This window comes from Cervus elaphus, chromosome 11 (assembly GCF_910594005.1).
Source record: "Cervus elaphus chromosome 11, mCerEla1.1, whole genome shotgun sequence".
NCBI lineage: Eukaryota > Metazoa > Chordata > Mammalia > Artiodactyla > Cervidae > Cervus > Cervus elaphus.
Window position 1 is genome coordinate 56321270 of NC_057825.1, and position 144179 is coordinate 56465448.

Sequence of the window (144179 nt, forward strand, 5' to 3'; positions counted from 1 at the left end):
CAGACCTCAAAGGAATCCCAGAGATAGTTCCAAGGACTTATTACTCATAATTAGATGTGTTGTGCCCACAAATATAAAAATTGAAAGCTCCCATGAGCAAGAGTGAATGCAAACCGGCAAACTGCTATATTAAACCTGCAATGTTTGTAGATTCTGGAATGATCCAGTACTTTATATTCTGAAACGTTTAGTATGCATGAAGAAATGGGTGTATGGGATATGATAAAAGAATGAGATTGCCAGAAATGACCAGATTGGGAAAGAAGATGAATAGAATTTACAGAAATGAGACACGATGATTAAAATTAGAAATTCAGCACATGAGTTAAGGAGCAGAAAAAAGTTCTTTTACAAACCAAAAGATTGGTAAAAAGATACATCTTTGAGTAACAAGGAACTATAGAGAAATGTTTACTTACAAGCCGGACAGAGGGAAGTACAGGTTTGACAGTAAGTCAGAGAATCAAGAGATTGGTGAGGGACGGGATAAGTCTAGACACCTAAAAATTATTTCCCTTGTTCATTACTGACATTTTCAGATAAAAACCAGGATTTCTTAGGAAAGAAAATTAACCCACATCATGATGCAAGAAAAAATGGTACACAAGGGAAATTGTAAAATTCCTGGATAACCTTAAGCAATTTTAACAGTATTTTTGTCCTCTAAAAGTTAAACAGAATTAACGTATGATCCAACAACTCTACTCCTAGGTTTAAACTCAATCAAAAGCAAGGATTCAAGCAGATACTTGTACACTCATGTTCACAGCAGCATTATTCATAAGAGCCGAAAGTGGAAACAACCCAACAGGTGAACAGATAAGCAACGTGGCATTTATATACGGTGGGATATTTCCTGCTGCAACATGGACAAGTCTTGAAAATATGCTCAGTGAAATATGGCAGACACATAGAACGAGATACTGTATGATTCCACTCATATGAGGAACAGTCTTATTCCTAGAATAGAGCAGGAAGTAGAGTGATGGGTACTGGGGCTGAGAGGAAGGGGAAGTGGCAGTTACTGTGTAATGGGCACAGTTTCTGTTTGGGATGATGAAAAAATCCTGGGGATGGATAGTGGTGATGGTTGTCCAACATTGTGAATGTCCTTACTACCACTGAATTGTACACTTAAAAATGATTAAAATCATCAATTTTGTGTTATGTATGTTTAAACCAAAATAAAAATTAACTCCCAAGTAGGAAAAACCTTTGGAGTCGAATGAGAAAATGACATTCTTATTTTCAGTTGATGAAAAAGGTAGAAGGAACAAGTGGGCCTTTTCTAAGTACAGCTTTCCCCCACTATTTGAAAGGAGAGGTTTCCTGTGAAACCTTTCACAAGTGTAGAAGCAAGTACCTTAGGACACATCTTGCTAATGGACACACAAAATAAGTCGACATCAAGCACAGGTGCTCACAGACACAGCTCGTAGCTATGGTGCCCTGATGCTGAGTGTAGTTTTCTGTAAAGGAGCATGGCAATGGCACTTAAACGGCTCCGCGTGTATGCTGCCTCTGTACAGCTTGTTGCAAAACAAACGCTGAATGCTGTTTTCACATTTTGCCTTTTTTTTTTTGTAAAAGCAAAAAATCCTCTTCAGATTTCTTTGCATTAGCAAAACCAGGTACTAACGTAGGTATTTCATAAATGTGAAGTAGTGTAAAGCAAACTTTCAAAAAGGGGGGGATAGGGACTTCCTGGTGGTCCAGTGGTTAAGACTCTGCACTCCCAAGGCAGGGGGCTTGGATTTGATCCCTGGTCAGGTACCTGGATCCCCCAGGCCACAATAAGAGTTTGCAAGCTGCAACTGAAGATCCTGCATGTTGCAATTAAGACCTGGCACGGCCAACTAAATATTAAAAAATAATAATATGTTCTATGATGACTGTGGAAATAACTACAAAATCCTCAAATGTTGAAAAATTAAGCAACATACTTCCAAGTAAATCAATGACCAAGAAGAAATCAGAATGAAATTAGATAGTTGAAACAATAATAAAAACACAACCTTCAAAAATGAATTCAGTTTACATCAGTCCTTAGATGGGAATTTACAGTTTAAATGTATTTATAGTAATATTTCTAAAATGTGTAGTAGAAGCATTTCATCAGTGAAAACATGCAGTTGATTTTAACTATAGATTCAATTTTTTCAACAGATCTAAAACTTCAGATTTGATATATTTTTTGTATGTTTTATGTTAGCTCTGGCCCTGTATGACACTATATAATATATTCAGGTACATTCCCTCTACATTCACTTTTTTGAGAGCTTTAATTAGAAATGGATGTTGACAGCTACTTGTCACCCATATGATCTCAAGGGTAAACAACCAATACTCTTCAGTGTACTGTGTTGCTGGCATTTTTTTTTAATGTATCGTGGTTTGTGTTTTTGCATCCTGTGATGTCTAAAAAATGCCCATCTGCATCTGCTGCTTCTAGTGGGAAAAAGAAGAGGAAGGCAATTACTCTGAGATAAAATTCAGGATAATTGCCCAACACAAAGGCGGCAAGCAAGTCAGTAATGGTCACTGCACATGAGTTAGGAATTTCCATTGATGATTTCAACCGTCTTAAAGGTTAAGAAGTGAATCAGTGATGCAGTGAATAGCATCAATTAAACACACTGTCATCACAAAAGAGCTGATCTAATGATGATACTTAAAAGTTGTCACGTGCTATACCACTTAGCCAACTGATGCCCTCAGCAAAGGCAAGAAGGCTTTTTGATTCACTCTTTATACCCAAGTGTTTATAGCAACCTGTGGTAGGTTTCAGAGCTTCAAAGGGCATCATGATTTTCACAGTGTGAAATTCAGCAGTGAGGCAGCAAGTCCTGATGCTAAAAGGTGCTGATGATTTGAAGGAAAAGCTATATAGGATAATTGTGGGTGAGAAATATTCGCCAGAGACTTCCCTGGTGGTCCAGTAGTTCGGAATCCACATTGCAATGCAGGGTATGCAGGTTCAATCCCTGGTTGGGGAACTTACCCCACATCCCACAGAGCAACTAAGTCCACATGCCACAACTAGAGAGTCCCTGTGCTGCAACGAAAGATCTGTATGATGCAATGAAAATCCCATGTGCTGCAACTAAGACCCCATGCAGCCAAATAAGTAAATGTTTTTTTTAAAAAATTGCCAGAAGAAAAAGTTAATATTGATGAAATAAGCTTATTCTAGAACTGTATGTCAGGACATATATATATTCAAGAGTTCAATACAATGCCAGTATTCAAGGCATTCAGAGACCATTTAACACTGCTTTTGGGTGGAAATGTTACAGGGTTCAAATTAAAGTCTTTCCTAATGTACCACTTAAGGAACCCTGAAGCATTAAAAAATGTGAACAAGAATACACTTCCCATTATCACAATAAGAAAACTTGCAGTACCACTGTTTGAAGACTTTAAATAAAAAAAAAAACTATTTGTCACAGGCAAGAGAATATTGTAGGCAAAACAATATTCCATTCAAGCTGACCTTAGACAAACCTCCAGGGCATCCACATCATATTTGTGACATGTATCCTGATGTAAATGTTGTGTATTTGCCTCTCAACATGGCCACACTCCAAATGTTAACCATCATTGCAACATGGGAAGAAGTCACACACCAATGGCATTTGGAAGAAAGTTTTGAATACATACAGGAATGCATTCAAAGGCTTTTGACCAAGGTTCTGTTGCCAATACAGTAACAAGATAGAAGTGCTTGGGAAGCAGCAAGAATTGGACTTTGATAAAGAGGGTATTCATGAACTTCTCGGCATTGAGGCTGAAGAGCCTTCCAATGAAGAGCTGATTGAACTGGAGAAAGAAAGGAGTTGAGGTGAGGAAGAAGTAGTTTATCTGAGACACCAAGAGTTCACAGCAAAGAAGCTTAGCAGAGGTGTTTGCTACTGTCACCAGTGGTGTACAGATGTTAGAAATAGTTGTTAATTATAAGAGACTGGCAAGACCTGGCAGGTAGGTACAGGAAGCTCTTGCTTGCCATAGAGAAGAAAAACTGCAAAGCTAGTTATCTTCCTGAAGATACTTCCTGTATTTACTAAACCAAGGGTCTGTGCCCCAGTTCCTCCTTCCAGCTATTCTCAAGCCTCATCAGAAGAGAAAGATTGATGACACTGTAGCTATAGCATCATCATCCAGCAATTAACTTTAATTTAGTGCTTTGAACATTCCTCAGAACCCGTGTGCTTTCAGCTGTGAGCACTAGCTGCATGAGTAGCCATGCAGCCACTCTGGTTTTCACTTTCAGTACAGTCTTCAGTAAGTTACATAAGATACCCGATGATTGCTCAGTTGCTCAGTTGTTTCCTATTCCTTGCAACCCCATGGACTGCAGCATGCCGGGCTTCCCTGTCCTTCACTCTCTCTCAGAGTTTGCTCAAACTCATGTCCATTGAGTCAATGATGCCATCCAACCATCTCATCCTCTGTTGTCCCTTCTCCTACTGCCCTCAATCTTTCCCAGCATCAGGGTCTTTCCAGTGAGTTGGCTGTCACATCAGGTGAACAAAGTATTGGCGCTTCAGCTTCAACATCACTCCTTCCAATGAATATTCAGGACTGACTGGTTTAGGATTGACTGGTTTGATCTCTTTGCTGTCCAGTGGACTCTCAAGAGTCTTCTCCAGCACCACAGTTCAAAAGCATCAACTTTTCAGTCTGAGCCTTCAATACTTATAAAATAGGCTTAGGTTAGATGATTTTTTTTTTCATTTATTTTTATTAGTTGGAGGCTAATTACTTTACATTATTCTTTTTTTTTTTTGTCATACATTGATATGAATCAGCCATAGATTTACACATATTCCCCATCCCGATCCCCCCTCCCACCTCCCTCTCCACCCAATTCCTCTGGGTCTTCCCAGTGCACCAGGCCCGAGCACTTGACTCATGCATCCCACCTGGGCTGGTGATCTGTTTCACCACAGATAGTATACATGCTGTTCTTTTGAAATATCCCACCCTCACATTCTCCCAGAGAGTTCAAAAGTCTGTTCTGTATTTCTGTGTCTCTTTTTCTGTTCTGCATATAGGGTTATCGTTACCATCTTTCTAAATTCCATATATATGTGTTAGTATGCTGTAATGTTCTTTATCTTTCTGGCTTACTTCACTCTGTATAAGGGGCTCCAGTTTCATCCATCTCATTAGGACTGATTCAAATGAAGTTAGATGATTTTGTTCAACTCTGGTTTAATGTGTTCTGAGCACATTCAAGGTAGGTAAGGCTAAACTATGATTTGCCAGATTTGTATCTAACAGTGCGTGTGTGTCATCTTCAGAGTTTTCTACATATAAGATCGTGTGAATAGGGACATTTCACATCTTCCTTTTCAATCTGGGTGCCTTTAAATTCTTTTTCTTGCCTAACTGCCCTGGCTAGAACTTCTAGTTCCATGTTGAATAAAAATAGCAAAAGGAAGCATCCTTGTCTTTTTTGTGACCTCTTTTTCTTTTTTGGTTGTTTCTGTATCTTGATTATTATAATGCTGCAATGAATTTAGGTGTGCATGTATTTTTGCATTAGTGTTTCCCTTTTCTTCAGATAAATACCCAGAAATATAAATGCTGGATCAAGTAGTAGTTCTACTTTTAATTTTTTGATTTCCATTTTCACTTACTGGTGAGTTTTCTAGTTTCCCTCTATTACTGATTTCTAGTTTCATCTTTTGTCAGAAAAGGTCTTTAGTATAATTTCAGTCTTTTAAAATTTCTTGAGACTTGTTTTGTGGCCTTCCATATGGTTTTTCCTGGAGAATATTCCATCTGAGAACAATGTGTATTCTGCTGTTTTTGGGTATAGTATTCTGTATATATCAAATTGGTACATAGTGTTTTCAATTCTTCTGTTTCCTTATTGATTTTATGCTTGGCTGTTCTGTTCATTATTGAAATTTCTACTATTATAGAATTGTCTGTTGCTCTCATTTCTAGCAATCTTTGCTTCATATATCTTGGGGCTCTATTATTAGGTGCACATGTAATTGTTATATCCTCTTGACAGACTGACCCTTTTGTCAATATATAAGGTTCTCCTTTGTATCTTGTAATCTTTTTAAACTTAAAATCTATTTTATCTGATAAACATGAAAGTGAAAGTTGCTCAGTCATGTCCAACTCTTTGCAACTCCATGGACTATACAGTCCATGGAATTCTCCAGGCCAGAATACTGGAGTGGGTAGCCTTTCCTTTCTCCAGAGGATCTTCCCAACCCAGGGATTCAACCCAGGTCTCCCATATTGCAAGCAGATTCTTTACCAGCTGAGCCACAAGGGAAGCCCATCTGATAAACTTATAGACATCTACTTTTTTTTCAATTACTATTCCTATGCAATATCTTCTCCCATCTTTTTACTTTCAGTATTTTGTATCTTTGTACAGTACCTAAAATGAATCAGCATATAGATGGATTATGTTATTTGTTCTTCCAATCTCTGCCTTTTAATTGGGGTTTAGTCCATTTATATTACTAATAAGGAAGGACTTAGCTGTTTAGCTGTTTGCTTTTTGTATATATTTTTTGTTTAGTTTTTCCATTATTGCCTTTTTCCACATTTAGTTGAAAATTTGTACTATACCATTTGATTTCCATTTTCTTTCCTTTTCTGTTAATCTCAGTAGTTACCTTAGTGATTATAAGTAACATCTTAAAGTTACAATGACCAAGTTTGAATAATAGCAATTTTGTTTCAATAGTTTACAAAATCTCTACTCTTACACATCTTAGTCACTCCCTCTTTATATTGTTTTGTCACAGCTTATTAACTCTATACATTAATATGGATTTATAGTTATATTTGTATCCATCTGCTTTTAACCTTTATAAGAAAAAAGAGGAGTTACAAATGCAAAAGTACAACACTGGCTTTTATTTTACCAATATAGTTACCTTCACTGGTGTTCTTTATTTTTTTTTCACATGGCTTTAACTTACTATCTAGTGTCTTTTCACTACAGCTGGAAAGACTTTCTTTAGCATTTCATGTAGGGCAGTTCTCCTTTTTTGTTTTAAAGAACGGCATATCTTATTTTCTCCTTCAAGTTTGCTGGTTATGATATTCTTCATTGACAATTTTTGCTTTCAGTGCCTTAAATATGTCACTCCAGTTTCTGGCTTCCATGGTATCCAGTGAGAAAGTAGCTGTTAATCTTATTGAAGATCCCTAGTATGTGAGGAGTTGCTTCTCTTCTGCTGCTTTTAAGATTCTGTCTCTGTTGTTCAACAACTGGACTATAATGTGTTTTAGTGTGGATCCCTTTGATTTTTATCTTACTTGGAATTTGTTCAGCTGTTTGCATGTGCAGATTAGTATCTTTCAGATATGGGAGGTTTTAGGTCATCATTTCTTCAAATATTCTTTTTGCTCCTCTCTCTTATCCTTCTGGTTCTCCCATAATGCACATGTTGGTGAGCTTGATGGTCTCCCACAAATCCCCTGGGCTGTGTGCACTTCATTTTTCTTTCTGCTTCTCAGACTGGATTATTTCAGTTGTTTTATATTCAAGTTTACTTATTTTTTCTTCTGCTTCCTCAAATATGCTGAACCCCTTTAATGTATTTTTTCATGTTATTGTGCTTTTCCAGCTCCAGAATTTCTATATGGTTCCTTTTTATAATTTCTCTATTGATAGTCTAATTTTGTTCATATATTATTTTCCTGGTTTTCTTTACTGCTTGAGCATATCTGAGACAGTTGTTTTAAAGTCTTTGTCTAGTAAGTGTGATGTCTGGGCTTCCTCAGGGATGGTTTCTGTAATTTTTTTTTTCCTTTGAATGAGCCATACTTCCCAATTTCTTTGTATGCATTGTGATTTTATTGTTCCAAACTGGACATTTAAATTATTCCTGAATAATTCTGAAAATCAGAATCTTTCACTTCCCCAGGATTTTCTCAGTTTTTGAACTGTGTTCAGCCAGTATTTTAACAGAGATCTCCGTGAATGCCAGAAACTTAAAAAACAAACAAAAATACCTGTTCCTGTCTTCTATGGGTTGGCTCTGTGCTTGGACACTCTTTACCACTTAGCCAGACCATTTATGATTCTAACTCAACCTTCACTTTCTGAATGCACCAAGCCTAGACCTACGGGTCTTTTCAGGTCTTTTCTGAGCATAATTCCTATCCTGGCTTTCTAAATTGCCAGTATACCCAGTTGTTGTTGAATGCACTAATATAAAAAAACAACAACAAAAACAACAACAAAAACGTCTCCCTGGCTTTTCCTCCCAGGTTTTGAGTAGTCTCTTGTATGTTTCAGCTGAAAAATTTTGCACCAGGTGGCCACATGTAAAAAAAAAAAGAAAATTCCATAACATGTTTTCAAGCAATAGTTGATGCTGTTCCACCCTGGATAAATTCCAAGATAGGCAAACCAGAGATCAGCACCTTGTTATTCCTTCAGGATGGCCCTTAGATTGGGGTAAACACGGTAATTTGTGAATAAGGTCCTCTCTCTTTCCCTGGAACTAGGGACCAGGGTCTCACATTTGAAAATGTGGGCTGCTGTCTTCAAGATGCTGCCAAGCTGTGACAGGGGTCTGGCAAGGGCAAATAAAAATGCCACAAAGCTTTCTGTTTTTTCTTTTTTCTTAATATTTTCTTGGTTGTTGTAAACCTTTGTTTTCCAGAGTTCTGAAACTTCTGGGACTTTTTCAATGTTTCTTTGGAAGGATGGAGGTTTGAAACTGTCTACTCCTCCATTTTGCTGACATAATTCTGTACATATATTACATAAATATAATTATTTGTAATTGAGAACTCCCCTGGCTTAAGAAAAGGTATTTCCCTACTGTGGTTTAGACTTGAATTTCTGAAATGGCTCACTGGCTAAGCAATGCTCATTCTGGCATCTCAAAAGAAAAGTGCTTGGTTAAATAAACTTGGTAAAAGCATATGAAAGGCTACGAAAAGTTAAAGAAGCCTGCTTTATGTTTATTTCAACCAAGCACTTCCCAAGTTTATTTTCACTTAAGAATCTTTCTCACTGGTAATACAGAATAGCTTTTGAAGGGCATTTGTCACCAGGGTAGGACAAGAAAAATGGTCCAGTTTTTTAAAGCTTTTGATTTTTCACAGTTGCTTCCATAAATACAGTTATGGGGCTGGATTTTGGGGAGAGGTGCAGAGGCAGACAAGACTAGTACTCTTTTGGAACAAATAAAGGTCATGACCCCTTCTCTCCAGGAGTTCTAAGACATACCTGTAAATGTATCAGACAAGAAAGAAGGCTAAGGCCATGTGAGCTGTACCACGGGCAAGGGCTTAGGAAGTTGTCTCCAACAGACAGTGTGGGGGGATGGGCAGGGGCAGAGAGAGCGAAGTCATGATCTGCCTCGAGTGCACTGCTGGGTGATCACCACAAACTGGACAGTCATTTTTAAAGAGTAAGCTGTGTTTGAGAAGAAAACAAAACAAATGAGTTGGTGGTGTGGAATGCTATTCTGAGTACCCTTGAAATTTTTTGGGGAGGGGCACCAAGTGGAATCATCTGTGGTTAGGGTGGGGCGAGTGGGAGCTGGTGCTGGAACGAAGTCAAGGGTTTAGAGGAAAACTTGTATTGCAGATGTTGACACCACAGTTTCCCCTTCCAGATTGTGGACCTTTGAAGGGCCAGAAGAGTATCTGACTTACCTTGTTTCCAATGATACCCAACAGAGTACTGGGGGAAAATGGGATGTGTGGCCTAATAATGAGCCAACAGTGCTCTCTCCTTAGCCTGAAAATAGGAATGGAGTAAAGCCCTCAAACAATTAAAACAAACCAACCCTATATTTAGATCATTTTATTTGAATGGCTGAAAGAGTGGTTGTCATTATTCTGTCCATCCATGCACCTGGATAAACTCTGATTATCCACAATAAGAACAAAAGTGCTCAGAGATTATGAGCATTCCTTAATTCCAAAATCACTCCATGAATAAATCAGCCAGATAAATGCAGTCATAAAACTATCCTGCCAATGTATTGGCTCCTCTCGACTTGACTTGTAGATTCAAAGCAATCCTAATCAAAATCCCAGCAAGTTATTTTGTGCATATTGACACATGAATTCTAAAGTTTGTTTAGAAAGGCAAGAGACCCAGAACAGACAATACAACACTGAAGAACAAAGTTGGACGACTGATGCTACCTGACCTCAAGACTTACTTATAAAGCTACAGTAATCAAGACAGTGTGGTATTGGCAAAAGAACAGGCAAATATATCAGTGGAACAGAATAGAAAGCCCTGAAATAGGCCCCCATAAATGCAGTCAATGGATCTTTAATGAAGCAGTGAGGGTAGTACACCGCAGCAAAGATCATCTTTTCAATAAATGGTGCTGGAATAACTGGACATCCACATGCACAGAAATAAATCTAGACACAGACCTTATATGCTTTACAAAAATTAATCACAGATCACAATGCATGCATGCTCAGTCACTTAGTCATGTCCGATTCTTTCCGAACCCATGTACTATAGCCCGCCAGGCTCTTTTGTCCATGGGATTATCCCAGCAAGCATACTGTAGTGGGTTGCCATTTCCTCCTTAGGGAGATCTGCCCAACCTAGGGCTCAAACCTGTGTCTCCTGCATTGGCAGGCAGATTCTTCATCACTGAGCCACCTGGGAACCCCAAATGTAAAATACAAAACTATAAGACTACTAATAAAGTAACACAGAAAATCTAAGTGACCTTGGGTATGGCAGTGACTTTTAAGATCCAACATCAAAAGGCACTATCATGAAATAACTGGTAAGATGGACTTCATTAATATTAAGAACTGCTCTGTGAGAAAAGCATGAACAGAATTAGAAAACAAGCCAAAGATTGGGAGAAAACATTTGCAAAAGATATTTCTGACAAAGGACTATTATCCATAGTATACAAAGAACTCTTAAAACTCAGCAATAAGAAAATGAACAAACTAAAAACGGACAAAAGTTCTAAACAAACATCTCACCAAAGAATATATACATATGGCAAAAAAGTGTATAAAAAGATGTTCAACATCATGTATCTTCAGGAAAATGCAAATTAAACAAGATACTGTTTCACACTAGGACAGTCAAAATGCGAAACACAACATCAAATGCTGGTGAGGACGTGGAGCAACAGGAACTCTCATCATTGCTGGTGGGAATACAAAACAATACCGCCACTTTGGAACTGTCAGCTTTTTACAGAACCAGACATACTCTTACCATATGATCCAGCAATTGTGCTCCTTGTTATTCACCTAAATGAGCTGAAATGTATGTCTGTACAAAGACCTGCACACAGGCATGTATGACTTTATTCATAGCTGCTAAAACTTTGGAGTGACCAAAATGTCCTTCCACAGATGAATGTATAGTGTAGTGCCTGTGAGCAATGAAATATAATTCAGCACTAAAAAGGACCTATCAAGCCATGAAAAAGACATGGAGGAAACTTACATGCATATTACTAAATGTAAGAAGGCAATCCTACATACTGTAGGATTCCAGGAATAAACATACTTCTGGGATGTAATGTGTCAATACATAGAAGTGGGAGACTGCATGTGTTAGGGCAAGAGGTATTTATGGGAACTCTTTTCTGCTCAATTTTGCTCTGAACCTAAAACTTCTTTCAAAAGAAGTTTACTTAAAAACTGAACTGTGGAGAACAGTGTGGAGATTTCTTAAAAAACTGGAAATAGAACTGCCATATGACCCAGCAATCTCACTTCTGGGCATACACACCGAGGAAACCAGATCTGAAAGAGACACATGCATCCCAATGTTCATCGCAGCACTGTTTATAATAGCCAGGACGTGGAGGCAACCTAGGTGCCCATCAGCAGACAAATGGATAAGGAAGCTGTGGTACATATACACCATGGAATATTACTCAGCCATTAAAAAGAATTCATTTGAATCAGTTCTAATCAGATGGATGAAACTGGAGCCCATTATACAGAGTGAAGTAAGCCAGAAAGATAAAGACCAATACAGTATACTAACGCATATATATGGAATTTAGAAAGATGGTAACGATAACCCTATATGCAAAACAGAAAGAGAGACACAGATGTACAGAACAGACTTTTGGACTCTGTGGGAGAAGGAGAGGGTGTGATGTTTTGAGAGAACAGCATTGAAACATGTATACTATCTGTGGTGAAACAGATCACCAGCCCAGGTTGGATGCATGAGACAAGTGCTCGGGGCTGGTGCACTGGGAAGACCCAGAGGGATGGGGTGGGGAGGGAGGTGGTGGGGGGTATCGGGATGGGGAATACATGTAAATCCATGGCTGATTCATGTCAATGTATGACAAAAACCACTACAATATTGTAAAGTAATTAGCCTCCAACTAATAAAAATAAATGGGAAAAAAAAAAAAACAAAAACTGAACTGTATCCTGAAGATGAAATCAAGAGTAAGAGGACAGTGCCCTGGATTGGAAAGTCCCATTTTGCAGGATGAGAGGAAAAGGTCCTTACTGCAGCACATCCAATACATCCACATTTCTCCATATAACCTACAGAAACCAACCAGGGGGACAGTGGCCAGGTTTTTTTCCTACCTGTGTAGGGCACATAAGACATGGAACAGAGGGATTTGGGTTGAACCCCAGTTCTGCCACTTTATGATTTAGAGCATGTCACTTCAGCAGGCTGAGGTGTTTTCCTAATTTGTGAAGGCTGAATGATCACATATGTTCAACAGCTTTGTAAACTGTCAGGCCCACACAAATATAAGTCGCTACTGCTGAATGATTTAAAAACGTCACTTAGAAATGTGTGAATCGTTTACACTACATGACTGCACCATGCCCCTCTCATTGGTCAGCTCCTGGCTTTAAGAAAGCACTGATATGTATGCCCATATCCCATACATCCAAGACAACCAGCTTAACACAGAAGAAGGCAATCAAAGGGTGAAAGAGGCCTAACCCCACCGCTGTCCACAATCTGCAGTGGGAAGGAAAAAGCTGCAGACACACACACCTGCCTCAGGCCAATATAATATAGCCACCCAGCCCACAAGACAAGGGGTCAACAATTCCCAAGCACCCTTTTGCTTATCCAAAGCTGACAAACATGGGAAGAGCAGCTGGCACAGCACCTTGTGGAGGCTGAGGAGCAGCGTCCACTTCGAAGTGCCTTCCGCTGAGCTGCTGAGTCCCACAGGCCCTGCTGTAACACCTCCTCTTTTCATGCCAACACAGGACATAATTTGGGACAGGAGACACCTTGCAAGTTCACTGCAGCTGACAATCTATGATAAGACCAAGTGTTAAAGCAGAAATTTATTAAAATCCATTTATATAGTGTTTTACAGACCAAAAAAAAAAAAAGAAAATACAGAGTCCTCAACATTCAAGCAATCAACTCTATTCTCTGAAGTGCCTTGTGAGAAGACAAAACTTCTTTGCCCTCATCCCCTAAAAAGGTAACTTCTATTCATACTCCTGAAAATGATGCATTTATTACACCACCTCTCAAGAACAATCTCACTGAATCCCAAAGCCTCTGAAGAGAGAGAAGAGAGATTAGCAGAGAACCTTCTCCAGAATGCAGTGTCTCACCCAGAGGTGTAGTGCAAGAGACACAGAAATGGCAGAGGCTTCAAGGAGTGTGCGCCCGGTGACGGGGCCAGAAGGAGAGCCTGTAGCCAGCTGGGGTGCCCTAGCTGCGAAGTGTGGCCAGACGGGACTGCATGGCCTCCAGGGCCTCTTCCTCCTCCTCCTCGTCTTCTGATGCAGCCATCGCTCCTATAGGTTCAGGCTCCGGGAGGGCGTCCGTCACCTTACTAGGTGCTTTGCCTAAGGCCCCTGTAAAGAAACAGTACACAGGTCAACAAAACATCAGCTTAAGCAGTGCTCCCTCATTTTCTCTGTCCTTCATACCTGGTTCAATTTGACAAGAAACAGAAAAGGGGCAGCGAAACACCTGTTTTGGGGGGGTTACTGTGACAGATGTGCACAAACACCAACTTCTAACAAAGTCACAGTAGCTAAAGATTTTGATTTTAAGAATTTTGATTCTGAGGCTCTTGATCTAAATCCCTAAACACTAGTGAATACTTAATTTTCAAGATTCATGAAGATGTTAAATATTCTCTCTCAGTAAAACTAAACTCTTTCTAAATCATTACAAAACATTTTTTTGGAGCCTTCTTTCCCCCAATAGTTGAAAACAAATAAAAATTAAATCTAGTCAGTTTTGTTATTAAACATAAAACTCAGAAAGTCCAGAAGTGAAAATACAGTTTAAAAGCTCATGAACCATCACTTAGAGATAACTATTATTTTTATTTATCCCCCTGCTAGACTTTTTTAATAGATGTATTTTTTTAAACAATAGTGTATTTCAGTATCAGTGCTTTCTTCACATATTATGAACATCTTTCCATGTCAATAAATACATCTGTGTAACAACTATGACATGTTCCATTACCATAGATGTAACACAATGGATTTAATCAATATTCTATTATTAGGCATGTAGCTTATTTCAAACTTTTCAATATTATCAATACTACAGACATCCTTGAGCTAAATCTTAAATTACTAGAATAAGTTCCCAGAAGCCAATCTGTGAGCTCAAGAGCTTTGCTACTGCCAAACAGCTTTCAAGAAAGCCTAAGCTCCTGACAGCAGAATATAGGACCAAAAAATTCTTTATCTTTGTATTTTATAAAATATGGTTATAGATATTATGCTTGTTTTTCAAGTAATAACTTGCATAATCTAAAGTAAGAAATGTGGAAGCTTCCCAGGTGGCTTAGTGGTAAAAAATCTGACTGCCAATCAAGGAGAAGCAGGTCTAGGAGGACCCCACATGCTGAGGAGCAACTAAGCCTGTGTGCCACAACTACTGAGCCTGTGCTCTAAGCCCAGAAGTCACAGCTACTAAAGCGTGTGTGCCCCAGAGCCCATGCTCCACAACAAGAGAAGCCACTGCAATGAGAAGCCCACGCACAACTAGAGTCCCCAAGCTTGCCACAACTAGAGAAAGCCAGTGGGCATCAACAAAGACCAAGCACAGTTAAATATAAAATAAATGAAAATTTAAAAAATAAAGTAAGAAATGTGGAAGGGAGTTAGAATCTGAAGAAAAAGCTACTAGCTAATCTTTCAAATGCAGGAAGGATGGCCACAAAAGGACAAGAGGAAGAGGAAGGATCTTGGGTCATACCTGCGGTGATTTCAAACAGAATTCTGTCAATTTCCATTTCTGCTGCTTCTTCCATTTCTTCTTGATCATCCATGCTTTCAAAAGTGTCCTCTAACATCTCTTCTATGATCCCAGCCTAAATATAGAATAAACCATGTCACTTCCCACAACTGTTAAATCCACTCCCTGCAGATGTCCCTGTGGGCCCAGTGCACCAACTGAGCTCTGGTGTCTATGAGTCCAGTCCACCCTTCCCAGGTCTAAGCCACAGGAAACACCACATGCTATCTGCCCTCTCTGGAGCAAGCAAAAAGCCAAAGGGAAACTGCTCTCCAAATTTAGTACTAAGGTTAGAGGGGGGCCTCTATCAGCAGAGTTTCACAGAGTAACTCAGACAATAGTGCAGCATGTGGGGAACAACCTGCTGAGAGGAGAGGGTGCTGTCTCAGGAAGCATTTGCCCTGATGTAGCAAATCTATGAGTGCAGGAGTTGAGACACAGTATCAAAATAGGCTGGAGTCACAGCAGACACTATGATAACAAATACCAAGAGCAGGGTGGGGCTCCATGGAACCCAGAAAAGGCCTGTACTTCAGCAGGTCCAAGTGATAGCTGTTGGCCTGGCGTCAGTCTGATGGGTCTGGCAAGGATCAGTCAATTCACCAAAACCTGAGAGAACTGATAAGTCTGGACCCAACAAGGCAGTGCCCACACTCCCTACAGTGAGCCCCATGCCCAGCAGCCTGATGCCAGCCAATCAGCCTACTTCATTCTCAAGAGCACAGCCCCACTACAGATGCAAGAAAACTGCTCTCTAACACCGGCCAACGGTCGCCCTCGCTGAGTAATGTCATGCGAGCACGAGATTACGTGTGGCAGCTCCAGCCCTTGCTCCACCGCACTCAGGCAGGGCATGACCCTCACCAACCGTGCTAACGGCATCAGATTTAAAGCAAGCTCTCTCTCCTGCTGTCAGACCACTCAGGTGACTCTTAATGTATGAATCTAGCTAGTTCTATATTCTGCCCATGCTCAGACCCTTTTCCTCCCAACCAAAATGAACCAACAAATTCACATTCAAGGTTACAAGTGGGGCCCTCTGGCCTGGGAGAATGGATCTTACTGCTGGATCAATAATACATACTAACTCGCTTAAAAGAGCCCAGGGGAACCTGACTCTAAGAGCCTTCCACTTCCAGCACCCTCCTGAGCCTGTCCCCCATCCAAAGGCCACTGGTGCAGGGCCCTGCCAGGCCCTGGTCCTGGGGCAGCAGGTGTTTATTCCTTTCTATTTGGTTCTCAGTTCCTTTATCTGGGCTTCCCTGGTGGCTCAGATGGTAAAGAATCCACCTGCAATGCAGGAGACCTAGGTTTGATCCCTGGGTTGGGCAGATCCCCTGGAGAAAGGAATGGCAACCCACTCCAGTATTCTTGCCTGGAGAATCCCCATGGACAGAGGAGCCTGGCAGACTAAGTCCATGGGGCCACAAAGAGTCTAATGCAACTGAGAGACTTTCACTTTCTGGTCTAAGACAGGAGTCAGCCAGCTATAGGCCGAACCCAACCCACTGCTGACTTTTACAAATAATGTTTTATGAGAACACAGTCATGCTCATTTGTTTACATATTATCTACAGCTACTTTTAAACTACAAAGTAGAGTTGAGTAGTTACAACAGAGACCTATGGCCCAGGAAATAAAAAATACATTTACTATCCAGCCCTTTATAAAAAAACTTTGCCAACCCCTGGTCTTGAACCACCTGCCTTGCCTGCTTCACTAACACTCCTCTGGTACAAACAGAGGAACCTGGGTTTTCTTCTGTTTCCTTGTTCACCTCAGAGGCCATAATCCTGAGCTCCCCAAACTCTATAGACAGTTGCTTCCTGGGTCATCCACCTCCCCTGGAGATCTAGATATACCACTGCTTCTTCTAAGGAAAAATGGCAATCTGACCCAGCCTCTGCCATGCTCAGCTCAGACAATTTCGGTGTTAACGGCCTCTGTCCTCCAGAAGAATGGATAAAGACAATGTGGTGTATAAATACAATGGAATATTACGCAGCCATTAAAAAGAATGAAATAAGGCCATTTACAGCAACATGGATGGACCTAGAGAGTGTCATATTGAGTGAAGTCAGTCAGAGAAGGAGAAATATCACATGACATCCCTTATACGTGGAATCTAAAAAGAAATGACACAAATGAACTTACTTATAAAACAGAAAGAGACTAACAGACTGAGAAAACGAACTCATGGGAGGAAGGTCATGTACACACTGCTATATTTAAATTGGATAACAAACAAAAACCTACTGTATAGCACATGGAACTCTGCTCAATGTTATGTGCTAGCATGGATGGGAGGAACGTTGGGTGTAGAATGGATACATGTATATGAATGGTTGAGTCCCTTCACTTCACCTGAAACTATCACAACACTGTTAATTGGCTATACACCAATACAATTTTTGTTTTGTTTTGTATTTTGTCCTGGTGTTAAAAAAAATAATAAAAAATAAATTAAAAAAAAAAAACAACCCACAGCTTCTATCCTCAAAATCATTTCTGCCAGGCCACAATGACCTGTCTGCCCCTGTCCACACTGGCCCAGACTCTGCCGCTGGCTGACTCCTAGTGCTCTGGAAGAGGACACACACACCCTCTGGAAGAGGGTCAGCCCCAGGTCACCTTCATCATCTCTTTGGACAGCTCCCGCATGGTGGCCTGGATTTCCGGGATCTTCACAAGACTCTGCATGGCCTTCATCACTTCTGTGCTTTTCTGCAGGGAACCAGCCACTCGCAAAACCGCTGAAAGGCAAAGATAACACGATCACTCGACACAACGTGGCACAGGATGGGATAAAGACAGGCAAATCACAAGCTGCTCTAATAAAAGTCAGCGGGGGTGGGCGGACTCCCAAAGCTATTTATGTACCTGCAGACTGCATGACTATGCTGGCTGACCGAGACTGACTTTGCTAAACTGGGTGTTACTTTGGCTACAATAGGTACAAATTCTTCAGGCACACCAAGACTCACATCTGAAGGCCTGAGTCTGACCCTGAGGGAACGAAGCTAGCTAGGAACGACTGTGACATCAGAACAAGTCACACACAGAAGAATGTCTCTAGGCCTTGCCAGGGCCAGACTGGAAAAGAAGCTTTAGGCAACACAAGTAACGCTTCCCACACACCAGTTGATGGATCGCAGCTGCTCTGGGAGGGACCTGCCACTGGTCAACAGGAAAATGAGAGAAAATGTCAGTGTAAGGTGGTTACAGTTAGAAAAAATTCTCTATAGTCCAAGATCATACACATATTATATATTCTTCTTTTCAATATTTATTTATTTGACTGTGTGGAGTCTTAGTTGAGGCACACAAGATCTTTCATGCAGCATGCAAGCTTAGTTGCCTTGAGGCGTGTGGGATCTTAGTTCCCCAACCAGGGATCAAACCTACATCCTCTGCATTGGAAGGTGGATTCTTAACCCCTGGACCATCAGGGAAATCCCTATATTCTTTAAAAGAAATCATGGTAGTAAAAAATTATGATTTCTCCCCTCTAAAGTTTTTAACAGGTCAAAATAGAGTTTGTTCAGTTCAGTTGCTCAGTCATGTCTGACTCTTTGCGACCCCATGAACTGCAGCACACCAGGCCCCCCTGTCCATCACAAACTCCCGGAGTTTACCGAAACTCATGTCCATTGAGTCAGTGATGCCATCCAACCATCTCATCCTCTGTCATCCCCTTCTCCTCCTGCCCTCAATCTTTCCCAGCATCAGGGTCTTTTCAAATGAGTCAGCTCTTCACATCAGGTGGCCAAAGTATTGGGAGTTTCAGCTTCAACATTAGTCCTTCCAATGAACACCCAGGACTGATCTCCTTTAGGATGGACTGGCTGGATCTCCTTGCAGTCCAAGGGATACTCAAAAGTTTTCTCCAACACCACAGTTCAAAAGCATCAATTCTTCAGCACTCAGCTTTCTTTATAGTCCAACTCTCACATCCATACATGACTACTGGAAAAACCATAGCCTTGACTAGATGGACCTTTGTTGGCCACCCTTCAAATCTGTTTTGAAATTTCATGGGACTAGATGTTCTGAGAAATGCCTCACGTGTATCTGTTCACCAAAACAGGGCCCCCAGCTACATTGGGAACCACCACCCATCTACTTCTATCTGAATCCAGACTCCAGGAAGCTATCGCAGCTAAGGAAAACAAGGTGCAAGTAAGTGGATGACCAGAGAAGTGCCCATCTGACACACGCAGCATTTTGTGATTTTTCTACAGGAATAAGAAGTTCACTAGTTGCAGAGAATACTTCACTTCCCTTGCACTCTTAATTTCCTGTGAAAAGGGAAGAGGCAGTATCAAGCGTCTGTATGGCTAAAATAGGAATGAATTATGCTATTATAATGACATAAAAAAGACAAATTTTAAAGTGTTGAAGTTACTACTGATTGTTGTAAAAAGGTAAATGATGGGAGGAAGAGAAGAAAGGGGAAAATAAAGCAAATTCCACATAGTTTCGTTTGAATGATAAAAGTTGGATGTCTACATAGGCCGATGTTTTATCCTAATTTGCATCCTGAGTCCGTATCCCAAAGGGAGTGGCTCTGGGATTGAACATGACATGTGTTCAATAAAGTTTTTTGAAATAGCAAAAATAAATGGAAACAGAAAAACATGGTGTGACAAGTGTTAAGTTAAATACTGAAACGTTTGCATTTTGAAAAAGGTATGAATTACTGATTGCTAAAAGAAATAAGAAAAGGAAGACTCAATATAGTGGGGAAAAGATGAAGCAAAACTGAACTCAGAAACAAAACTAATTCCAATAGTATTTAATTTGATAACTAGTCAAGGACTGGTAAAGTGGATTTTTAAAAGGACAAAATAAATGTATATGTACCCTGGAATCTCAAAACCAAAAAGATATGAGAAAAATAAAAGACAGGACCAAAATATTTTTTATGTTACACAAGAAAAAAAAGCATGTGTCAGAAAAAATTATTTTATAAGTAAACATAGTTATCCCCACAAGAGAATGAGAAAGCAAGCCAAAAGCTGGAAGAGAAGATTTTCATCATTTATGATGAAAAGGATTATGGTCTAACATATACAAAGAAGTCTTAAAGCTCTTCAAGTGTCATATTTACCATCAATGATAAATATCATCTATGTCATATTTATTATCTAATATAAGTATCTATAGTTATCATCAATAAGGAAATGAACAACCCAATGAAAAACAGACAGGATACCTAAACAAGCAACTCAGAGAAGACATATAGATGGCAAAAAAAAGCGCACATAAAAAGACGTCCAACATCCTATGTCATTAGAGAAATGAAAGTTAAAACAACAGTGAGGTACCAGTACATATCTATTAGACTGGACAAAACCCAAAACACTGATATCAAATGCTGGTGAGGATGTGGAGCAATAGGAACTCTCAGTCATTGCTGGCGGGAATGCAAAATGGTACAGCCACTTTAGGAAACAGTTTGTCAGCTCCTTACAAAACTAAATATACTGTTAACATGTGATTCGACAATAGCCCTCCTTGGCATTTACTCAAAGGAGTTAAAAACTTATGTCCACACAAAAACTTGCACATGAATGTTCACTTTATTCATCATAATTGCCAAAACTCAGACTCAACCAAGATGTGGCTTACAAGTAAACAATAATTGATAAACAGAGTGTGGGACATCAACACAGTGAATATTAACCAGCACTAAAAAGAAATGAGCTTCCTTGAAAAAACATGGAGGAAACCTTATATATATATTACTAAGTGAAAGAAGTCAATCTAGGACTTCCCTGGTGGTCCGGTGGTTAAAAATTCACCTGCCAATGCAGGGGACATGGGTTCAGTCTCTGGTCTGGGGAGATTCCATATGCCATGGAGCAACTAATAAGCCCATGCACTACAACTACTGAACCCTCGTGCCCTAGAGCCTGTACTCCACAAGCAGAGAAGCCACTGCAATGAGAAGTCTGTGCACTGCAATGGGAGAGTACCCCCCACTAGCTGCAACTAGAGAAAACCCATGTGCAGCAATGGAGACCTGCTGCTGCTGCTAAGTCGCTTCAGTCGTGTCTGACTCTGTGCAACCCCATAGATGGCAGGCCACCAGGCTCCCGCGTCCCTGGGATTCTCCAGGCAAGAACACTGGAGTGGGTTGCCATTTCCTTCTCCACTGCATGAAAGTGAAAAGTGAAAGTGAAGTCGCTCAGTTGTGTCCAACTCTTAGTGACCCCACGGACTGCAGCCTAAGAGGCTCCTCCATCCATGGGATTTTCCAGGCAAGAGTACTGGAGTGGGGTGCCATTGCCTTCTCCAAAAGGAGACCTAGCACAGCCAAAAATTAAATAAGCAATTAATAAATATTTTTTAAAAAAGAAAATCTAAAAGGCTACATACAGTATCATTCCAAGTATATATGACATTCTCAAAAAAGGGAAAATTATGGAGACAATAAAAAAGATCAGTGACTGCCAGAGTTAAGGGTGGGACGGATGAACAGGCAGAACACAGAAAATTTTCAGCTGTATACATTTCACAGTAAAATAAGAATCTCCAAAAATAAAAAGGTTAATATTCTACAGCAAACATAAAGTTAGCATTATAAAAGCTAGCTGACATTTAAACCGAGAAAGGTCACAGGCACACAGAGGGGGTTCATGCTTACAGCTCTTTGTGCTTTCGATGCTGGCTATTCTGACTGGTATGAGGTGATACCTCACTGTAGTTCTGATTTGCATTTCTCTAATAATGAGCAGTGCTGAGCATCTTTTCATGTGTTTATCAGCTATCTGTATGTCTTCTTTGGAGAAATATCTGTTTAGATCTTCTGCCCACTTTTTGATTGGGTTGTTTGTCTTTCTGGTACTGAGCTGCATGAGCTGCTTGTATATTTTGGAGATTAATATTTTTCATTTGCTATTACTTTCTCCTATTCTGAGGGCTGTCTTTTCACCTTGTTTATAGTTTCCTTTGCTGTGCAAAAGTTTTTAAGTTTAATTAGGTCCTACCTGTTTATTTTTGTTTTTATTTCCATTACTCTAGGAGGTGGGTCATAGAGGATCTTGCTGTGATTTATGTCAAGAAGTGCACTGCCTATGTTTTCCTCTAAGAGCTTTATAGTTTCTGGCCTTATATTTAAGTCTTTAACCCATTTTGAGTTTATTTTTGTGTATGGTGTTAGGAGGTGTTCTAGTTTCATTCCTTTATGTGCAGCTGTCCAGTTTCCCCAGCACTAACTTACTAAAGCGGAGAAGGAAATGGCAACCCACTCCAATATTCGTGCCTGGAGAATCCCAGGGATGGGGGAGCCTGGTGGGCTGCCGTCTATAGGGTCGCACAGAGTAGGACACGACTGAAGCGACTTAGCAGCAACAGCAACTTACTGAAGAGGCTGTCTTTTCTCTGCTGTATATTCTTGCCTCAAAGACAAGCTGCCCATAAAGCTTCTAGTAATTTAATATAAAATTAATATTTAATATAAAATAAGTCATAGGGATGTAATGTACAGCACAGGGAATTAAAGCCAGTAATAATGCAATAACTTTGTAGGGTAACAGTTATTAGATTTACTGAGGTGATCAAGTTGTAAAGTATATAAACGTCAAATCACTATTCTGCACAGCTGAAACTAGTATAATATTGTATGTCAATTACACTTCAATAAAAAAGAAAAAAAGCCAGTCCCAAGAGGTTACTTACATATGGGCTGATTCCATTTATATAACATTTTTGAAATAATAAAATTATAAAATTAATGTGGCAGCCAGGACAGGAGAGGAGTCTGGGGGAGAATGGATACATGCATATGTATGGCTGAGCCCCTTAGCTGTTCACCTGAAACTATCACATTCTTTGTTAATCTGCTATACCGCAATACAAAATAAGAAGTTAAAAAAAAACAAACAGATTAATGATTGCCAGATAAAAAGAGGGGGTGCACAAAGCTTTCGCACAACAAAGGAAACTATAAGCAAGGTGAAAAGACAGCCCTCAGAATGGGAGAAAATAATAGCAAATGAAGCAACAGACAAAGGATTAATCTCAAAAATATACAAGCAACTCCTGCAGCTCAATTCCAGAAAAATAAATGACCCAATCAAAAAATGGGCCAAAGATCTAAACAGACATTTCTCCAAAGAAGACATACAGATGGCTAACAAACACATGAAAAGATGCTCAACATCACTCATTATCAGAGAAATGCAAATCAAAACCACAATGAGGTACCATTACACGCCAGTCAGGATGGCTGCTATCCAAAAGTCTACAAGCAATAAATGCTGGAGAGGGTGTGGAGAAAAGGGAACCCTCTTACACTGTTGGTGGGAATGCAAACTAGCACAGCCGCTATGGAGAACAGTGTGGAGATTTCTTAAAAAACGGGAAACAGAACTGCCATATGACCCAGCAATCCCACTTCTGGGCATACACACCGAGGAAACCAGATCTGAAAGAGACAGTGCACCCCAATGTTCATCGCAGCACTGTTTATAATAGCCAGGACGTGGAGGCAACCTAGGTGCCCATCAGCAGACAAATGGATAAGGAAGCTGTGGTACATATACACCATGGAATATTACTCAGCCATTAAAAAGAATTCATTTGAATCAGTTCTAATCAGATGGATGAAACTGGAGCCCATTATACAGAGTGAAGTAAGCCAGAAAGATAAAGACCAATACAGTATACTAACGCATATATATGGAATTTAGAAAGATGGTAACGATAACCCTATATGCAAAACAGAAAAAGAGACACAGATGTACAGAACAGACTTTTGGACTCTGTGGGAGAAGGTGAGGGTGTGATGTTTTGAGAGAACAGCATTGAAACATGTATATTATCAAGGGTGAAACAGATCACCAGCCCAGGTTGGATGCATGAGACAAGTGCTTGGGCCTGGTGCACTGGGAAGACGCAGAGGGGTGGGGTAGGGAGGGAGGTGGGAGGGGGGATCGGGATGGGGAATACATGTAAATCCATGGCTGATTCATGTCAGTGTATGGCAAAAACCACTACAATATTGTAAAGTAATTAGCCTCCAACTAATAAAAATAAATGGAAAAAAAAAACAGATTAATGATTGCCAGATATAAAGAGGGGGTGGGGGTGGGAAGGAAGTGGGTGTGGTTACAGATGTGCAGTATGAGATAGCCCTGTAGAGATGGAAACTGGAAGAATTCTAAAACTTGACTGTATCAATGCTGACCTCCTGGTTGTAATACTTATTTTAACTCTGTAAAATGTTACCATTGGGGGAAAATGGGTAAAGGGTATACACAGAATCTCTCTGTATTATTTCTTACAACTCCATGTATGTGAATCTACAATTCTCTCAAAAAGCTTAATTTTAAAAAACCCTCAGAAAAGAGTATATAAAAACAAAGCAACATTATGTTACCATGTCTGCTAGAGATACAAATGAAACACACACACATACACAAATACAAGTTCTGCTATAAATTATAACAATAACCAAATATGGAAACAAAGCAGGTAATATAGATTTAGCTTCATAATCATAGATACAAAGACCAATGGAAATATTCTCGGTCTGATCTCAATAATTAAAGTAACAAAATTACAAAGCTGTTTCCACTTATCACAGGTTCTTGTGGCAATTATAGCTAAATTTAAATAAATCAGAAAAAATTAAATATTAAAGATGGCATCAATAGCAAAATGCAATTCCCTGAGAGCAAGGGCCCAGGGGAGCAACACATTCACAAAAGCCATCTTAAACATGGCAATTATAAGCAGAATGAACAGTCATAAGAAAATATGGAGTCTTACAATGACGTTTCACAAAGTTAAGTTAAAGTCACAAAGTGTCCAACTCTTTCTGAACCCATGGACCATATAGTCCATGGAATTCTCCAGGCCAGAATACTGGAGCGGATAGCCTTTCCCTTCTCCAGGGGATCTTCCCAAACCAGGGATCAAACCCTGGTCTCCCACACTGCAGGATTCTTAGCAGCTGAGTCACCAGGGAAGCCCACTACAGGGATAGGTTGCGCGTAAGATTCCAGAGGGCTGCCTACCTCCAGTCACTCTCACTCAGTGCCAACCATGGGCACTCACACTACACTTACAGCTGAGTAAAATGATTATTCCTATGAAGAATGACTAAAATCAAATATAAAACAAATGGAGACAATCAATTCACGAGGGAGATTTTTTCACACTTTAAAATTTTTCTGTCTATATTGTATTTTGTTTGTGCAAAGGAAAAATATTTCATATGAAAAAGATGAAGCTCTACAGAATCTGAATTTATAAAGTTTCGTCCCCATTAAACTCAACTCTCCATTCCCCTCTCCCTCCACCTCTTGGCAACCACCATTCCACTTCTCTATGATTCTGACTATTCTACATACGTCACAGAAGTGGAATCACATAGCATCTGGCCTTTGGTGACAGGCATACTGCACTTAGCATAATGCCTTCAAGGTACCCCAAGTTGTAATGTATCAGAACTTCCTCCTTCTTTTTTATATTTTAAATATTTGGCTGCACCCTGCAGCATGTGAGATATTAGTTTCCTAAACAGGAATTCAACCATTGCCCCCTGCATTGGAAGGCAGAGTATTAACTACTGGACCACTAGTGAAAGTGAAAGTCGTTGTTGTGTCTGACTCTTTGTGACCCACCATGAGCTATGTCCATGGAATTCTCCAGGCCAGAATACTGCAGTGGATAGCCTTTCCCTTCTCCAGGGGGTCTTCTGAACCCAGGGAAGTCCCCAAAACCTCCTTCCTTTTTAAGGCTGAATAGTAGTCCACTGAACTATATATACTGTTTTGTTTATCCATTCATCCTTCAGTGGACAACTGAAATGTCTTTACCTTTTACCTGTTATGAATAATGCTGCTATAAACATGGACGTAAAAATATCTGTTTGGAGTCTCTGCTTTCAATTCTTACTTATCCAGAAGTGGAATTTCTGGACCGTATGATAATTTTGTTTCCCGCCCCACCTTCTTAGCTTCTCTTAACTTTCTCTCCCAACCAAAACATACTTATCATCTGTCTTGTTCTGCAAGAAGCTGCTGTCAGAAAGTAACACTTGGAAAACATCTAATCATGACAATGTATTAATAGCTGACAGGGCTTAATACACCACCCCTCCCAGGGTCATCTGCATTTGAAAAGAGAAACCTTAAGGAGAAGAAATGACTTCATCAAATGGTGGCTTTTCAAACAGTAACAGGCTCAGGGTGGGATGGGGACATGGGAACTTATGTCACAGTATTTCTAGTTTTCTCTTTTCTCACTCCCAAAATGTAGACGTCCCCCTCCCTCTCTGTTCTGGGTTCTAGTATCAGTTACCTTCTCTGTTGTATTTAATTTGCCAACAGACAACATCCAACTATAAACCCCCTCAACAACCCTCCCTGGGGACTCCTCCGGCCAGGCACCGTGCTGAGGGGCTGGGGGAGCAGGGCGACCTGCAGGAGCCAGTCTGGACAGCCCCAAGGAGAGTCTTCTGTGTCTCTTAGGCCTGCTTCTCCCCCCTTCCAGGCTTCCAGAGTCTTTTAATGCCCTGTGGTCTTTCTGGGTTCAGGGTTTGAAGCACCTTAGGCTTATTTCTACCTTCACCACGTTCACTTACTTGGCATCCAGAGCAGTTCTCCAATGTCCTCTCTCCCCCTCATCCCACCAGGCTAACCCAGCTGGGCGCTGACCATCCCCTCAGGTCCCCCTGCCCCCTGCCTGTCTGCACCTGCAGCCGAGCCCACAGTACTCCATGAGGCTCTCTCCTGTCTAGGAGATGAGGTCACCACCCTCAGCAGAGCTCTCCAAACTCTGACTGCAGATTACCTTTCCAGCCTCACCTCCCACTACCCTGTCAAGCACTCGTGTCACACTGAATCAAGGGCTGTTTGCTAAGCACAGTCTGAACTACTTCACCTGCGCCTCCGGGCCCCCACTGCTCTACCGGGACGCCTCTCTGGTTCTCCCTCAGAGCTCTGCTTCTGCACCCCCCACTGCAGCTGATCTGCAAGGCCTCCACATTTGAATCTGAAAAGCCCTGCTCTCCTTACAGCTGTCCCAACTGTCTTCTTCACCATCCTGCTCATCTTTTCCAGCCATCCTTCCCCCTTGCTCCCAGGTACCCCAACCTCCCAGAACTACTTCCTTCAGGGTTCAAATACATAGTTCTTTTGGCCCTAGGGTCTTCACACAAGTGACTGACGCTCTGGTTGGAATAAGCACCCCCCCCCCCTTAATTACTCAGCCTTCAGATATCATCAGAGACTGAGACCCTTGAGTGCATTTCCCTTTTATAGTCTCCTAGTGCTCATTACAGTGTACATTTATAAATACCCATTTACTTATTTATTATTTTATTAGGTATGCTTCTTTTTATTAAATTTATTTATTTTTGCTTTTTACTCCAAAACTAGAGGCCAGTGACTGTGTCTGTACAGTTCACTATGTCTGGTGCCCTGAAATATATCTGGCATATAATAGTGGCTAAAAGAAATGGATTTATTAATTATCATTTTTCTCTTTGTAGCTTAAGCTACCTGCCTGAGAAGACTGCAGAAGCTTCTTATGAAACTCATACTTAATCCAACCTCTCCATTCTCTTCCCTCCCTCTCTCGTAAAAAGAGGAGAGAGATAAGGAAGAAAAGGGTGGTGGGGAGAAGGCACTCTGAGAAACAATGCAAGGAACATTAAAAAAAATTCTAAAAGCTATTAAGGAGGTAGGGAATGAACTAGGAGTTAGGATTAGTAGATGCAAACTATGACATACAGAATGGATGGAAAACAAGGTCCTACTACCATATAGCACAGGGAGCAATATTCATTCAATGTCCTGGGTAAACCATAATAAAAAAGAATGTATATTAAAAAAGACTATCAATAATAAATAACAAATTATATTCATGAAATAAGAATAAAATGATATTTTAAAAATAAAGATCAGAGAACTCTTTTCCAAAAATTAAAATTAAGACAGCTAAAATAAAGAATTCATGAAAAGAAACAAAAAATAGAGACAATTTAGAACGTGTCAGAAGGCAGAACACAAAGACAAAATTGATGATGGTAACAAAAATTATATTTAGAACCCACACGTATAGCAGTTACCAAGGGCCAGGCACTGAATTAAGCCTCACAACTACCCTATGAGAAAGGTACTATTATTATTTCCAAAGTAATAATAATATTATTTCCAAATAATAATAATATTTCCAAAGAAAACAGGAAAGATTAAAAAAAAAATTATAAAGGATCAGCCCAGGAAATCTAGCATTTGACTAAAATCTTTTCCTATCAGAAACAAACAGAAAATACAGTGGAAATGAAATGATCACATTAACATGCCCGAGAATTGAAAGACCAAGGAACAGACCCACGTGAAAACATCTGCAGAAGAAACTACATGAAGTCTTGGGTTCTCAGGGGAAAACATAGGGAGAAGTCAGGGATATAGATGAAGTGAGGCTAGCCAAGATGCTTGGATGGGCATATTAATTTTGACATACCCATTAAGAATGAGTGGAGATGCCAGCTATACCCTGCAAGTCAGGCCTGAAGATAAAAATCTGGAAATCAATGGCATTTAAAGGCATGAGGTTAGATGAGCTCACCTACAGGGAGAAAGGAAAGATGGAAAAGAGGAGAGGAGCTAGAAAAGAATATTTTAATGTAAGTATCAAATAGCAGATATTTTACTTTGCAGGTGTGGTAAAGCCACAAAGACTATATTTTTGAAACAACAAAATATGTTGTTATGGGTATATATTTAAAGAATAACAGGCTCTTGACTATGCTGTTTGTGTGTTATGTTCACTATTGGAAGTACATGCTACAGGAGAAGAGATTTTTTTCACATAGATAAGTGAATATTTGTGAGCTATAATTCCTTGAAAAGATATTTTGGGATCAGTACATAGGAAGAAAAGGTAAAGAGAAGAGTGTGATCAAGCCCACTAGTTCTCAGAGAGATGTTATAACATTTCTCAAAAATTAAAAAGTCTGACAACGGCTGATGAAAATGTTCAGAAAAAAGAACCCTCATCCGCTGCTGGTGGGAATACAAATTAGCCTCTTTGGAGAGCAATTTTGCCATTCTAGTAAAATTTAAACCCAGCTATTTTTAATGCAGCAATTCTACTTCTGAGGATATAACTGTCCTAAAGAAACACGTGCAAAAGTGAAAAGACATTCATAGTAGCACTGTTAGTAAAAATTGAAAGCTTAAGTGTTCATCAATAGGGAAAAGAAAAATAAAATGTGATACATTCACAGAATACAATACCACCTAGGAGTTAAAAATATATATTTATCATCTCAAAACATATTTATCATTAAGTTGGTATGGTAAATACCATGCCAAAATATATTCTTATATGGGTATATTTCAACCTCACAATGATAAATGGGAAACAATGCAGAACGAGACACAAAGTATAATACCATTTATACACATTTTAATAGTCATGATAATGGTTACTTCTGGGGAGGCTGAAAGAGAAGGGAATGGGATTGGAAAGATATATCAGACAAGCTTCAAGTTTAATAATACTGCTTTCTAAAATAAAAACTGAGGCAAATATAATAAAATGTCAAATTTTATTGATTTTGGGTGGTAGATACATGTGAAAGTCGATCGGTCTATCCGACCTTTGTGACCCCATGGATATACAGTCCATGGAATTCTCCAGGCCAGAATACTGGAGTGGGTAGCTGTTCCCTTCTCCAGGGGATCTTCCCAACCCAGGGATCAAACCCAGGTCTCCTGCATTGCAAGCGGATTCTTTACCAGCTGAGCCACCACAGAAGCCCAAGAATACTGGAGTGGGTAGCCTATCCCTTCTCCAGGGGATCTTCCTGACCCAGGAATCAAAGCAGGGTCTCCTGCATTGCAAGTGGATTCTTTACCAGCTGAGCTACAAGGGAAGCTCTTGTTAGGTACATAAGCTATCCAATATACTATCTTCGCAACTGGGGAGAAGAGTCTGTGTACATAGTGCCTGATTCATAGGAAGAGAAAACGCAAAATAAGCTAAATGTTTTCTGATGTTGATCCAGTAAAGGAAACGCTGAAAAAATTTAGAATAATTTTATCATGGTCAACTGAACACGTACCTTTTCAGCTGGCTGCAGAAAAAAACAGAAGTAAATACGAAGCTTTCACTGATGGCTGTAAAGGGTTAAGTGTATTTAGTTTTCAAAATAACAGTAAGATTACACTATTTCTCTCTGGTACTGAATACTTGGCTTGTCCAAAAGGCGTATATGTAGGTTATTTATCCAATATTTAAACAGCCTAAACACATCACTTTAGGACTGAAGTAAGTTTTTAAAAGTTAAGAAGATACAGTATAAATAGTTTGTCTTATTTTTTTTAACTCTTTCTCAATTCATAGATTATTTTCTTCAGTATCTGGAGAAAGAAACTGATATATTCACTATTGCTGCTGCTGCTGCTGCGTCACTTCAGTCGTGTCCGACTCTGTGTGACCCCACAGACGACAGCCCACCAGGCTCCCCTGTCCCTGGGATTCTCCAGGCAAGAACACTGGAGTGGGTTGCCATTTCCTTCTCCAATGCATGAAAGTGAAAAGGGAAAGTGAAGCACAGTAAAAATAAAAACCCACATCCAAATGTTAAAATTGAACATAAAGAAATACTTTCAGAGCCAAATACAACCAAATAATGAATCAGGCATTCATCTGGCACCAGCCTCTAAACTGAAACATTCAAGTCTTCTAATTCTTGAATGTGATGTACTCATCAGAATAGTAACTGACAGAGTTGAAGATGCTGTTTGTTTTTTTCTGGCCACGCCATATGGCTTGTGGGATCTTAGTTCTCTGACCAAGGCTTGAACTTGGGCCCTGGTAGTGAAAGCATGAGGTCCTAATCATTGGACCACCAGGGAATTCCCTGAAGATATTCTTTAGTGGAAAAATTTCCCTGTAATTTCAGAGTCTGTACTCTGTCGAATTATCTGACAGTCATCTGCTGCTATTCTCAAAGAACTCTAGTTCTGGGTTTAGGATTTCTTCATTTAGCCAAAATTAAGTAAGAAAAGAAACCAACTAGATGTAAAATGTAACCTGTGCCTCAAGCTGTCAGTGACCTGGAGAAAGATGCCTGTGAAAGATGGCAAACCATATTATACTGGATCCTGAAAGCTAAGTAGATTAGTAGGTTTCTTCTTAAATATTATAATGATTAAAAAAAAAATTAAGTCCACATATACACTGAATACCTAATACATGGCTGGCAGGTTGCTAAGATGTAAGAAAGCCTCAGGCTGAGAGCCAGAGATGAGGCAGAGAAGGAGCGGAGTAACAGCCAAAGCCAAGCTTAGACTATTTAAAATCCTACTTGAGGCAGCTCTGGGTCCAGGACAGAGGAAGCTCTTTCTTCGTCCTCCCTCTAAGGCCTGGGCCCACTTCTTATTGCTAGGACTCAACCTTCAGATCACTTTTCAACACTGTTCACATGAGGAAATGTCTAAATTCTAAACAAAGTAGGTTGAGGTGTAGATGTTCCCATTACTTCAACAATACTGGCAAAAGAAAATCAATAACAGTAAAATAAAAATTAAAGTAATAAGTATTATTTTGCTTTTGTGTAACTCCCCAACTAAGACAATATAGAGAATAAATGCCAGAGCTCAGACGGTTCTTCCTATTCAAGGAAACTAGTGTTATGATAATGGCAAGAGCCTCAGTTAATGAGGTGGTTGTAAGAACCGCTATCTTACCCAGCTGGTTCTTCATCCCCATGAGCACTGAGTTCATGTGTGCTTTGGATGCGTAGAGCTTGCTCACAGCCTTCCTTGACCTGATCATCTCCTTGGCCAGAACCACACAGACATCCTTCTGACCCTTCTTGGCAGCATCTTTCACAGATCGTTTCACTTTTTCTTCTTCTCTTTGGATATCTAAATTTAGGACAGAACACAAAACACCAAAACATTAAGGGTAAACCAGGAGATGGCATCACTGACTCAATGGACATGAGTTTGAGCAAACTCGGGGAGATACTGAAGGACAGGGAAGCCAGCATTCCATGGGGTCGCAAGGAGTTGGACATGATTTAGCGACTGAAGAACAAAAAGGAGATTTACTAGCACTGAAATCTGTTCTCATTGTGATCTAAATGTGTCTATTAAGTAAGAAACAGGAGGATATAAACCAAATAAAAATAATAAATCATTTCTAATATTATTTCCAATATCACATTAAAGTATTATAAGTGTAAACAGAAAAAAAATAAATCCTATTACACCAGACAAAATTTCAAAACTGCTCTTGCAAGCCCATTCTAACATCTGTTGGTACTGGTATTAAGGAACCTGCAACTTAAGGAAAGCCTGAACATGCTAAAAGTATTACAACACAGCGTGATGACTTACTGACATACATCATGAAATGATGATCATGGTAAGTTTAGTTAACATCCATCATCTCATACAAATATAAAACACAGAAAAACATTTCTTCCTTGTGATGAGAACTCAGGATTTACTCTCTTAACAGCTTTCATATATAATATACAGCAGTATTAATTATATTTATCCTGTCATACATGACATCCCTAGTGCTTATTTATCTTATACTGGAAGTCAGTACCTTTTGACTACCTTCATCCAATTCTCACTCCCTGCAAACTCGACCTCTGGTGACCACAAATCTTATCTCTTTTTCTATGAATTTGCTTGTTTGTGGTTTTTTGAACTATAAGTGACCTACAGCACTATGATAGGTCCTGGTGCACAGTGTACATTACAAAATGATCACCACAATAAGTCTAGTTACCATTCATCATCCTATAAAGATATATTATCATTACTGATTATATTTCCCACTCTGTACGTTTCATCCCTGTGATTCACTTATTTTGTAACTGGAAGTCTGTACCTCTTGATCTCCCTTATCTATTTCATTCATTCCCCTGCACCCCTCCCCTCTGACCACCCATTTGTCTCTGCTTCAGTAACTGTTTCTGTTTTGCTATGTTTGTTCATTTGTTTTGTTTTTTAGATTCCACATATATGTGAAATCATATGGTATTTTCTTTCTCTGTCTTATTTCACTTAGCATAATTCCCTTGAGGTCCATCATGCTGTCACAAACAACAAGATTTCATTCCTTTTTATGGCTGAGTAATATTCTAGCATATATATGTATACACACACAACATCTTTAGCTATTTATCTATCATGGGTACCGAGGTTGCTTCCTTATCTTGGCTACTGTGAGTAATGCTGCAGTAAACATTGGGATGAATATATCATTCCAAATTAGTGTCTTTGTTTCCTTTGGGAAAATACCCAGACACATAACTGCTGGATTATATGGTAGTTCTAGCTTTTTGAAGAACCTCCATGCTGTTTTCCATAGCTGTTGCACCAATTTACATTTCTATCAATATTGCACAAGGGTTCCCCATTCTCCCCATCCTAATCCAACAATTTATTTGTTGTCTTTTTAATAATAGCCATTTTTCACAGGTGTGAGATAGTGTCTCACTCTGGTTTTGATTTGCATTTTCCTGATGATTAGTGATGCTGAGCATCTTTTCATTTATTTGTTGGCCATCTGTATGTCTTCTTTGGAAAAATGCCTATTCAGGTTCTCTGCCCATTTTTAAAAACAGTTTTATTGCCTATTTGAGGTCTTTTATGTTTCCATATAAATTTGAGATTATTTGTTCAGTGAAAAATGCCACTGGAATTCTAATAGGTACTGAAATGAATCTATAGATGACTTTGAGTAGTATGGTTATCTTAACAATTCTTCAAACTCATTCACATGGTATATTTGTTTGTGTCACTTTCAGTTTATTTCATCAACATCTTACAGTTTTCTGAATACAAGTTTTTTACCTCCTTTGTTTGATTTACTCCTAGGCACTTTATTCTTTTTGATGCAATTGTAAATGGAATTGTTTTCCTAACTTCTCTTTCTGATCTCTATATTAATTTTGTATCCTACAACTTTACTGAATCCATTTATTATTTCTAATAGTTATTTGGTAGTATCTTTAGGGTTTTCTATACATAGTATCATGTCATCTTCAAAGAGTAACAGTTCTTCTTCTTCCTTGCCAGTTTGGATCATTTTATATCTTTTTCTTGTCTGATTGTGTGGCTAGGACTTCCAAGGCTATGTTACATAAAGAGTGCAAAAGTGGGCCACCCTGTCTTATTCCTGATCTCAGAGGAAATGCTTTCTTTCAGCTTTTCACTCTTGAATATGACATTGGCTGTAGGTTTGTCATAGATAGCCTTTATTATGTTGAGTGATGTACCTTCTCTAATCCCTTTGTTGAGTTTTATATCATAAATGGATGTTGAATTATGTCAAAAGTTTTTTCTCTACTTATTAAGATGACTGTATGATTTTTATTCTTCAGTTTATTAACATGGTATATCACAATATATATTTGCATAAACTGAACCATCCTTGGGATAAAATGCCACTTGATCATGGAGTATAATCCTTTTCAATGTACTGCTGAATTTGGCTGCTAATCTTTTGTTGGGGATTTTTGCATCTATGTTCATCAGTGATACTGGCCTGTATTTTTCTATTTTGTGTGCGATATCTTTGTCTGGTTTTGACATCAGGGTGATGCTGGCCTCAAAGAATGAGTTTGGAAGTTTTCTTTCCTATTCAAATTTTTGAAGTAGTTTGAAAAGGACAGATCCAAACTCTTCTTTAAGTATTTGGTAGAATTCACCCATGAAACCATTTGGTCCTCAACTTTTGTTTCTTGAGAGTTGTTTTCTTGCTGATGTAATTTCATTATTGGTTAATAGGTCTATTCATTTTCTATTTCTTCTTGAGTCAATCTTGGAAGACTCCATTTCTAAGAATTCACCCATTTCTTCTAGTAATCTGTCCATAAGTAATCTTCTATAATTCTTTGTATTTCTCTAGTGTCAATTTTAAGTTCTACTTTTTCCTTTCTGATTTTATCTCCCAGGCCCTCTCTTTTTCTTGATGAGTCTAGCTATAAATTTTTAAATTTTGTTTATCTTCTCAAAGAACCACCTTTTACTTTCACTGATCCTTTCTACTGTTCTTTAAAATTTTCTATTTCATCTATTTTTGCTCTGATCTTTTTTATTCATTCCTCCTACTAACTTTGGGTTTGCATGTTGTTTATCCTAGTTCCTTTAGGTGTAAGGTTAGGTTGTTTGAAATTTTTTTCTTGTTTCCTGTGGAAGGCTTATATTGCTATAAACTTCCCTCATAACTGCTTTTGCTGTATGCCACAGATTTTGGATTGCTGTGTTTCCATTTTCACTTGACTCCACAAAATTATTATTATTATTATTATTTTTTGCTGCACTGCATGGCTTGTGGGATCTTACTTCCTCAACCAGGAATCAAACTTGGGCCCTAGGCGGGAAGAGAACAGAGTCTTAACCACTGGACTGCCAGGGAATTCCTTGACTCTAAGTATATTTTGGTTTCTTCTTTTTAAGTCTTCAGCAACCCACTGGTTTTTGAGTAGCATACTGTTTAGTCTCTATGAGTTTGTGTTTGCAGTTTTTTCCCCCTTGTAGTTGATTTCTCATAGTACTGCAGTCTCATAGCACTGTAGTCAGAAAAGATGGCTGATACTCTTTTGATCTTGTTTTGTGGCCTACCGTGTGATTTATCCTGGAGGATGTTCCATGTGTACCTGAAAAGAATAGGTATTCTGCTGCTTTTGGATGGAATGTTCTGTATATATCCAATAGGGTTTGAAGTAAAGAAGTGTGAATTTCCAATTTTGTTCTTTTTCAATATTTTTTTTTGCTCTCTGGAATCTCTTGAGATTCCATATGAAGTTTAGGATAGATCTTTTTCCATTTCTTCAAAAAACATTACTGGGATTTTGATAAGGATTGCAATGACTCTACAGATCACACTGGGTGCTATGACATCTTAACAATATTAATGATTCTAATCCATGAATATAGGATGTCCTTCCATGTATTTATGCCTTTAATTTCTTTCAGCAATATCTTATAGCTTTCATCATAAGCCTTTCACCTGCTGCTGCTGCTGCTAAGTCACTTCAATCGTGTCTGACTCTGTGTGACCCCAGAGATGTCAGCCCACCAGACTCCCCCATCCCTGGGATTCTTCAGGCAAGAACACTGGAGTGGGTTGCCATTTCCTGCTCCAATGCGTGAAAGTGAAAAGCGAAAGTGAAGTCGCTCAGTTGTGTCCGACTCTTAGCAACTCCATGGACCGCAGCCTACCAGGTTCCTCCATCCATGGGATTCTCCAGGCAAAAGTACTGGAGTGGGGTGCCATCTGGGTTAAGGTAATTCCTAAGTATTCTATTTTTGGTAGTATTATAAATGGCACTGTTTTCTTAACCTCCTTTTCCAGCTGTTAGCATATAGAATAACGCAACTGATTTTTCTGTGTTTTGTATCTTGCTACTTTGCTAAATTAATTTGCTAGTTCTAATAGTTGGGTTGTGAAATCTTTAGGGTTTTATACATGTAAGATCACATTATCTGCAAACAGATAATTTAACTTCTTCATCCACAATTTGAAAATCTATCCTGGAGAATGTAACTTGTACACTTAAGAATGTGTATTCTGTTGTTGCATTGAGTATTCTATGTATGTCTGTTGGATCTAGTTGATTGATGTGTTGTTCAAGTCATCTTTGATCCTTACTGATTTGTCTGGTTGTTATATCCACTTTTGGGCATGAGTTATATTAAAGTCTTCAACTACTGTTGTAGAATTTACTTTCCTTCATATATTTTAACCATGTGTCATTTGGTGCATAGATGTATGTAACTGTTACATCTTATTGTATTAAAATATAATGTCCTTCTTTGACTCTTGTAATCTTTTTTGATTTAAAGTTTATCTTATATTAGTACAGCAACCTCCATCCTTTAAGTTACTATTCCCGTGGCATATCTTTTTCCTTCCTTTTTTTTACTTTCAAAACCTATTTGTATCTTTGGATCTAAAGTGAGTCTCTTATATACAGTATATACTAGGGTCATTTTCCCCCATTCTGCCAAGGTCTATTTTTGATTGGAGAATTTAATTCATTTACATTTAAAGTAATTACTACGGGAAGGAAATCTTTAAAAAGAAGAGACATATGTACACATTAACTTTGCTGTGCAGCAGAAACTAACCCAACACTGTAAAGCAACTACACACCAACAAAAATTAATCTTAAAAAAGCACTTACTGATGAGCAGGGGCTTAATTCTTCCATTTTGCCTTTTTTGTCTGTAGGTCTTACAGTTTTTTACCCTTCATTTCCTACATTATCTTCTTCTGTGCTTATGTGTCTTTTCTTATGGTCAAACTTTTCAAGTCCCTTTTCATTTGCTTTTGGGTATAATTTATAGCTACTTTCTCTGTGATTATCACAGTGAACGCACTTAATATACTAATGTTATAATGCTAATTTGAATTTATACGAGCTTAACTTTAATGTTATACAAAAACTTCACTCCTTTACAGTTTTGTCTGCACCCCCATTCAGTTACTAATGTCACAAAAGTACATCTTTCCGCACTATATGTTAAAAAATAAAGTCTAATATATTTTTAAATGCATAAGTCTCCTAAATCATGTGAAAACAAAAAATTAGTTACAAACCAAAGTTACAAAAATATTAGCTTTTATAATTGCCCATGTATTTGTCTTTAATGGAGATACTTATTTTTTTCATTATAGCTTCCAGTTACATTGTAACTATCTCTAGTAACAGGTTGTTACTATCTATCAACCTGAAGGACATGCTTTAGCATTTCTTGCCAGGCAGGTCTAGTGATAACAAACCCAATCAGCTTTCATTTAAGTAGGACTGTCACTCCTTTGTTTTGCTGGATATAGGATTCTTGATATACAGGTATCTTCTTCCAGCACTTAAATATATAAACTCACTTCCTTCTGGTGTTCCTCTAAAATTAAGTACAGAATTAATTACCATTTAACCAATCCTTTCCTCTCCTAAACCCTCCTCACCACCCAGCAACCATAAGTCTGTTCTCTATCTCTGTGAGTCTGTTTCTGTTTTGTAGATATGTTCATTTGTATCATAGTTTACTTTCCACATATAACTAATATCATACATACATAAACTGATGAATGCAAACCATTTAAAAATATACAGTTCATTGATATTAAGTACACTTACACTGTTGTACAGCCATCACCACTATCTCCTGAACTTTCCCTTCATCTCATGTTGAAACTCTGTTCCTGTTAACAGTGACTCTCCATTTTTCCTTCTTCACATTCCCTGGTAATCACCATTCTGCTTTCTGTCTCTATAATCAGACTCAGTGTAACTATTTGTCCTGTTGCGTCTGGCTTCTTTTACTTCATAATGTTTCCATGACTCATTTATGTGACAGCATGTATCAGAATTTCCTTCTTTTTAAAGACTGAATAAATATACCATTATATGTATATATTTCATTTTGTTTATGTATTCATCTATCAGTAGAAATTTGGGTTATTTATACCTTCTGCTATTGAGAATTATGCTGTTATAAACATGAGTGTACAATTTATTTAATCTGACTTCCATAAAACCATTTCTTTATAAGGAGGAAGAAGTTTATTTAGGTTTTTTTTTAAAATCACTTAAAACAACAAAAATGTATTCTTTAATTCTGGAGATCAGAAGTCTAAAATCAAAGTGTTGTTGGACTTCCCTGATGGTCCAGTGAATAAAAATACACTGGTGCAGGGGACATGAGTTTGATCCCTGGTCCAGGAAGATTTCACATGCCACAGAGCAACTAAAGCCTGCTCACAACAACTACTGAGCTCCTGCCCTAGGGCCCATGAGCCACAAGTACTGAGTCAATGAGCCACAAATAATGAAGCCTGCATGATCTAGAGCCCACACTCCGCAACTACTGAGCCCGCATGCTACAATTACTGAAGTCCATGCGCCCAGAGCCTGTGCTGCACAAGAGAAACCACTGCAGAGATGCCTGCTCGCCACAACTAGAGAAAGCCCACGCACAGCAACAAAGACCCAGAGCAACCAAAAATAAATATATAATAAAATCAAGGTGTTGGAAGACCTTCATTTCTTCTGGAAGCTTCAAGAAAGAATCCATTTCCTTGCCTTTTCTAGTTTCTAGAGGTCAAATGCATTCCTTAGCTTATGTCTTCTTCCTTCATCTTCAAAGCAAACCACTCCACCATATGGTTCTGTGGTCACACCTCCTTTTTTCAACATACCGCCGCCCTTTTATAAGGGCTCTTGTGATTACAATGGGCCCACCCAGGTAACCCTGGATAATCTCCCTATCTCAAGATCTCTAATCAAATGTGCAAGTTCCCTTTTGTCATGTAACGTAACATATTCACAGGATCTGGGTATTAGGACATGGACATCTTTGGGAGCCCATTATTCTATCATAGAATGTGAGCACCTGCTTTGTTTCCAACATGAACCTAGACTCTAGGAAATCAGAGATGAATGAACATGGCCCCTTCCCCTTGAACAGCTGAATTTCAGGCTTGAGGAAAGATTTACTTCTTTTAAAATGTAAACTTTCTTTGAGTTGATTATATCTTATTTTTCTTATAATAATTAGAAAGCAAATAATTAGACCTATAAATAATATAAACGATGTTTTCTGTATTCAGCTTATTTTTATGAACTAATGCAAAGTACAGCAACAGGATAAGAGACATAAAATAGTAATTTACCTCTTATTTGCCTGTCAACAACTCTCATTTCCTTTCTTATCTTCAATGACCATTCATTGACCTGGGAAGAATTTTAGAAAAGGAATTATAAGAGAACCAATACCTCCAATTCACCAAATTTTGAAAAATTTTCTATTAATTTAATCCTGACACAATCTAGAAACAAAATAAGCTTATTTTGAAAGAAACTGCCTTAGGGCCAAATTCTTTTTTTTTTTTTTTTTAGTCTTTTTATTCAGAGTACATCGAAGTCTCAAACTATTCAAAGATTCCTATTCTGAAGGCAGTATGAAGCACTTTATACAAGATCTCTGAGAGAGTTCAACACCCTGCAGGTATATACAATTTTTCAAGAGGTGCATGGGGATAGGAAGGTTTTATGGGCAACAGATATTTTTATTTCTATACATAATTATTTTAAAAACTGCTACACCTGTGTCATAAAAGTCCACCTTTTCCTTCTCCCCTTTAACAATTACCATTTCATTTTACAAAAGAAATATTTCTCCAGCCTACATGTCTTTTACTATGATAGATTTCCCCAAGAGGCAAAAACCTCTGAAGCACACAACATAAAGCCAACTAGAAATACTGGTGTAGATGTTGAGAAAGTACTGAATGACTCTAATGACTGCCACATTCTTATGCATTTTCCCCTAGTCCTTCAGTTTCAAAAATGAAGGAAAATCATTTATCAGTTGATAAATCATTAAAGCTAAATTTTACATTAAATCAATATGTGCTTTTTGGCATATGATCCAGAAGTTCAAAGAACTAAGTGATGCTGATATACAAAATCCTTTCCACTACCATCTACTTATTAATATTAACGGTGTTTCCCAACATTTGAGTCTAATAAAACATAAAATAGGACTTTCTTCTAGTTGAGGCACCTCACGATGAGGATCTCTTGTCTACACCACTGTCATGCCATCCAAGGGCCCTTGGCTGTTGGCACAGATCTTCAGACATAAGAAGATGGTCACAGTCATGGCAACTGTCTCTGTAGGTGAATGGGTTACCCCAGAGTTGACCCACCTGCGCAAAGCTACAACACAAGCTCCCAGCAATGGTTCTACTTCTCAGGAAGGAGCAATTAGTTGGCATGGACCTCAGTGTCCATGTGAAGGGTGGTGGTCACATAGCCCAGACTTTTGCAATCTACCAGTCCACCTTCAAAGCCCTGGTGATCTTACTATCAGAAATATGTAGACAGGTGTCCAAAAAAAAAAAAAAAAAGATCAAAGACATCCTCAACCAAGATGAGGACACTGAACACTGCTAGTAGCTGCAAATTCAAATGTCTGGAGACCCTGGTGCCCATGATTACTACCAGAAACTCTACCAATCATGAGGATCAGGGTTAACCTTTATAATAAACAATGGTTGTGGGATTTAAGGTAAAAATAATAATAAAATAAAACAGGAATGGAATTGATGCTGAACTCTTTAGCACTCATCCATAGATACATGAACTAAATGGCACTAAAAAATTCACACCCTTAGGATGAATTTCCAATAAATTTTATTTATAATGACTTTAAAACCACTATTTAACAAAGTCTATAAAATATTTATTATACAACAACTCTAACTCCCAGATGAAATATTAAAGAACTTAAAACTGCATAGTTATACAATTTAAAAAGTTAATCTTAGGTTTATATATATATTTTAAGTGAAATTCACATAATGCACACTTAGCCATTTTAAAATGTATAATTCAGTGGCATTTAGTGCTTTCACTATGTTCAAAAACCAACTCTCTCTAGTCTCAGAACTTTTTCAGTATGTCAGAAGAACACACTATACCCTATAATCTTCACCTATGACCACCCTCCTCCCCACTCTCTGGTGACTATTAATTTGCTATTCTGTATCTTTTGATATGCTTATTTGGGATATTTAATATAAAATAAATCATAGAATATGTGGTCTTTCATGTCTGGCTTCTTTCATTTAGTATAGTGGTTTGGAAGTTCCTCCATGTTGTAGCATGTATCAGTACTTCAGTCCTTTCTATGGCTGAATAATTTGGCATGGTATGTACATACAACACAACTTATTTAGCCATTCATCTACTGATGAACATTTGGGTTGGTTTCATTTTCTGGTTACTGTGAATGTGCTGCTATGAACAAACACAAGTATTTGTTTGAGTACCTATTTTCAATTCTTTTGGGTATATACATAGGAGTGGAATTGTTGGGTCATATGATAATTTTGGTCACCTGAGGCAAACAGCCAGCTCACTGGAAAAGTCCCTGATGCTGGGAAAGATTGAGGACAGAAGGAGAAGAGGGCATCAGAGGATGAGATGGTTGGATGGCGTCACCCATGCAATGGACATGAACTTGGGCAAACTTCTGGAGACAGTGAGGGACAGGGAGGCCTGGCGTGCTGCAGTCCATGGGGCCGCAAAAGAGTCGGACATGACTGGGTGACTGAACAAACTAATTAAAATGTTAATTCTATTTTATATTTTTGAAGAACTCCAAAATTCTTTTTCAAAGGGGCTTCACCATTTTACATTCCCACAAGCAATGTACAAAGGTTCCTACTTCTCCATGTCCTTGTCAACACTTGTTATCATTCAACTGTTTAATTACAGCAAATCTGTTGAAACTGTTGAAAGAGTATCTCATTGTGAATTTGATTTGCATTTCCTTAATAACCAATGAAGCTAAATATCTTTTCACATACTTGTTGGCCATTTCTATCAATATATCTCCCTTGGAGAAATGTCTGTTAATGTCTTCTATCCATTTTTAAGTTCAGTTCCCTTTTTATTGTTAAGTGTATGAATTTTTTATATATTCTGATAGATCCTTATTGGACATATAATTTGCAAATATTTTCTCCCATTCCGTAGGTTATCTTTTCACTTTCTTGTTAATGTCCTTTGGTGCACAAAGGCACTAATTCTGAGAAATTCCAATTTGTCTTTCTTCTGTTGCTTATGCTTCTGGTGTTATAGCAAAAGAATCCATTGTCAGATATGCGGTCATGAAGACTTACCCTTAAGTTTTTTCTAAGAGTTTTATAGCTTTAGGTCAAAGACTTTAATTTAGGTCCTTGATCCATTTTGAGTTAATCTCTGTGTATGGAGTGAGGTAAGAGCCCAGCTTCATTTCTTTACATGTGGATACCCACTTGTCACAGACCGTATATTGAAGAGACTATCTTTCACTGAATAATCCTGGCACTCTTATAGAAAATCAACTGGCCACAGGTGTATGGGTTTACTTCTGGAGTCTCAATCCTATTCCACTGATTGATCTATATATCTAACCTTATGCTAATTGCACACTATTTTAATTACAGTAACTTTATAGTAATTTCTGGAGTTATGAACTATGAGTCCTTCAAATTTGTTTTTCTTTTTCAGTATGGCTTTGGCTATTTGGAATCTGTTGTATTCCATATGAATTTGAAGCTCAACCTCTCCATTTCCGCAAGGAAGACATTTGGAATTGTGACAGACACTGCACTGAACCTGCAGATCACTTCTGGAAGTACTGCCACTTTAACAACATTAAGTCTTGCAATCCATAAACCTGGAATTTCTTCTTGCAACTTTTTTGCAATTTTCAGTGTATACATGTTTTGCTTCCTTGGTTAAATTTATTCCTCAGTATTTTATCCTTTTGGATACTACTGTAAATGAAATTTCAAAATTTCCTTTTATAGATTTTTCATTGTGAGTGTAAAAAACACAACTGATTTTTAAAAATACCTTGAAACCTGCAATTCTGTTGAATTCACTTACAACTAATTTTCTGGTGCATTAGGAATCTTTAGAGTGCTCTATTTGTGGAATCATGTTATCAACAAATTAATAAGTTTACTTCTTATCAGTGTGGATGCCTTTTATTTCTTTCTCTTGCCCAACTGCACTGGCTAGGACTTCTAATGCAGTGTTTAGTAGTAGCAAAAGCTGGTATCTCTGTCTTGTTCCTGATCTTACAGGAAAAGTTTTCAATCTTTCACAATTTATAATGTATAACTAAGTATCATGTTGGCTGCAGATTTTTATAAATGGCCTTTATCATGTTAGGAAAGTTTCCTTATCATGTTAGGAAAGTTTCCTTCTATTCCTAGTTTGCTGAGTATTTTTATCATAAAAAGTGTGTACATACTTTTGTTCTAAGTATAATAAATTATTTTGAGCATAAAAGTATTACTTTAGAAGAAATCTATGGGAGAAAGTGCAACGTAAAAAAAAAGTAAAAAAAAAAAAAGAAAGAAATTCCCCTTTCAAGGAGAAAAAATAAAAATGTCTGAAATAAAAATGTCTGATTATAAATCAACATTGACAGGTATCAAATCACTGTGATATATTTTTAAAAGAGTAATTATACACTTCCATTTAAACACATTTACAATATACCAAAACCTCTCTTGAGATAATTTGACAGATGGAACAGAGAGCAAATAAGTAAGGACCTGATCAGAACTATCGACTTGATCTAGTCAACATTTACAGAATACTCTAACAACAGAATGCATACACTTCTCAAGCTTTCAGGGAAACACTTCTCAAGACAGACCTCTTTCTGGGCCATAATACACATACTCTAACAATTTAAAAAAACAGAAATCATACAAACTGTGTTCTGAGACCATGATGGAATGAAGCTAGAAATCAATACCAGAAAAATCCCCAAATATCTGGAGATTAAACAACACACATCTAAATAACAGATGGGTCAAAGCAAAAGTCTCAATAGAAATCTAAAATTATTTTGAATTAAATGAAAGTGAAAATAAATACAACTTATGAAAACGTGCAGGATGCAGCAAAAACATTAGGAAATTAATTTATGGCATTAAATGCATATATTAGAAAAGAAGAGCTCTAATCATCAATAATCTAAGATTCCACCTTAGGAAACTAAAGAAAGAATAGAAATTTAAGCATCAAGCAAGAAGAAGAAAAGAAATAAAAAAATTAAGAGAATCTCAATGAAACTGAAGAGAGGAAAGTAATAGAAAATCAATGAAGCCAAAATCTGGCTCTTTAAAAAGATCAATAAAATAAATCAGCCTTTAGCCAAACTAACAAAGAAAAAAAAGAGAAGACAAGTTTACCAATATCAGAAGTACAAAACGGGTCATCAACTATTGAGTCCATGGAGAATGAAAAGACAATGAAAGAATATTATGAACAATTCTATGCTCACAAGTTTGGTAAATTAGATGAAAGGGACCAACTACTTAAAAGCCTACTAAAATCCATGCGAGAAGTAGATTGTCTGAATAAGCCTATCATTATTAAAACAACTGAATCAGTAGTTAATAACTTGCTAACAAAGAAAGTAACAGGCCCAGTTTCACTACTGAATTCTACCAGACTTATGGAAGAAATGATACCAATTCTCTAGAAAATCTTCAAGAAAATATGAGGGAATACTTCTTAACTTATTCTACAAGGCTAGCATTATCCTAATATCAAAACGAGATAAAGACATTACAAGAAGGGAAAACTACAGACCAGTCTATCTCATGAATGCAAAAATTCTCAACAAAATGTTAGCAAATTGAATGCAAAATTATATAAAAAGAATTATAAACCATAACCAAGTGTGATTTATTCTAGGTATGCAAGACTGGTTCAACATTCAAAAAATTGGTCACCATAATCCACTACACGTCAACAGATTAGATAAGAAAAATCATATGCATTGACATGAAAAAACCATTTGACAATATCCTATATACACAATAAAAACTCTCCATGAATGATCTCTGTTTGTTTCCAAGGCAAACCATTCAATACCACAGCAATCCAAGTCTATGCCCCGACCAGTAATGCTGAAGAAGTTGAAGTTCAATGATTCTGTGAGGTCTTACAAGACCTTCTAGAACTAACACCCAAAAAAGAAGTCCTTTTCATTATAGGGGACTGGAATGCAAAAGTAAGAAGTCAAGAGCTACCTGGAGTAACAGGCAAATTTGGCCTTGGAGTACAGAATGAAGCAGGGCAAAGGCTAATAGAGTTTTCCCAAGAGAACGCACTGGTCATAGCAAGCACCCTCTTCCTACAACACAAGAGAAGACTCTACACATGGACATCACCAGATGGATGACTCTACATGGACATCACCAGATGATGGAAGACTCTACACATGGACATACCGAAATCAGATTGATTACATTCTTTGCAGCCAGAGATGGAGAAGTTCTATACAGTCAGCAAAAACAAGACCAAGAATTGACTGTGGCTCAGATCATGAACTCCTTATTGCCAAATTCAGACTTAAATTGAAGAAAGTAGGGAAATTCACTAGACCATTCCGATATGACCTAAATCAAATCCCTTATGATTATACAGTGGAAGTGAAAAGTAGATTCAAGGTGTTAGATCTGATAGAGTGCCTGAAGAATTATGGATGGACGTTCTTGACATTGTACAGGAGGCAAAACCATCCCCAAGAAAAAGAAATGCAAAAAGGTTGTCTGAGGAGGCCTCAAAGATAGCTGTGAATAGAAGAGAAGTGAGAGGCAAAGGAGAAAAGAAAAGATATATCCATTTGAATGCACAGTTCCAAAGAATAGCAAAGAGTGATAAGAAAACCTTCCTCAGTGATCAATGCAAAGAAACAGAATGAAAACAATAGACTGGGAAAGACCAGAGATCTCTTCGAGAAAATTAGAGATACCAAGAGAATATTTCATGTGAGGATGGGCACAATAAAGGACAGAAATGGTATGGACTTAACAGAAGCAGAAGATGTTAAGAAAAGGTGGCAAGAATACAGAGAACTATACAAAAAAGATCTACATGACCCAAATAATCATGATGGTGTGATCACTCACCTAAAGCCAGACATCCTAGAATGCGAAGTCAATGGGCCTTAGGAAGAATCACTACAAACAAAGCTAGTGGAGGTGATGGAATTCCAGTTGAGCTCTTTCAAATCCTAAAAGATGATGCTGTGAAAGTGCTGCACTCAATATGCCAGCAAATTTGGAAAACTCAGCAGTGGCCACAGGACTGGAAAAGGTCAGTTTTCATTTCAATCCCAAAGAAAGGCAATGCCAAAGAATGCTCAAACTACTGCACAACTGTACTCATCTCACATGCTAGCAAAGTAATGCTCAGAATTCTCCAAGCCAGGCTTCAATAGTACATGAACTGTGAACTTCCAGATGTTAAAGCTGGATTTAGAAAAGGCAGAGGAACCAGAGATCAAATTGTCTACATCCATTGGATCACTGAAAAAGCGAGAGAGTTCCAGAACAACATATATTTCTGCTTTATTGACTATGCCAAAGCCTTTGACTGTGTGGATCACAACAAACTGTGGAAAATTCTTAAAGAGATGGAATACCAGACCACCTTACCTACCTCCTGAGAAATCTGTATGCAGGTCAAGAAACAACAGTTAGAACTGGACATGGAACAATAGACTGGTTCCAAATCAGGAAAGGAGTACATCAAGGCTGTATATTGTCACCCTGCTTATTTAACTTACATGCAGAGTACATCATGAGAAATGCTGGGCTGGATGAAGCACAGCTGGAATCAAGACTGCTGGGAGAAATATCAATAACCTCAGATCTGCAGATGACACCACCCTTATGGCACGAAGTGAAGAAGAACTAGAGCCTCTTGATGAAAGTGAAAGAGGAGAGTGAAAAGTTGGCTTAAAAGTAAACATTAAGAAAACTAAGATCATGGCATCTGGTCCCATCACTTCACGGCAAATAGATGGGGAAATAAGGGAAACAGTGACAGACTCTATTTTGGGGGTCTCCAAAATCACTGCAGATGATGACTGCAGCCATGAAATTAAAAGATGCTTGCTCCTTGAAAGAAAAGTTATGACCAACCTAGACAGCACCTTAAAAAGCAGAGACATTACTTTGCTGACAAAGCTCCATCTAGTCAAAGTTTTGGGTTTTCCAGTAATCATGTATGGATGTGAGAGTTAGACTATAAAGAAAGCTGAGCACCAAAGAATTGATGCTTTTGAACTGTGGTGTTGGAGAAGACTCTTAAGAATCCCTTGGACAGCAAGGAGATTCAACCAGTCCATCCTAAAGGAGATCAGTCCAGAATATTCATTGGAAGGACTGATGCTGAAGCTGAAACTCCATTACTTTGGCCACCTGATGCGAAGAACTGACTCATTTGAAAAGACCCTGATGATGGAAAAGATTGAAGGCCGGAGGAGAAGGGGATGACAGAGGATGAGATGGTTGGATGGCATCACCAACTCAATGGACATGAGTTTGAGTGAACTCCAGGAGTTGGTGATGGATAGGGAAGCCTGGCGTACTGCAGTCCATGGGGCCGCAAAGAGTCGGACACAACTGAGTGACTAAACTGAATTATAAACCTGAATAAAAGGAAAATCCCTCAAGTTAATTTTTAAAAAACTGCAGCTTCCTCCACCCCAAACTATAGGTAACAATATAACCAAGGGCAAGAAATTAGAAGCCTTCCCCTCTAATATCAGGAACAAGGCAAGGATATAATTTCTGTCTACTCCTATTCAATGTGTAATGAAGTCCTAGCTAGTACAATAAGAAAAGGAAATAAAAGGTATACAAATTTGGGATGAAACAAAGTGATATTTTCTGTTGATTCTTTGGGATGTATATCCAAAAAAATCACCAAGAACTCCAAGAACTAACAAGCAAATACAGAAGGGTCATAGGACATAAGGTTGATACACAAAAGTTAACTGCTTTCAAATACACCAGTAATAAGTGGTCAGAAATTTTATTTTATTTATTTATTTATTTTTTGATCAGAAAGTTTAAAAACATTTAGTAGAGCACCATAGAAAACAATAAAACACGGGTATAAATCTAACAATATGTATAGGATCTACCAGTAAAAACCTACAAAACACTAATGAAAGAAAAAAATAAATAAATAAATGGAGAGATAGTCCATGTTCATGTATCAGAAGACTAAACATTAAGATATCAGTTCTTTCCAACTTCATTTGTAGATTCAATGCAATCTCAATCAAATCACCAGTCTATTTTGTAGATATCAACAAACTGATTTAAAAGTTTATATGGAAAGGCAAATGCCCTGGAATAGCCAAGATAAAAATGAAGAGAAACAAAGCTGGAAGATGCCCTATTACCCAATTTCAAGATTTAATATAAAGCTACAGTAATCGAGCTTCCCTGATGGCTCAACAGGTAAAGAATCTACCTGCAATGCAGGAGACACAGGAGATGGAGGTTCAATCCCTGGGTTAGGAAGATCCTCTGGAGAAGGAAATGGAAACCGACTCCAGTATTCTTGCATGAAAAATCCCAAGGACCGAGGAACCTGGTGGGCTATACTACATTGGTCTGCAAAGAGTAAGACACGACTGAGCAACCTGGCACAGTATTCAAGACAGAGCAGTTGTCTAAAGAATAGACACACAGATCAATGGAACAGAATAGAGAGTCTAGAATTAGACCCACACAAATATACTCAACTGATCATATAACAAATAGATTTTTTTTTTATTACAATGGACAGTAACTAGTTTTGGAATGCCCTAAATTCAAAATCTTCCCAATAATGCTGATTAAGCACAATCTCCATTTTATTAACACCCTAAAATGATAAATCCTACTTTGTTTATACTTGAAGTATATCTATAATTAGAAGGATTGAAGTATGAAGTGGAACAATTCAATAACTATGTAAAAGGTGGCAGCTAACTGAACAACAATTTCACACAAGTACCAGAAAATCTTGCTTTCCCCAAATGTTAACAATAGTCAGAAAAGTAGTTAAAGAATATATTCTCTGAATTTGGTCTTCGAGTCTCAGCTTAATTGTTACTTTGGGAGGCCTTCTGTGACCCCTCGGGTAAGTTAAACCCATCTGCAGTATAACTAGACAGAACCCTAACAGTTCAGTTCAGTCACTCAGTCGTGTCCGACTCCATGGACTGCAGCACGCCAGGCCTCCCTGTCCATCACCAACTCCTGGAGTTTATGCAAACTCATGTCCATTGAGTCTCTTTTATAATTATTATGTTAATTATATTAAACTAATATAATTATATATAACTAATATAGTGATATTAATGTGCATACATATTATAGACTGTACACTCCAGAAGGTCAAAGACCTTTTCTTATTCACTAACTCCTTGCACAAAGTCTGACACAGAGGAAATGCTCAATAAATACCTGTTGAATTTAACTGCATAAAACATGCGTTGTCAAGAAGGGCCATAAAAATCTCAGTCATCAGAAACACCAAAAAACTACAGAAACTTTATACATGTGTCTTTAAATGTCAGAGAAAAAGGTTCATTAAATCCATCAAAAATTTTTCATTAACTTACAAAATGGAAAGGGATTTTGTGAAAGAAAAACTTCTGTAAGAGAAATGGGAATAATCAAGATAATCCAGCCACAACTCTGATCAGTAGTTATCAATCTGACTGCACAGCTTGCACTAGTTTAAATAGTAATGAGAGTATTTTCCCAGAACCTTCTCATTTTATGAACGGCAAAACTAAGGCCAAACATTGAAGATAATAGTCTTTACTAACATCAAAAATTCAGTTCTACAACAACAAGCATCTTAGAATACACACAAGCCACAAAATGTTCATTATATTATGCTATTCAGTTTGCAAAGTAATGTCATACTCTTACCTCACTTAAGCACCCCAATTTTTATTTTACCAGGGAGTAAAGCTGAGTAAGTTGCCCGAGGGGACTAATATTTACTGTTCTAGTATCTACTCCAGTCTAGTATCTGCTCCAGTATTTTGGTCAGTTCAGTTCAGTTGTTCAGTCGTGTCCGACTCTTTGCGACCCCGTGGACTACAGCACGCCAGCTCTCCCTGTCCATCACCAACTCCCAGAGTTTACCCAAACTCAAGTCGATTGAGTTGGTGATGCCATCCAACCATCTCATCCTCTGTTGTCCCCTAATCCTCCTGCCTTCAATCTTTCCCAGCATCAGGGTCTTTCACCTGATGTGAACAGCCGAGTCACTGGGAAAGTCCCTGATGCTGGGAAAGACTGAGGGCAGAAGAAGAGGGCATCAGAGGATGAGATGGCTGGATGGCATCACCGATGCAATGGACATGAACTCGGGCAAACTTCGGGAGATGGTGAGGGACAGGGAGGTGTGTGTAGTCCTTGGGGTTGCAAAGAGTGGGGCACAACTCAGCAACTGAACAACAACACTGTTCTAGTATCTATGATTATTGAATACAATCAACAACAACACACACAGTATGTGCCAGCAACCTCCTGATGCATAACAATGGTTTAAAATATGCCTGCTAGGGCTGAACAGGATTCCCTGGTGGCACAAACTGTAAAGAATCTGCCTGCAATGCAGGAGACCTGGGAAGGGAAGACCTCCTGGAGAGGGGAAAAACAACCCACTCCAGTATTGTTGCCTGGAAAATCCCATGGACAAAGGAGTCTGGCTGGCTACAGTCCATGGGGTTACAAAGAGTCAGACACGACTGAGCGACTTTAACACACACACACACACACACACACACACGGCTGAACAGGTGAGATCACCTATTAAATGAAAGATTTTGGGTTTTTTTTCTCCTTATGTATAAGTATGTACTGGGTGCTGTAATGCTTCTCAAACTTTAATATGCACACTTATCACAGGTGATCTTGTCAGAATTCAAATTATGGTTCAACAGGTGAGGCTTGAGATTTCTAACAAAGTGCCAGGTGATGCTGTTGGTCTGCACTTTGAAAGTAAGGTAGAAAAACGGTCTCCAATCTTTGTGGCACCAGGGACTGTTTTTGTGGGAGACAAATTTTCCACTGGAGGAGGATGGGGATGGTTTCAGAACAACTGAAGCGCAATACAAGTATTGTGCATTTAATTTCTATTATTATTACATCAGCTCCACCTCAGATCAAGCATTAAATTCCAGAGGTTGGGGACCCTTGATGTAGAATGTACAAAGAATTTACTCTGGGAGTTCCTGGTGGTGCAGTGATTAGGGTTGCGGATTTCACTGCCACGGACTTGGTTTGATCCCTGGTCAGGGAACTGAGATCCCGCAACCTGCACGGGGCGGCCAAAAACAAACATATTTACCAAAACTAGCACTACTAGCTGGGAGAAGGAAATGGCAATCCACTCCACTGTTCTTGCCTAGAGAATCCCATGGACAGAGGAGCCTGGTGGGCTGCTGTCCATGGGGTCGCACAGAGTCGGACACGACTGAAGCGACTTAGCATGCATCCATGCATTGGAGAAGGAATGGCAACCCACTCCAGTATTCTTGCCTGGAAAATCCCAGGGACAGAGGAGCCTGGTGGGCTGCCGTCTATGCGGTCGCACAGAGTCGTACACGACTGAAGCGACTTAGCAGCGGCAGCATTACTAGCTAATCAAACTTAACGTCCTTCCGTCTTCTATGACTCTGAAGTGATACTATTGTCATTCCTACTCAACACACAAGACTAAGGCACACAGAAATAAACTTTCCCTAGATCACAAAGCTGATTATGCGTGGAACCAGGATACGAACTTAGGCTCCGGACTCGGCAGAGCACTCTTAACCGCTCCACTGTATCGGGAGATGACGGAAGTTGACAGGGAGATTCAGAATTCTACACCAGATGTAGTTACTAGCAGGGGTCCCTGCTATCATTGTGCGTCTGGTTGTCAATGCTGAAGGGCAGAGGAAAGAGACCCTGAGTCTCCCTCTCAATAAGGCGCGGCTGTGGGGAAGGGACGACAGGTGCCTGAACCTTCCCGACTTCGGGATGGGCTCCTGATGAAGATGCTAGGGACCCTGACGGTCCGCCCGTCGTCCGCAGTCGGCCTGGAGGGGGCGGGGCCTGCCAGTGAAAGGTTCCGCGCGGGACGTACCAACGCGCGCCGGGGCAGGGGTTCCAGAGGCCGCCCGGCGCTGCTGCCTCCGCTCCCCTAGCCGAGACCGCGGAACCCCTTCACCCGGCCCTCGGCCCCCTTGTGGAAATGGGACTCCGGGGTTCTCTTTCCCCACAGCCGCTTCCTTAAAGACTTCCTCCGGCCCCTCGATCGAGTAGGAGGCCCCGGAAATGGGGGCCGAGCGGCACCCGGCCAACCGCGGGGGAAGAGCGTCCAGTCGTTTACCAACTCCACCGCACCCCCACGCAAACGCACCCACTCCGGTGCCGCCGCCGCTGCCCTTACCAGCTCTTTGGGCGGCTTCTCCTGGGTTTTTCCAAACAGCCCCATGGCGAACTGAACTCGTCTCGCCCCTGCCGGCTTTCCGTTCCCCGCGCCGTGGCAGGTCACGGGCAGCCGCCTGGGCGGGGCCGCTGAGAGGCGAGGAGTCTGGGCGCCAGGAGCAGGGAGCGGCCGCGGGGAGCCTGGTGCGCATGCGCCGAACTCTTGCGCAGACTCGGGACGGAGGTTTTGTCAGAAAGGTTGACGCAATCGCGCACTTTCGGGGAGGGGACTTGTGGATCCAGGTGAGGAGCTAGGTGTGTTTTTCTCAGGCGTGGAGGCGATTCCTCCGAACGATGCGAACTTTCTGACTGCACCCGGTGATTACAGCTGCGCCTGCTCACCTAAATTTGTATGTTGTTGCCTCGGAAGTCTGTTGTTTTTCAGTCGCTCAGTCGTGTCTGACTCTTTGCGAGCCCAGGGACTGCAGCACGCCAGGCTTCCCTGTCCTTCATCATCTCCGGGTTTTTGCTCAAACTCCTGTCTATTGAGTGGAGTGATGCCGTCCAACCATCTCATCCACTGTCATCCGTTTCTCCTGCCCGCAGTCTTTCCCAGCATCAGGGTCTTTTCCAAAAAGTCGGGCCTTTACATCAGGTGGGGAAAGGATTGGAGCTTCACCTTCCGTCCTTCCGGTGAATATTCAGGGTTGATTTCCTTTAGGATTGACTGGTTTCATCTCCATATGTGAGGCGAGCAGAAGTAATGCCATGGCAGGCAGCTTAGATTAGGAGTAGGCCTTCCTACTTCTGGGTGGTAAGATTATCAGGCCACCTGGATACAACCAATCAGCCTAACACTGACCGCTATTTGCCAATTAGGAACGGGGCGGAAACCCCCGGGAAAGTCCGCGCGTGCGAAAGTTTTGAGTGTGTTTGACCAATGAAATTGCTTTGCAAACTTGTAACCAGTCCGCTTAAACCAACTACCAACGGCGTGTGCTCACCCTATAAATTTGTGTAACAGCTTGGGCTCGGGGCTCTCTGACCCCGCACCACTGCGTTGGATGCAGCAGGAGCCCTGACTCAAGTCAGCAATAAACTTCCCTTTTTGGGAGTTGCATTGTCTTGGAGGCCTTCTCTCTTCCCGCTCGGGGATTCGGACATTGGGCATAACATTTGGGGGCTCGTCCAGGATCCCTTGACAGGGGGAAGAGAACACTTCCAGGACAGAGGGGAAGGATAGATAATAGCACTGGTGCTCAGGCAGGACAGGAAAGTCCAGTGTAAATCTGAGGCCCTGCTGTGAAGCAGGAAGGTATCTGGCATAGGAGAAAGCTTTCTATAGAGGGTTGGGAACGGACTGGACGTTCCAGCCGGCGCAAGACTGAGGCCAGCAAGCGCGCTGGAAGGCAGCCGGCTCTGCCGGAAGGAGAGTTCCTCTCCTGATCCCGAGTCTGGTGAGCAGTGGACGCCATTAGGTAAGGTGAACCTAGTACCGGGAGGCAAGAAACCTCAGGGGGCCCGAAAACCCAGCGCTGTGTTGTTGGCTGATGTTTGTCTGTCCATGTGTTTGTCTTCGGCTCTCCGTGTTTGTGTGTGTGCCAGCATTGTCTCTGGTGTCGTTCTCTTCTGGTGCATCGTTCTCTTCTCTCTCTTCTGACTTATTCTCCTTCTCCCCTTCTTCTCTGATCTGCCTTCAACTCCTACTACCATTTTTTGGATGTCAGGGCCAGGGCCCATAACTTGTCTTTGCTAGTCAAGAAAAGTAAATTAATAACCTTTTGCTCTGCAGAGTGGCCCGCCTTCCAGGTTGGATGGCCTCCGGAAGGCACCTTTCAACCGTCTATCATACAGGCTGTGAAGGAGAAGATTATGGCTCCGGATCCCTGGGGCCATCCGGATCAGGTCCCCTATGTCATGGTTTGGCAGGATCTAGTGGAAGATCCGCCTAAGTGGTTAAAACCTTTCGTTCACAAACCTCCTAGCTCTTCTAATTCACAGGTCCTGGTGATGAAGACCCCCCCGGAGAAAACCAAAAAGAAAGAGGACCCAAAACTAGTCTTTCAGGAATCATCTTATCCAAACCTGATAGATCTAGAAACGGAGATGAGGCCTCCGCCATATGTGCCCCCCTTGCAATTCCCTCCGAGGAGAGAAGCTCCCACGGGTGAACCGAGAGGACTAGGAGGGCCAACAGGAACCGACCATGGGGGGGACCAGCATTGGGGACCCAGGGGGGAACTAGGGGAGATAGGGGTGGGCAAGACCCTGGGGACCCAGAGTTACCTTCATCCACTGTTCAGGCGCTCCCCGTCCGAGTGGGACCACCTAACCCGGATGGAGAGCGAACCTATCAGTACTGGCCCTTTTCCACGAGTGACCTGTACAATTGGAAGACCCAAAACCCTCCTTTCTCAGAGAAACCCCAAGGCCTCATTGACCTCTTAGATTCCATTTTGTTCACTCTCAACCCCACCTGGGACGATTGTCAGCAGCTGTTGCAGGTGCTCTTCACCACAGAAGAACGGGAGCGAATTCTGGCAGAGGCGTGGAAACAGGTCCTGGGGGCCGACGGGAGGCCAACCGCCCAGCCTCATCTCGTGGACGAGGGGTTTCCTCTGTTGTGGCCTAACTGGGATTTTGAGCGAGCGGAAGGTAGGGAGCGTCTTCGAGAGTACCGCCAGACTCTAATGGCAGGCCTGCGCACTGCAGCAAGAAAGCCGACAAATTTGGCAAAGGTAAATTTAGTAAGGCAAGAGCCCACTGAGAGCCCGGCAGCCTTCCTAGAGAGACTGATGGAAGCTTTCAGGCAATATACACCTATGGACCCCCAGGCTGAGGAGTCATGCCCTGCAGTTCTGTTAGCGTTTGTAAATCAGGCAGCCCCAGCTATTAGGAAGAAATTACAAAAGATAGAGGGATTGGGAGAACAGACGATACAGGATTTACTGAAAGCAGCTGAAAAGGTATTTAATAATAGGGAGATCCCAGAAGAAAGGGAAGAACGAATTCGATGGGAGGAAAGGGAATTAGCTGAGAAGATCAGGAAGGAAGATAGAGAACATAGAGCGAAGGAAAACCAGAAGAACCAGAGGGAGCTAGCCCAGATTCTTTTTGCGGGGATAAAGACTGGAACAGAATTGAGGGAACCTCGAGACCCCCGGACGAGAGAAAAAGAGAAACCAAAAAGGCAGGCCCTAAAAAAAGATCAGTGCGCCTACTGCAAAGAACAGGGGCACTGGAAAAACGAGTGCCCTAAGAGGGACCCGAGGAGAGGAATGACCCAGAGAGAGAGAATCTCCCCTGGAACTCGAGTTCTATATGCGGGGGAAGACAGTGACTAGGGGAGTCAAGACTCAGCACCCCCTCCCCGAGTCCTGGGTAACCGTACATGTGGAGGGGAAACCCGTTGGCTTCATGGTAGATACTGGTGCCCAACACTCTGTTTTAAATCAAAAACTGGGACCAATGTCTAAGAAAACCAGCTTGGTGCAAGGACCCACGGGGACAAAAATATATTGTTGGGCCACAGAACGAAAAGTATCTGGGGACCCACGAGGTGTCCCATTCGTTTTTGGTGATACCAGAATGCCCAGCCCCTCTACTTGGAAGAGACTTGTTGACTAAAGTTAATGCTCAGATTCATTTTGACCCTGGGAGAATGACAGTCACGGATGGACTTGGACAGCCGATACATGTCTTATCCCTAGCCTTAAGAGATGAATACAGACTTTTTGCGCCTAAGCCCTCAGAGACCATAGCACCAGATGTACAACCGTGGGTCCATAAATACCCATTGGCCTGGGCTGAAACGGCAGGGATGGGACTGGCCAAACAGAGAATCCGGTCGTCATTGAGCTAAAGGCCAGGGCAACTCCTGTGAGGGTGAAACAGTACCCCATGAGCCAGGAAACTCGGCGGGGGATCACTCCCCACATTATCAACGAGGATACCACCCTCCAGAAGGATGACAAAGATGGATGGTACCGAGATCAAAACAACAACCTGATATTGCCTGCCACCCTGGGTCATCACCTGTGTGAACACCTGCACACAACTACACACTTGGGAGAAAGACCCTAACACTTCTCCAGACGGCCTGCCTGAGTTTCCCTCGACAAAATGCAACTGTCGAGCAGAATGGAAGGCGAGTCCTCACCCGTCAAATCCTTTGAAGCTGAAACTCGTCCTCCAGGAGGCCTCCTAATTCTCCTGTTGATGGCTGCCCTTATCGACCCAGGAGCAACTAGTCACAACCCCCATCAACCTGCCAAGATCACCTGGAAACTCAGCGACGGGCAGACCCATGAGCTGCTCAACAAAACCTCAGGAGTCCACCCTCCGAACACCTGGTGGCCAGACATTTACTTTGATCTGAGGGGAGTCTTCCCTGGGGAAGGACCCTGGGGGAAATACCCACAATTCGGGCCATGGGGGGCCATAGGGACCGGGAGAAAACTCGGCCAAGAGGGGTTCTTCACATGCCCAGGCAACATAAGGAATAACTGGAAAACCTGTGGTGGCATGGAAAGCTATTATTGCAGGAGCTGGAGTTGTGTAACCTCTTGTGATGGGCCCTGGGAATGGGACGTAGGAAACAGAGATTTGGTAGCCCCGAGTGTGGCGCAATCCCCAGGGCCAAGTACCTCAGATACGGGTGCAATTTAACCAAGCTTCACTATCTCTGCAAGGCCAAGGGCTTTCCTCCCTACGAGCCGCTGTAGATGAAGATATAACTCACATAAAAGAATCAATCAGTCACTTAGAGAAGTCTTTGACTTCCTTGTCTGAGGTGGTCTTGCAGAATAAGAGAGGATTAGACTTGATTTTTCTCCAACAGGGTGGGGTCTGTGTGGCTCTGGGAGAAGAATGTTGTTTCCATGCAGACCATACAGGAGTGGTAAGAGAATCTATGGCAAAAGTGAGAGAGGGATTGGTGCAATGAAAGAGAGAACGGGAAGCCCAGCAGAGATGGTTTGAGTCTTAGTTTCAACACTCCCCCTGGCTGACTACCTTAATTTCCACCCTCCTGGGTCCACTTATAGTGCTATTATTGATATCATTTATTAAAAAACGCCTCAACACCATTCAGATTATGGTGTTGAGACGACAATATCAGCCAGTGGCCCAAGATGGAAAAGAGGAAGATTCCTCTACTTGAACAACAGACAGGGGGGAATGTGAGGCGAGCAGAAGTAATGCCATGGCAGGCAGCTTAGATTAGGAGTAGGCCTTCCTACTTCTGGGTGGTAAGATTATCAGGCCACCTGGATACAACCAATCAGCTTAACACTGACCGCTATTTGCCAATTAGGAACGGGGCGGAAACCCCCGGGAAAGTCCGCGCGTGCGAAAGTTTTGAGTGTGTTTGACCAATGAAATTGCTTTGCAAACTTGTAACCAGTCCGCTTAAACCAACTACCAATGGCGTGTGCTCACCCTATAAATTTGTGTAACAGCTTGGGCTCGGGGCTCTCTGACCCTGCACCACTGTGTTGGATGCAGCAGGAGCCCTGACTCGAGTCAGCAATAAACTTCCCTTTTTGGGAGTTGCATTGTCTTGGAGGCCTTCTCTCTTCCCGCTCGGGGATTTGGACATCGGGCATAACACTTACTGTCCGGAAGTCTGTATCTCTGCCCAAACAAGATACTTTTATAACCACTTTCCTAAGATCGTAAGCGCCTCACATGCAGTGAGCCAGAAATGACCTCTTCCTCCCTCCAGAGCTGTTCTTCCCCTCTGTTGTGTCCACCATGGCCTAGTCACTAAAACCGGGGCATCATTCTTTCTCCCCTCTCCTTCCAAGTCCTAACCATTGTAACTTTTAAATTTTTTAAGGAACTCCAGCCCTCCCCAGTGTGGTCCTGCAGTCTGCATAGACCATGGCGGTGCTAAGTCACTTCAGTAATGACCCTTTGCGACCCTATGGACCATAGCCTGCCAGGCTCCTCTGTCCGTGGGATTCTCCAGGCAAGAATACTGGAGTTGGTTGCCATGCCCTCCTCCAGGGGATCTTCCTGACTAAGGGATCAAATTCGGGTCTCTTATGTCTCCTGTGTTGGCAGGCAGATTCTTTAACACTAGCACTACCTGGGAAGCCCACATAGACCATAACCTTAATCAAATTCTCAAAGGACTCTGTGACTAGAAAGAAGTAGTTGCATTTTAGCTGGGCAATCTCTGAATCTACACTGGTGAGCTGCTGGTTGTTCTCATTACCTTGTCTCATGATGGTGAAGGATCCACTTACTTAGGACCTCAACCCTATACTCCCATCTCTGGTGGGACTGTAAAATGGTACAACCATTCTGAAAATATTTTGGCAGGTTCTTTAACTGATAAACATGTATCTACCTCATGCCATTCCACTGCTAGTTATTTATCCAAGAGGAGGAAAAGCACATGTGATTACAAAGACTTGTACTGGCATGCTTATTTGTATTTGCTGAGAAATGGAAATAATCCAAAGGTCCATCAACAAGTAAATGGATAAACCAGTTGTGGTAGATAATAAAAACAGAACAAACTTGATACCTGTGTCAACATGGATGAATCTCAAAATAGTTATGCTGAGTGAAAGAAGCCAGGAAATAAAGTACATTCTGTATGATTTCATTTCTACAACATTCTAGAAAATGCAAACTCTAGTGATAGTAGATCAGTGGTTGCTAGGGGACAGGTTGTTTTTGAAAGAGGCAAGAAGGAGATATTGCAAAGGGACATAAAGAATATTTGGGGAGGTGATGGACATTATCTTGCTTGTGGCAATGGTATCACAGATATATGCTGTGTCAAAATTTGGACACTTCAACATGGAAGCAGCCTAAATGTCCATTAACAGATGAATGGATAAAGAAGATGTTGTAGATATGGATAATACAATGGAGTATTACTGAGCCATAAAAAAGAATAAAATAATGCCATTTGTAGCAACATGGATGGACCTAGAGATTATTATACTAAGTGAAGTAAGTCAGACAGAGGAGGCCAAATATCATACAATATCACTTATGTGCTGAATCTAAAAAACAATCAAATGAACTTGTTTGTAAAATAAACAGACTCACAGACATAGAAAACAAACTCATGGTTCCCAAAATGGAAAGGAGGAGGGGCAAGAGATACACACTGCTATATATAAAACAACAAGGACCTACTGTATAGCACATGGGACTATATTCAATATATTGTAATAACCAAAAATGGAAAAGAATCTGAAAAAGATATATAACTGAATCACTTTCTGTACACCTGAAACTCAAACACTGTGAATCAACTATACTTCAATAAAAATAGACACTTTAATTTGTACTCTTTACATCAGCATACTTCAATAATGTTCTAAAAAATAGCAGTACACGTTCATTGTAAAAAGTAAAATTTCCACACTCATTTTCTCAGGGAAAAAGTTCTCAAATTATTTATAGTTATTTAAATAATTGGTGTGAATTCTTTGTGCCTTTTACTTTAGAGAATATATTTTTAATATAGTTTTACTTATTTTGGGATTGTATTCCACATATTGTTTTGCAATCTTCTTTTTAAAAAATTTTGCATAGATTTTCATTGATGTTAATATCTAGAGCTAAGGGATTCCAAAGCAGGAATGTACCATTATTTATTTAACCATTTCCCTATCGTATAACACAATGTGGTTTCCAATTTTCCCCTTTAACAATAGACACAGTTTAAAGTACAAGTTTTAAAGTACTAACTATATACTCTATATAGGTTGCACAGTTTGAACTACCAACAGTGTACGAGAGCTCTCTTTTCCCTAAATGCTTGCTGACAATGAATATTATGAATATTATGAATCACTTACATGTTTGCCAATTCAAGGGTATATTGTTTTAAATTTTCATTTCTCTGATTACTAGTCTAGATGAGCATCTTTTTGTGTATTTCTTGGCTATTTGAATCTTTTTTGTGAATTTCCTCTTTGTATCCTTTGCCCATTTTCCTTTGAATTGTCTCCTTTTTTGTTGTTGTTGTTGTTTTTTTTTTTTTTTTTTTGGTTTCTTTTTTTAGTATGATGGAGCTCTCTGAAGATAGGAGATCTGTGGAAATGTTTTGAAGTCTCCTTCACCATACCCCTCTTCTGTTTCTTTTTGGAGCATGAACTACAAAGCAGCAATTTTTCAGGCAGGGGGACACTGGACTTCGAGTTAGTCAATGATATTTATCAAATACCTACTATATATTAAGCAAATACCTACTATATATTAAGCACTCTATAGGCTCTAAGAAAACAACAATGAATGAAAAGAACCTCATACAATCTGATGAGAAGGACAAGTACTAAACAATGTTGATAAATAAAATCAAGTGAATTACCACAAATGTGTAAAATTCTGACTATAGGAAGCACATGGTGAATAGTGACTCTTCTCTGAGCCTATTTTGCTTTATTGTGCCTCACAGATACTGCATTTTTTTTTTAACAAGTTAGTTTGTGGCAACCTTGCATCACCAAGTCTCTTGACACCGTTTTTCCAATGACATTTGCTCACGTTATGTTTCTGTGTCACATTTTGGTAATTCTAGAAACATTTCAAACTTCTTCGCTATTACTATATTTGTTATGGTGGTCTGTGATCAGTGACCTTTCATGTTACTATTGCAAAAGTAATACAACTTATTGAAGCCTCAGATAATGGTTAGCCTTTTTTTAGCAATAAAGTATTTTTTATATGTACATTTTTTAGACATAATACCATTGCACACTTAATGGACTACAGTGTAGTGTAAACATAACTTTTATATGCACTGGGAAACCAAAAAATTCACGTGACAAGCTTTCTTGCATTATTCGCTTTATCAAGGTGGTCTGGAATCAACTCACAGTAACTCCAAGGTATGCCTGTATAAGCTGAGCCCTGAAGGATGAGCAAGCAGAGAGATGAAGAGTTTCCAGTGCAAAAGAAACAGCATGTGCCTAGAGCCTTCCCAGTTACTGGATGGGAGTTTGGGGTCACAAGCATTTCATTTACTAAATGCACTTGTCTAAAGTTAGTCATCGACTCTCCACTCCCAATGCAAGGGGCCTGGGTTTGATCCCTGCTCAGGAAACTAGATCCTATATGCCACATCTAGGAGCTCATGTGTTGCAACTAAAGACTCCACATACAACAACCAAGACCCAACAGAGCCAAACAAACAAAAGTAAATAAAAATAAAGTTGGTCATCAAGGCCAGAGAGGTCAGAGTATGCAGGATGTTTGATTTGGCGTGTGGCATCCTATGGAAATTCGCCACCCACAGCTACTGACAGAGCCTTAAAAATTCATCAATGCGGTTGCTCCTCGGTGACTGGAAGGGCACTGTGCTCCCTCCACACATTTTCCAGGCTCCCCTCTTACAGCAACATATACTCTCCATTTGTCTCCTGAGACTGCTGTGGCATTGGACAACCCTATTAGCTCAGATGGTAAAGAATCTGCCTGCAATGCAGAAAACCTGGGTTTGATCCCTAGGTCGGGAAGATTTCCGGGGGAAGGGAATGGCTACCCCCTCAAGTATTCTTGCTGGAGAATTCTATGGACAGACCATGGAGTCACAAAGAGTTGGACATGACTGAATGACTAACACTTCAAACAACGCTGTGGCTGTGGCTGTAATTTATCCTTCCTACACGGGCCTCAGGAAGCTTGCACCGGATCCTCCCACCTGCTGAGACTCACATCTGAGGGGGTGGGAAGAACTAAGTGAGCAGGCATTCTGGCTCTTTGCTCCTGCCAAGCACCGCAAGTGTTTAACTGGATTGCACTCCCTTCCATATGTTCACACAGACATTTATTCACACACATTTTTAAGGTTTTATATGCACTGTCCTCCTGATCCCTGAAAAATATTATGAACAGATGCACATCCTTGTTCTGAAATATGTCTCAATGCCCAGTGCTTTAAAATTTCCCTAAATTTGAAATGACAAATAGAAAGTACTGTTTTTCCTCCTACCCCCAGTTTGTCCTTGCTTATTTCAGTAAGATTTCCTACCTTAGAGAGCTTTCTGGCTTACAACTGTTCCTCATTCACCAGGTAGACAGTTTAATGAAATGCTTTGGGCAAGAAAGTCACAATCCAATTCCTAGGAAGAATGTTGACCTCATAAAAACAAGATATACCTTGTTTTATACAACAGATGGACTCTGAAAATTTTAGCTATAAACTGACCTTTGGGAAATTGAATTCCCTCCCATACATTATATAATAATTTTGGAGTGGATTTCTTAATTTCTGACTAACCTCCAGTGTGAGGGACTCCTGATCATAGTTTATGACTTGAGATAAGGCAAAGAGAAACCTTGAATCATCTGCCCATTTCCAACTTTCCTCCACCAACCTTACAATGACTCTAGTATTAAGACTTCTATTTTAGGGCTTCCCTCAAGCTCAGACAGTAAAGAATCTGCCTGCAATACAGGAGACCTGGGTTCGATCTCTGGGTTCAGAAGATCCCCTGAAGTAGGAAATAGCAACCCATTCTAGTATCTGCCTGGAGAATCGCGTGGACAGAAGAGCCTGGCGGGCTACAGTCCATGAGGTCACATAGAGTTGGACACAACTGAGCAACTTTCATTAGATTCTACAAGGCTACTTTAACAAAGTATGACAAATCAGATGGTTTAAAACAACAGAAATTTATTCTTTCACAGTTCTGGAGCCAGAAATCCAAAAGCAAGGTGTTAGTAGAGCCATTCAATAGCGCCATGCTCCATCTGAGACTCTGGGGAGGATCATTCCTTGCCCTTTTCCAGGTTCTGGTGATGGCCATCAATCACTGGCTTTCCTTGGCTTGCCACTCCATCACTCCAATCTCTGCCTCTGTTGCTCTGTAGTGTTTGTATTAGTAAGCTTGGGGTGCCAAAACAAAATACCAAAGACTGGGTGGCTCAAACAACAGAAATTAATTTTCTAGTAGTTCTGGAGGCTGAAAGTCTCAAGATAAGTGCCAGCCTGGGGAGAGCTCTCTTCCTGGCTTGGCCTTCTCATTAGGACCTCACATGGTAGAGACATAGCCTTCTCTTATAAGAGTACTAATAACTATAGCCTTCTCTTATAAGAGTACTAATCTGTCATGAGGTCCCCACCTCAAGGCCTCATCTAAACCTAACCATCTCCCAAAGGACCCATCTCCAAATACCATCACACAGGGGGTTAGGGCTCCAATGTATAATGGATTTGGGCAGGACACAAGCCAGTCCACAGGGATTTTCTCCTCTCTGTAAGCACACCAGTCCTACTGTATGAAGGGTTCACCCTAATCCAGCATGACCTCATCTTAACTATATCTGCAATGACTCTATTTCTAAATAAGGTCACATTCTGAGGTACTGGGGGTTTAGAACATCAACATATCTTTTGAAGGGGCACAATTCAACCTCCAACAATCCTCATGTATACACATGGGTCCTACACTTTAAAGAAGAAAGAAGGTGATAGAGGGTGGAGGCAAACCGGTTAGCTGAATTCTTTAAACAACAACAATAAACTTCTATCCTCTGTCATGCCCCAAAGTAGGGGTAGTTCCCACTTGGGAGGGGTAAGTACATATCTGATGACTGGCTCTGGCTTGAAACAAGTACCATCCCTGGGAAATCACAGTAATCACTGCAGCCACCCTGTATTGCCCTCTAGAGCACCATTTCTACCACCAAAGGTCCTCTCATGGGAGACTACATGCCTTTTCTTACTTCTCCACAGCATAGCAGGGACAAAGCCTGAACTTAAAAAAAAAAAAAAAATCGAATGACAGGAAACTGTACTTATACTCTGTAATAACCTGTATGGGAAAATAATCTTAAAAAGAGTAGATATATGTATACTTTGGCCACCTGATGCAAAGAACTGACTCATTGGAAAAGACCCTGATGCTGGGAAAGATTGAGGACAGGATCTGAAGGGGACGACAGAGGATGAGATGGTTGGATGGCATCACCGACTCTACAGACATGAATTTGAGCAAGTCCCAGGAGTTGGTGATGAATAGGGAAGCCTGGCTTACTGAAGTCCATGGGGTCGCAAAGAGTTGGACACGACTGAATGACTGAACTGATATGTACATGTATAACTGACTCACTTTTATAGCAGGAAACAGCATTGTAAATCAACTGTATTTCAATAAAAAACTAAAAATCAAACTAAAAACAAAGCAGATCAAAAATATAACTGGACAAGTTCTATTTTAAACCATAAAAAAAGTCAAACTGAATTTTTAAGCAATACTTTACTAAAGTCTCCAAGAAACAGTATCAGAATTGAGAAGTGTGAGCATGTAGCTCACACATTCAATGTTTTGGGGACTGGAAATTCTGAAAAACTCACTGCAAACCACATAGTTTTAATAACATACAGCCGCACTATTTTATGTGCATGGTTGGTCTCTCAGAAAAGTAAGGGAAATCAGTAATATCTGCCAATAACAGAAACCAAGAACCCTGTTTGTGTACTACAAAAGGAATATGACACAGACAGTAAAATGTTGAAATAAGTGTATGTCCTGGTGTATTTGTACATATGTGTACATATGTGTAAACCTACAGAATCACTATATAGATCAATATTTAAAACGTTTCCAAATCTTAGAAGGCTCCATCATCCTTGTTTCTAGTCAACATCCCCAAAAGAGAACCATTAGTCTGATTTCTATCTCTATAGATTTAGTTTCAGCTCTTCTTGAACTTTATGTAAATGGAATCAAATAGTATGCTTGATTTTAATGATTGGTTAGAGGAACAGAAGGCAAGGCCTTTGGCAGGATAAAATGGTGAAGCAAAATTGAGGACCACCCCCCCTGAAGCTAGAAGCCATGATGACCTCATCCTCAGTGAAAGAATAGGCTAGGAAAAAAGTCTATTTGCTTGCAAAGGCAGCCAAGAAGGAAATGTTTTAGGCCACAACTCTGAAGGAAAAATAAAAATAGAAGACTTACTTAAGAAAGCATCATTATAAATATGCCTTTATATGGATTTAAAGCCATACTATATTCTCACAGTGTTGGAAATCCCAAGCCTAGATATTAATTTAAACTGTTCTTTAGTGGACAGCATCATCAGTACCTGTCAGAACATTCTGAGCTCATTTTGAAGGAACATACCCCAAATTCAGGCACTGCAGTATCCCTACAGATTGTATGCTTAGTCACTCAGTCATGTCCAACTCTTTGTGATCCCATGGACTGTTGCCCACCATGCTCCTCTGTCCCTGTAATTTTCCAGGCAACAATACTGGAGTGGGTTGCCATTTCCTACTCCAAGGGATCTTCCTGACCCAGGGATCGAACGTGTGTCTCATACATATTAAGATAAACAAAATTTTCCAAATGCAAATATGTGAGGCCAAGAGTAAATTTAAAAGAAATCATAATTATAGTCTAAAGAACATCATATATTATAATTCTCAAATGTAAAATAAAAATACTAAAAATGTTCAAAGAAATGAAAGAGGGACTTAAAGAAACAAGAGACCATAAAAATGAAAAAGAACCAAAGAATTTCTAGACATAAGAAAATATAACAACAGAAATAAAAACCTTAGTCACTGAATAAACCTCAGTGAATGAATTAAACAGCAGATTACACATGGGCTACCACTCAACCATAAAAAGAATAAAATTTTGCCATTTGTAAAAACATGGATGGACTTAAAAGGTATTATGCTAAGTGAAATAAGCCAGACAGAGAAAGACAAATATTGTATGATCTCACTTACATGTGGAATCTAAAACACAAACAAGTTAGTGAATATAACAAAAAAGAAGCCAGACTCACAGATATAGAGAACAAATTAGTGGTTATTAGGGTGGAGAGGGAGGGGAAAGGGGCATTAAAAGAGCAGGGATTAAGAAATACAGACTGTTATATATAATAAGGTACAAAGGTATATCGCACAACACAAGGAACATAGCTAATGTTTTATAGTAATATTAATGTAGTATAAAATTGTGAATCACTGTATTGTATACCTGTAACTTGTATGATATTGTGTATCAACTATACTTCAACTTTTTAAAATAGGCAAAAAAAAAAAAATCGAATCACCATGTTGTACACCCTGAATTATCATAGTGTTGTAGATCAATTATACTTCAAAAACAAGCAAAGAAACTCATAGAAAAAGAAATCATATTTGTGGTTACCAGAGGCAGGATATGGAGGAAGGAAGAACTGTATGCAGGTACTCAAAAGGTACCAACTTCCAGTCAAAAATAATAGTAGGGATGTAATATACAACCTGATAAATATAACTGACACTGCTATATGTTATATATGAAAGTTGAGAGTACATGTTAAGAATTCTTATCACAAGAGAAGATATTTTTCTTTATTTCTTTAATTTTGTATCTATGCAATGAGGGATGTTCACTAAATTTATTGTGTTAATCATTTAATGATGTATAAATGTCAAATCATTATGCTGTACACCTTAAATTTACATAGTGTTGTACATCACTTATATCTCAACTAAAGTGGGAAAAAAAGAATGATTAATATTAAAAACACTGACAGTATCAAGTGCGGGAAAACAATATGCAGCAATCAAGAATTTTTCTAATTTTTGGCTGCGCAGCACAGCATGTGGGATCTTAGTCTGCTAACCAGGGATCAAACCCATGCCCCCGCAGTGGAAGTGTGGTGTCTTAACCACTGGATCACTAGGGAAGTCCCAAAATGAGAATTCATATATACTGCTGACTAGAGTGTACATTGGTACAACTAGATTGGAAAATTTTTTAGCAGTATCAACTAAAGCTAAAGATATAAAAACTTTATGTTAGAGCAACTCCATCCCTTGTTATATACTCAACATACATGTTTATGTCCATCAAATGACTGTATAGCAATATTCAAAGCAGATTTATTCATAATAGCAAAAACCGGGAACAGATATCCATCAGCAAATAAATATGTAAATTGTGGTATACTTATACAATAGCATACTAATCAGCAATACAAAAAATGAACTACAGACACATGCAACATCATGGCTGAATCTTGGTGTGACAACTGTGTTCTGCTGAGATCAGCTCTCTGTATTACAATCAGGAAATTGTTCTGTGCAGTGAGCTAGGTAATTGTGGAGCTTACCTCTAGTTGCCCTTCTCTTAGGGATCTTCAGTCTTGTGCTGCCTATTGTCCACTGCCTGAAAGCAATTGCTGATATAGTTTGGTCCGGTTTCACAGTTACACCAAGACCAGTCAATTACCAATTCCTCCATCATAGCTAGAAGTCCTATGTCATTATTAAGAAATAATATGTATTGCACTTAGGAAAACTCAATGAAGGGACAGAGAGAGGAAAATAATATGTAATTGCAAGAGCCTTTACTCATACTGGAAACGAAGACACAGAATATTTAGGTGGAAGGAAGATTAGTAAATTTTTTGATATGATATGACTGAGATCCTGTAATTGATATGACATGACTGAGATACTGTAATAGTTAAAGGCTAGTCTGCTATAACAGAGAGACCTGAAAATGCAATGATCTAAATATTAAGTGTACTTGTTTGTGGAATGGTCTAGTAATCTCCATAGTCAGGGAGCTCTGCTCTGTGTGGTCATGCAGGGACCCAGGCTGGTGAGGTAGCTCTGTGCACTGGTCACACCTGACTTTCAAGCCATCACCATATCTGGCAAGCTGATGTAGGGGAGAAAGTTAATTATACTACACATACCCAATATTTTAAGTCAAGATCCAGAAGTGGCATGCATCGCTTTTGCTTACATTGCATTGATAGGAATTACTCATGTCGGTCACACCTAACTACAATGGGAGCTGAGAAATACTGATAGCTGGATATCTGTTCAGCTAGAATTCTAGTATAATGGAGAATGGGAGAATAGATTGGTGACAGGGTGTGAAGAGGTCAACAGTCAACAAATGTGCCATGGATGCTTGTGGGTTCCCCAAGTGAATTGCTCATAAGATAGCTCTGTATGGAGATCTGGTATTGAATAGTGTTCTGGACTAGAGACATAAACTCAGAAGCCAGCAGTATGTAAGTGGGAGTCAAGGACATGAGTATTGATGCAATCACCCAAATGAATTGAGAACTGGAACAGAGCCCTGGGAGACTAACTCTGAAGGAGGTAGGGAGGAAGGAGGTCCCAGGAAGGAAATTACAAAGGATCAGAGAAGTGGAAGGAAAACCAGGTAGAGGAGGACCAGAGAAGGCTAAACAAAAGGAATTTCAAAAAGGGAGTGATCAACAGAGTCACTGTATGCACAGAACTCAGGTAATATAAGTACAGAAATGCATTCACTGGGTTTTATTATTAGTTCAACTTCAATAAATATATGAAGGAACACTGAAAGAGGTAATAAAAGGCTAAAGCATTAATAATGGAAATAAAGGACAGGTTAAGGCAGTAGAAAATATGATTTTTAGTAGGCATATAGCTGAAAAATGATTGGCTGTAAGTTGATGATGATTGAATTTGGGTACATGGGATTTTATTATATTAATCTCTTTACTTTTGTGTATAGCTAAAACTTTCTAAGGGAAAAAATGTTTTTAAAAAATCCATCCTGCCCCCTAAATAGACAGCTACAGACAGGGAGAAAATATGTAATATGTATATTTGACAGAGGACTTACATACAGAATATATAAAGAACTCCTATAATTCAATAAGACAGTAACTCAATAGAAAAATGGGGAAAAGATTTGAAGAAGGACTTCACAAAAGAGGTAATTCAAATGACCAATAAACATGTGACAAGGTGTCAAATGTCAGCTGTCATTGGAGAAATGCAAACAAAACCCACAAATTATAAGCATAATTATAAGAATGAAAAAAACTGTAACATCAAATTTTAACAAGAGTGTGGAACAACTGTAAGTCTCATACACTGCTGGGGAGGGTGTAAATTGGTAGAACCACTTTAGAAAACTGTCAGTGTTTATCAAAACTTAACTGAAGCATACTCAATAACCCAGAAATTTCACCCTCAACAGAAATGTGACCCAAGTCACATAAAACGATGTTCATAGCAGCACTATTTGTACTTGTAAAAGAAGAAATAAGCTAAATGTCCACCATAATAGAATGGATAAATTATTGCATGTTCATTAATACTGTGCAGTAATGATGATGAACAAATGTCTGCTCCATACAATAGAGATGAACCTCATGAGCATATAAATGAGAGATCTAACCCTAACCACACAAAATACCACACACTATATGGTTCTATTTACATAACATTCAAAAAGAAGCAAAACTAATCTATGGTTTTGGAAGTTATCACAGATTAATTTTGGGGAGGATGGTGGAAGTAATGACTAAGAAGGAAGCAGGGGAGGTTTCTGGGATGTGGCAATTGCTCAGTTTCTTAATCTGGGTGATGGGTTACATGAGTGTGTTGAGTTTGTAATAAATTAATAATCTTCACATTTAATATTTACATACTCTTATGGAGATATATTCGGGCTTACCCAGGTGTCTCAGTGTTAAAAGAATCTGTCTGCCAATGCAAGAGACACGGGTTCGATCCCTGGGTAGGGAAGATCTCCTGAAGAAGGAAATGGCAATGCACTCTGGTATTCTTATCTAGGAAACCCATGGATAGAGGATCCTGGGGGGCTACAGTTCATGGGGTTGCAAAGAGTAGGACACAACTGAGCATGCATGCATGCATGGAGATACATTGCCCTTCAGTAAAAACTTTAACTAAAGGGGAAAAAAAAGAACATATTTTCCCTGTCAAAGTCGCTCAGTCATGTCTGACTCTGCGACCCCATGGATTACACAGTCCATGTAATTCTCCAGGCAATACTGGAGTGGGTAGCCTTTCCCTTCTGAAAATGATTAAAGAAAGTACTGTTCATTTGTTCCATCCTTTTCTTGTCCTGTATGAGTGTGATCAGTTGCTCAGTCATGTCTGACTCTTTGTGACCCCATGGACTATAGCCCACCAGGCTCCTCTATGAAATTTTCCAAGCAAGAATACTGGAGTGCGTTGCCGGTTCCTACTCCAGGGGTTCTTCCTGACCCAGACATTGAACCTGCATCTCTTGCATCTCCTGCATTTGCAGGCAAATTCCTTACCACTGAGCCAACTGGGAAGCCCCACCTCTCCTGTCCTACTCCTCTTTTTTTTTTTATTTTATTTTTATTTTTTTTTTCTTTTTTATTTTTTTTTTTTTAAAGCTGATTAATACATGTTCAGTTCAGTTCAGTTCGGTTCAGTCGCTCAGTCATGTCCGACTCTTTGTGGCCCCGTGAATCGCAGCACGCCAGGCCTCCCTGTCCATCACCAACTCCCGGAGTTTACTCAAACTCATGTCCATCAAGTCAGTGATGCCATCCAGCCATCTCATCCTCTGTTGTCCCCTTTTCCTCCTGCCCCCAATCTCTCCCAGCATCAGGGTCTTTTCCAATGAGTCAACTCTTCGCATGAGGTGACCAAAGTATTGGAGTTTCAGCTTCAGCATCAGTCCTTCCAATGAACACCCAGGACTGATCTCCTTTAGGAGGGACTGGTTGGATCTCCCTGTGGTCCAAGGGACTCTCAAGAGTCTTCTCCAACACCACAGTTCAAAAGCATCAATTCTTCGGCGCTCAGCTTTCTTCACAGCCTAACTCTCACATCTATACATGACCACTGGAAAAACCATAGCATTGACTAGATGGACCTCTGTTGGCAAAGTAATGTCTCTGCTTTTTAATATGCTGTCTAGGTTGGTCATAAATTTCCTGCCAAGGAGTAAGCGTCTTTTAATTTCATGACTGCAATCATCATCTGCAGTAATTTTGGAGCCCCAAAAAATCAAGTCTGACACTGTTTCCACTGTTTCCCCATCTATTTCCCATGAAGTGATGGGACCAGATGCCATGATCTTAGTTTTCTGAATGCTGAGCTTTAAGCCAACTTTTTCACTCTCCTCTTTCACTTTCATCAAGAGGCTTTTTAGTTCCTCTTCACTTTCTGCCGTAAGGGTGGTGTCATCTGCATATCTGAGGTTATTGATATTTCTCCCGGCAATCTTGATTCCAGCTTGTGCTTCCTCCAGCCCAGCGTTTCTCATGATGTACTCTGCATATAAGTTAAATAAGTAGGGTGACAATATACATATTACAAGGCATCAAAAACCTTTTCCATTTCTCACCTGTGGTTCACCCTATAAGATTATTTCAGGAAACACTAGTACTGCACTCAGGCTATGGCATAATTCTCAGATAAATAAGCAACTTACAATTAACACCACATTCTCCTAGACTAAAAACTCTAAGCTGTTTGAACAAACTTAAGGTCTCTGATTACCAGATTCTAAATAAAACACATATGTTGTTCCAAAATGGGTTAGATACATTCCTCCTTAAAGGAATGCAACTGAATGAATTATTATAGCCTTATTTAAGCCCTTAGAAGATTTGAAATTGTAAAAGATCCTTTCTCTGATTTCTGTATAGCCCAGTCTGGTGCATATTATACCATAAACTGTCTTCTGCTGTGGTGATATTACCTCTCATCCTTTCCACAGCCCTGAAAATACAGCAGGGTCTGTAAGTCTTCCTCCATCACTCCATACAGTAGAAAGTATGTTTGGCGGAAGCAGGAGAAAAATGCTTCATGTCTCCTGATTGCTGTTTTGGAGATACTGGGGGATGATGGAATGAGTTTGGTGCTAAATTCTTGAGGATGGTCTTTAATAGTTCACAGGTTTCTCTCTGAATAAAAATTCTGGTTAAATAGATGCCATTTTGACGAATAAATGTGAGTAGCATAACATATTTCAGAGCAAGTTGGTTATATCAGAACTAGTTCTTGTCAACAGATGAACTCCTGACTCATCTTCCTTCCCAAAGATGGTGACATGGGAAGCGTCCAGCCACCTGTCCAGATCTGGGTCTCCAGCACCTGCTGTCGCTCTACTGCCAGTTAACTGCACGTTCTTCTGTGGATCCTGGCAGGAGAACTGTTTGAAGATTCTTGCAAATGTAGCAAATCTTTTGTTAAATGATGAGTGTGTCAGTTCATTTATAACAGAGACATCAACAATCTAAATCAAGGCAGAAGATTGGACAAAGGGGCCTTCTCATTTGTTTCTGCCACTCAGATTCTATTATTTTCAACAATAAAACTTTAAGAATGCTCTTTTTTTTTTCTCATAAAACACCCCACCAAGTGCTATTTAAGCAAAACATTATATATTAAGATTGGTTACAGTCCACCATGCTCAATACTAACAAATAATTTGAATAATACTGTTTAAAAAGCCCAAGATATTCCTGTGCTTGGCATTTTAAGGGATGCTTCCTATTCGAGCCTCTGGCAACAAAGCTGGGAGTCAGCTCAAGGCATTTTGTTCCAGAAACCTATTGTTTTAGCCACTTGGCTCAGGAAATTAGTAAAACTAAATGGGGAGCATTTAAACAATATAACAAAAGTGGCCCTGAAATATCAGAGTTCTAACTTCCCTTTTGCCAGCATCTGAAATGCTACTACTCTTGTCTTTGTGAAAGGACCTCCTCAAACTCCAGATTGTTACCCAGGCGGAAACATGTTACCAGATCCTTTATTAACAAATAGATGATGTTCTCAAAGTCAATTCCCAAATGAAAAAAAAGTTTGTAGAATTTTACTAAGAGTAACAACACTGACTAAACATACTAGACAGGTGGTGAAAAGTTTGGTAAAGGGCAAAATTAGAGAAGATTTATAAAATTCAAGCGAATATTCTTTATTGAATATCTACTCTGGGTCTAACATGTTAAGGATATAACAATAGATTATAGCATTACTTCTGCCTTCAGGGAGCTTATCATTTTTAAAGAAAGAAAAGATTTACACAAGAAATAATTAGAGAAGATAAGAAAAAACTCTTGACACAATTGTGCATCCCACTATTACAGTTAACCAGAGTTCAGTAATTATAAAGCCTACATACTTGGAATTGTTAATTAAATTCACTAGGTCGCTCTAAGAATTCAAACTTAAAAAGAAAAGCAAAAATCAGTTAAAGTTCAGAGTCTGTCAATCTTGAACATCTCCTTCAATTCTCTACCTCCAGGAAAACCTGACAAAAGCATTGTTTGCTATGCTTCACAATTAAAGGATGAGTCAAGCTTCCGTAGACTAGGTTTCCTTGGTGGCTCAGAGGTAAAGAATCCACCTGCTAATGCAGGAGACACAGGAGACCTGGGTTCGATCCCTGGGTTGGGAAGATCCCCTGGAGAAGGAAATGGCAATCCACCCCAGTATTCTTGCTGGGAAATCCCATAGACAGAGGAGCCTGGTGGGCTACAGTCGACAGGATAGCAGAGTAGGACATCACTGAAGTGACTTAGCACGTACATATACAACCTTCCCTGAAGACCTGAACCTCTATCGACTATTTACTCCTTGACCTTACTGTAATACTTTTATAGCATGTCTAGCATTCAAAGGTATTACCTCCATTTTATGCCAAGCATGTTGATATATTTAATGTATGTAATGAACAGAGCACAGTTCCTACCTTAAAGGAGTTCACCTGAAAAAGACAGGTGCACAGTTTTAATACAATGCAACTAACTAGGACAGGCATATACCAGCTATCTTTGGTATAAGAAGCGCAGGACTTCCCTGGTGATCCAGTGGTTAAGACTCTGCACTCCCAATGCAGGAGGTGTGAGTTCAACCCCTGGTCGGGGAACAAACACCCCACATGCCAAATGGTGAGGCCTTAAAAAAAAAAAAAAATAAGGGCACATATGAGGAAAGGGCAAGGAGAAATGGGGTTGCTCCATTATTTGAAACGGTAAGTGTGATCACTTGAGTAGGGTGACTGCCACCAGAGCTTTCACTGTAAAGATATCTGTGTCTCCTCATAAGCCTGGAAGGGAAAGAAAAGATGGGTAGGACATGTAGCATTTCTGGAGAAAGTGGGATCTAGCCAGATAAAGCCTAGAAGAGGGGTGAGAACATGAGGCAGAGGGGACAGACGAGCACCAAGCTGAGAACAAGTAGAACATGACCCTGAAGAGGCAGGCGGTACAATCATGATGTGTGCAAGTTAGGCCAGGGCCTGGTAAGCCAGTGGTAAGGAGACTGGTCTATCTTCTAGGCTAATACTACTCAGTATATTGCAAAGATTACAACTTGTTGGAGGTTTAGGTGATAGCATTTTTTAAGCAATAAAGTACTTTTTAAAACAAGGTATGTACATTGTTTCTTAGACGTGCTATTGCATATTTAATAGACTTCAGTGGTGTAAACGTAACTTTTTTAAAAACATAACTTTTATATGCACTGGGAAAGCAAGTAATTCCTATGACTGGCTTTACTGCCACACTTGCTTTACTGCAGTGAACTGGTACCAAACTTGCAATATTTCCAAGGTATGCCTGTAGTCTCCAAAAGTGTGGTGTGCCCTGGGATGCTGGAGGAGAAATTTCAATTATCTTTTAAACTATCTATGGTAGTGGTGGTGATTTAGTTGCCAAGTCGTATCTGACTTGTGACCCCATGGACTGTAGCCCACCAGGTTCCCTTATCCATGAGGTTTTCCAGGCAAGAGTACTGGAGTTGGTTGCCATTTCCTTTTCCATAAAATACATTTTATAACGGACAATATTATAGGTAAGAATTGAAATCAGGACCATAAAAGGAAGACTAGGGGATACGGAGAGAGAAGGAAGAGCTGCTTTGAGACTAACTACTTAAGAGCACTTAGAAGGAGCTGTTCAGCAGACAGCTATACATGAAACTGAAGATCTGGGGAGGGGTCTGTGCCTGAACATGGTGATTTGGGACATCTGCTGAAAACACCAGAGAGAAAAGAACAGTGAACCAATGGCAGAATTCTAGGAAACATTTACAGTAACATTATTTTCTTTTCCAAAAGGAAAATAAGAGCACAAGGAGCAGTGCTTATGCTCTTATTTAAAAATTTTAAAAAGCTTCCGAATACAAAGTTAGTAACTGCTATTCCTTACTATTCCCATTCCTGTATGAAAATGAGGCTCAGTGCACCATGAAGGAAAAAAATGTTTCCGCTAGCAACTCAGCAGCAATTCAGAAAGAGAAAATTTAATTTTCTTACCATTTTGAGGGACAGAAGGTAAAGGATATTAAAAAGTCCCCCATGAAATTTGGATGCTTTGAAGAAATGACGTATTACAGGGTTGGGCCAGGGAAAATACAAAGTGAGTCTGGAATATCTTGTGTCAAAAAGCAATGAAGTGTTTCAAGATCGAAAGGGATGTCAACAGGACATAAGACTGAGCTTAGAGGGGCTCCCGCTTACCAAATTTGGAATGATTTGCACATCAAAAAGAATAATGAATTTTAACACGCTGAATATAAAAAGAATCTTGATCTACAGTGACATTTCAAAGTATGAGATGAAAAAATGGAAAGCTCCTCTATACACACAAAAAAATGCCACTATTAAATGCAGAATGAAGGACAGAATTTAAAAATCTCCACGTCACAACTCCTATTTAGTAACAGATTCAGGCTAACAATCATCAACAGATGTTAAAGCCATTAGGTTAAAGGTTGCTGAAGAACAGGATACTCACACGGCCTCACAGATTCCTTCTTAATTATCAAGTGGAAAATACCTTACATTGCAAAGATAAAGCAGATATTACCTGAGCAAATTCAGCATCATCAACAATGGGATGAACTGACATATGCACTCCTGATGTTATACAAATGAGAAACAGAAACCACCTAGGCAAAGTTCTTTCATCTAAATCTAATTATGAAGAAACACTCAAGACAAATCCAGAAATGTGGAACACTCCATAAGACAACTAGCCTATACTCTGCAAAAATGTCAGAAAAGACTTAAAAAGTGGGGGAGAGGGGTGCGGGGGTTGGGGGCAGAGGGTAGGGCAGGGTGACTGCTCTAGAGAAATGAATGAAAGAAAAGAGATTAAACCCAATGCATAAACCCTGTCTGAATTCCCAATGAAAACAAAACAGAAACATATAAAGATACAGAATATTTTGGGAGCAACTGGGGAGTATGAATTGTGTATTAGATATTATTAAATCAACATTACATTTCCTGGGTGTGATGATGGTGTGGTGGATGTGTAAAAAATGTCTTTGTTCTTAGGAGACACATGATGATACATTTAACGGTATGGAAGCATCATGATAACTGAAATTTATTCTCAAAGGAATCAGGAAAAAAAAGAGAAAAAAAAAGATTATAGACATAGAGAGAGGAGATAAAAGAAAATGTAACAAGATGTAAACACCTGGTGAATGAAACAAATGAATGTTCACTGTACTATGTTTCCAACTTCTCTATAGTTAAAAAATTTTTTCAAACTAAAAAGTCAGAAAAAATATATCAACTAATCTATGTGTGGCTAGTATGCTATAGCTAATTTTGTTTACTTGAATATACTCGTAACTGATTTAATACTTTTAAAAACACCCACCATGAAATTTCTTCCCATCAAAGCTAACCAAGGAGGACTAATACAACCTCTGGTCAGTGTCAGCAACATAATCTGTCTCCCCCACCACCCCACCTCCACCACATGAATCAAGAATCGTATCTGACTCAACTGTGAAATTAGCAAACAAGCAAAACACTTAGAGCACTCAGCCACCTTATTAAAAACAATCTAACATTAAAAAACTGTAATCTTCTGGTTTTAAAATAATTTATTTCATAGGTCTGTTTTAATTTCATGTCTCAGAGCATACATTATTTAACCAAGAGGTGCTGGACAGAAATTGTAAAAAGGAAGGAAACATGTAGGATAAGAAACTGCCTCAATTCCATTAGAATTTGATCCTACCTTGTAAAGTCTTGAGAGGATAAATTTCTATCATACTTCCTTTGTGCTTACAAAAGAACATTAACTTCTGAATTTCCAATGTTGTAAATAAAAATTTTTACAATTAAGTATGCATTCAAATTGACATACAAGGCAACCAAATAATTGTCATCAACATTAGCATAATGTGTATTTCCTGTCACTGCACTAACATTAAACTAAACGTCAAACCACAAAAACATTGTGACTAACATTAAAAAGGCAGGCTGTAAGATACGCAAAGCTTATAAAGGACAAATTGCACATGGTTAAGATGGGAAGTCATTTGACAAGGGCTGGTGTTGTGCATATGGCTGCTTTTTTTTATAAGAAGGCCACCGGCAGACAGGGCAACAGTGTCGGCCCCCAGCTAACCACATCACAATGCAATTCTGATGGAACACATGACCACAAGGCAACCCCATTAGCAAACATCCATTTTCAAAATTTTCTAGGCATACAACACATTCAGTACAGTGCAGCATATCAGCAGGCCAAGTTAACCAATCAGGTTCCATATCTTCATTAGCGCTATATGATCCATAGGACCGCCCCTTCCTTTCATAAGGGCTGGTCTGACAATATTTATTGGCACAGGAACAAGCCTCAGCATCACAGTGACTTGCTCTTCCTGGAGAACTGTGAATGATGCTCAGTTTATCTTCAAACACTTCCTTCTCACTGCTCAAAGTGTCTGTGCTCTCACTGTCTGAGTCATTCTCAATATCTTGAGAACCCTCTGACATTTCCTCTTCAGACTGGACTCCAAGACATTTAAATCGCCACATCGGCAAGTTTTTAATATAATCGGTCGGTATCAGGGGGTGAAGCCAAAGATCGGGGAAAGCTAATCGCTCCAAGAACAAGTCAGGGTCTTCGTCCCAATCAGATTCTACAGGAAAGTTCTGGAAAGAAGCAATCGGGTGGAAGAGGTAGCTGGTGTACCAATCCCATAGACTTGATAACCATTCTAAGTTATTGGCGTTGACTTCATCACTGTTGATGTTGCGCCGTCTCTTCTTCTCAAAGTAATCTATTAGTAAACCATGTCCAAGGTATGTACTAAGAAACAAGGCTGGGTGTGAGGAATAAAACATCCAGTCTGCCCTTACCCATGAAGCCAATGTGGTGGTATTGGAATATCTCAACAATTTTAAGCTATATTCATAAAAGCTATCTAAGTAAGGGAGCTGTAAAAAGCCCAACACAGGTAGCCAGGAGATAATTAATAGAGAATTATAGGTCCCTAAAGTGCTTATGAGAACCACAAATCGCTTGATGGTAGCTCCTTGTGTGATAAATAAGTCCATCCAAGCCATAAGGTTAACGAGAACCAAGCTCAAAACAAACAAATCATTTACTTCAGGTTGTAAGGAGCGCAAAAATGAATCCATGGCCTGAAGAGATATATACTCGCCTGTGTGGTTTCCGTATCTGTAAATTCCTTCGGGAGTTCTAAGTATGTATGATGGCATGTTATAGACACCGATATCTGTCATATAACTCTTGTTGTCCCACTTTTCCACATTTACAAAAATAAACTCAACTCTTCCAGTAAACTTTATGCTTAGTGCAGAGAAGAAAGCTGGTGGTTGGTCCAGGTTTGCAAATAGGTATATTTTTACCCAATATTGATCACTTTTATTCCATTCTTCTTTCAAGCGTTCAGCATTATAAATGGTTTTGATCCGAGAAGCTGCATGAGCAGTTATCCACTTAAAAATGTGCTCTACTTCTATCTTGCGTCCACTGTACTCTTTAAGCATGACTTTCCCTTTGGAAGTACTGGTTTGTGGAACAGACATAATGAGTGTGGATCGAACCCAGCCTCTTCTCCTGCAGTATCTGTAAGAGAGGGAACTGTAAGTAAACAGCAAGGCTGCTAGATGAACTAGCTTGCTTATCTTCCCTGTTGTACAGTTTGTCTTTCCCTGGTAATTTCCATGGCCCTTAAAAGATACCCTCTTCCCCAAAAACAAATAACCTGTAAACAACCAAAAGTAGTACCAATATCTGGCAGCTGTAAAAGAGGAAAAGCAAAGCTTTTTATCATTTTTTTTGTTTTTACCTCTATGTTTCTCCCTTTCTCTCTCCTTTTTTTTTTAAAACAAAAACCTTAGAGCTTAAAAAGCCTGAGAGTCAAGGGAACTGACACATACTTCCAGCATCTATTATGAACCTACTAATGCATTATTGGAGAAGACTCTTGAGAGTCCCTTGGACAAGGAGATCCAACCAGTCAATCCTAAAGGAAATTAACCCTGAATATTCATTGGAAGGACTGATGCTGAAGCTGAAGCCCCAAAACTTTGGCCACCTAATGTGAGGAGCCAACTCACTGGAAAAGACCCTCACTGGAAAGATTGAGGGGAGAAGGGAAAGGGGGCAACAGAGGATGAGATGGCTGGATGGCATCACCAAATCAATGGACATGAGTTTGAGCAAACTTCAGGACAGAGAGAAGGACAGGGAAGCCTGGAGTGCTGCAGTCCATGGAGTCGCAAAGAGTTGGATATGACTTAGAGACTAACCAACAACAATGCATTATGTGTTGGTAAGATCCAAAAGATAATAGGAATGATTCCTGTTCACAAAGAATTTAAAATCCTATTAAGCAGACAAAAGAATAAAACTGTATATATCCTACCACTAAATAATGTAAATGAAGTTCAAAAAAAGGGACTCTCATTGGGAGTTTGAATTGGTGAAGATTTTGTGAAAGGTTTGGGAACTGACCTAGGTCTTGAAGAATGGTTAGATTGAGGTGGGCAAAGAAGAGAGAAGGAAATGGATTATCTTGTATGCTGAGTCCCTGACTTGAATGCAAGTTCCTGAGGGTAGGAGCCATGCTGCACATATTTATTAACCCAAGCACCCACCACAATGCCTGATGCACACAAACACCATCACAGAGAAATCTGCACAAAAGCTCAAGTAAAGAGCAAATCCTATATTTTATATACGCGCTCATCTTTTAATGGGGACCATGAAGAGGAGTATTTAACATAGAGGAAACAAAGATAGTAAGTTTTCAGATTAAGAAGAGACTCAGGAAAAAAGGATATTATTGGAAAACTGGTGAAATTGGAATAAAGTCTGTAATGTAGTTAATGCTATTGTACCAGTGTTAATTTTTTTAGATCATTATACCACAGTTATGTAAATGCTAACTAAACTTGGTGAAAGATATATATGGCAACTCTATACTATCTTTATCACTCTTCTGTAAATATAAAATTACTTAAAAAAAAGAGAGAGATTCAGTCCAAGGATGACTCCCATTTTACAACAGAGTAAATATAGAAGAATTTAAAATTAAATCATTTGTTTAGCTTTATCCAATGGGGTCATGACTCCAATCCTCTTGGAAATGGACATGGTCTTGCTACAATATTTGCGACAAACCTCTCTTTCTAAAAAAAAAAAAAACAAAACAAAAAAACACAAACTACAAGATGAATGAAAGGAGATTCCAGAAAATGAAAACAGCTGCTGTAATTACAGTGGAGAGATAATCAGTGAAACAGTTTCCTTCTTTTTTCAAAAAAGTCTTTCCTAAAAACCTACCATGTGGAGTTTTATGACATATGAATTTACCTCAGTAAAGTTGGAAAAAACAAAATCTACTAGGTGGATACATTTTGTTCACTACAGATTTGTAAATAGATGGTAGAAAGCATTTACTTTTTTATTGTGCAATTCAGAATACTAATGTGAAAATCATAAATATTATGCTTTACTTAGTAAGCATAGATTACATTTAATTAAATTACATAAGCATATTACACATTTATATGATTAGATTAAGAGAAAGAAGTCTTGATATACATGGCACATGGTTTTATGAAGACAATATCAATTTTACCTCAGGATTCATGATACAATTTAAGATAAGTGAAGACAACATGTTATGTCACAAAGACAAGATTAGTAATGACTCTGGGAAACTATCTGGGTAACTCAGGATTAGAGACCACAACTCAGCTTGTTTAGTAGATTTACTTCCTTAACATAGATACCATTAATATCAATACAGCTTTAACTGAAATGGTTTGAAAATTATATACTCCTACAGAATAAAATACCTCTACTCTGTCTTTGTTCAATGCAAAATAATAATTCACTGACATGAATGCTAGTTTTTCCTCCACCCCCACCCCCACCAAAACCACAAGCGAACTCCACATAGATAGTTGTCTTATTTACATCTTAATTATCTAACTTGTTTTACGTTTTTAATTGTATGGGATACTTGTGATGACACATTTCTACTCTTGGTCATTATTTTCATATTTCTATAACCACCTTAGAGAATATTTGGCTTTTCTGATTTGTGTCATAAATTAAATTACAGTGTTTCTGATAGAAAATTTTACCCTATAAAACAGGCAAAGTCTTAGTTAATATATTTATTCATGGAAGAAAACAAATGCCCTATGTACTTTCTTTTCAGTTCAGAGATAAGTGACATTGATAGTTTTAAGGTTTATCACTGCAGAAGAATTTAAGAGTACCCAGGACAATAAGATTTTGTTTGTCATCATGTATCTTTCAGATTAAATCATGTTTTCTAGACTTGAAATCCAACACACAAAGTATATCATATCAATCTTAAAACCCAATTGCTAAACAGAAAATAAGACTAATGCTCATATTATTTTTTAATAACATTATATTGCCATATATCCATATAAAAACTTCTTACTGCTAATTCAAAAACATTTTCTAAAGTGACAACACACAAATATATCACAAAAATATCCTCCCATTCTTAAAACTTTTTGAGATCTCTTAGACAATTTGAAGACTAAAAAGGATTAAAGAAAAAAAAACCCATGGCTACTGAGTTTCGGTATTTAGTGTGCCATCCTGGTATGGCACATTATATTTTAAAAAGGAACGTTGGGAAAAAAAAAAAGAACCTTTGGTATTGTTTATAAACTGTTGTTTCTTCAGACAAGGTCACTGTCTTCCCTGGCCTTCCTGTCCCGCTCACCAGACTCCTCCATCCTTTCCCTTCCCTGCTTATTCCATGGGTCCCCACCCATGGTTCTTTCACCATAAGCCCTCCTGGCCTGTTTATCACTCAACTCCTGTAATTCCAGGGTCCTCCATGCATCCTCTACTATCCCGGTCCAACTTCTCTGACCTCTTAAAGATACATGTCCCACTTCACTTTCTACTTTCTCCAAAGATGGGGGAATAAAAGAGTAGAGAATAGACCTGACAGGGAAAAGCTCCCTGAGACAGATCACTAGGTTGGGGAATGAGAGGAATTGAGGCCAGGTAAGAAGGCTGTGTGGGAAAGAAATGAAAACTGCCGGCACGGACAGAGTCAGATGCTGCATAGAGTGGTGGTTCTGAGTGTTCTTAAGGGGAGCCAATCAGGTCAGGAAAGTACTACTCTACAGGGGGCCCAGCATGTCAGAGGAGGCTGTGCCTGAGGCCGCCCCAGAGAAAGAACTACAGTCAAAGAAAGCAACACAGGCAGCAGGGGATAGAGTTTTGCTGATTTTAAAAATCTGAGATCAGGATGATGAAACTATTCAACATATTAAAATGCTTGCTGAATAACACCATTCCCTGCCCAGTTACACCTTGCACTGACATTCTGAACACTTTTCTATTATCTTCCTATTTTGTTCTTCTGTATCTCTATAATCTTCAAAAAAAAAAAAAAGAAACAAATGACCCTGACTAAGCACACCATCTATGGCAAGAACAGACTTTCCAAATAAAAGGAAATGAACATAACAATATTGAAACAGATATAAATAACTCCGCATCAAGATCTTTATCTTTGTGATGAGACTACAGAAGATGATGTAAAAATGTCTCTTTAATAACAAAAAATGATAGCTGCAGTCAGCAAAAAAGAAAAAGTTGCTCAAAAAGGGTCTCTTCCATCATAAATGGGCTTCCTTCGTGGCTCAGCAGTAAAGAATCTGCCTGCAATGCAGGAGCCACAAGACCAAGGATTCGGTCAGGAAGATCCCCTGGAGGAGGGCATGGCTACCCACTCCAGCACTCTTGCCTGGAGAATCCTATGGACAGATAGTCAGTCATGTCTGACTCTTTGCAACCCTATGGACTATAGCCCTCCATCATAAAGAAGAGGTAGGATTATCTGAAGATCAAAATGAAGGATTCAGAGGAAACTTAAAGGTAGCTTGTATATTTCTCTTTATCATTCCTTAGCTATAAAATCAAACAGGGCTTTTCAAAAGAAAAGCTAGAAAAATTTGTACTAAATTAGGACTCAATTATGACACTTATGTGGAGAAGGAAATGACAACCCACTCCAATATTCTTGCCTGGAGAATCCCATGGACAGAGGAGCCTGGTAGGCTACAGTCCATGGGGTCGCTAAGAGTCGGATATGACTGAGCAACTTCACTTTCACTTTTCACTTTCATGCATTGGAGAAGGAAATGGCAACCCACTCCAGTATTCTTGCCTGGAGAATCCCAGGGACGGGGGAGCCTGGTGGGCTGCCATCTGTGAGGTCGCACAGAGTCGGACATGACTGAAGCGACTTAGCAGCAGCAGGATGATACTTCTGACGCATTTTCCTTCACAAGATTATATTAAAAATCAATACACTATTTCCTTCAGGTTTTCATGCTTAATAGATTATTTTCACTTTATACTCTTCTTGGTTTCATTTTGAGTTCTCTATTAATGTGACCTAAGAATTTATATTAGACTGAAATGTGTTTAAACTTTATATTTTTGTATATTTGTTTTTACTTGATATTTTCTAATATATTTAAAAGTTATAGTATTTAAATGTATTATTTAGTTTATTGATTTTTTAAAAAAATAAATTCTGAATATTTTTCAATAAATTAGCAATGTTAAGTACTGACTTTTGGCATTATCTCAAAAAAAATATCAATATATTAGAACTATCATTCATTCTGGTATTGCAATCACCAGTGGGGCTGGGGGGAGACCTTTCACCTATACTCTATTTGGGAATGATGGAATAAGACCAAGTGCAATTGTCTTTAGTAAACAAAAGATAAAAATAAGAATGATTTCCTTTTCATAAGAACATGAACACTTAGGCTATCATGGACATTTAAACCAAAGGCATCACAACACAATCAAGATTCTGTGGTAAAGGTGAGAAGGGGAGCTTTGTGGGTAAGTGAGATTACGTGTGAGTGAGGAGACACAACAACGTCCCTTCTTATCCTCAACTTTTAAGGGGTCCTCCTCCCACAGGTCTCAGCCTATGTTACAAGTGAGCAAAACAAGGACCGTAAGGAAAATCAAAGCAAACATGAGCCTGAAGGAGAAGGGCGGGAGAATCGAGGTGAAGCAGTAGTGGAGGCAGGTTTTCTTCAGCCAATGGGTCTCTCACTGTGACCACGTAAAAGGGACATAGGTAACAGGCGTGTCTACCTACATTAGAAACTACCTAACATGCGGGTTTCTATGTACATATGCTACGCCCTGTCCTCAGCACTAAACAGAACATGCTGTACATGCTAATCCTTCATTAAATATTTATTGACTGGATAATTAAATAAAATTAATTCAAGTTATAACTTGGAGGCACTAGAAATTCAAATAAAATGCATTTTGAAGAACAATGGGATAGTAAAACAATATAATGTGACAGACTAAATACTGGAGATGATGACAAAAAGAAAAACAAAAACGCCTGCAAAGATTCTTGTCTGAGAAAATGAAAAAAAGAAACAGTAAAGGACAGAAAAGGCAGAAAGGACACATGATTTACTAAAGAAAAAGATGAATATGAATTTGAACACTAGGTTTAGGGAACATATTCCATCTGCATTACTCGTAGGGTACATGGAAACGAGTGTCAAAATGCAAACTAGAAGTTCAAATTAAGGAAGATTTAGATTAGCACAAAGGTGTCACCTAAAGCCATAAATGTACTGAAGTCTCTTTGGGAAATAAAATTGAAACAAAAAAGACCAAAGACATACTCTAAAGAGTCACCCTGTTAGAAAGAGCACAGGAGAATCAGATAAAAAGAGATCTGAAAGAAAGTAAATAACTGCCAGTTATCAAAAACTATTAATCAAGCATCCATGTAACTAACACTGTGCTAAGCATGCTAATTAATTTTCAGTTTAAACAGGCTTCTAATACCACTGTCTTTATTAAAAACTTCTGGTCAGAACTCAAATTCTAAGAATTGCCATCAACTTACCTGGGGTCACTGGAGCAATTAAACGTGCCTGTACGTATTCCAAATCTCGACACCTTTTTCACCATTTTCTCCCAGTGGATTTTACCCACCAAAGGACTTCTGTCATTTGCGATGACCTATTCCCAAGAAAGAAAACAGAAACTTTAATTACCCAAAATGGCGTCAAACCAACCATTTACATCTATTTACTTTTTCTGAAAAACAAATTCTATCCCTAAGTCTTGTTAAGTGGATGATCATATTATCACTGCACTTCTTGTAAGAAAAAGCAACGGTTCTACTGGAAAAGATCTAAAACACTGTGGGAATTCTCATACTCTGTGGCAGTTACACATAAGGGGATCAAAATCAAATTAAAAAGCAAGCCATATTCTCCTCCATGAGCCTATACTCTAGAATTAACTTGTGAAGAAAATGGACCTTGGAGTCATTTCTCTGCTCTGAAAAGAAAAATTTAAATAACCCAAATAGAGCTTACTAAAAATGACCACGTGTGGGTTCAACGAGTTCAAATTTCACTTTTTTTCTAAAGTATAATTATGGAGCCAAGAGTCAAACACATGTTTTCTATTAAACTATGTTTGACTGAATGCAGATGACACCACCCTTATGGCAGAAAGTGAAGAACTAAAGAGTCTCTTGATGACAGTGAAAGAGGAGAGTGAAAAAGTTGGCTTAAAGCTCAACATTCAGAAAACTAAGATCATGGCATCCAGGCCCATCACTTCATGGCAAATAGATGGGGAAACAGTGGAAACAGTGGCTGACTTAATTTTTCTGGGCTCCAAAATCACTGCAGATGGTGATTGCAGCCATGAAATTAAAAGACGCTTGCTCCCTAGAAGAAAAGTTATGATCAACCTAGACAGCGTATTAAAAGCAGAGACATTACTTTGTCAACAAAGGTCCATCTAGTTACTAGGCTATGGTTTTCCCAGTGGTCATGTATGGATGTGAGAGTTGTACTATAAAGAAGGCTGAGTGCTGAAGAATTGATGCTTTTGAGCTGTGGTGGTGGTGAAGACTCTTGAGAGTCCCTTGGACTGCAAGGAGATCCAACCAGTCCATCCTAAAGGAGAACAGTCCTGGGTGTTCATTGGAAGGAATGATGTTGAAGCTGAAACTCTAGTACTTTGGCCACCTGATGCGAAGAGCTGACTCATTTGAAAAGACCCTGATGCTGGGAAAGATTGAGGGCAGGCGGAGAAGGGGAAGACTGAGGATGAGATGGTTGGATGGCATTACCGACTCAATGGACATGGGTTTGGGTGGACTCTGGGAGTTGTTGATGGACAGGGAGGCCTGCCTGGCATGCTGCGGTTCACGGGGTCGCAAAGAGTTGGACATGACTGAGTGACTGAACTGAACTGACTGAATCAATACTACTACTTCTATGGCATTTTTCTTAACAATCATAAAAGATTCTAACATATAAAAAAATTACCATTAATAAATTCTACATTCTTGAACTTCTAACTTCAAATCTGCAAATAGCTTTCAAAGACAATTAGGATTGGAAGAAGAAAAAGATTTTTTTAAAAAAGAAAACTATAGGTTAACCTTCAAAATATGTAAGGACTTCTTTCTCAGCCTAATTGTTAATACCTTTTCCCTTTATTCTCTATCTTCCTACTTTAAGGGCATTTCAATAGAGATATCAGAAAGACAAACAAAAATTATATATTAAAAACAAAAATTAAAACCAGAAATAACTGAGAACTTAAAGGAAAGCCAAAAATGTCCTATGTCTTCATGAATCCATATATTTGATGTATTTTAAGCCCAGAGGCCAAGTTACTTTTCATGAATGTTACAGTACTATTTAATTCAACTTTATAGGACAATACTCTGGGGGCCACTAAACTATCTAGAAGGAAGGGCCATTTCCATGTTCACAAAGCCTCCAGCAAGTGAAATCCCAGGGGAGTGAGTGTGTGCAATGAGTGTCTGGGTGAGGCAAGAGATGGTGCAAACACCTCATGTCTGGGCTCTCTGCTGGGAAGTCTAACAAATTTCAAGGGCACCAGGAGGAGAGAACCTGCATGATGGTGAAGAGTGACTTAAAGTTCACTTTAGGACTTCTCTGGTGGCTAAGTGGTTAAGAATCTGCCTGCCAATGCAAGGGACAGGGGTTTGATCCCTGGTCTGGGAAGATTTCACATGCTGAGGAACAACTAAACCCAGTGCACTACAACTGAAGCCCTAGAGCCCATGCTTCACAAGAGAAGCTTGCATACCACAAAACTGGCCTAGCCCCTGCTCCCTGCAACTAGAGAAAGCCCACTCACAGAAACAGAGACCCAGTGCAGCCAAAAATAAATAAACAATAAAAAAGTTCACGTTACGTGCCAACAGATTACTGTCCAATAACCCTTGCCATATATCACTGATACTATCATTCTCATACCTACAGAGACACACATAGGTATGTAACATTTTATAATGTAACTTTGGTGCTTAATAAATACATTCACAAATACACAACTTAAGGAATGGAACTAATGGCTCTGACAGCACTTTTAAATGAAAATAAAAGGCCTCATGGAGGGAGACATGTATTATCAAAATGCTCAGATGGTTGAGGTAGTCAGGAGGGCAATTTGAGGACATGGTCTTAGTAGGTAAAAGTGCTTTCTAGGGAGGTTCACACAGGAACATTACCCAATAAGTTCCTAGCCTCCACAGTTTTCTATTGTCTAAAAGTACTTTATAAATTTTATCTGAAGAATAAGGGAGATCCAAGAAGACAGGTTTTTCTCTTCTCTTCTCTTCACTTCTTTTCCTACCACTGAAGAGTCAATATGGTAGCTCTTTTATCCATTAAGTAATCAAAGAAATCTTGACTTCTTTTTCAGATTACTCAGGTTTAAAAAAAATCTCTATAAAATCATATTGCCATAGTCCCTGTTGTTGTTTTTAGTAACTCCCCTTTCACTCTTATCTCCTGAGCAAAGCTGCAAATAACCCAAACACTTCAGGTCTGTATTTACAATGACACTGTATCAAGGGGTTTATCAATTTAGGTCGCTATAACTGATATAACCATCCCTGGTTATAGCACAGGCAACAGAAGTGTGTGAAGAGAAATGGGAACATCCCTGAAGCAGGTACATGGCAGTGTTAAACCCTGGGGCCTTATTTATGCAAGCTATTCTAACATCTGCTTTTAAGAGTTTAATCATTCCTGACTAACAGAACCACATAAAAATGAAAAATCCCTTAGGCATTGCAAAAAAAAAAAGAAAATTTTATTTGACTCTACAGGTATAGTCAAAGTTATGGTTTTTCCAGTAGTCATGTATGGATGTGACAGTTGGACCATAAAGAAAGCTGAGTGCCAAAGAATTGATGCTTTCGAACTGTGGTACCAGAGAAGACTCTTGAGAGTCCCTTGGACTGCAAGGAGATCAAACCAGTCAATCCTAAAGAGCATCAGTTCTAAATATTCACTGGAGGGACTGATGCTGAAGCTGAAGCTCCAATACTCTGGTCACCCAATGCGAAGAGTCGACTCATTAGAAAAGACCCTGATCTGGGAAAGATTGAGGACAGGAAGAGAAGAGGGCAACAGATGATGAGATAGTTGGATGGTATCACCAACTGAATGGACATGAGTTTGGATAGACTCCAGGAGTTGGTGATGGACAGGCTGGCCTGGCATGCTGCAGTTCATGGGGTCGCAAAGAGTCGGACAGGACTGAGCGACTGAACTCATTATTTTACTTCAGATTACATAGGTTATCTAAAGGCTCCAAGTCTCTGACTTCTGTTAGAATGAAAATCCCTTCCCCAGCAACATGTCACCTGGGATGTTTTCTGACAAACATTAGCATAACTAGTACCTGGTTATGCTATTGCACATCAATGTTCTTGGGTCCAGTTACACATAAAGACTTCCAATTTAGTGTATTTAAAAATATACTTTTTTCCAGGAGAAAAACTACTAAATTTTTCCTAGGACTAATTTTCCTGGATTCCACTTCATTGTCTAAGAGTTCTTTAGGATTTCTCAAGATGGCAGCACCATTACAGACCACCTAACTTATTAGCTGGGAAACATAATCTACGCTAACATTTTTTATTGGCCCACACATTTTAGTAAACCAAACAGTAAGCTGTTTTATGGCACAGACCGTAGGTTACTCATCTTTTTTGCCCTCATCACAAGGTTCAGCTGGCACACATTATATTTCAATATATATTTGTTAGATGGTTGGATGAATGGATGAAGCCAGTGGTTGGCTGGTAAATGTTTAACTATGAGCTCTCTAGAAGAAAATGCAAGTCCTGATTTCTATCATTTATGGATTTCCTCCCACACAGCTGATTTCAAGTTACTAAAGTGATATTTCTAAATGTGGAATTGGGAAGAGATGTTAACAATCGTCCTTCATGATGCTGGGTTCAGCACACACTGGAAGAAACTGAGTTGGACAGTGTGAAACACTAAATTCCCATATTTTCTGATGACAAACTTGTACAGTTCAGTTAAGCTTCCAAAAAGAAACTGGGTCTCAGGTTATTGCTAGGTTCCTTCCACATGTATTACATTTGTATAAGAAAAAACCTACACATTTTTGCCTATTTTTCAGAGGTGGGTTTTATTACTAATCAGAACATTTGTTATATCCCTTTTAATACTGTCAATCCTCATACAACATGGAGGCTAAATTAAACAACTCTATATAAAAGGAGTGTAGAACTATGGTATTTTCTGCATCTCTTAATATTGCATTATAACAAGGAGTTTTCTACTTTAAAAAAAATCATAGACAATCTAAATATATATATATGCAAATTGTACAAGATCATTAGGTGAAGATGATTAACTGATAAAACCAAAACTCAATAGCATTTAATTCTTTGGTAGCCTCACTAGCTTTCTTTATGAGTAAACACAAATAAAAGCTTTTCACTAATACAAAATAAAGGAAGACTTACCAAGTATTTCACTTTTACATTGTGTTACGAGAGCAATAAATAAGTTAATTTCCTTGAACAAAACTACTATCTAGGAGTAAAAAAATAAAGTTTTAAAACAGCTAATAACTCTTTTCAGCCAATCAGGAACTATATTAACATAATAACTTCAATAAATATTGACCTAAAGCTTTACTTTAAAGCATATGCTTTTCATCGCTACCTCAACAACAGTGATGTTAAATTCCTTATGATGTGACAGAGCCAGTAGAGAACAGATAGCACAGTCCGACTTTGAACTTCTTTGAACAAAAGTCAAAATACAGAAATAGAAATGTTAACAACAGGATAAATCCATAAAACCCATAATGTATGCTAACCTCTTCATTTCAGAAGCCTATGTACTATTCCATCTGCCTCTCTGAGCAAGAATATTTTGAAAGAAAAGAAACTTCTATTTGTGATGTTAAAAAGATTGGTTGGCAGCAGCATCAAAGAATCTACACAACTGGAAATAAATAACTAATGAAAGATACAAGGTTAGGTTAGGAACAGAGCAGGAAAACTTAGAAAGTTAGAAAGAGCTGACAGAAAAAAGATGACTTGGTTCTTTCATAGATTACATAGTGTATTATTGGTAAATATGTCCTATATGTACTGCTGCCTTAGAAACTAAAATTAGTTCTTTCCACCTCATATTACAGAGAATATAAGAGAACCATGGAAAAGTTTCACATGAAAAGAAGTATAGGGACTTCCTGATGGTCCAGTGGCTAAACTCTGTGCTCCCAATGCAGGGGGCCAAGGTTTGATCCCACATGCAGCAACTAAGAGTTTGCATGCCACAACTAAAGATCCTGCATGCTGGAAAATAAATAAATATTTTTTAAAAAGAAGTATGCTAATATTTTAATGTAAGGCTAATTCATGAGTGCTAATACATCTTAAAATAATTAACAGAAAGATATGAAGACCATCAACATGTATGATTTGGAAAATAAACTCATCAGTTACTGAGAAGACAGAAATCATAGTGTGTACTTAGTCACTCAACTCTGTTCGACTCTTTGCGACTCCATGGACTATAGCCCACCAGGCTCCTCTGTCCACAAGATTTTCCAGGCAAGAATACTGGAGTGGGCTGCTATTTCCTTCCTCATAATGGATATAGAATGAGCTAATTAAATTACAGAAACTAATTTTTCCTTTTGTAGTATCATTCCACATGCAGTGTCACTGAAAAAAGTAATCAATCAATCTAGATTACGAATCCATTCCAGAAAAAGAATGAATTAAGTAATGGAATAGCTAAGTCATACACCCATTTATGTTGAGCTTCCCTGGTGGCTCAGCAGTAAAGAATCTACTTGTAATGCAGGAGATGCGACTTTGATGCCTAGGTCAGGAAGATCCCCTGGAGAAGGAAATGGCAACCCACTCCAGTATTCTATCCACTATTATATCACAGTGGAGATAGTGAAGGACAGGAATTCATGGGATCACAAAGAGTTGGACATGGCTTAGCAACAGTCTTCTGTTGTCTGAACAACAACCAGTATTCTTGCCTGGGAAATCCCATAGACAAAGGAGCCTGGAGGACTAAATACAGTCCATGGGGGTCACAGAGTTAGACATAAAGTGGCAACTAAACAACAACAATATCCATTTATTAAAGTCACTTTTTCCCCTAAATCAGTATACCGAGAGATCCCTTCAATAACATAATATATGAAGTACAAAGTACTAATTACCAATTATATGCTACCTAATTACATTTTTCTTCAATAAACACAGAAGGAGAGTATAATTCATCTGAATAAGAAAATGATATTAGAAACCTGGGAGGAAAAATAAAAAGAATTTTGATATGCTTAAATATTTCTTACACAAGCTACCTAAAATAAATGCTATATGAAGAACACTAAATTGGTTGGGTTCTATACACCCTCACAGATTAAAACAGCAACAGCAGCAATGACAGAGCAAACTGAAATGAGTCTATTTCTTTCAAAACAAACAAAAGATTGATAATTCAAATAGTTAAAAACTGAAACCCTGAATGCTGCCCTTCACAAAAGATCAAAGAGATATAACCTGAACTGAAAGAATGATAAGCAATTGAGAGAGTATTTCTCTTCTGTTTTGAGTAGGTGTTTTCAATTAAAAACAACAACAACAAAACTTTCTTTTAAGAGCCAAAGTGTCCGTGCCGATTAGCTCAGCTGGTGAGTTCAGTGCTGAGGACACAGTAACTGAGGGTTCAATCTCAGTCTTCTCAGTTGTCCTGCCAGAGACTGTTCTTTCAACCCAAGCAGCCATTTGACAGATGCAAGCCACTGGCCCAGGGGAACACAAGCCAGACAGTGGTGATCAGTGCAAATCTTGAAGGTCACTGGAAAAACTGTGGCCTACTGCACCATTAACTATTAACACTTATGAAGTTTAAAAAAACATTCTCAGGGAAAAATAACTTGGTGATAAGAATTTATAACATTAACATTCACTACCATTCATTACTTGTTCTTCACTTCATTCAAATGTCACATTAGAGAATTTTTTGCCACTCTCTTGTCTCTTTACTCTGCTTGTTTGTCTTAGCACTTACCATTAACTGATGTTATATTAAATATTTATTTAGTTAGTACCTCCCTCTCCCAACTGGAATGTGAGTTGCCTCAGAGAGCAAGGAGCTAGGCTAGTGTATGTTCTTGTGTATCTCTGGCCTTGTGCACAATTAACTGATGAATAAACTAGATGAATTTTGTAATGTATTAAGGGAGTTTAATCCATATTTATCTTTAATACCATATCAAAAAATAATAGATCATTTAGAAGCTAAGACTATATTGTGAATTAGTGAAGCAGAATGTATTTGTTGTCTATAGACAACACTCTATACACCAAAAGAATTTCCAGACTTTTGCCGTAGGTTTTCCAGGTTTGGAAGGTGTTCAGCCTCTTTATCACTCATCTCTATGGGGCTGTTCAAAGACAAACATGGACAAACATAACACATAGGGCAGTGGGACTGGCTGTTCAGTTCAATCTCAGTAATAAAACTGAAATTACCAAAACCAAACCCACAAGTCTTCCTCAATCAGACTATCAGAACTAAATATCTGGGAAAAGAAACAATAACTATAAATTAAGGCTTTAAAGATGCTACAGTTTATTTTTTCAATACCAATAATATAACAAAGAAATAGACTAGAATTTGATGGATAATGTATAGATAGTACCCATACACTCCTCCCAGCTTTTCTGCTTGCTGAATTTTAAAAATGTCAAATTATTAATAGATTATCTGGAGGATAAATGGTCAAATACTATAGGAAGATTGCAAGTAAAGGAAAGGTCAGGTGATATCCAATGCAATCTCCTAAAGAATTGCCAAACGTCAACAGTTTGGGGACTACTATAAGGGACTACTATTCTATCTTCTTCAGGTGCAAATGTATTTATTTGAGGCCATGTGCAACAGAAAATCTGTCCACAATCATATTGCAAATCAGTGACAGGACCAGATTCGCAGCTAAGGTCTCTCAATTCCCAGTTTTTTCTACCTTATTTTGCAGTCATTGTTCTCAAAAAAGAAATATGAAGCAGCAGCTATTTTGTTTCCTATGCCCTGAACCAAACTTTGCCAACCCCAATGTTAAATGGCAAGAACACTGGACAAGAAATCTGGGGACCCGGGATTTGATCCTGGTTCAATAAATATAATTTTAGCTGAATTAATGTTGCTAATTTATTTAAGATGTTACTTTAAGTGAAGTTACTTTTTAAAAATTTAAATAATTTTAGACTTTCTCTCAGCAGCGTTTATGAAATTACATGTTCAATATAATACTGATTTTTCTACTTTACATAAAATACACAAATGATAATGTGTGTCCACTCATTTACTATGAGTGATACGTAAACCACAGTTTCAGAAGCATTAAAGATAATTCTTTTTAAGGCCCTTTATAGCTCTAAAATTCTACTTGCTAACTAAATCTCACAGTTTTGACAGCATAAGAGCCAGGGTCTAAAATTATAATCTCATCAATTTCATGAGCAAAGTAGTAAGCCCCCTACCATTTCCCACAACACTGCTTTTCTATAGGCACACAGTTGGCTATTTCCCTAACAAAAGAACTCCTTTACTTTTATTTTAGGGTTTTTTCTTTACAAACAAAAATGATTTGGATCACTGAATAAAAACTGGGAGAAAAAGCACAAATCACTAAATAAAAGGAATACATGTGTTTCTTAATGAAGCTCTGACAACAAAAATGGATTTGCTTCTCCTGATTCTAAACAGTCCAACTTTCTTTCCCCACCACTTCCCTTCCCCCACTCTTTAATTAATGTTCGTTTTCCCTGTTCTGCAAAACCTCTTAAAGTGGACACTGAAGCCTCCCCATGAGAACTGATTACGTCTAAGAAAGATGACACAAGTACACAGAAGGGTCACCAGCTGGTGACTACTATTTTGGTAATAATTATTTCACTTCTATCACTGTTTCTAATACCTGAACCAGCCAGATGCCATCTTTTGTGTCTTCTACAAGCTCATAGAAGTGCATTTCACCACTGAAATTGGTACTAGAAACAGATTCAGATGCTTCTTCTTCTTTCAGTGCAGAATAAAGCTCACCTTCCATCAGGTCACCTGAAGAAAAGGAAAAAACATTAATAAGATTTCAAAAATCTCATGTTTCAATAATTAATTCTATTTTATATGACGTCATTGTACTTTCACTGCATTCTACAGAAGAGTAGAACACGAATACATCTGTTTAATATTCACACATTCATTAATTATGTAAGAACCTTCTACGTGTCAGGCAAAAATGAACAAAACAGACTTGGGGTTATCACATAATTCATTAGGAAATTACTGAATTTATATCAGCCCCCAAAGCCATCACAGTATTATTTAGTTTGTGTCCAGGTATCAAATTTTTAAATAGAATAATTTATATACTTCTGACTTACAAGAATTAGAAATGGGTTTACAAAATTGACCATCATCACCTGCATAAAATAGCAACAAGGCTTATGTGACTTAAAGGTCAGATACAAAAGATTATCTGTAAGAACAAATTTCATATTCATACACATTTACAGTGTAAATTTATAGTTTGTATCATCAAATAATAAGAAAAACACTACCATCAAATTAACTTTTGTCAACTGTTCACAAGGCAAAAACAAGCGCCATATCATCATAGCAGGAAAACCATTCACAGCAAATACTTAAATTATAAAGTTAAACTGCTTTATAAATTGTGGGATGTGCTATAAAACATGGGATCTGAGCCATACTTTTGTGGGCTGTGTGTATTCTTTAAATATTATGTGCACTCTTTGCATGCTCAAAGTTACAAGCATTTTCAGGCCCAAAGGAAGGCAATGCTAAATAAAATCAAAATTAAAAGAAAAAAAAAAGTGTTCTCAAATCACTTTATCATGAAAAATGATTTGGCTTGGGCAGTTAAGGCACTTTTTATTTCTAAACCTAGAGAGTTTATTTATTAGAGATCTTTTACCTTACTCTATTCCCTGTACACTATATCCCACCCATGGGATAAATAAAAATAATCAAAAACAAGTCAGTAAACAAGAGGCACAATTTTATGCAAATAACACACAACTTTATGTTTTCTTTAAAGAAAAAATGTATCACTTTTACAGAAAATGTTTACTCTTCTGTCCCAGAAATGATCCTATCCGTATCCAACAAACACGTGGGTGCTAAAGTCCTCTGAAGTTAGTATTCTTGTCTACCACACTGCATGGCTGTAAGATACTAAATAAGGAAAAAAACTGTCTTATAAAAGACACACAGCTGACAGATATACCTGAAACAACAAAAAAGTTAACTATCAGTTTCAACTGCTTCCTACAGCAACCCAAAATTGCCTTTCTCAAATTACAGTAACCCCCACCCCCCTTCCAGGAAGTGTATCTAAACAAAGATATATTTTGTCCAGGGGTGAAAAAAATTAAGCATATTTCTCACTCAAATCCTACCCCAAAACTAACAGTTATTGCAATTGCATGCGTTAACATGTTAAAAGTCTCTTGGCTTAGTTCTATTTCTCAACCCATTTAAGTTGATACAGCAGTGCCTGTGGTACAAAAGGGAAAAAACAGTTTTCATCCAAGATACAATTTTAAAAACTCATTACAGAAATAGAAATAAACTATTTCAAAACAAACAAGGTAGGCATTCCACAAAAAATTCACCTTATTTTCACCAAATTTAAGGTATGAAAAGCTAATACTGCGCCATGTACACTTTCTCCAAATTTAAACTCATTATTTCAAATTTAAATCTTAAAAAAAATGTTTTTCCATTTAATTTGGCATCCGACATTCACTAAACTTACTGTGATAACCATTTCATGACATATGTAAATCATCATGCTACACACCTTAAACTTGTACAGTGCTGCACGTCAATTATATCTCAATAAAATTGGAAGAAAAAATAAAATTGAAATCCTAGGCCTAAATGCTTCTTTGATATTAAATATTTCAGGAATGTTTTTCCCTCCGGGTAGCTTGCTATTACTACGGTGACAAATGCTTCGATCCATAGACAACGTTTTGCGGGTTCTTCTTTTCTTATAGCCTTATGAATTTCAACTGACAAATCATGCTTTCCAGTTTGTGACTGGTTGACATTCCCGAATTTTGAGAAAACCACTCCGTAAACAACGCTAAGAAGCTGCACTTGAAACTGTTATTTTAAAATAATCTTAGGAAGACACGCCAACACCCCTACAAATAATTCCAGGCCCCTTCTGAAAACTGGGGTTTACTCCTTTTTTTTTTTTTTTTTGTAGAAAAACTGGACAAAGAAAATCTAGGCGGCTCTGGAAGCAACCTACTTAACCCTTCGAGGTATCGACTCATCCTGGGAGACCACCCCTCTCCCCCACGAGTAGAGAGGACCCTCGGGGAGCAGATACTTGCCTGACTTTTCCACCAGTTCCCGGACATCCTTCTTCTCGGGCAACCCCGAATACCCCAGCCCCCGACACTCCAGGATGGTCTTCAGCTTCTTGAAGCTCAGCGCCACCGGATCCACCAGCTGGGTGGCAAAGATGCCAGTTTCATACCACACAATGGCCTCAAAAAACCTGGCCAGGACGAAAAGGACCAGAAAATAGAGGAGCAAGAAAAAAAGCTTCAGCCACATCTTCCCCTGCGTCCCCTCTCTTTTCAGAGAGCTCAGAATACGGAGAGGAGAAGGGTAGACTCGGGGAGTGCGTGGGCGAGGGCACCAGCTCGCCGTGGGGTCCCGGCTGCCGTCACCGCGGGGCCATCCCCGGGGGAGGCAGGTGGACCGGGATGGGTGGGGGATGGTATGTGTGGGGGTGAGGAACAGATGACCAGGGGCAGAGACGCAGGGACTCGCGCGGGGCCTTCCTGTCAAGAGACGAGAAAAATAAAGGGGGAAAAAAACTAAAAAAACTCCATCAATTAAACCCCGATAGAAGGGCGGCGCGGGAAGAGCCCGCGGGTAAAAACAAGAAGAGGGCTGTTTCCCCGGGCGGGGGGGCACTGATCGAGGTGGCGGGGTCGGCCTTCCAGCACCGTGATCTTAGGGAAGGGGGAGGCAAAAAAAAAAAAAACCATTCAGGTCCACAAAGGAAGCGGGGGTCGGGCTGCAGACCGGGGCCGGACGACGGCGGGCCCAGGCGGCAGTTGGGGCCGGCCGGGCCGAGGCCAGGCTCCAGCGGCCGCGGTCAGGAGGGCGCGGCGCTCGGCCGGGCCAGGCCCGGGGCCCAGCGCGGGGAGGAGCGGCCGCTGCAGCGCCGTGCCCGGCGCCCAGGCCCCAGGCCCCGCCGGCCGCCCAGGCTCCGCGAGAAGCACGGCGGACACGGCGACGGCGGCGGCTCCAGGTTCGCTCAGGCCGGCAGTCTGCGCCTTTCAGGCGGGCGGGCACCGCGACGCAGCCCGGCCCCGGAGGGGGCGTCGCAGTCTCTGCAGAAGGAAATGGGGGCGCGCGAGACGACGGTCCGGGAGGGGGAAAAAAGCAGAAATAGGCCCCAGACGGCTCCCCGGGACGGCTATCGGGCGGCGTCCCGGTCACGAAAGTCCCGCCCGGCTCGGATGGGCGGCGCGGGTCTCGGCCGCCGTCCCCGACGCCCCCGCCACCTCACGAGGCCGCGACCGTCGCCTCCAGAGTAGAGGATCAGCTGCGGCCGCGGCCGGAGCCGAGACATAACAACTGACGTCGGCTGCGGGGCGGGGGAGGGCGGGGCCAATGGGAGGGCGGGGCGAGGGCGGAGCCAAGAGGGGAGCGCCCGCGGGCGGCGTTGAGGGACGGGTGCGGGGAAGGAACTAGGCGACTCAGCCTAGGGGCGAGCAAGCAGAGTCCACCGCAGACGCGGTGCGTCCTCCAGAGCGCTCCCGAAGTTGCCTCTCCAGTGTCTTTTGCTCTCTCCTTTCTTTTGCCTTGCACATGTTTTAGTGATTGATCTTGTCTGAAGGTTGGACTTAGGACTGTGTCGCTTTGTGTATTTTTCGGTAAAAATGGGGCAGTTAATTCAAACTAGTCAATCCTAAAGGAAATCAACCCTAAATATTCATTGAAAGTCCTGATGCTGAAGCTCCAAATACTTTGACTATTTGATGCGAAGAACCTACTCATTACAAAAGACCCTTGTGCTGGGAAATTTGAGGGCAGGAGAAGGGGACGATGCAGAACGAGCTGGTTGGATGTCCACAGTGATTCAATGGACTTGACTTTGAGCAAGCTCCCTGAGATAGTGAAGGACAGGGAAGCCTGGCGTGCTGCAGTCCAGGGGGTCGCAAAGAGTCAGACACGCAAAGAGCGACAGAACAATTATCCTCTTAAAATAGGTAAAAATCAAAAGGTACGCTTTTGCCAAGTCCTGGTTAACTGGGGAAATCTTGGCACAGTTGATTTGAGGTGGTAGATGGTGAAACCTGGAAAACAATGATTTGCCATCTTTAGGTGAGCTTGTGCTTTTATGTGTTGGAAAAAGCTTGGCCAAAAGGAGAACCAGAATTAGGCCCACCAGTCCCTGTCCATTTCAAGGCCCTCCTCACTCCTTGCCTTTTCAGTCTCAAGAGTGATAAAAAGCCAAGTATTGAAGCACTGAGTTCCCAGGACAAGGGGTTGTTGCCTGTGGATGTGTACTAGTGCAGTTTCCTTGCTGTTTTCTTTCCTTACCCTCCCTGAGTAAGGCACCGCTAGCGAGAGGAACTTGTATGAAATGAGTAATGTGGTTGAGCACACAGTAGGAGGTTCTGTATTTAACCCCAATAGAACCTACTCTTCATGTCAATCTCTCTGCCAGTCTTGAGGGAGAAGGGGATTGCATACATAAAATCAGTAAGGCTGGCTTCTACCAGCCCCCTTATGAGGAAAAAAAAAGATCCAGAAATTACAAGAGAAATGTTAGCTACTGAATGTCTTGAGTGATTGAATGTCTTGAACTAGGGGTGAAAGTTGTAGGGAGAATGGGGGTTTGATCCGCAGTCTTGGAGCCAATTAGGAATGGAAGGCAAAGAATAGTCCGTGAGAATGTAGCCTCGGAGTACCCTTTTAAAATAAAGGAAGCAAGGGCATCTCAATGTCCAGCCGCCCGGAAAAGGATTTAGTAGGGACTGACACAGGGCAGGGAGAAAGAATCGGAGGCGTGTAGAAATGTATGATCAACTCTTGACCTCTGCTTCTGTGTCTTAACTAGCCTCAGTGTGGCTTTGTTTCTGGGGCTGGCAGATCAATGCGGGAGACTGTATTAGACGTTCTAAAATGCTTGGTTCTGAAATTTCAGAATCCTTGGGCATGTCACAGTGATGTTGTTACTGGATAATAATGCTGTCCAAACCCTGACATATAAAATGAGGTTCTTCACCTCAAATTGTACTCACTGGTAAGGAAAGACTGACCGAAAACTCAAATACAATTATAAAAGAAGGGCGTGTGTGTGCTAAGTAGCTTCAGTCCTGTCTGACTCTTTGCAACCCTATGGACTGTAACCCGCCAGGTTCCTCTGTCCATGGGCTTCTCCAGGCAAAAATACTGGAGTGGGTTGCCATTTCCTGCTCCAGGGAATCTTCTTGACCAGGGATTGAACCCGTATCTCTTATGTCTCCTGTATTGGCAGGCGGGTTCTTAGAGGGGCAAGTGGGGAAAATCGAGGTGAGGACTGGAAAGGAGTTGTTAAAGAACACTTTTGACATTTTGTGTTAACTGCATCCCTTCCCAACAGCTGTGGCCTTGTTCCCTCAAGGTTTAGTTCAGTTCAGTTCAGTAGCTCAGTCGTGTCCGACTCTTTGCAACCCCATGGACTGCAGCACGCCAGTCTTCCCTGTCCCTCACCAACTCCCAGAGCTTACTCATATTCACGTCCATCCAGTCAGTGATGCCATCCAACCATCTGATCCTCTGTCATCCCTTTCTCCTCCTGCCTTCAATCTTTGCCAGCATCAGGGTCTTTTCCAAAGAGTCAGTTCTTCAAATCAGGTAGCCAAAGTATTGGAGTTTCAGCTTCAGCATCAGTCCTTCCAATGAGCATTCAGGACTGATTTCTTTAGGATGAACTGGTTGAATTTCCTTGCAGTTCAAGGGACTCTCAAGAGTCTTCTCCAACACCATAGTTCAAAAGCATCAATTCTTCGGTGCTCAACTTTCTTTATAGTCCAATTCTCACATCCATACATGACTACTGGAAAAACCATAGCTTTGACTAGATGGACCTTTGTTGGCAAAGTAGTGTCTCTGCTTTTTAATATGCTGTCTATGTTGGTTATAACTTTCCTTCCAAGGAGCAAGTGTCTTTTAATTTCATGGCTGCAGTCACCACCTGCTGTGATTTTGGAGCCCCCCAAAATAAAGTCTGTCACTGTTTCCACTGTTTCCCCATCTATTTGCCATGGAGTGATGGGACCGGATGCCATGATCTTAGTTTTCTGAATGTTGAGTTTTAAGCCAACTTTTTCACTCTTCTCTTTCACTTTCAACAAGAGGCTCTTTAGTTCTTTGCTTTCAAAAAATGTATTTCTTTATGTGGTCACACAGGGTCTTAGTTGCAGCATGTGGGGTCTTCACAGCGGCAAGTGGAATCTTCAGTTGCAACATGCAAACACTTAGTTGTGGCATGTGGGATCCCAGGAGGACGATTTCAGTGTCCACTCTGCCCAACTGGGCAGATTTAGTAGAATTTCTGTTCAAAGACGAAAATGACAAGAGGATGTTTGGATTATTTATTGTTTTTCCTAATCTGGTTTTTCTAACAGCTAGCCTGCTAGTCTGGGTTCTTGATTTTACATCTCAGATTCTGTTCATTCATGGGATAGCTGAAGTGCCTTGTCATTTGGTATTGTGGCAAAAGCATGGGAACCAGAATTAGAGGGCTTGGTCCAGGATAGACTAATATCTACTACTGTGTCACCTTGTTAAGAAGTCACAAGATGGCTTTAAACCTCCTTTTTGTCACCTATAAAATAGGATAGGCTGCTTACCCCATGAAGCCATTTGCTGTAAGGATTAAATAAGGTAGTGAATGTAAAATTGCTTTGAAACAGACATACTGCTTGTATTTAGTTTAAAATAAAGAATTAATTTTAGAGAAAGGGAAAGTCAGTGTCTCTGGTTGAGCTGGATGAAATGAGATTATTTAATTTAGCGTCCAAAGAGCCTCTTTGAATTTTATTTTTATCAAAGTGTTAGTTGCTCTTTGTGTCCAACTCTGCAAACTCAGGGACTGTAGCCCACCAGGTTCCTCTGTCCATAGAATTCTCCAGGTTAGAATACTGGAGTGGGTTGCCATTTCCTTCTCCAGGGGATCTTGCCCACCCAGGGACTGAACCTGGGTCTCCTGAATTGCAGGCAGATTCTTTACCATCTGAGCTACCAAAGCTCTTAAAAAAAAAAAAAAAAAATCAAAGTATTATCCATGTCAAAGAACACTTCAAGACTTCAAAATTGGGACAATTTTGAGAGTGAAAGGGGCAATGGTAACAAAATTATGCCAAACTATCAAGGACAAACTGGGACTACCCCAGGCAAATCCAGATGCTCTGCTTATCCCTTCTCACTCTGATCCCCATTCCTCAGAAGTAACGGCCTTCAATTCTATTAAGCAGTTTTCTCATGTTTATCTTTCTATTTCCAAATAATAGGCTTCTGTTGCTCTTCTTGATTTTTCCATTTTTATACATTATCTATTGATTTCTTACCATGGAAGATGAAGAATGATCTCTTTTATACCCTCCATTCACACACCATTTCCTGCCCCTCATTCCCAATGTGATTATATTATATATTCATTTTTATATTAATGCATCCATATAAATCTTGTTCATGACTGAACCACATCATTTATATTTCCCTTCTGGTGCAATTGTTCATTTTCCCTGGAGTTAATAATTAACTCAAATTTTGGTTTGTTCTATTTTCTAGGGCCCTGTCCACTTATTCATTCCCAAACTCTCTGTCTGAACTATCAAACCACTCAAATGGCTAATTTATCAATTCCATGTGTTATTTGAAATAAACCTTCTGTCCTTGGTCTTCCTGCTCTTGGTCGACTGGTTACCCTCCAGACCAATTACATAGCTGTCATCCCAGGACTACCTGTCACTTCTCTTCTATGTTGGACTCTGTTTTTTTTTTTTATCTCATGATTACACTTTGTTTTTTCACTTCCTTGTTTGCTTGGAACACAACAGCTACAGTGATTTAGTAAGAAAGTGAACTTTGGAGACTTTACACACCTAAAAATTCCTTTATTCTATTCTTATTCTTTTTTTCCAAAACAAAGACTTGGAAGACAAAAATCTTAATACCCTTCACCAATTCATCGATTGCTAACATTTTTGCTGTAGTTGCTTTATCATGTCTTTTCTCTATCTTGAGTAAAAACATATTGTTTTCTTAGGGCTTTCCAGGTGACTCAGTGGTAAAGAATCCACCTGCCAGTGCTGGAGATGCAGGAGAAGTGGGTTCAATCCCTGGGTTGGGCAGATTCCCTACAGGAGGAAATGGCAACCCACTCCAGTATTCTTGCCTGGGAAATACCGTGGACAGAGGAGCCTGGCAGGCTATAGTCTAGAGGGTCGCAAAGAGTCAGACACAACTGAGCATACACACACACTATTTTTTTTCTTAAACCATTTAATAGCTTCAGTTACTCTTCCTATTTGAATGTATAGCCAAGTATAGACTTCTAAATTGGAAACTATTTCCCCTCAGAATTTTGAAGGTGTTGATCCATTATCTTTTGGCTTCTGTTGTGATTTGACTGTTTTCCCTGTAATTTCTTTGACTACCTAATTACTGTTTTTCTCCGTAAGAAAATCAGACTTTCCTGGGTGCCTTCTCCAGAAACATGTCCTGCTGTGATTGTGAGAACTGCCCATCCAGTCCTTTGGCTGTAGAAATGGCCTTGTTGACCACAGCATTGGTATCGTGCTGTGCTTTCCAGTGCACTAGGCCATTATCTGGGTTCATCTGGTGGCTCAGTAGTAAAGAATCCACCTGCCAATGAAGGAGACACGGGTTCGATCCTAAGTCGGGAAGATTCTCTGGAGAAGGAAATGGCAACCCACTTCAGTAGTCTTGCCTGGGAAATCCCATGGACAGAGAGGAGCCTGGCAGGCTACAAAGTGGAGCCTGGGGTCGCAGAGTCAGACACAACTTAGTGACAGAACACACACACACAGTCCATTATCTGCAGGAATAGGCAGTGAGGCATTGGAAGACCTATTTGGAACATAAGCTGGAATCTTCAAAAGGAGGAATCTCTTTTTTGGGAGAGACATAGCTGCAAAATGTGGCTTTCAACAGAGCTGAGAGGTAGGCACCCTGTGAGGCAGCTCTCTTTGCACGTTGCTGTCCATTTAATACACAGCCCTTCCCCCTGGCCAGCCAGCTGGCCAGGAGTCACCGGTCCTCTCATCTTCCAACACCAGGAAAAGCAAGTAGGAGGACCCTGTACAAACACTTTGAAGACAAAGGTAAATAAGGGAAGTAAGCAAACAATAAGTGACCTTTCTTCCTGGAGTAAACTATTCCCTCCCCTGATCACCTGAAGTTACAATGACACACAGACTCACCGTGAGACAGCTGGCGTTGCTACAGAGTTTTCCCACCCAGGACAAAATGAAAATGCAAGCCCCTTGTTCAAAAAAGCAGGAAAAAAGTGCCATTGGAGTGCTATTATATAAAGCTTTTCCTTGCTTTCCGTTCTCTGGACCTGTTAAGGTGTTTTTAAATTTGTGATTGAATGTATATAACTCTCTCTTGGGCAGAGGACATGACTGTATGCTAACTTGCTTCAGTTGTGTCTGAATCTTTGCTGGACCCCATAGACTGTAGCCCGCCAGGCTTCTCTGTCCATGGGGTTTCCCAGGCAAGAATACTGGAGTGGATTGCTATGCCCTCCTCTAGGAAATCTTCCCAACTCAGGGATTGAACCCCGCATCTCCTGCATTGCAGGCATATTCATTACCACTGAACCACCTCGGAAGCAGAATATGGAAATGCCCCAGTGGGGAAGGGCAGTCGTAGAGAGCATGAGGCTGGGGAGGAGGGCCTGGATACTAGGTGATGGCCGGCGGCTGCCAGGAAATGGGGAGCTGACAGCAGACAAACCTCGTGTGAGCAAAAGGCTCCAAGGCCTTGGCACATGCTCCAGTGTTCATCAGATCTCACTTATAAAACACAAATCCAAAGAAAAACTTATTTAGAATTTCAAGACAGCAACAATTAAACTCCAAGCATCCACAAAGTCCCTCTGAACCTGTGGTCTCGAGCCTTTGCTTTGTCACATACCCATGAAGCCAGTGTGTGGGATGGACTTATTGAAATCAGTGAAGGTCCAGAAAATCCTTTATTTTTTATCACATTTGTGGTATGTCATAAGCTGCTGTAGATGGTTTTATTTTTTTACATAACCCTTTCTAATGCTGTCTGCAAGGCTTAGCTCCTACCCTTTTCAGCCATTCTCTGCCGTATTACAGCCCCTCTCAAAGCCTTATCTGTAAAACAGAAATAAAACAATGATCTTGTAAGATTGTTGTGAGGACTTAATGAAGCTGATGAGGCACTAAGCTTAGTTATTGGCTCATGTTTTTTACAAATGGGCATTAACATACATATGTGTATTTACCCACCATACATGATACACATACAGCATTGCATGACACACAGGGATGGTACCAGAGTACATGAAAAGTGTGAAAAAGTTGTTAGTCACTCAGCTTTGTCTGACTCTTTGTGACCCCAAGGACTGTAGCTCACCAGGCTCCACTGTCCATGGAATTCTCCAGGTAAGAATACTGGAGAAGGTATCCATTCCCTTCTCCAGGGGATCTTCCTGATCCAAGGATCAAACCCGGTCTCCTGCATTGCAAACAGATTCTTGACCATCTGAGCTACCACGGATACATAGAAGGTACTTAATAAATCTGGTTTTTTGGGCAAAGAACATAGATACTAGGAAATTTTTTAAATGTCAGTGTGTGGGACATTCCTGGTGGTCCAGTGGCTAAGACTTCTAGCTCCCAATGCAGGAGACCTGGGTTTGATCCCTGGTCAGGGAACGAGATCTCCCTTGCCACAAGGTTGATCAAAGATCCCATGTGCAGCAGCAAAGACTCAACACAGCCAAGTAAATAAAAAAATAAATATCAAAATAAATGAAAAAAAACATAAAATGTCAGTGTGGCGAATGAATGCTTTGGGTGCAATGCAAGGCAAATATGATTTGATTATTTAAAGAAGAAAGTATAAAAGTGCTTTTAAAAAATTCAAACCTGCTTTGATAGGATAATTTAAAAACTAATCATAGCTGAATTAAGGACATAAAGAAAATGAATGAAGTCCTGAAAACCTTGATAAATTTGATTTCAGAATGAATATAGGAAAAATTAAAAAAGTTGGTGCTGGTGAGTATGAAGAGAAAGATAAAAAAGAACCTTAGAATAGCAGTATTGTTTTCAGTTAAAAGTGAGTATATTGTTATAAAAGTATGCATTTTTATTATAGAAAACATAGGAAATAAGTATTATCAAAAAGAAAATCTGAAATATGCACAATCCCATTATTCTCACACAATGAACAAATCTGTATCAACTGATAATCCCACTATAAGCACATGTTTGATTTCCTTGATTAGCATTTTCATTTTTAAAAATACTTGCCAATTTTACATCTGAAATGACATCTCATTGCTGATTTGGTTTAAATTATGTATTTGAATAATAAATTACTTCTTTCCTTACCTTGTACGTTTATCGTTCATGTATATTTTTACTTTTTGAACTGCCTGTGTCCTTAGACCATTTTTAATTAAGATGTTTTTGTTTTAAACAATTAGAAATATTTAAAATTCATTTTAAAAATACAGAAAATGATACAGCAGACACAGCACATCTCTGTGTTTTTCAGAAAGATGTCCTGCTGGGCTTGAGGTCGGGGCTGTATTAATATGATCTGCCATATTGCTAAAAAAAAAAAAAGAGATAAAATGTTTACCTTTTATACATACTGATATGCAAATGTTTTTTGGCTTTGCTGCATGGCATGTGGGATCTTAGTTCCCCAACCAGGGATGGAACTTGTGCCCCCTGCACTGGAAATTCAGAGTCTCAACCACTGGTGCCTGTGTGCTAAGCTGCTTCAGTTGTGTCCCACTCTGTGACCCCATGGACTATAGCCCACCAGGCTCCTCCATCCTTGGGATTCTCCAGACAAGAATGCTGGAGTGGTTTGCCATGCCCCACTCCAGGGGATCTTTCCAACTCAGGGATCGAACTGGTGTCTCTTATGTCTCCAGCATTGGCAGGAAGACTTTTTATCATTAGCACCATCTGGGAAACCCTCAATCAGGTGAATCACTGGACCACCAGGAAGTCTCGAAAATGTGTTTTGTAACATTAAGGAGCTAACCTTTTCCTGTGATACAGAGTTTTTGCTTTAATATTTTGACCAATTCATCAAAGTAACTGAAAAGAACAGAACAAAAGGAAATTAAATTAAACAAATTTTTTTAGTTGGATATGAGAAACAGTTTCTTGAGGATAAAGAAAATAAATGCAGGAGAAGGAAATTATCATTATGGAATCTCTGACCCTCCATCTCTCCTCTATGATTTACATTAAATTTAACTGGCTAGGAAACAGAAGCTAGACCAAATGGTTGTTCATATTTTCCTAGATTCTATGAAGAACTAATTTCAAAATTAGTAGGAAAAGTTCTGGGTCACACGGCTAATTTGACTTAATATATGTGTTCTTCACCACTGTAAGCAGAAGAGCTGTATCTTTGCAAGATTTCTGAATAAGAGCTGCTCACTCTACTGATCCCTGAGTCCGAAATTCAGTACTTGGATGCAATCTCAAAAACGACAGAATGATCTCTTTTCGTTTCCAAGGCAAACCATTCAATATCATGGTAATCCAAGTTTGTGGCCGACCAGTAATGTTGAAGAAGCTGAAATTGAACAGTTCTATGAAGACCTATAAGACCTTTCAGAACTAATACCCAAAAAAGATGTCCTTTTCATTATAGAGGACTAGAATGCAAAAGTAGGAAGTCAGGAAACACCGAGAGTAACAGGCAAAATTGGCCTTGGAGTACAGAATGAAGCAGGGCAAAGGCTAATAGAGTTTTGCCAAGAGAAGGCACTGGTCATAGCAAACACCTTCTTCCAACAACACAAGGGAAGACTCTACACATGGACATCATCAGACAGTCAATGCTGAAATCAGATTGATTATATTTTTTGCAGTCAAAGATGGAGAAGCTCTATACAGTAAGCAAAAACAAGACTGGGAGCTGACTGTGGCTTAGACCATGAACTCCTTATTGCCAAATTCAGACTTAAATTGAAGAAAGTAGGGAAAACCACCAGACCATTCTGGTATGACCTAAATCAAATCCCTTACAATTATACAGTGGAAGTGAGAAATAGATTTAAGGGACTAGATCTGATAGACAGCGTGCCTGATGAACTATGGACAGAGGTTTGTAACACTGTACAGGAGACAAAGATCAAGACCATCCCCAAGAAAAAGAAATGCAAAAAAGCAAAATGGCTGTCCAAGAAAGCCTTACAAATAGCTGTGAAAAGAAGAGAAGCCAAAAGAAAAGGAGAAAAGGAAAGATATACCCATTTGAATGCAGAGTTCCAAAGAATAGCAAGGAGAGATAAGAAAGCCTTCCTCAGTGATCAGTGCAAACAAATAGAGGAAAACAATAGAATGGGAAAGACTAGCAATCTCTTCAAGAAAATTAGAAAGCCCAAGGGAATATTTCATGCAAAGATGAGCACAATAAAGGACAGAAATGGTATGGACTTAACAGAAGCAGAAGATATTAAGAAGAGGTGGCAAGAATATGCAGAAGAACTGTACAGAAAAGATCTTCATGACCCAGATAATCACGATGGTGTAATCACTCACCTAGAGCCAGACATCCTGGAATGTGAAGTCAAGTGGGCCTTAGGAGGCATCACTATGAACAAAGCTAGTGGAGGTGATGGAATTCCAGTTGAGCTCTTTCAAATCCTATAAGATGATGCTATGAAAGTGCTGCACTCAATATGCCAGCAAATTTGGAAAACTCAACAGTGGCCATGGAATGGAAAAAGTCAGTTTTCTTTCCAATCCCTAAGAAAGGCAATGCCAAAGAATGCTCAAACTACTGCACAGTTGCACTCATCTCACACACTAGTAAAGTAATGCTCAAAATTCTCCAAGCCAGGCTTCAACAATACGTGAACTGTGAACTTCCAGATGTTCAAGCTGGTTTTCGAAAAGGCAGAGGAACCAGAGATCAACTGGCCAACATCTGCTGGATCATCAAAAAAGCAAGAGAGTTCCAGAAAAACATCTATTTCTGCTTTATTGACTATGCCAAAGCCTTTGACTGTGTGGATCACCATAAACTGTGGAAAATTCTGAAAGAGGTGGGAATTCCAGACCACCTGACCTGCCTCTTGAGAAATCTGTATGCAGGTCAGGAAGCAACAGTTAGAACTGGACATGGAACAATATGCATGCATGCATGCTAAGTCGCTTCAGTCATGTCCGACTCTGTGTGACCCCCATGGACAGCAGCCCACCAGGCTCCTCTGTCCATGGAATTCTCTAGGCAAGAGTATTGAAGTGGGTTGCCATTTCCTTCTCCACATGGAACAACAGACTGGTTCCAATTAGGAAAAGGAGTATGTCAAGGCTGTATATTGTCACCCTGCTTATTTAACTTATATGCAGAGTACATCATGAGAAACGCTGGGCTGAATGAAGCATAAGTTGGAATCAAGATTGCCAGGAGAAATATCAATAACCACATATATGCAGATGACACCACCCTTATGGCACGAATTGAAGAAGAACTAAAGAGCCTCTTGATGAAAGTGAAAGAGGAGAGTGAAAAAGTTGGCTTAAAGCTCAACATTCAGAAAACTAAGATCATAGCATTCAGTCCCATCACTTCATGGGAAATAGATGGGGAAACAGTGGAAACAGTGACAGACTTTATTTTTTGGGGCTCCAAAATCACTGCAGATGGTGACTGCAGCCATGAAATTAAAAGACGCTTACTCCTTGGAAGGAAAGTTATGACCAACCTAGACAGCATATTAAAAAGCAGAGATATAACTTTGTCAACAAAGGTCCGTCTAGTCAAGGCTATGGTTTTTCCAGTGGTCATGTATGGATGTGAGAGCTGGACTGTAAAGAAAGCTGAGCGCCGAAGAATTGATGCTTTTGAACTGTGGTGTTGGAGAAGACTCTTGAGAGTCCCTTGGCCCGCAAGGAGATCCAACCAGTCCATCCTAAAGGAGATCAGTCTTGGGTGTTTATTGGAAGGACTGATGTTGAGGCTGGAACTCCAATACTTTGGCCACCTGATGCGAAGAGCTGACTCATTTGAAAAGACCCTGATGCTGGGAAAGATTGAGGGCAGGAGGAGCAGGGGACAACAGAGGATAAGATGGTTGGATGGCATCACCGATTCAATGGACATAGGTTTGGGTGGACTCCAGGAGTTGATGATGGACAGGGTGGCCTGGTGTGCTGTGGTTCATGGGGTCTCAAAGAGTCGGACACGACTGAGTGACTGAAGTGAACTGAACTGAGTTATGAATCTAAGTTCTTTTTTTTTCATATGTATATACGATTGTTCCAGCACAGTTTATTGAAAAGACTATCCTTTCTTTACCAAGTTGTGCCTTTGTCAAAAACCAGTTGTCCAGATATATGTATGAGCTTGTTTCTGAACTTCCTATTTTATTCCACTGATCTATTTTTCTATCTTTATGTTAATATCATGTCTTCATTAGTGTGGCTTTATAATAATCCTTGAAATCAGGCAGTGTTATACCTTGAAATTTGTATGCTTTTTTTCAGAATGGTTGGGCTATTCTAGATTCTTTGCATTTCCTTAAAAATATTAGAATCAACTTGTCTATCTCTACAAAAAATCCCTGTTGGGAGTTTGATTTTAATTGCATTGAGTCTATAGATTAATTTGAGGACACTTGGACATCTTTATGACATTGAGTCTTCAGGCCCATGAAGGTCTTGTCTTTCCATTTACTTAGGTCTCCTTTAATTTCTTTCAGCAGTACTTTGTAGTTTTAGTGTACATGTCTTTCACTTCTTTTGTTAAGTTTATCACTATTTTTTCTGTTATTGTTCATGGTAATGTTTTATATTCAAATTGCTGATAATTTGTTGCTACTACAGGAAAATATAATTGATTTTTGGGCATTGATCTTGTAGCCTATAACCTTACTGGTCTCAATTAGAAAATATGATGGAATCTTTTCTTAAAGCTATTAGAACTAATAATTGAGACCAGTAAGGTTATAGGTTACAAGATCAATGCCCAAAAATCAATTATATTTTCCTGTAGTAGCAACAAATAATCAGATTTTTAATTAAAGTGCACTTGTATACATACTGTTACGAATATTTTGTTATTTAAATTCCAGAAGAGATAAAATAAGTTTATTGTTTTTCATGTTCTATTTCTAGCTGTTTTGCAAAACTAAAATGTATGTTATTTTGATTTTTGACAAAAACTTGTTCTTTACCCATTAAAAGTGGAATATTGAGCTTGTAAAAAACAAAGTTTGAATTTTCCTTTTCAATCTGGATGTCTTTTATCTATTTATTTATGTTTTCTTGCCTGAATGCACTGGCTAGAACCACTGCAAGTTTTGAATTAAAGTGATTAAGAGCAGACATTCTTACCTGTTTCCTGAGCTTATGAGGAAAGTATTTAGGTTTTCACCATTAAGTATAATGGTAGCTGTAATATTCTTTAGATGACCTTTATGAGGTTGAGGAAGCTCCTTTCTAATTTTAGCTTACTAGGAGTATTTCTTAGAAATAGATGTTGAGGGACTTTCCTGGTGGTCTAGTAATTAAGAGTCTACTTTGCAATGCAGGTGAGGAGTGTTCAACACCTGGTCAGGGAACTGAGATCCCACCTGCTGTGGAGCAAATAAACTGGCAAGCTGCAACAACTGAGCCTGCGTGCTATGACTAGGAGTGCATGCACCTCAAAGAAAGATCCCATGTGCCACGACTAAGACCTGAATCAGCCAAATAAAGAAATAAAAGTAACAAATAGTTTGAAAAAAGAAATGGATGCTGAGTTTTGTCTTCATAAGCATATGATTTTTATTTTTCATTTGTATGTTGAAGTATATTGATTGACTTTTAAATGTTAAACAGACCTTCTAAGTCACGGTTCCAAGATAAGCTTCATTTGATCATATGATATTTTATACTTTTAGTATATTATTGAATTCAATTTGCTAACACTTTGTATAAAGTTTTTGTTCTATAGTATTCTTTTCTTGTAATGCCTTTTTGTCTTGCTTCATTTAAAAGGTAATCCTGGCTTCCTAGAATGAGCTGATAGCTATTCTCTTCTTTGATATTTTTGGAAGAGTTTGTGTAGAATTGGTAATATTTCTTCTTTAAATGTGTGCTGGAATTCACCCATGAAGTCATCTCAGCCCAGAGTTTCTTTGGAGGCAAGTTTTGAATTACACTGCTTTCCTAAATAGATATAGGGCTATTAAGATTATTTATTGCTTCTTGAGTGAGCTTTGGCAATTTTTGTTTTTAAAGGAAATTGTCTATTTCATCTAGTTGTCATATTTGTTAGCATAAATTTGTTCTTAATAATTCCTAACTGTCCCTTTAATATGTGTAGAATCTGAAGAGCTAGCACCTCTCTCATTCTTAATATTTGTCATTTATGTATTCTATTTTTCCCAATAATTCTGGTAAGAATTTTATCAACTTATCGATAGTCTCAAAGAGGCAGCTTTTGATTTCATTGATTTCTCTATTGTTTTTCTGTTTTCTATTTTATCAACTTATACTTTGATCTTATTTATTTTCTTCTGCTTCTTCTGGGCTTAATTTTATTTTATTTTTCTAGTGACTTAAGAGTATTGATTTGAAGTCTTTCTTTTATTCTAATCTAGCTGTCTGGTTCTATAAATTTCCCCCTCAAAATTGCCTTTGGAGTATCCTACAAATTCTAATTTTTTTTATTTTTATTAGTTCAAAATAAATTTTAACTACTCTTTTAATTTCTTCTTTCACTCATGTCTTCTTTAGAAGTGTGTTTTTTAGTTTCCAAATATTTGGAGATTTTGTAAAGAGTATTCTGTTATTAATATCTAACTTAATTCTATTGTGGTCAAAGAACATACTAAGTATAGCTTGTGAATTGTGGTAGGACAATTACAGCTTAGTATCAACCAAAGGGAAATTATTATCTCTCAGGAAACCTTCAGAGTCAACCAAAGGTGCTGTAATCATCTAGTTCCCAGTTTATTTCAAGTTTACAAATATTTGTTGAATACTGATTATATATGCTTAATCTGCAAAATTGTTGACATTGTTGTTCAGTCATTCAGTCATGTCTGACTCTGTGACCCCATGGAGTGCAGTATGCCGGGCTTCCCTGTCCTTCACTATCTCCCAGAGTTTGCTCAAACTCATGTCCATAGAGTCGATGATGCCATCCAACCATCTCATCCTCTCGCCCCCTTCTCCTCCTGCCTTTAATCTTTCCCAGCATCAGGATCTCTTCCAATGGGTCAGCAGTTCATATCCAGTGGCCAAATGAAAGTGGAGTGCCTAATCTCAAGGAACTTGCAATCTAGATATGAATTACTGATACCAGGAAATACATGGTGAAATCAAAAAGTGGATAAACAAGAAACAAGAGGGGTTCAAGGAAGGGAAGAATTGACAAAGCCTTCACATTAGAGGTGGGACTTAAGAAGAGTCTGGAAAAAAATGTTCAAGTTTGACAGGTGGAGATGGTGGGACTGTCCTTCAGGTAGAAGAAATAGGATAAACTCAGCAACAGGAAAACACAGTACATGCTTGGGAAACTTCCATTTGACTGAAGTTTAGGGGAGTGGTGGGAGATAAGGGGAATATTCTACAGGATTCTGAGGTCTTTATGCTTATCGAATAGGCATTTGGGTGCCATCAAGATTTTATGAGCTGCAAAGTTACTTTTCTTCACCCACGACATTTGCTCCGTAAAGTCTTAGTGGGACTCCATTCACCATAGAGCTCTGGAAAATGTCAAGGGGTTGGATTACATCACTGACCTTTCAGTGGATCCCTGTTGCACTTAGAGTAAAATAAAAACTTCCTGGATTTTCCTGGTGGCTCAGTGGTAAAGAATCTGCCTGCCAATGTAGGAGACACTGGTTTGGTCCCTCATCTGGAAAGATCCCACATGACGTGGAGCAACTAAGCCTGTGTGCCAAAACTATTGAGCCTGTGCTTTGGAGCCCAGGAGCCACAACTGAGCCTATGTGCCACAGCTTCTGAAGTTAGGGTGCCCTAGAGCCCACGCACTGCAACAAGAGAAGCCACTGCAGTGAGAAGCCTGCACACTGTGATGAAGAGTAGCCCCCACTCACCGCAACTAGAGAGAAGCCTCTGCAGCAACAAAGACCCCCCAGCACAGCCAAAAATAAATAAAGAAAGAAAATTATTTTTTAAAAAATAAAAGTTTTTCAGACCTTGCAGGGTCTGCCTTCAGACTCCCTCATCTCCTACCATGGTTTTTCAACTTTATTCAGTACATTCTACCTCCATCAACTTCCTTTCACTTCTTGAACCATAACTAGGGTTTCTCCCAATCAGGACCTTTGTATTTTCTTTCTTCTGTCCTGAACACTTTCCCAGCTCTTTGCATAGTATGGCAGGCAGCCTCTAAGGTGATTCCAATTGTCCCTGTCTCCTGATGTTCACAACTTTGTATTATCCCCTCCCCTAGAATATGGTTCAGATTTAGTGACTTGCTTTTAGCAAGCAGAATGGAATACAGGTGATGGGTTATAAAAGGGAGGTGGTTCTCATGTGGGGTACACTCTCTCTGGTTCTCTGGCTCATTCTGAGGAAGTCAGCTGCCTACTGTGTAGTAAGTGCCAAGTCACTTCAGTTGTGTCTGACTCTTTGTGACCCCATAGACTGTAGCCCACCAGGCTTCTCTGTCCATGGGATTCTCCAAGGTCAAGAATACTGGAGTGGGTTGCCATGCCCTCCTCCAGGGGATCTTGCCAACTTAGGGATTGAACCTTCATCTTTTATGTCTCCTGAATTAGCAGGCGGGTTCTTTACCATAAGCGCCACCTAGGAAACCCCATGGAAAGACCCTCATGGTGAGGAACTGATGTCTCAGGCCGACAGGCAGCAAAGAGATCTTCCAACAGCCATGTGGGTGACGTTGTAAGCTGATCCTCCCCCAGTAAACCTTGAATTGACTGCAGGCCCAGATAACACCTGGATTTTAACCTTTGGGAGACCCTGAGTCAGATACCCAGCCAAGCCATGCCTGGATCACTGACCCACAGAAAACCATGAGGTAAGAAATGTTTATTATTTTAAGTTGCTGAGTTTTGAGGTAATTTGTATGCAGCCACAGATAACTAATACATATAGCTGGCTCCGTCTCATTCATCACAGCTTAGCTCACGTATCACCTCCTCAGAGAAGCCTTTTATAACTAGCCTGGCTAAAATAACTTTCTTCCTGCTCTTCTCTTCCCAAAGTCACTTTCTAATATAGTGACCTATTTTCTTTCTCCCATAGAGTTTATTTATAATTTTTACTTATTATTATTATTATTATTGACTGTGTCACATGGCTTGAGGGATCTTAGTCATAAAGTTTGTCATCATCTTTAATTAACTCATTTACTTGTGTGTTTTCTGATATCTCACCGCTAGAATGCAAACCCCTTAAGGGCAGGACTATTGCCTGACTTGTTCACTGCTCCATCTCCAACACCTGGAATGATGCCTGAATCAGACCCTTGTTGAATAAATGTAAGAGAGTAAAGATTCTGCATTATTTGTTCCAGAAACTTCCTGGAGTTTAGCAGAGCCAAGTCCTATGAACCAAGCATAATCGAGCACAATCTGTGCATTTGTAAGAATTTTGACAGCCAACAAAGCCTTGGGATGTTTTCAGTTTTTAGAACAAGATCTGCTTTTATTTTATGATCAGAAAAATAACTTACCAGAGCCACAAAACTAGTAAGCCATGGAGCTGTGATTCAAACCAAGATCTAGCCAAGTTCAAAGCCAATGCTCCTGCCAAAAATTAAAACGATTTAAAACAAACCACAGCCTTGTCTAGCTCAATGAAACTATGAGCCACGCTGTGTAAAGCCACCTAAGACAGACGGGTCACGGCAGAGAGTTCTGACAAAATGTGGTCCATTGGAGAAGGGAATGGCAAACCACTTCAGTATTCTTGCCTTGAGAACCCCATGAACAGTATGAAAAGGCAAAAAGAGAGGACACTGAAAGATGAACCCCCCAGGTTGGTAGGTGCCCAATATGCTACTGAAGAAGAGTGGAGAAACAACTCCAGAAAGAATGAAGAGACAGAGCCAAAGCAAAAACAATGCCCAGTTGTGGATGTGACTGGTGATGGAAGTCAAGTCCGATGCTGTAAAGAGCAATATTGCATAGGAACCTGGAACGTTAGGTCCATGAATCAAGGCAAATTGGAAGTGGTCAAACAGGAGATGGCAAGAGTGAGTATTGACATTTTAGGAATCAGTGAACTAAAATGGATTGGAATGGGTGAATTTAACTCAGATGACCACTATATCTACTACTGTGGGCAAGAATCCCATAGAAGAAATGGAGTAGCCATCATAGTCAACAAAAGAGTCCAAAATGCAGTACTTGGATGCAATCTCAAAAATGACAGAATGATCTCTGTTCATTTCCAAGGCAAGCCATTCAATATCACAGTAATCCAAGTCTATCAACTGACCAGTAATGCTGAAGAAGCTGAAGTCGAATGGTTCTATGAAGACCTGCAAAACCTTCTAGAACTAACACCCCAAAAAAGATATCCTCTCCATTATAGGGGACTGGAATACAAAAGCAGAAAGTCAAGAAATACCCGGAGTAACAGGCAAATTTGGCCTTGGAGTACAAAATGAAGCAAGGCAAAGGCTAACAGAGTTCTGCCAAGAGAACACACTGGCCATAGCAAACACCTTCTTCCAACAACACAAGATAAGACTCTACACATGGACATCATCAGATGGTCAATACCGAAATCAGATTGATTATATTTTTTCAGCCAAAGATAGAGAAGCTCTATACAGTAAGCAAAAACAAGACTGGGAGCTGACTATGGCTCAGGTCATGAACACTTTATTGCCAAATTCAGACTAAATTGAAGAAAGTAGGGAAAACCACTAGACCATTCAGTGGTCTATGACCTAAATCAAACCCTTAGGATTATACAGTAGAAGTGACAAATAGTTTCAAGGGATTAGATCTGATAGACAGAGTGCTCGAAGAACTATGGACAGAGGTGTGACATTGTACAGGAGGCAGTGATCAAGATCATCCTCAAGAAAAAGAGATGCAGAAAGGCAAAATGATTGTCTAAGGAGGCCTTACAAATAACTGTGAAAAGAAGAGAAGCCAAAAGAAAAGGAGAAAAGGAAAGATATACCTATTTGAATGCAGAGTTCCAAAGAATAGCAAGGAGAGATAAGAAAGCCTTCCTCAGTGATCAGTGCAAAGAAATAGAGGAAAACAATAGAATGGGAAAGACTAGAGATCTCTTCAAGAAAATTAGAGAGACCAAGGGAACATTTCATGCAAAGATGAGCACAATAAAGGACAGAAATGGTATGGACTTAACAGAAGCAGAAGATATTAAGAAAAGGTGGCAAGTATACACAAAAGAACTGTACAAAAAAGTCTTCATGACCCAGATAACCACGATGGTGTGACCACTCACCTAGAGCAGGACAACCTGGAATGTGAAGTCAAGTGGGCCTTAGGAGGCATCACTATGAGCAAGGCTAGTGGAGGTGATGGAATTCCAGTTGAGCTATTTCAAATCCTAATAGATGATGCTGTAAAAACGCTGCATTCAATATGCCAGCAAATCTGGAAAACTCAGCAGTGGCCACAGGACTGGAAAAAGTCAGTTTTCATTCCAATCCCAAAGAAAGGCAATGCCAAAAGAATGTTCAAACTACCACACAGTTGCATTCATCTCACACGCTAGCAAAGTAATGCTCAAAATTCTCCAAGCCAGGCTTCAAAAGTATGTGAACCATGAACTTCCAGATGTTCAAGCTGGATTTAGAAAAGGCAGAGGAACCAGAAATTAAACTGCCAAAATCCATTGGATCATCAAAAAAGCGAGAGAATTCCAGAGAAACATCTACTTATGCTTTACTGAATATACCAAAGTCTTTGACTGTGTGGATCACAACAAACTGTGGATAATTCTGAAAGAGATGGGAATACCAGACCACCTGACCTGCCTCCTGAGAAATCTGTATGCAGGTCAAGAAACAACAGTTAGAACTGGACATGGAACAACAGACAGATTCCAAATTGGGAAAGGAGTACATCAAGGCTGTATATTGTCACCTTGTTTATTTAACTTATATGCAGAGTACATCATGAGAAATGCTGGGCTGGAGGAAGCACAAGCTAGAATCAAGATTGCTGGGAGAAATATCAATAACCTCTGATACACAAATGACATGACCATTATGGCAGAAAGCGAAGAAGAACTAAAGAACCTCTTGAAGAAAGTGAAAGAGGAGAGTGAAAAATTGGCTTAAAGCTCAACATTCAGAAAACTAAGATCATGACATCCAGTCCCATCACTTCATGGCAAATAGATGGGGAAACAGTGGAAACAGTGACAGACTTTATTTGGGAGGGCTCCAAAATCACTGCAGATGGTGACTGAAGCCGTGAAATTAAAAGATGCTTACTCCTTGGAACAAAAGTTATGACCAACCTAGACAGCATATTAAAAAGCAGAGACATTACTTTGCCAACAAAGGTCCATCTCGTCAAAGCTTTGGTTTTCCAGTAGTCATGCATGGATGTGAGAGTTGGACTATAAAGAAAGCTGAGCGTTGAAGAATTGATGCTTTTGAACTGTGGTGTTGGAGAAGACTCTTGAGAGTCCCTTGGACTGCAAGGAAATCCAACCAGTTCATCCTAAAGGAAATCAGTCCTGAATATTCATAGGAAGGACTGATGCTGAAGCTGAAACTCCAATACTTTGGCCACCTGATGCGAAGAACTGACTCATTGGAAAAGACCCTGATACTGGGAAAGATTGAAGGCAGGAGGAGAAGGGGATGACAGAGGATGAGATGGTTGGATGGCAATACTGACTCAGTGGGCATGAGTTTGAGTTGGTGATGGACAGGGAGGCCTGGCGAGCTGCAGTTCATGGGGTCACAAAGAGTTGGACATGACTGAGCAACTGAACTGACTGATAGTTGCTGAAAACAAAATAGATGACAAGAAACAATAGTCAAGGGGAAGCAAGTAGAATATTTTACAGAAAAACATGTGACAGTTCAGGAACAGTTGACGTGAAAGACAACATGGGGCCCTGGGCTTATTTAGAACACTGCTGAATATGAAAAGGACAAAATGAGGAGCATGCAACCATGAAAGGTGTATGGGGAAAAGTTATTTGTCACAGTAAAATGATTACCTCGGTGCTTGTTGTCCACTCTCCTACCCCAGGTGGGTATCTGGTCCTTTCCTAGGGAACTTTGAGTCCTGCAGGAGATTTGTGCAAGCCTGACAAATTTTGCTGCTCTGACAACTCAAGGTGTGATGCCTTGCAGGGCCTAGAAGTTATAGTACACTATATATATATATGACCTTCCAGGTGGTGCTAGTGGTTAAGAACCTGCCTGCCAATGCAGGAGACATAAGAGACTTGGGTTTGATCCCTGGGTCAGGAAGATCCCCTGGAGGAGGTCATGGTAACCCACTCCAGTATTCTTGCCTGGAGAATACCATGGACAGAGGAGCCTGGTGGGCTATAGTCCATGGGGTCTCAGAGAGTCGAACACGACTGAAGTGATTTAGCACACACGCACGCACGTGGCTAACATGTAAAAAATCCCTGGTGGCTCAGATGGTGAAGAATCCTCCTGCAACTCAGGAGCCTGAGTTCAATCCCTGAGTCAGGAAGATCCCCTGGAGAAAAGTTGTAGTACATTATAAGATGATTAAATCCACACTGGGCTTCCCTAGTGGCTCAGTTGGTAAAGAATCTGCCTGCAATGTGGGAGACCTGGGTTTGATCCCTTGTTTGGGAGGATCCATTAGAGAAGGGAAATGCTACCCACTCCAGTATTCTAGCCTGGAGAATCCCATGGACTGTACAGTCCAAGGGATTGCAAAGAGTCGAACATTACTGAGCAACTTTCACTTAACTTTACTTCAAAGCCACACCACTGCCTCCCTCCTCTCCTACCCCCTCCTGCCCTCAATCTCCCCAGCAACAGCAAGAGTGAAACCTATCAAGGATGCCACGTTCTTGGCAAGAGTGCTCAGAAGGGCTTTGCATTCATGTTGCAGCTCTGCCGTGTTCCACCGAACACTAGTGGTGGGACTTTGAGCAAAATAGTCCTTGTTCATTTCAAAAACTCTCGACCTCACCTCTTATTTTGGTCATTGATGAGATGACCAGTTCCATGCCAGTCTATACGGTGTAGCCTGATAGCAACTAAGCCATATGTCTCTTGACTTCTGTCCTGAAGCTTTTCTGACATGCCTTGCAGTATGGCTACAGGACTCATCTCAGCTCTCAGCTTTTGTACTTGGAAGTACAAAACTTCATGTGCTATGGGGCAAACACTGACCAATGGAATGGGGGTTGGAGGTAGCTGATGTACAAATTTGCCTTCTGTCTTCTCAAATGGAAAATTCTCAGACAATCCCGTGGGATCAAACAGCCAGTCTTTCATAATGCTCGTCCATAACACACATTCCTGTGTTGGTTTCATTTCCTTCCCTTTTCACTCCCTTCGTCCCTCACTCCTGCCCCTGGGGTCATTTTCTCAATTAAGCTACTCACCCAAAAGCTTTCGTTTCAGGCTTTGCTTTAGGGAAAGCATAGATGATTTAATCTCTTTGTTCCTCAGTTCATCATCTGTAAAACAGGTAATTTGTTGTTGTTCAGTCGATCAGTCGTGTCTGACTCTTTGCAACCCCATGGACTGCAGCACACCAAGCTTCCCTGTCCTTCACTGTCTCCGGGAGTTTACTCAAACTCATGTCCATTGAGTCGATGGTGCCATCCAACCATCTCATTTTCTGTTGCCCCTTTCTCCTGCCTTCAATCTTTCCCAGCAAATAGGGAATATTTGTGTCAATTTCACAAGGTTTGTATAAATATAAATTAATAATCCATGCTGCTGCTGCTAAGTCACATCAGTCGTGTCCAACTCTGGGCGACCCCATAAATGGCAGCCCACCAGGCTCCCCCGTCCCTGAGATTCTCCAGGCAAGAACACTGGAGTCGGTTGCCATTTCCTTCTCCAATATAATATTTCCTTCTCCAGTAATCCATGAGAAGCAGATAAGGGACTGCTTTCTACACAAGTGTACTGTAAGTTCCAGCTATCACAGTTGTTGAATAGAAGGGAGTGTCTGTGTATATATAGAGAACCCAACTTGTCCCTAGCTCTGAGAAGAATTGATCACATCTTTACTTTCTTCCATAAACTTTCAACTAGATGCTTATATGTTAGTCTACTAAAAGGAAACAAAAGAGAGAAGGATCTAGAGGTGCTCTGTGTAGAAAACTGGCACTGATGAAGTCAAAGATAAAAATGTTGGGGAATTTTCCCTCAAAAGTTAATAACCTGAGGATTATCAATATCCAACAGAATTTATTTAAAGTCGCACATGCGTGTGACTCTGAGATGTCTTCTGTGGGAGGGAAATTCTCAAGTGGGATATATGGTTAGTATTTGTGTGTGTGTGTGCGTGTGTGCATGCGCGCACGCTTAATCACTCAGCCGTGTCCGACTCCTTGCAACCCCATAGGCTATAGCCCACCAGGCTCCCCTGTCCATGGCATTTCCCAGGCAAGAATACTGAAGTGGGTTGCCATTTCCTACTCCAAGGGATCTTCCCGACCCAGGGATTGAACCTTCATCTCCTGCATTGGCAGGTGGGTTCTTTACCACTTGAGCCACCAGTATTTACAGTTGTTTTAATGTATAGGTTTGCAAGTCAGCCCTGTGTGAGTGAATGTGTCCACTCCCTACTATGCCTGCTGTTTGAATAGCTGTCAAAGGTGGTCAGCAGTATTCTGAACTATAGAACCATGGAGAACTGTTCCCAAAGACTTCCCCATGAGGGAACAAAATTCTGAATATCAGAGTCAGCCTTAGCTTTTCTTTCTTTTTTTTAAAATTTGAAGACGACTGTTTCATTTATTTATTTGGCTCTTGGGGTCGTACTTGCAGCACATGGGATCTTTGTTGCATCAAATGGGATCTTTTGTTGTGGAGAACAGACTCTCTAGTTGCGGCTCACAGGCTTAGTTGCTCAATGGCATGTGGGATCTTAGTTCCCCAACTAAGGATTGAACCCAAGTCCCCTGCATTGCAAGGTGGATTCTTAACCACTGGACCATTAGGAAAATACTTGCACTGACTTTTCACTCCCTTTCATAGGCCACACCAGATGAAATCTCCATATTCCATAGACTGTCTTCCCTGGAATGTCTTCCATAGCCAACCTCCTCTTTCCATTCGCCTTTACTTCCCCTTACACTTCAGAATTTCTTCAAACCATTTCCTTGGAACATCTTTCCTCTGTTCTCTATCCATCTAGTTCAGAACCATTCTTAAATCTGTGGCTGTTTTTCTCTCCAGGAAGCTACCTTATATCCCTGTCTTGCTACTTCTCCTGTCTCTGGCATGTCGACTAATGGTATCACTCACTAGGAGAAAATCTCTTTGGAAGCTGCTCTCTGGCCTGAAATACACTATTTTTTCTCTCCTGAGGCTGGCTCTAGCCCAGTGTTGTCCACTCAGCCACACGCAGCTGCCTCAATCCATACTGACAATCCCCTTCTCCCAGCCCCAACCCTAGGCTAAGTCCATAGTTATGGACCACTCATACATGCTTAAATATTTAGTAATACATTTTTATGTATATGAACTATTCTTTTTCTCAGTTTGCTTGGTAAGAGAACTTCAAAGTTGTGACAGGGGGAGGAGGAGCAGCCCAGGCAGAAGCCAGTGATTTCCCTGCATTGAGGAGATAGAGCTCAAAGCATTGAAGACCAAAGAGTTTAAATTTGTAGGACAGAGTATCAGGGAGGAGAGAACTTCACAGAGACACTACTCTGAAAATTTTTAGAGTGTGCCCTTTGAGTACTGATCAGCACATGTATGCAAGGAAAGTATGCAAATTCAGGTAAAGAATAACCCATAAAGATTAGCAGTAACAGTGACTGGCATTCACACAAGCTAAGAAGAGTGCCTTTTTCCACCAACCATACTGAAAAGTTTCATGACATACAGGTCACTGGGCCGAGTACAAAGAAGCATGTTGCCTCAAAGGGGAATAGCTAACTCCAAACAGTGCTGCTATGGTCTTACCTGACAAATCAGGAAAGCAAGACCCAAAGGTATTAGATTGCTTCCATGTAACTTAATTGCATCCAAGAACAAATCTCAGGAGTATTTGTAGGCAGACTTCCCCTGGTGGTTTAGGGATTAAGAATCCACCTGCCAATGCAAGAGACACAGGTTTGATCCCTGGTCCAGGAAGATTCCATATATCATGGAGCAACTAACCCATGGGCCACAATGACTGAGTCTAAAGCCTATGCTCTGCAACAAGAGAAGCCACTGCAATGAGAAGCCTATGCACGTCAACAAAGTGCAGCCAAAAATAAATAAAAATTAAAAAAGAATATTCTTTGGTATCAAAAATATCCATCTGGGGAAAGGGGTTGGGGAGGAGAGTTGAATAAGCAGAGCACAGAGGATTTGCAGGGCAATGAAAATACTCTGTATGATATTACAGTGATTGATATAATGCTATTTTACTTTTCTTCAAACCCATAGAATGTACAATATCAAGAGTGAACTCTAAGGTAAACTATGAACTTTGGGTTACTATGATGTATCAATGGAGGTTCATTCTTGGTAAATTTGCCACTTTGGTGAGTGATGTTGAAAATGGGAGAAGCTATGCATGTATGGGGTCAGGGGAGTATGTGAAAAGTCTCTGTATCTCTCAGTTTTGTTGTAAATCTAAAACTTCCCTTAAAAAATTGTCTTAAAAAAAAAACCCATCTCCCAACAAGCTGAAATTTACAATGCCTGGCGCTCAGCCAAAGATTACCAGACATGCAAAGAACCAGGAAAACATATTCCATAAGGTGGAGAAAAAAACCAATCAGTCAAAAATGAACCAGAACTGACAGAGCTGTTAGAAAAAGGCAGTCAACTAAATTAAAACAGCTATTCTAACTGTATTCCATATGTTCAAAAAGTTAAGTAGAGACATGAAGATGGAAAATCTTCCAAATTGACTTTATAGAGATGAAAGCTACAATGTTTAGGATAAAAAACACATTGGATATGATTAATTGCAGATTAGACAGTACTTTAAAAAGGATTAGTGAAAATCCAGTACTAGAAACCATCCAATGAAATACACAGGAAAAAGTGAATTTAAAAAAGCAAAAGGGAAGTGCACCAATAACTTCAAGTCTAATACACATGCAGTTAGAAACCCCAGATGAGGTAGAAAAGGAACTAAATAAGGAGTTCAAAAATATTACAAGAAATAATGGCCAAAAGTTTTTCAAATTGTATAACCATAAACTGACAGGTCCAACATTCTTAATGAACCTCCAAAACAAAACTATGAATAAAACTATATCAAAACACATTATAATCAAATTGTTCAAAGACAATAATAAAGAGAAAAATCTTAGAAGCAGCCAGAGGAAAAAACTACCTTACAGAGGGGCACATATAAGGAAAACATTCATGGTCTTGTTGAAAAAAATGTGAGATGACAGTGGAAAAATATCATTAAAGAAATGTAAAAACCAACAACAATCCTGTCAGCCCAGAATTTTTTAAATTAATTTTTGTTGGTGTAGAGTTGCTTTATAATGTTGTGTTAGTTTCTGTTGTACAGTAAAGTGAATCAGCTATACATATACATATATACACTCTTTTTTGGATTTCCTTCACATTTAGGTCACCACAGACCATTGAGGAGAGTTCTGTATGCTATACACTGGGTTCTCATTAGTTACATATTAGTGTATATACGTTCATCCCAATCTCCCAGTTCATCCTACCTCGCTTTTCCCCCATTGGAGTCCATATGTTTGTTCTCTATATCCATGTCTCTATTTCTGCTTTGCAAATACATCCCATTTATATCATTTTTCTAGATTCCACATATAAGCCATACTATATGACATTTGTTTTTCTCTTTCTGATTTACTTCAAATCTTATGACAGTCTCTAGGTTCATCCACATCTCTGCAAATGGCACAATTATGTTCCTTTTCATGGATGAGTAATAGCCCACTGAACCTAGAATTTTTTACTCAGTAAAAATATATTTCAAAAATTAGGGACACAGAGACAGAAAGTAGGTTAATGGCTGTCAGGGTCTGAGGAGGAAGGGAAAATGAGGAGTGACTACTAATGGATATGGACTTGTGGGAGCTGATGAAATTTTCTGGAGTTAGATAAGGGGAACAGTTGCACAGTTTTGTGAATATACTAAAAGCCACTGAATTATACACTTTAAATAGTGAATTTTATGGTATTGAAATTACATCTCAATTTTAAAAAAAAACTAAAAAAAAAGAAAAATCATACACTTTTTTTTAGACATATAAGAGATGAAAGAATTTATCATGAGCCAAAATACATTTCGAAAAATGTTAAAGAAAATCTTATGAGCAGAAGGAAAATGATACCAGATGGAGATACAGATCTACACAAAGGAATATAGAGCACTGTAAATGGTAACTATGTGATAAGTATGTGACTTTTTCTTATCTAAATCTCTTTAAAAGATGACTGCTTTTTAAACTGAAAATGATGATGAAATAATAATAAAAATCATTATGGAGTTCATAACATTTCTAAGTAAAATAAATATAAAACAATAATAGCATAAAGAGAGGCAGGTGACATCACAACCTATAAAAACTCTCTAGCACCTTCACATATTGCTGATGAGAATGTAAGATGGAGTGTCCACTTCCGAAAAACCATTTGGCTTTTTTTTTTAAGTTAAACATATACCAGCCCTACTGCCAGTCATTCCACTCTTAGCTATTTTCCCAAGAGAAAAGAAAGTATATCTGTATGTTTAGTCGCTCAGTTGTGTCTGACTCTTTGTGACCCCATGGACTGTAGCTGGCCAGGTTCTTCTGTCCATGGAGATTCTCCAGGCAAAGATACTTTAGTGGGTTGCCATGCCCTCCTCCAGGGGATTTTCCTAACCCAGGGATTGAACTCAGGTCTCCAACGTTGTAGGAGGATTCTTTACCATCTGAGCCACTAGGGAAGCCAAAAGAAAGTATATATCCATGCAAAGACCTGTACATTAATGTGTATAGCAGCTTTATTTGTGATAGTCACATGTTCACTCATCTAAGACTCATAACCTTACAGTATCCTATGAGGTAGTTTCTCTCATTAACCCCATTTTCCAAAGTGTTGTTAGGAATGGGGGAGGGAAATGTTGGGCTGACCACTTAAAATTGTCTACCACATGGGCTTATAATAGCACTTGACTCCAATTGTATATACACACACACATATATATAACTGTATTTCATATACTTTATATATTATCTCATTTTATATTTAAATTTATATTATAATTATACTATTTAATATATCTTATTTTATATATTATAATAATTGCACCTGCCTCAAAGTGAGTTGTTGCTGCTGCTAAGTCACTTCAGTAGTGTCCAGCTTTTTGCAAACCCATGGACTACATAGAGCCTGACAGGCTCCTCTGTCCATGGGATTCTCCAGGCAAGATTGCTGGAGTGGGTTGCCATGCCCTCCCTCCAGGAGATCTTCCTATTCCAGGATCAAGCCCATAGCTCTTAGGTCTCTGGCATTGGCAGGCAAGTTCTTTACCACTAGCACCACCTGGGAAGCCCCAAAGTGGGCTTGGGAAGTTCAAATTTAATGATACATATAATGTACATATGTGGTGACTAACATGTTGTATGTACTCAATAATGTGATTGATGACAATGATGATTTTACAGTAGGGCAATGATAGTCCCAAAATCACGTAGACAGAGGGTATAACTGAGAGAATTTTGGATGCACAGGATGTTTCGTCATATACCTTTGTTGTTCAGTCACTCAGTCGTGTCTGACTCTTTGCAACCCCATGGACTGCAGCATGCCAGTCTTCCTTGTCCTCCACCATCTCCTGGAATTTGCTCAAACTCATGTCTGTTGAGTCAGTGATGCTATTCAACCATTTCATCCTCTGTCATCCCCTTCTCCTCTTGCCTTCAATCTTTCCCGGCATCAGGGTCTTTTCTAATGAGCCAACTCTTCGCATCAGATGGCCCACGTATTGGAGCTTCAGTTTCAGCATATATTCAGGGTTGACTTCCTTTAGGATTGACAGACTTGATCTCCTTGCTATCCAAGTGATTCTCAAGAGTCTTTTCCAACACCACAGTTCAAAATCATCAGTTCTTCGGTGCTCAACCTTCTTTATGGTCTTTATTTAACTTAGAGAAGTTAACTACAGGGCACTCTTTTTTTTTTTTTTGCTAAGAAAACAGCCCTAAATTTTAATAAAATATTACTGAATTCTGGAAACAGTGAGTGAGGTTTGCAGACTTCATTCCTTTAGCAAATAGACAAATTGGTTGAAACTAGGGCCAAATTATTTGCCTCAGAGCCTCCAGTTGTGAAGCCTGTAATACCTGATAGTACTATAGTTGTCTGAGCAGAGATATCAGGGTATAAAATTAGAAAACCTGTTTTTTAAAGACAAATCTCCTTTCCCAGAAGGGCAAATTCACCCAGTGGAATACCGACTTTAGCTGGCCTGGGGGAAGCAGGTGACAGCTTATTAGACTGGGCAAGGACATTAAGTTTTCACATAATTCTTTTTTTATTTTTATTTTTGGCTGCACTGCGCAGCGTGTGGGATCTTCCCCCATGCTCAGTCACTAAATCGTCTTCAACTCTGCGGTCCCATGGACTGGAGTCCACCAGGCACCTCTGTCCTGGGATTTTCCAGGCAAGAATACTGGAGTGGGTTGCCATTTCCTCCTCTAGGGGATCGTCTCCACCCAGGGACTGAACCCCTGTCTCCACAGGCTCCTGCATTGGCAAGCAGATTCTTTACCACTGAACCACTAGGAAGCCCTTCCTGAGTTCCCCCACCAGGGGTCAAACCCTCAGTAACCTGCAGTGAAAGTGCGGTCTTAAGCAGTGGACTGCCAGGGAAGTCCCAGTTCTTCACATAATTCTTACAGCAATCAAAACACTGTTTATTGTTGACATCTGATTGCATGAGTAATTCGTGAGGTTCAGAGAAAAATAGGAAAACATGATCAAGCAAGAAGAGACTATCATAATTCCCTCTACTGAGGCCTTAGCGGAAATCCTTCAGAACCTTTTCTATGTATTTTCAAAGAAACAAAAAATGGGCTAATAGCACAACACACACTTTTTAATAAATTGCTTTCTTCACTTGCCAATATATTCTGAAATTTTTTCATTTCAAATTGATGCATTTCTGTAACATCATTAAACTTTGGTATGGATATAAGATATAGTTTCCTTAGGATAACTTCTTTTTTTTTGTTTTGTTTTGTTTTTAATTTCTTTCTTTTTTTTTTAAATTTTATTAGTTGGAGGCTAATTACTTCACAACATTTCAGTGGGTTTTGTCATACATTGACATGAATCAGCCATGGAGTTACATGTATTCCCCATCCCGATCCCCCCTCCCACCTCCCTCTCCACCCTATTCCTCTGGGTCTTCCCAGTGCACCAGGCCCGAGCACTTGTCTCATGCATTCCACCTGGGCTGGTGATCTGTTTCACCATAGATAGTATACATGCTGTTCTTTTGAAACATCCCACCTTAGGATAACTTCTATAGAAGAGGAATTTCTTTGTCAAAGGACATGAACATTTAAAAGATGCTTTCATGTGTTTACCAGTTGGCTCTTCCGAGTAGTTGTACTAATTTATTTTTTACATAAATTTTTATTGGAGCGTAATTGATTTATAATGTTATCTTGGTTTCAGGTGTATAGCAAAGTGGATCAGTCATACATATAAATATATCCACTCTTTTTTAGATTCTTTTCCCATATGGGTCATTACAGAGTACTGAGCAGAATTCCCTGTGCTACACAAGTAGTTTTTATTAGTTATCTGTTTTATATATATGTGTGTATATGCAAATCCCAATCTCCCAACTTATCCCCCCTTTCCCCAGTTGTACCAATTTACTACGTCCACTAGGATGAGACAGTTGGATGGCATCACCAACTCAATGGACATGAGTTTGGTGCAGTCCATGGGGTCACAAAGAGTTGAATACCACTGAGCGACTGAACTGAACTGAATATTGTTGATGGTAAGTGTTGGAATAAAAGAATACAGGTCACTAAAGGCTATGCTTCTCAGTAAGGAAAGAATCCTATAGCAATCTAAAGAGGGGAAGGAAAATCTACTTAAATTTAAATCTATCAGATTATCCATGTGAAATGCCATTTTAAAGTAAAAACCAAGACACAATTTTTGACATACTAAACAGCTAATTACAGTACAGTTATAAAGTTCTTATTTTATGTCCCAGGAACATAATCTTAAATTGCAACTAGTAAGATTTGGGAAACCTTCAGGGAGAGGTGTTTGCAATGAGTGTTGAAGATTGCTTGACAGAGTGATAGAGATGGTATAGAAAAATAGCCCAAGCTAAGGACAGTAGCATAAATAAAATACTGGAGAGATCTGTGAATGCAGTGTGCTACCTTTTGTTTAAGAAAAAGAAACAGAGTACATATTATTTACTTGTATAAAAGCTTAAAGGTTCTGTATACTCATAACGGCTTCCCAGGTGGCCCAGTGATAAAGAATCTGCCTACCTGTGCAGGAAAGGCCAGTTCAGTCCTTGGGTCAGGAAGATCCCTTGGAGGAGAAATTGGCAACCCACTCCAGTATTCTTGCTGGAAAAATCCCATGGACAGAGGATCCTGGAGGGTGATAGTCCATGGGTTGCAAAGAGTCGGACACAATTTGAGTGCCTGAGCACACACCTACGCATGCATACTCCTAAGAACCTAATATCAGGGGTTGGCTATTGGGAGTCAGGAATGTGATCTGGGTGGATGGGGGACAGGGCTGGAGGGAGGACTTGTCAGTAGAACTAGAGTTTAGTTCTATTTGAATGACAGAATTTAGTGAACAGTAGGTCTAGGGTGGTGTTAGATCAAGCAAAATCTTGAATGTTTTGTTATAGGATTTGTACTTCATTTTCTGGGTGATGGAAAGCCACTATAGAACTTTAAACATAAAACTGACCTAGGCTTCCCTGGTGGCTCAGTGATAAGAAATCCGCCTGCTAATGCAGTAGACATGGGTTCAATCCCTGGTCCTGGAACCCTGTCATAGGGCAACAAAGCCCGTGAGCCACAACTACTGAGCCTGTGCTCTAGAGCCCAGGAGCCACAACTACAGAGCCCACACCCCTCAACTACTGAAGCCCACGCATTCTAGAGCCCGTGCTCTGCAAGAACAGAAGCAACCACACGAGAAGCTCAGGCACCACAACAAGAAGCTCAGACACCACAACTAGAGAGTAATTCACACAACAAAGACCCGCACAGCCAAAAATAAATATTTTTTAAAAAAAGACTGACCTATGTCATGGAAAGGGTAAGTATTTGCTCTGTATCACCTGAAATGCAAGCAATGTTACACACTTTTATGTTTCAAAATCAAATCAAATTTGCTTCATTTGTCAGAGTTTGCAAAAAAAAAAAAAAAAAAAGCACCAAACCAGTTTTGTTGCAGACAAAGATGTGTTGGGAGGGTTTCACCCCACCCTCCCAATTCCATTAGGATCATGTTAGAGGTCTGGGAGCTTACAGATAACCTAAAAAGAAATCAGCTTCCCTAGTAGCTCAGCTGGTAAAGAATCTGCCTGCAGTGCAGGAGACACGGGTTCAATCCCTGGGCTGGGAAGATCCCCTGGAGAAAGAAATGGCAGCCCGCTCCAGTATTCTTGCCTGGAAAATCCCATGGACAGAGGAGCCTGGTGGGCTGCAATCCATGGGGTTACAAGAGTTGGACATGACTTAGCGACTTAACCACCACCACCAAAGAGAAATCACTCAACCTGTGGCCAGACTTTTCTGTTTATTCCTATCCTGGAGCAGGACCAGTTACATAATTTTCAGGGCTCAGTGCCAAATGAAAACGCAGAGTCCTTTGTTCAAAAATTGTTAAGAATTTCAAGATGGTGACAGCAGAGCATTAGACCCCAGTGTGGGGCCCTTCTGCGTGTGAGTGCACAGATCTGTCTCAGACCCATGAAGCTGGCTCTGTCTGAGTGCAGGCAACCTCACATGGACTACACTACTTTGCAAAACTAAGTTCCAGGAGTCTCTACTAGGGTAAGATGTGAGGCCAACAGGATTACAGTGGTGCCCAAGGGGTCTAGATCTTAGAACGCTTCCCAAACCTTAGTGTGCATGCAAATCACAAGGTATTGCTAGGATGCAGATTCTAACTCTGGAGTAGGTCTGGAGAAGCACTTGAAATTCTGCATTTTTGCAGACTCCCACCTGCTGCTGTTTCTGCAGGTCTGTAGACGACATTTTGATCCACAAAGCATTACCCCATAACCCTGTGCTGTGCGCTTGGTTGCTCAGTCATGTCTGACTCGGCCCTGTGGATGGTAGCCCACTAGGCTCCTCTGTCAATGGGATTTTTCAAGCAAGAATACTGGAGTGAGTTGCTACTTGCTTCTTCAGGAGATCTTCCTGACCCAGAGGTTGAACCTATGTCTCCTGTGTCTACTGCACTGCAGGTGGACTCTTTACCCGCTGAGCCATAGAGGAGACTCCATAACCTTAGATGCATGCAACCAACCCTCAGACTCGCCTCCTGACTCTCCAAGAATTCATACCTGGTGTCCAATCTTTTATTTCACAAAGCTTCGGCTGCTAAGGGCAGGGAAGGAGGTAAATATCCCCATTCAGTCTATAATCTAGAAGTCAAGTAGTACTTGAATTTCCTCATCAGGGTAACTGGACTGGTCTATTTTATAAAAATAAAGGAGATGTCAGCATGAGGTGTGGGAGAAAAAAACATGAAGAAATGAGAGGCAGTTATAATTGCACAAGAGTTTGATAGGGCCCTGAGGAATAGAATGGAAGCAGTCAGGAGAGGCTTTTCAAAGGTCAACCTAGCTGGCTGAGGAAGCCAGCTAGGAGGAGAGGGAGAGGGAGAAAATGGAGGTAAGTCCAGAGTTTTGAGCCTGGATATGCCTACAATGATAAGGATGCCATTAACCCAGGAGGGCAGAAAGGGCAGCAGCTCTGAGAAGACACAAGTTCAGTTTGGTTAATACTAAGTTTTAGGGGCTGTACATCCTTATATCTGGGCTTTCCAAGTGGCTCAGCAGTAAAGAATCCACCTACCAACGCAGGAGATGTGGGTTCGATCCCTGGGTCAGGAAGATCTCCTGGAGGAGGAAATGGCAAACCACTCCAGTATTCTTGCCTGGGAAATCCCATGGACAGAGAGGAGCCTGGAGGGCTACAGTCCACAGGGTCGCAAAAGAGTTGGACACAACTTAGCAACTAAACAACAATATCCTTATACTAGGAGAAATCCTAGGCATCTAAGTAAGTAAAAATCAGAGCAAAATGGTGAAAGAAATACATTAATGGGTATCAAATGAGTATGGATGTAAAACGCAAAGTTTTTCGAAATAAGAATGTGAGGACACATGTTCACTGAGTGGAAGCAATCCAAAATAATGGGTGGAGGACCTGTTTTGCTAGTGTAGGGCAGTGCTACTAAGAAGTTCTAGGTGAAATCGAAACCTTTGCTCTTGAACAGTTGTGCAGCATAAACTGTCATAAACTGTGGTATTATCTTGATAAAAATAGACTAGTCCAAGTACCCTGATGAGGAAATCTTTCAAAAAATCTTTGAAGCTTCCTGGAAAGCCTATTCAGTCCCTGCCATATCTGCTGTCATTAAATATATTAATAGAATCTAGAATGCTGGAGTTACTTGTCTGCTGTCTTTTATGAGCACTGCTTGTGCACAAAATGGTCTTCTGTGTTCTCATTTAATGTGGTCAAACGAATACATTTTGGTATGTAAATTTCTTAGTTGTTTATTTTAATGGCTAACAAATTTACAGGAAAAAAATCATATATATAAAACAGCTTGCTACAGCTTTTTGGAGGTTTCTTCTATCCATATCAATGTACAAACACATGATTAATATGTTTCTTGTGGGACTGGCTGTGAATCATTGGTGTGGAAGTTGTTTAATGACCACAAACTCCATCCTCCCTGTTTATAACACTCTTTGCAGTGCGACCTAGATGTTCTTCCATAAAGATACGGAATCTATTTCCTCCTGTCTTGAATCTCTTCCAGCCTTGTGACTAACTTTGAGCAACAAGAGAATGCAGTTTCTTCTTTCTTTTTTAATGAAATGAGGCAAGGTTATTATTATTATTTAAAATTTTGGCTTGCAGGTTCTTCATTGTGGCCTGAGGGCTTAGTTGCCCCAGGGCACATGGGATCTTAGTTCCGAGACCAGGGATCAAATACACAGCTCCTGCATTGGAAGGAAGATTCTTTTTTGGGGGGAAGGCAGATTCTTAGCCACTGGACCACCAGAGAAGTCCTAAGAGATTTGTGGTTTCTGCTCTTGCCATGTTGCTACCATCCTATAGAGAAGCTTGACCAAGCCTTCTTGCAGCCTACCCTCTACCCAACTCCGAAATCCAGCCATGTGGATGAAACTGAGACTGTCAGGCCCCAGCTGAGCTGCCAGATGACTGCAGTCACAAGTGTGATCCCAGGCCAGGCCAGCTAAAATCCCATGCAGCTTAACCCAGCCCAAGTGTGTGAGCAAATAAAAATGGTTGCTTTAAACCACTAAATTTTAGGGATTTCCCTGATGGTCTGGTGGTTAGGACTCTCTGTAGCCTGTGTTGAGGTCATGGGTTCAATCCTTGGCTGGGGAACTTAAAATTCTGCAAGTCACAGGTTGTGCCCAAAAACCCACTAAATTCTAGGTAATTTAAATGGAATATAGATATAACTTGGTACATTATATTTACATTTTAATTTTGGAATTATCATTATTGGGGGTATAATTTTGTATGTATTTGAACAAGTTGTAAGATATTTTATATGCTTATACACAATTCTATGGTATTCCTTTACCACTGTTTACTTAACCTTTTCCCAATAATTAGACATTTGGTGTGTATACAGCTTTCCATTTTTATGGATAATACTGTTCCAAGAATCTTTTTGCAACTGGTCTCTAATTTTTTTTGCTTGTTATTTTCTTAGGTTTTTTTTTTTTTTAAACTAAAGTGGAATTAGTGGGTAAAATGATGTAAAGTATTAATTCTCACTACATATTGACCGACTGTTATATATTTTTTATTTTTATTTTTTTGACTGACTGCTTTTTAAAAGATGGTTATCAATTTACTGTGCAGCCAGCAATATATTCATCTCCCCATACACAGTTAGCAAAGTTTCTAAAAATTTAGCAATTTTGATTGCTTAAAAATTTTTTTGGCCTCACCTCTCATTTTGTGGCATCTTAGTTCCCAGGGACTGAACCCTGGGCCATGGCAGTGAAAGCCCTGAGTCCTAACTACTGAACAACCAGGGAATTCTCAGCAATTTAAAAATTAAGATGTAACATATATGCAACTAAGCATGCAAACCTTGATTAATATTTACAGATATAGAGAGATAGAGTTCATGTAATCACCCCTGTAGGGTAAGGGAGTTAGAAAAGGCGAGGTTCAGAAAAAGAATGAGGCCGGCACTTTACAGGAACAGATCACATTTAATAGGCGAGAAGGGGCAGCAGTCAGATTAGTGAGCTGCTGCACTGACCCAAGTAAAGAGTAAGTATACATAGGCATGTATATAGAAAGCTACTGTCTTAAGGGGGCCTGTTCTTTTCCAAGGTTGTTAGGAGTAGTTAACTCTTAAATGACTGGGGCAAGGAATTTTGGAGATCAGCCAGAGGCTGGACCGGCTGGAAGGCTGGGCGTAATCAACCTAAAGTTTTTTTTTTCCCCCGGGTGAGAGAGTTCTTTGTTTTGCATAGAATGGTGGGGAGGACCATGAGGGGAGTTTTAACTCCAGGCTGTTTTGAGCCCTGTAACTTTCCTTCAACCCCCAGATGAATATTTGGAACATTTCCAGCTCCCCATGTATCTCTTGTGCTCCTTTCCAGTCAAACCACCCCCAGAAGTAATCACTACTTTGATTTTCATCACCATAGATTTATCTAATCTTGAACTTCATATAAATAGAATCATGCGGATTGTACTCTCCTATGTCTGCCTTCTTTGGCTCACTATTATATCTGTGAAATTCATTCTTGTTCTTGTTGTGTATGGCAGTGGTTCATTCTTGTCCATTGGTAATATTATCCTTTGAGTATGCTGCAATTTCCTTATCTATTCTTCATTTGACAGCCAGTTCAGTAACTTCAGTTTGGTGCTATTAAACAAAGTGTTTTAAACTTTTTCACTTGTTTTAATATTTCAATAGTCATGCGTTGATACCTTAGAAGTGTTTCAATACTAATTTCTTCATTTACTGTTGGAGTACAACTGATGAGGGACTAGAGAATGCGTCTGAGTGAGTGAGCAGGGCCAGGTTATGAAGGACCTTGTGAGAGGTGCTAAGGAACATGAACTGTGTGGCATGGACAGAGGGAAGTCACTGAGGGATTTGAAGCAAGAGAAGAAACTTATCAACCTTGAATGTTAGAAAAGTGTCCTTGCCAGTAGGGAGGAGAATGGATGGTGTGAGGAAAAGTCTGAAGGCAGATTTCTAGGCAGAAGACATGGCAATAGCATAGGTAAGAAATGAGCTGGGCCTGAACTAACAAAGCAGCAACAGAACTTATTAGGTGTTGATCTTTGGGGCATGAGGAAGTGAGACGAGCTAACTGCTGGGTAACTAAAATGGCGGTAGATGCATTGACAAGGCAAGGAAGGCAGATGGGGAGGAGGATACAGCACCACAGGAAAGATAATGAGTTAATTTGCATTTGTTGAATTTAAGATACCCGTGGAGCATCCAGGTGGAGAAGACTATTTGTCAACTGGTTATACAGGTCTAGATGGGCTTCCTTGGTAGCTCAGTTGGTAAAGAATCCGCCTGCAGTGCAGGAGACCCTGGTTGGATTTCTGGGTTGGGAAGATCCCCTGGAGAAGGGAATGGGCTACCCACTCCAGTGTTCTGGCCTGGATCTCGAAGGGTCAAACATGGCTGAGCGACTTTCACTTTCACTATTCATGTGGGTCTAGAGATATGGAAGTGGTCCTGCTAGAGGCAGAGATTTGGGCGATCACCAGCGCATAGGAGGAAGAAGAACCTGGAAGATAGACAAGGTTAATTAGAATAGTAGTTGAGGTGGATGGACAGGCAGGGAGAAGGGAAGCCAAACAAGAAGCCCAAGATGAGAGGTCTGAGATAAATGGGAAAGTTGTGGTTCTCAGAAGTCCAGGGGTTGAAAATTTCAAAAAAGAGGGTATCTCAGAGAGGTAGGTGAGATAAAGACTGCATAGTAACTTCTGGATTTGGAAGTCAGATCGTTGGTGAGCTTGCCATAGCAGTTTCAAAGGAGTGATAGGAGCAGGTGCCAGATTGCAGCAAGCTGAGAAAACCGAGGGCAGTAATTAGACTTTCCTTTTGGAAAGTTCAGTTACAGATAAAAAGAAAGATGACATTATTGAGGCCAATGTCACTTTTGTTTTTGTTTTTTTTAATTGATAGAGATCTGAGTACAAAGTGCAGATGGGGCGAAGCCATCCCCTCCTGGACTGCTGCCTAGGGATCACACTGCGGATCCAGCGCCAATGTTGTCTTCCAAGCCCTTGTTTCTGCCTTCTCTAGTTTTAATTGAGCATTTTATATGATTCCTTGTTGTCTCCTCTCTTGGTCTATTAATTATACTTGTTTAAAAATATATTTAAGTGTTTTCCTTAGTGTTTGCAATCTACATTTACAGCTAATTCACTCTAATGCTCATGGGTAGTGCAAGTATTTCATAACAGAGTATTATCAATGCCTCCCTCCTATTTCTTACAACATTGCTATTATTTATTCCACTAATTCATAAACTATAATCACTGAAAGCATGGGTTGTTTAGTTAGTGAATCGTGTAGTGAAAATTTAACATTTGGAGTAATTTTCCTCACAAAGTTATTTGTTATGCTCTACCTAAGTGACTCGGTAGTGAAGAATCCGCCTGCCAGTGCAGTAGACACAGGAGACCTGAGTTCAATCCCTGGGTCAGGAAGATGTCCTGGAGAAGGAAATGGCAACCCACTCTAGTATTCTTGCCTGTAAAATCCCATGGACAGAGGACTGCAGTCCACAGAGTCGAAAAGGGTCAGACACGACTGTTGCGACTTAGCAGGGCACCATTTCGTATTTTATTAGTGTTGGTGCTTTTAAATCTATGTGGTTTCTAACATGATGGCTTTTAAAGACAAGGTGTGAGATAGAAGAGAAAAATTCAGATTGAGTTCATGATGAAAATTTCAATCTTTTGAAGCATCTCATTGTACCTGAGGACAATGAACTCATTTTGTTCTATTCCTTTGTACACTATATTAAACAGCTTACAAAGTAAGCAATGTGCCCCTGCAAATTGCAAAGACACATAACTCCACATCCCAGTCATTTTGACAAGTAAGGTGGCTGACTATTTTATGTGGCTATTAGAATCTTGAAACAGAGTAAAACTGTTGTTTAAAAAAAGTCACAAACAAATGGTATCTAACTAAACTTAAAAGCTTTTGAACAGCAAAGCAAACCATAGACACAATGAAAAAACAACCTACAAACTGGGGGAAATATTTGCAGCAAGGGATTAATTTAAATATATATATATATATACAAAGCAGCACATACAGCTTAATGTCAAAACAGAACAAACAAAACAACCCAGGGCAGAAGACCTAAATAGACATTTCTCCAAGGATAACATACAGATAGCCAACAGTCACATGAAAAGAAAATTAATATTGCTAATTATTAGAGAAATGCAAATCAAAACAATTCTCACACTGGTCAGAACTGTTGTTGTTCAGTCACTAAGTTGTGCCTCTTTTGGACCCCATGGACTGCAGCACACCTGGCTTCCTAGTCCTTGACTTATCTCCCGGAGTTTGCTCAAACTCACCACCATTAAGTTGGTGATGCCATCCACCCATCTCATCCTCTGTCACTCTCTTCTTCTCTTGCCCTTAATCTTTCCCAGAGTCAGGATCTGTTTCAATGAGTTAGCTCTTCACATCAGAATGGCCTCATCAAAATGTTTATAGGACTTCCGTGGTGGCACAGTGGATAAGAATCTGCCTGTCAATGCAGGAGACCCAGGTTTGATTCCTGATCTGGAAGGACTGCACACGTGGGAGCAACTAAGTCACGATTATTGAGCACTTGCTCTCCAGCCTGTGTTCCGCAACAAGAGAAGCCACCACAATGTGAAGCCCGCACGCCACAAGGAAGAGTAGGCCCTGCTTGCTGCAACTAGAGGAAGCCCAGAGCAGTCAAAAATAAATAATGTGTGTGTATATATTATATATTTCTTTTTTTTAAAAGAGAGATTTGCTTAAAAAAAAAAAAGTCTACAAAGAATTTCCCTGGTGGTCCAGGAAGATTCCGCCTGCTGCAGGGCAACTAAGCCAGCATGCCCCAACTACTGAGCCCATGCTCTAGAGCCCATGTGCTGCAACTGCTGAAGCCCACAGGCCCTACAGCCCATACTCCACAACAAGAGAAGCCACTGGAACAAGAAGTTTGTGAACCACAACTGGAGAGTAGCCCCTGCTCACCCCAACAAAGACCCAGTGCAGCCAAAAAGTAGTCTACAAATAATAAATGCTAACGAGAGTGTGGAGAAAAAGGAACACTCCTACCCTGTTGGTAGGATGTAAATTGGTGCAGCAGCTACGGAGGACAGTATCGAGGGCCCTTAGAAAACTGAAAATAGAGTTACCATATGATCTTGCAATTCCACTTCTGTACACATAGCCAGAAAAAACTAATTTGAAAAGATACATGCACCCTAGTGTTCATTGCACCACTATTTACAATAGCCAAGCATGAAAGCAATGTAAATGTCCATTGATAGATGAATTAATAAAGAAGATATGATACATATAAACAATGGAATACCACTCAGCCATGAAAAAGAATCAAATAATGCCATTTGCAGCAGCATGGATGGACCTAGAATTTATATTAAGTGAAGTAAGTCAGATACAGAAAGACAAATATCAAATGATATTATTCATATGTGGACTCTAAAAAAGTGATACAAATGAACTTATTTATAAAACAGAAATAGACTCACAGACATAGAGAACAAGCTTATGGATACCAAAGTGGGTACTGAGTTTGGGATTAACATATGCACACTGCTGCTGCTGGTGCTAAGTCACTTCACTTGTGTCTGACTCTATGCGACCCCACAGACAGCAGCCCACCAGGCTCCACCACCCCTGGGATTCTCTAGGCAAGAACACTGGAGTGGGTTGCCATTTCCTTCTCCAGTGCATGAAAGTGAAAAGTGAAAGTGAAGTTGCTCAGTCGTGTCCGACTCTTAGCAACCCCATGGACTGCAGCCTACCAGGCTTCTCCGTCCATGGGATTTTCCAGGCAAGAGTACTGGATGGGGTGCCATTGCCTTCTCCCATATACACACTACTATGTATAAAATAGATGAACAACAAGAACCAACTGTACAGCACAGGGAACTATACTCAATATCTTGTAATAACCTATAATGGAAAAGATTTATATATGTATATACATACATGCATATATACATATATGTATATCTGAATTACTTTGCTGTACACTTGAAAACTAACACAACATTATAAATTAACTATACTTCAATAAAGATAAGAAAGAAAAAATCATAATTGGTAAAAATGCTCAGGAAATACATTATTTAATAGCTTTTATTTATTGTCCAGAAAAGGAAAAATCACCCAACAGTATAATCAGTCAACATAGTTGTGACATGTAACATTATGCCAACAAAGTTTTGTGTGATAAACTGAACAACAATTGATTGTCTAGCCAGGTTGATGAGTCAGTAGATTTTACCAATAAATGTCTTAGCAAAACGTTTGTAAGATTTATAAATAATGATGATAATTAGAGCTTTTTTTTTTTTCTTTTGGCTGCTGCTGCAAAGAGCTTCCTAAACAAGTCAAGGCCAACATACTTGTAATGTTTTGTCTTTGTACCTGAAGAATGGTGTGAACATTTGTAATGACCAGGCCCATCAACGGTTGTCTCCAGGAAAGGCTTTGCCTCTAATGAACAAAGAAAATTCTGACTTTGTTCACAACATACTGTTTTTCTCCATAGAGAGATGCTGATGTCAAAGCCTGTTAAAGAAAATTTAAAAGTCTAGACGATGTGACAAAAACCACCAACTTTATTAAAAAGAGAATAATTCACTTGAGAATATTTTTTAAACTGTGTGAACATCTGGATAAAGAGCACATAAATCTGCTACCAACAGGAATTTAGTGGCTTAGCAGAGAAAGAATTCTCAGCAAGAGTTTAGGTTAAAAGATGAATCATAAAATCCCAGAGAAAACATTTTGACTTCAAGAGCTAGGTTCTTGGATTGAAAAGAAATGAAAATTTGACAAATTATGTTCCAAAGGGAAATATTGATGTGTTTCCACTGTTGATAGGGTTTGAAGGTGAGGAAGGGTCTCTGCAAGCCTCACATCTTATTGAAAACCACTTGGCAAAACCACAGAATCTCACTGAATCACAGTCCCTGTGCTGAGGCTTCCCTGATGGCTCAGCCAGTAAAGAATCCACCTGCAATGAAGGAGACACAGGAGAAGCCGGTTCAATCCCTGGGTTGGGAGGATGCCCTGGAGAAGGAAATGGCAACTCACTCCAGTATTCTTGCCTAAAAAGTCCCATAAACAAAGCAACCTGATGGGCTATAGTTCACGTGGTCGAAGAGATTCAGACATAAATGAATATGAGTATGCAGCACAGACAGTCCTTGTATGCACAAGGTATGACTTGAGTTGCTCAAAAGACTCCTTGACAAAAAGGAGTTGACAAGGAGTTGACAAGTTGACAAGGAGTTGACAAAAGACTCCTTGAATCTTTTGCTCAGCCTGAGAAATGTACCTTTAAGGGAAGAGAAGGAGGACTTCCCTGGTCTCCCTTCTCTTCTCTTAAACCACTTAATCCCTTAACCACTGTTAAGAATCTGCCCTCTATGGCAGGGATTCCCACCCCTGGTAGAGGAACCAAGATCCCATATGCAACTAAGCCTGCGCTTGGCAACTACTGAGCCCGCTCATGGAAAGATCCCGAATGCTGCAACTAAGACCTGATGCAGTCAAATAAAACAATATAAATAAATACTAAAGTCCACTTTAATAGATTTAAAAAAAAAAAAGAAGAGAAGGACTTTTTGAACTACAGTCTATATACTTAAATGAAGTTTACAAGTTCTGGATTCCTTTGAAAAAATAGGACCCCACTATTCATGGGAATCTGACCTGCCTCTTGAGAAACCTGTATGCAGGTCAGGAAGCAACAGTTAGAACTGGACATGGAACAACGGACTGGTTCCAAATAGGAAAAGGAGTACGTCACGGCTGTATATTGTCACCCTGCTTATTTAACTTCTATGCAGAGTACATCATGAGAAACGCTGGGCTGGAAGAAGCACAAGCTGGAATCAAGATTGCTGGGAGAAATATCAATAACCTCAGATATGCAGATGACACCACCCTTATGGCAGAGAGTGAAGAGGAACTGAAAAGCCTCTTGATGAAAGTGAAAGAGGAGAGTGAAAAGTTGGCTTAAAGCTTAACATTCAGAAAACTAAGATCATGGCATCTGGTCCCATCACCTCATGGGAAATAGATGGGGAGACAGTAGAAATGTGTCAGACTTTATTTTTTTGGGCTCCAAAATCACTGCAGATGGTGACTGCAGCCATGAAATTAAAAGACACTCCTTGGAAGGAAAGTTATGACCAACCTAGATAGCATATTAAAAAGCAGAGACTTTACTTTGCCAACAAAGGTCTATCTGGTCAAGGCTATGGTTTTTCCAGTGGTCATGTATGGATGTGAGAACTAGACTGTGAAGAAAGCTGAGCACCAAAGAATTGATGCTTTTGAACTATGGTGTTGGAGAAGACTCCCGAGAGTCCCTTGGACTGCAAGGAGATCCAACCAGTCCATCCTAAAGGAGATCAGTCCTGGGTGTTCACTGGAAGGACTGATGCTGAAGCTGAAACTCCAATACTTTGGCCACCTGATTTGAAGAACTGACTCATTGGAAAAGACCCTGATGCTGAGAGGGATTGGGGGCAGGAGGAGAAGGGGACAACAGAGGATGAGATGGCTGGATGGCATCACTGACTCGATGGACATGAGTTTGAGTAAACTCCGGGAGTTGGTGATGGACAGGGAGGCCTGGTGTGCTGTGATTCATGGGGTCGCAGAGTCGGACATGACTGAGCAACTGAACTGAACTGATTCATGGGAAGGGGGCTTTTCTGATAGCTCAGCTGATAAAGAATCTGCCTGCAATTCAGGAGACCCAGGTTCGATTCCTGGGTCAGGAAGATCCCCTGGAGAAGGGAAAGGCTACCCACTCCATGGCCTGGAGAATTCCTCGGACTGTATAGTCCACAGGGTAGCAAAGAGTCAGACACGACTGAATGACTTTCACTTTCACTTTTCATTCATGGGAAAACAATGATCATTTTGCTGAAGTGTTTAACTTCTCTTAAATGTGTAGATAAACTTTGCGTATTTAACAAGTGTCAGAAATTGTCTCATTTCAGTTGAAAATGAAATCTCTGTATTGGACCAGCAAAAAAAAAAAAAAAAGGCACATTTCAATTAAAAGGTAAATTTCATTCTTTAGCTTTAATTTCATAAAGAATAGTTTTAATGCTTTTATATAGTCTGATAAAAGAGATCATGCAATTAGTATACATGTTGTAATTTTGCAGTTGTTAGGCCGATATGGGAGCTTGATCATGTCACTCAGTTAAGAAATCCCTTCATATAGTGCTGAATCAAGCTGTCTTAGGTCATAATTTTTTTTTTGGCTATGCAACATGGCTTGTGAGAGCTTAGTTCCCCAACCAGGGATTGAAACCAGGCCCTGGTAGTAAAATCACAGAGTCCTAACCATTGGACCACCAGGGAATTCCCTCTTAGGTCATATTTTTATTCATATTGCATAGTTTATAATTTTTGTAACTTTTCAGCATTGTCAATAAATTCCATGTTGTAAATAATATTAATTAAAATTAATATATGATCTTTACATAAATTAAATCTACTCCCCCCTTTAAAAAATTAAATTTCATTTTGTATTAAGCTAGTTATTCAACAAAAATATATTTGCCTCATGAGTTTTAAATATTTATGACAAGGCAATAAGGGGATAGATTTCAGGAAAAGTAAGCTAATTTTAGCTATGTGATTCTTTTTCAAAGTCATGGTTAAAAGAAACTTTAAGTGAGGAAAACAAACACTCTTGCATATATCATGTATGACATACTAAACTCACTAGAGTATCATTTAGTAGGAAT

At 39.8% G+C, this 144179-nt stretch overlaps 1 protein-coding gene and 1 long non-coding RNA gene across 5 annotated transcripts; one reads left to right on the top strand and one right to left on the bottom strand.

Annotated features, from left to right (window-relative positions):
• Positions 1 to 13266: 13266 nt before the first annotated feature.
• Positions 13267 to 98441, bottom strand: LOC122703513 (charged multivesicular body protein 3). Of its 4 annotated transcripts, XM_043917824.1 has the most exons (7): positions 97872 to 98441; positions 95420 to 95559; positions 39890 to 39950; positions 31933 to 32112; positions 17846 to 17967; positions 15176 to 15290; positions 13267 to 13809 (listed from the first exon to the last, which is right to left on the bottom strand). In XM_043917824.1, exons 1-7 carry the CDS (start codon positions 98095 to 98097, stop codon positions 13664 to 13666), a joined length of 990 nt encoding a protein of 329 aa, XP_043773759.1. In that variant the 5' UTR covers positions 98098 to 98441; the 3' UTR covers positions 13267 to 13663. The 4 variants fall into 4 exon arrangements, with proteins under 4 accessions (XP_043773759.1, XP_043773758.1, XP_043773756.1 ...); XM_043917823.1 differs by lacking the exons at positions 95420 to 95559; positions 97872 to 98441 and adding an exon at positions 53037 to 53236; XM_043917821.1 differs by lacking the exons at positions 13267 to 13809; positions 15176 to 15290; positions 17846 to 17967; positions 31933 to 32112; positions 39890 to 39950 and adding exons at positions 77619 to 79636; positions 85983 to 86098.
• Positions 98442 to 120421: 21980 nt separating this feature from the next.
• Positions 120422 to 135716, top strand: LOC122702949. The gene is made up of 3 exons (XR_006343375.1): positions 120422 to 120431; positions 120934 to 120940; positions 135607 to 135716. It is a non-coding gene; the product is annotated as an uncharacterized LOC122702949 (long non-coding RNA).
• The last annotated feature ends 8463 nt before the right edge of the window (positions 135717 to 144179 follow it).

What these genes read in the sequence shown, in the direction of transcription:
- LOC122703513 (XM_043917821.1), bottom strand. Translation starts at nt 98,097, where the DNA reads ATGTGGCTGAAGCTTTTTTTCTTGCTCCTCTATTTTCTGGTCCTTTTC. An exon ending in GGAACTGGTGGAAAAGTCAG is followed by an intron (nt 95,560 to 97,871) that starts GCAAGTATCTGC and finishes CCTTTTCTTCAG; the next exon opens with GTGACCTGATGGAAGGTGAG. An exon ending in ATGGCATCTGGCTGGTTCAG is followed by an intron (nt 86,099 to 95,419) that starts GTATTAGAAACA and finishes TCTTGGGAATAG; the next exon opens with GTCATCGCAAATGACAGAAG.